Source organism: Erithacus rubecula, assembly GCF_903797595.1.
Source record: "Erithacus rubecula genome assembly, chromosome: 6".
NCBI lineage: Eukaryota > Metazoa > Chordata > Aves > Passeriformes > Muscicapidae > Erithacus > Erithacus rubecula.
In genome coordinates, this window is record NC_136688.1 from 21,896,195 (window position 1) to 22,039,638 (window position 143,444).

General features: G+C 42.9%; 4 protein-coding genes across 11 annotated transcripts; 3 read left to right on the forward strand and 1 right to left on the reverse strand.

Annotated features, from left to right (window-relative positions):
- Window positions 1-2,683: 2,683 nt before the first annotated feature.
- On the forward strand, window positions 2,684-49,880 carry PRDM11 (PR/SET domain 11). Of its 7 annotated transcripts, none has more exons than XM_079308494.1 (8): window positions 2,684-2,708; window positions 20,328-20,446; window positions 20,829-20,932; window positions 21,768-22,030; window positions 22,819-22,886; window positions 37,005-37,189; window positions 40,225-40,875; window positions 41,720-49,880. In XM_079308494.1, exons 2-8 carry the CDS (start codon window positions 20,331-20,333, stop codon window positions 43,882-43,884), a joined length of 3,552 nt encoding a protein of 1,183 aa, XP_079164620.1. In that variant the 5' UTR covers window positions 2,684-2,708; window positions 20,328-20,330; the 3' UTR covers window positions 43,885-49,880. The 7 variants fall into 7 exon arrangements, with proteins under 7 accessions (XP_079164620.1, XP_079164618.1, XP_079164623.1 ...); XM_079308492.1 differs by lacking the exon at window positions 2,684-2,708 and adding an exon at window positions 2,806-3,217; XM_079308493.1 differs by lacking the exon at window positions 2,684-2,708 and adding an exon at window positions 3,224-3,359.
- LOC306803274 (t-SNARE domain-containing protein 1-like) lies at window positions 26,185-29,975 on the forward strand. Its single transcript, XM_079308499.1, has 2 exons — window positions 26,185-28,677; window positions 29,472-29,975. The coding sequence occupies exons 1-2, from the start codon at window positions 28,266-28,268 to the stop codon at window positions 29,714-29,716; spliced, it is 657 nt and encodes a 218-aa protein (XP_079164625.1). The 5' UTR covers window positions 26,185-28,265; the 3' UTR covers window positions 29,717-29,975.
- Window positions 49,881-54,629: 4,749 nt separating the features above from the next.
- On the reverse strand, window positions 54,630-74,403 carry SYT13 (synaptotagmin 13). 2 transcript variants are annotated; one of them, XM_079308490.1, is made up of 6 exons: window positions 73,852-74,403; window positions 68,572-68,794; window positions 66,604-66,738; window positions 65,005-65,318; window positions 61,062-61,191; window positions 54,630-60,375 (listed from the first exon to the last, which is right to left on the reverse strand). In XM_079308490.1, the coding sequence occupies exons 1-6, from the start codon at window positions 74,032-74,034 to the stop codon at window positions 60,071-60,073; spliced, it is 1,290 nt and encodes a 429-aa protein (XP_079164616.1). In that variant the 5' UTR covers window positions 74,035-74,403; the 3' UTR covers window positions 54,630-60,070. The 2 variants fall into 2 exon arrangements, with proteins under 2 accessions (XP_079164616.1, XP_079164617.1); XM_079308491.1 differs by lacking the exon at window positions 66,604-66,738 and having other exon boundaries at window positions 73,852-74,378.
- A 17,471-nt stretch (window positions 74,404-91,874) lies between these two features.
- On the forward strand, window positions 91,875-101,924 carry LOC306803544 (astacin-like metalloendopeptidase; the record flags this gene model as incomplete). Its single annotated transcript, XM_079309092.1, has 11 exons — window positions 91,875-91,961; window positions 92,178-92,202; window positions 95,785-95,847; window positions 96,669-96,803; window positions 97,435-97,552; window positions 98,258-98,436; window positions 98,561-98,645; window positions 99,036-99,163; window positions 100,123-100,238; window positions 100,636-100,861; window positions 101,873-101,924. The coding sequence occupies 11 exons, from the start codon at window positions 91,875-91,877 to the stop codon at window positions 101,905-101,907; spliced, it is 1,197 nt and encodes a 398-aa protein (XP_079165218.1). The 3' UTR covers window positions 101,908-101,924.
- Between the last annotated feature and the right edge of the window lie 41,520 nt (window positions 101,925-143,444).

Below are 143,444 nucleotides of genomic sequence, written 5' to 3' on the forward strand. Positions count from 1 at the left end.
ATCCAGACTCTTGTGGTGCAGAGGTCAGATTCTGCAGCTGACAGATGTACCTGCCACCTCCCAGCACTTGGAGCTCTGAAGGCCATTTAAGTGCGTTTTTTGACAAGCTTATTTCAGTTTTACCCACTTTTGCAAGCATTAGTTTTTAAGCCATTGACTAAAAGTTCAGTGTCAGTAGAAGAAACTTTTTGCCTATGCAGGAGAATATCCAGCATTTCATGGAGGAGCAGATTTGACAGTATAATACTGGAAAGTCAACACCTAATTAGACATTCATTCTGTCAAAACCTAATCAGACAGTCATTCTGAACTGATGTTACCATTTGTAAAGTTTTCTTCTAAGAGCCTGTCAGACAGAGGAGAATTGCTGTGGGTGGTGGAGTAGAGGCTGAATGCACTCATCAAAAAAAAAAAAAAAATTGATCCTATGTCTTCTTAATAAGTGAGGAGGCAGCTTGTTGAAGAAGGAAGCCTTTTCAAGCCCCAAAGGTAACATTTTTGCAGACACAGTACAAATTTGCCCTGCCTTCCTTCCATAATTTGTTTCTAGATAGAAAAGATACAGTATCTTCTTCATGGGGATTTTATCTCCGGATGGGATGGGTTGATCTTGGCTGGGCACCAAGAGTGGTTCCATGACTCTCCTCCTTAACCAGACAGTGGAGAGAAAATACAACTATTAAAAGCTCATGGGTTGAAATAGGACAAGGAAAGATGAGTCACCAATTACCACCAAGGGCAAAACTGACCCAACTTGGGAAAATTAGCTTATTACCAATCAAATAAGAAGATGATAATGGGAAATAAAAACTAAATATTAAAACACCTTACCTCCACCCTCCCTTTTTCTGAGCTGGATTTTACTCCCAAGTTTTTTAAGTCCTCCCCTCCAGCAGTGCAGGGGGACAGGGAATGGAGTTGCAGTCAGTTCATTAGACATTTTCTTTTCTGCTGCCTTGTAGCCTCCCCAATGCCCGAACCTTAGCACACAAACCCAACACACCTGACTATTAAACATATAAAGGCAACTGGCACACATTAAAACCAGGCCACTACCTCTCAATAAATTAGCATGAAGACATAATAGCTGTTATTTATTGCACTTGCATATTTAATTTTCTTTACAAATAAAAGCTTTATGCCTCCCTTTGAGCCTCCTCTTGCAGCCTTTGACTACAATAGCTACAACTAAACTATTACTCCAAATTGGCCGGGCACTCAGCATGCATTTGTATTACTCACAAGATTTTTATTGGTTTTTTTAATTACTGTTTTTCCTCTTGGTTCATTCATCAATCATATTTACAAACCCACTGTTGCACTTACTGCCAGTTGAGTGTTCTCAAACATTTCAGCACACAGACAGAAACTGCAAACTAGGGCAGCTCTATTAGGATCTCTAATATTTCTGAGGAGTCTGAAGGTGCTGACAGCTTATGGTCCTTCCAAGGCAAGTGCAAGTGCCTCAAAGTCCATCTATCTGCAATTACTGGAAGGGGTAAAATGACACCGCACGCTTTTCCTCTGAGAAGGAATCATCTTCCCAGAGGTTAGAAATGGGGAGCAAAAAACAAACTACAGCTGGAGATCTGATGACTGATACTCATTTGAACTTCTGAATAATCATCTGTGCCACACTGGCTGCTTTTGCAAAGAGAGCTTATTTTGAAGCCGGGTTGATTACCTTCCTTGTTGTTTCGCCAGACAATTTAAATTAAGTGATACATCAAGACCTAACCCTGAAGTTCTGCCACCCCACAACGCTCAGTGAGAGCAGTGGAATCAGCTCGATCCCAGAAGCAGGCCTCTGTTTTGCTTGGGCTGTAACACCTTTTTACTTACTGTCCTCACTCCTTTTTTTTCTCTTATTTACACCAGCTTTGTACAGTAGGCACTTCGGGGTGGAGATTTATCAACAGAGAATTTACTTCTCAGGACCGCAGAAAATGGTGTTTCTCAGGGCTACAGAAAAAGGGAAGTAGTTCCAAGAATCCAAGCTGGCACATTGTCACCAGAGCCCTGTTTGCATACAAGCCCATTGTCAACCGAAGGAACTGGAAAACGATGGCTATTTATCCATTCCTCTCTTTACCTCCCGTTGTGCCTCTTTTGGCTAAGCAGCTGGAGTTTGCATTGTCTCAAGTTTAACGCTTGCAGACGGTTTTATTTAGAATTTGTTTTATTGGTGAGACACGCTTCCTCTGTTTATTAAATTGTGCCTACTTTTTGTCATCCCTCACGTTGCCCTCAATTTCTGCTCAGAGCTCGAGGGCAGGGTTTGTTGTTACTGTTGCTGTACTTGGGTTACTTTTCGGGTGTGTAATTTGAAATGCGACCGAGCTCCGCGGAAACACGGCGTCTCCTCATTCCCTTTTTCCCGCGAGCAGCCGGCGGTTCCGGGCGGAGGCGCGGGGGCACCGGCAGAACGGCGCCCCTGGCCGCGGCCGGCGGGGGAGCCCCGGGCACGGCCGGGCGGGGGTCACGCCTGGCCGCCGTCCCGGCGGGGCGGCCCCGAGGGCGCGGGGGCCGGCCGTGTCCCCGGCGGCTCGGCGGGCAGGTGCGCCCCGGACGGGCCCCGGCCGGCGGCTCCCCCGCGCGGTGCCCGCGGCCGCCGGCGGTTTGTCCCGCGGACCCCCCGGGCCCCCGGCCGGCCGCGGGCGCTGATCGCCGGCGGCTCCGCGCGCGGCTCGCAGGCTCCGGAGCAGGAGGCGGCAACCGCGGGCGGTTTGGGCTTGCTCGGCTTCTTCTGCGCTTGGCTTTTGGTGGTTTTGCCCCCCCCCTCGCTGTACGCGGCTTTTGGGGTTTGTTTTTTATTATTTTCTTCCCCCTCCTCTTTTCCCACCGCGGGTATTCGGAAGGAAAGCGGGAATGCCGCGGCCCCGGGAGAGCCTCGGCTGGCCGGGCCGGGCCGGGCCGGGCGGGCCGGCGGCGCCTCCCCCCGGTTCGGGGGGTCCCCGGGCTCGGCCCCCGAACGCCCCTCTCTTCCGTTCTCCATGTCATTTCCTGTGCTAATAAGATGGTGGTCACGGCCGGGAGGGAGGGAGCCGCCGCCGCCGCCTCCGCCGAGCCCGGCCCGGCCCCGGGAGCCGTCCTCGCCTGGGACTAGCCAGCGGGGCCGGCGGGGTGGGAGGGCGCAGCCAGCCGGGCTCCCCCCGCCCCTCCCGGGCGGAGCGGGCCCCCGACGCCGAGGCGGGCTCCCCGCGCCCGCAGCGCCGAGGTGAGTCAGCCTCGCTGGTAGCCAAGGTGGCCACGAAAATGGCTGCGGAGCGCGGGGGGGAAACCCGTCCCAGCCCGGGGGGGAGGTCCGGCCGAGGGGTGCCCGCAGCGGGCGGGGCGGCGGCGAAGACCCGCGGGCACAGGTATCGCCCTCCCCCCCCAGCCCCGTTCCCCGCCCGCGCCGCTTTTCCCCGCTCGGGGCGGGCTGCGCGGGGCCCGGCCCGGCCCCGCCGCTCCCGCCGCGCCGCTCCCGCCCGCGCCGCGGCTGCGCCCGCCCGGCCCCCCCGCCCCGCCAGCCGCGCCGCGACTGACGCGGCCGCCGGCCAATGGGCGCCCAACGGGGGCGGGCGGGCGCCACATTGGAACGCGGGGCGGGGCCGCCGGCCAACGGGGCGGCGGCGGCACCGGCACCGGCACGGCCAGCACCCCGGGACACGGGGACCCTGCGGGACACGGGGACCCCCGGGACACGGGAACCCCTGGGTTATGGGGACCCTGCGGGACACGGGAACCCCCGGGAACACGGGGACCCTTCGGGACACGGGAACCCCCGGGACACGGGCACCCGCCTGCAGCACCGTCCGCACCCCGTGCCCAGTGCCAGGCAGAGCTCCCTTGCGGCTCACCCGGGATGCGCGCTTAACTCGCGCAGAAAAGCTCCAGGGGCACATTCTTGGGACTTCTTCCCTCTCTGCGTTAGGGTTTTTTTGTGTTTTGGTTTTTTCCAACTTACAAAATTTCTCAAGTTTTTTTGCAAGTGGTCCTATATCGCATATATTTCAGAGGTAAATGGAAGATGCCTCCAGAGTCCCTTTTCAAATCCCTGAAAGAAAAAAAACAAAACAAAAAAAACTGGCCTGTGGGCAAAACTGTTGGCTCAGTGTTGCTTCCTCTTTTTCCTGTGATTAATGCCTCTCATTAGTGGGAGGAGAACTGGCAGAACCAGCTTAAAAAAATACCAACCTAACCGTAAGATAGGATTGTTTTCCAGCACTGCAGGTGCGTGCAGCGGTTTGTTGAGCAGCAAAGGAGCCTCAGCCCAAAATATCCATCAGCCCCTTGGATCTGGTCTTGCCAGCAAGGTTTAACTCCCTGTGAGACTGGCAGAGCACAAGCTTGCTGCTGGGCTGGGCTTCACGTCCCCTAGATTTCCGTTTGCCTAATGACCAAGATTATTAACAGTGAAAGTGGAAAGGGAAATGAGTGTCCTGACTTTCTAATGAATTGTGTATAAACCCCACAACAGACAAGCATAACTCATAAGGATTATGTGCTTTTGCTTTTCAAGTGCAAGCTTCAGTCAGAAACAAAAACATTGAGATGATGGGTGTTTGCTTATTGCAAGGGATGCTTTTGGACCAAAGGTGCTCCTTGCTCTAGAAGGAGTAGTTTAGCACAGGGCTGGGTGATGTGGAGCTCTTGAAGTGCATGCAGCCTGCAAAGAGCTCCAATGGTGTGGCCACGGACTGTGTTAGCAAAGGAGGGGTTGGCTGCTGGAGCCACTCACCAGGGGTATTTGAGGTAGCCATGGGAGATGCCAGAGTTTGACTCTTGGCTAAATGCTGAATTTACTGGTCTCACTGCAGCATGGATTATCAGGACCAGGGCAAGTTGTTGTTCCCTCCTGCACAGGAGTCATGTCAAAGGCTGCTGCTCCTTCCAGCTGTTTGTGAGCATGAAGGAGGTCCTGGGCCTCCTGACTCAGTGCTGGCTTTGGTGCAGAGCTCTCTGGTTTTGGGATACTGCCCTGTGTTCCTCTAGCATCTTTGTGGACCATGCATGAAGCATGGTGCTCTCTGGTGTAGTTTAGGGGGGTTCTCATTGTGAGCCTTGTTGATCACTGATGGCAATTACTTGTACTTTTGTAACAAGTAAACGGGAAGAGAATTGTGAGGGTAATAGCTGGTTTTAAATAATAATGGCAAAAGCAAGGACTTCTTTAAAACCTGTTTTTTGTGAACTGAAGCAAGGTCCATCTTACTGGGATGGGGGCAGCTTGTTGCTTGTATTCCTTGCTGGAAAGTGATGGAACTGCTTCACATTGCTAGGAGCAGTGTAAAGGTTGTGAACACTGCAGGAGGGCTCCTGCATTGCAGCAGGCTGGCTTTGTGATCAGGGGATACAGGGATTGTGGTGAGTGGAAGTTGCCACTCTGAGTCAGGAATCAAAGTGTGTATATTAATGAGAAATACAAGCCCAGGCAAGACAAGTCTTTGGTCTTTTTATAGAGAGTACTTTATCCTTCTGTGTTATTTTTTAATACTCTTTTCTTTTCATATCTTTTTTTCTCATGCTGGTTAATTCCCAAGTGGAGTTGTGGGGTTTTAAGTTGTTTTTTTTTTTTTTTCCTGTATCCATTTATGCAAGAGAAGTATATGCTTTTGCCTAGTTCTTTATTCTTAAAGTTGCTGTTAGCAGGGTCTGTCTCTTGCTGGTTCATCTGTAAGTGCTGCTAAGCCACTTTCAGAGCTCTTAAAATGCTGCCTAATATTTGTGACATTTGGTGCAGTGTATTTAAAATCATTATTGCCAATTCAGTGGTGTTACATGGATATGAAAATTTGCGTGGAGAAACTAAATGTAGTTCCAAAGACAAAATGGTTTGTGTTTGTTTTTTGTTTGATAAAATCAAATAGTAATGCTATAGGTTAACTTGGGGACTTCCAGAACAAAGAAATAAGCTGTTAAAACTTGATCTGAAGATACAAGACTGGGTACCAGTGAGAAGTAATGTCTTTTGTTTCCAGTGGAATGAGTGCAGGTAGGAACTTCTCATGCCTCCTCTGCACTGTCAGTATGTGTATCTGACACATGTGATTTTCCTGAGTAAAGCCAAAGCAGGCAAACACCACTTTAATTTTTAGTTTGCATGGCAGCTTTCTGGTGTTTTAAGAAATCTGGAGTCAGCTGGATGGGCATCAGGGCTTGCTTGATGTATATTCTTGCATCAGTGCTGAGTTGTCTGATGAGTTCTCTCACCTGAGCACAGACCCTTCAGACCGGGGGGCTGAGAGCTGCTTGAGGCACAGGCGTAGCTGGTGGAGGGGATTCAGGATGTGCAGGATCCACTGGCATTGAGCAGGTGGCAGGATTCCTGCTGGCCTGCAGCTGGGCAGCCCTGCTGTGGGGTGCTGCTCTGCTGCTCCCTGCTTCACCCCTTGCCATGCTCCTGGTGTTTCTCATGGTGAGCCTGTCTGTAAGCACTCCTGCCTCAGGCTCTCTTGCAGAGGATGAAGTCTCTTGGACCAGAGTTAGCGACAGTTTTAGTGCTTCCTCTTGTACTGACTCCTCTGCAGTAGTGGGATAAAGAAGAGTTTAATTTCACAGGGTTTTCTCTTCTCCCTTCTCTGCAACCAAAGGTGTTTTAAAATAAAACCTCTAGAGAAATGTTCTTTCTAAACCTACATAGTGAAATGTGGCTTTTCAGGAATTCCTGCTAGTTAAACGTGTCTGAGCAAGTGGGTTCCAGTAGCAAGTCCAACCACCTCAAGAAAAGCAGAGGACACGGTGAGAGACTTGTGTCACTCTGTATGTCATCCTCAGAAAGAAGATGAGGGAAAAGTGCTTCAGAAAGGGAAAAATTTTTCAGGTACAAGAGGCCAAAGAACAATGGAAAATAGAGCTGTCCTGTGGCATCTTTGAAAGGTAGAGGCAGCCATGGTGGATGGAGGAGAAACCTGATGAGGTGGGCAACACAAGTTCTGTGTTGGAGAAGTTTTTCTTTATAATATCCACCACATGAAGGACAATACTGATAGAAAAGAGTGGGAGAATTGAGATGAAAAAATCAGTGTTGAAGGAGAAAAATTTGACTTGGGCAGCTAGAATCACATTTTCCTTGTGATATTTTAGCAGTCTGGTCACTGTCCTCAGCACATAGGCTTTGAAGTTCAGCTAGAAGTGAAGGTGGCACAGGCATTTTTCCAACTTCCATCCCGAGCTTTTCACATAAGTGCAAGAACATATGTTTCTGCAGAGACAGACAATTAAAAGTACTGTCACTTGAAGCTTTGCTGTTGTGTTTCTTGGTCATCACTCCATGTGTGGGGGCAGGATGGCCTGAATCCTTCGGAGCTGTTGCTGAAAGGGCACTTGTCTCTGCAAGGCTGGGGGCAGTACTCTGGCAGTAGAGTGGCTCAGAGCAGTTCCTCTGCAGTCAGAAGGTAAAAGCGTTATAGCTACAGTTTAAGGTTTAAGCTGCAGCAGCTGGCAGCCTCCGGCAGTCAGTCAGTAATGCGTACTGCAGAACTGTTTCAGTGCCGTCCCTTGCTCGGGGACTGCCCTCAGTAAGGGGCCCGTCAGAAGGGTCTGTCATAAGCCAAGCTGTCCAATTTGAGCATGCTCTGATAAATGGCTTCCTTTCACTGCCCCCTTTCTTCTCCTTTCCTTAGGCTTTGGCTTTTCAGCAAGCCTAGTTTTGCTTCGCCTGTAGTGACTTGTCCCAGAGGAGGGACCGCTGTTCTAAAGTCTTGGCATCAAGCCCTGCTGGGGCTGCCACTCCCAGCCTCACCTTGCTGCCTGTGCTGCTCTCAGCTGGGGCTGCCTTCTGCCCACGGAGACCTGGCTGTGGGTAGTGGGGGATGTCTAAGGACAGAGTGGCAACAGTTCATGGGAGGTGATGAGGGGGATTATCTCACGTGGCAGCTCTGGGGTTGCTGTAATTAGCTGCCCTGAGGCACTGAGCATCCTGTGCTGGTCCCTGGGCCAGGTCATCTCTGTGGGCTGCAGGGCACTGGCTCCCAGCTCCTGACTAGGGATCAGGGCATCTGGGGCACACAGCTCCACTGGTCCTCCACTAACACCCTTCCAGAGTGTTGAAGGTCACTAATTGGAGCTGATACTAGTCAGGCCCATCAGTCATTTGCAGGCTGATTATCAATATGAAATAATTTCCAGTGCATTCCTTTTTTTAGTACAATGAAGCTTTATTTCAAAAATGTCTCATGTAAACTGCATCATAATAAGCTGGATGGTCCTTCAAACTGGAAGTCCTGCAGACTCAACACTAAGTGTTCACAGCATCTTCCTTGAAAGATGTCCTAAGTTTGACCCAGTATGTTCCTCTGTACACCTTTCATTTTTACAAACCTTGACTTCCTCATGTCTGTCTATATTAAGGGGATTTGCTGTTGTTTGGGTTTTTAAATTTCTTTTCCTCCAATGCTGCTGGAGTACTTCATGTGGTCTGCTGCCTTCTTTGACTTGGAAATGCTAATGAGAATGCTAAATACGCCAGAGTTTGCAGAATCCAGTCCTTTTATCAATGCAGGGAAAATTAATGAAAACACTTGGAATCTGACTGATGGAAAAATCAATACTGATGACACAGAAGCAATAAAATATGTTCTATAGTTGTCATGTTTCACACCTAGACTTGCCAATTATCTTTTCTAATATCAAATTAGTTTAATCTGCTTTTGAAGACTAGAAGCTTTTAAATTACTAATTTTCTGTTCCCTTTGTGATTATAAAGACAATATTATTATGGGTGGTATGTTTGTAAGTTGCTTTTTTCCTTGAAAATGCTCACTCAGGTAGTCAAGGGCTGCTGTGTGGGTGTAGAGGTGCCTGATCTTCAGTGCAAAGTCCCACCATCTTATGCTGCATTGCTGTTGCAAAGATGGTACCTCCAGAACAGCAGATCTGCTGATTGCATCTCCTGGATGTGCTGAGACAGATGCTAATGTGTCCTTTCCAGCTGTAATGGAGTTAACTGGTGATTGGCTGGGTGTTTTTTTAGCCAAGTCTCATTCCTAGTCAGGTGTTGAGATGTTGATTTTTAATTCTTCTAGGATAGTTGGTGAATGTTTGTAGTCCCTTAGTGACTTGCACATATGAAGTTATTCTGACGTGGTCCCTCTGCTTTTTGAACTGGAATTGAACAAATTCTTGGGCTCTTTCCATGCTAATTCTGCTAATCAGTGTTCTATAAGTATCCATAGTGTAAAGGACCAGGTATTTCTGTGCAACCCAGTATCTTTATGTAGAAGATGCACTTAAGGTTGCATGTATACACCAGAAGCTCTTGGCTCTTGCTAGAATTTTTCTTCTAGTTAGCTGTGTTGGAATATACAGTGTCTGAATACCCTTCTCTCTGTATGGAAGGGAATGTGCAGATCAAATTGTGGTGGTGGTGAATTCAGCACACGGATATCTGGTTTCTTGGCAGATCTGACTCTGGGAGTATCTGGACTGCTGCCTGCCCCAAGGAAAAGGGGGTCGGTGTGACCCATGCTCAACCACTGCTCATCCAAGCCATGTAACATGAGTCCCTAACCTGTAGACAGATTTACCAGCTCTGAATAATGTCTGTTGTGCTGTGAGATCTTATCTTCCTAATGGCCTGCAAGAGGGTACAAATGAGGAGAAATAAATACTGCTCTTGCTTTTGCTTCCACTGCATTTTGTGGAGCAGATGATGTGTTCTCACTTTCCTGCTGTGTTTAGTAGTGCTTTTAAAGGACTGAGATAGTTTGTCAGAATTTTGGGAACAAATGAAAGTAAGATCTGCTCCTACCTTCTCATTTTCTCCTGCATACTCTTTCCCTTTTTGCTGAACAAGTAAAAAGAAAGGAGCTGCGTGCTGTGTCCTGAAGTCCAAGTAGAGTGAAACCATTGTAACAAACAGAGGAACAGTCCTGTAACATTCAGGACAGAAACAGGCACCAACTATATAAATGGTGCCTAAGCAGGATTTTAGCTTTATTTTACATCTGTACTCATAAATCTCAGTGGAATGGGGATTCCTGTGTGCCTGAAACTGCCTGCCTAGAGTTGTTGGTGCTCCAGAGGCATTACAATGTTAGGTTTGATTCTTGAAGCTTTTGAGTTGGGTAGTGGGAGGGGGCATTGTTCAGTAACCGAGTGCCTCCTTGAAGTCCAGAGGTCTCTTGGAGGAGTGGAAGTTTCTCCTCAGCCTTTGGGATAAAGAGCTTTGGGTTGTGATTTATAAGTGATACAGTCTGCTCAAGAAACTTTCTGTCATGTGACTTTATCAAAAGTGAAATCGTGTTTTGTGATTCCTGACAGAATTTAGCAGCAGTCTTACAGTGTGTGTAAGGGCAGACCAGAGCTCGGTCGTTGCTGTTGAGTGTGGTGTTGGTTTGGTGCAGGAAAAGGGAGCTCTGGCAAAATGCACTGAGTTTTCTGAGTTGTTGGGGCAGTTTTAGTGCATAGCTTTGCTGTGGCTTGCAGACATGTCCATCCATTTGGTCTTCTGACACCACTAAGCATTCACCAGTTGAAGAAAAAGCACACTGCAGGTAATCTGTCTTTTTGAAAGAAAGGAAAAGCTGCAACTTCTGGAAACATGTTGAGTGAAAGGCTGTCTTGTTAGAAGATGGATGTGCTTTCAGAGGGGCTAATTTTGACACTAAGGAAATACATGTAGAGCTGGTTGCTGGCCAGGTGCCAGTGACTGAAGGGCACTGGAGGCTGAAATGCCAGGTAGTGCTGGCACTTCAGCCCATGACGGTTAGGTTGCATGAATTATCTCTGCCTTCCAGCTAATTTTATCCTGTTGATTTTTCATGAATCATTTCCCATCTCTGTGGGTTAGAAATTAAAGTGGAAGTTTACTAGCCAGAATAGCCACATCTGCTATTTAGAAACTAATGTCTGGGGTTTGCTTCCTGCCCACCCCCATGCCTTCCCTTCCCTTTCCCTTTTCACCTCCATCATTGTTGAAATACATGAATCACTAGTGTTGCTCACCCACAAAAATTTTGAGGCTGACCAGGCTGCACAGGTGCAGGGGTGTTCTGGGTGCACGTGCCCCACTGTGGGCAGTGGGGATGGCAGGCAGATGCTCAGTGCTATGTGGCAGGGTCCCAGGTGCACAGTGATGCAGGCAGAACCTGACCAGGGCATCTTGAATTTTCTGCACTTGCTTTATAAAACATTAGAGGCACTCCAGTGTCTTTTCCCTCTCTCAGCACAGCAGAAGAGCAGGAGTGTGACAGTGGCCCAGCCTGTCATGTGCCTACCTTCTTCTCTCCAGTTTTTTTGTCTGTCCATGAATGAGAGTAAAAGGTCATTTGGGCAGTAAATTCACATCTCTGCTTCCCTTTGTTGAGCTGTGTGCCCTTGAGTGTCGTTGTGGCTGCCAGCTAGGCCAGCAGCAAGGGAAGGATAAGTTCATTATCCAGAAGTTGAGCACTATGCAAGTCGGGATCCAGGGACCCACATGGGAGTTGAGTAGCGTGTGGTCCTGTCAGTGAGCAGTTTTGCTGGCAGCTGTGCTAAGGAAAAAACCACATTCCCTTGAAATATAGTGAGTGCTAGGTGAATGAGAGGAGGTCTCTTGCTTGCTCATGTTCTCTTGTAATCACTCTTGGTGGATCGCAGCAAATGCAAGGGACTGAATGAGTGATCGTGTTGGGACAGTTTTGAGAATTGCTAAGTGCATGGCCCAGGAAAATATAAGCTGGGTAGCATGACTCCAATCCTGGGTTAATGTGAAGTTATTCATGCCTGAAAATTGGTGTCATGGAAAGTGTTTTGTACTTCTTAAAAAGGTCTGTTTTTATTCTTTGAGAAGCTTACTGTTGGCTTAAAGAGACGTCTCTAGATGTGATATATATTTACATATAAAAGGCAGCTAACTCTGTGTGTGAGAACCCCATTAATATCCAATGTCAGAGAATATCAATAAAATATATGTGGCTTAGGAAGTGAAGGTAGTGATTGATAGAACCAGCACCCAATAAATAAACTGAAGTGGCATTATAAACAGTAAGGAGGATGAAGGATACTCTAAGCTAAAGGACAGTACTGGCACACTAATAAATCAGCTGTTTGAGGATTAACTTTAAGATGAATGTAGAAAATATCTTTTCAGCATCAAAAGATCACGGTTCTGGCATTGCCATCTTAGACGAGGGGAGCAAATAATCCAGCTATTTTAAGCTAGAGCTTGATCATTTTACAGAAGAGTCTCTGCAACATGATATGTGGAGGCTGTGTTTTCAAAGTAGACTTGATGACCCTTCTGTTCAGATAAGGGGAAGGGAGAAGCCAGTTCTGCCTGACACTTACTCAGTGATGCAGAAGAAGACATGACTCATCACTGGCAAAATGTGTAGATGAAACATGTTTGGTGAATTGTAGCTGTTGATAGGGGCAGGACGGTGTAATGCAGTTTGTTTGGTAAATGAGGTTATTGAAACTGAGTCATTTTCATGCAGACAAGTGGAGATTTATGAAGCTGGAAAGGCATGTCCTGAACGTGATCTGTGAAGGGAGGCTGTGTCCTGAGCCATGTGAGAACATGGGGATCAGAATGGGCAGGCGGCTCTGGGGAGCTTTCTGTGCCAGGTCCTAGCTGGAAAAGGCAACCATGATTTTGGACACAAACAGGGTGCTGATGAATCAGGGTGAGGAGGTCATTTTGTGTCTGTAAACCTTATATTTACTTCAGACTCAGTCTTACATCTGTGGCTTTCTAGTGCCAGCATCTTGAAGTAATACAGAGAAAATTGGAAGAGTTACACAGAAGATACAAATTGTTGGAAAGCTGAGAAGATACTGCATGGGTAGATATCCAGGGCTCTGCTATGTATGTGGTTTTATTCAGTGCTTATCACTATTGCTATCCAAACACCTTTCACTAGTGTCTTAAGCAAGAAGGCTTACAGCTGCCACTTAGTTGTACTCTTATTCTGTCCTTAGGGAGAGAAATGGTGAAATAACATCTAGTTTTAGTACTGGGGTTTTGTGTCTGTTTGTTTTAACTTTATAAATGTAGGTATATATTTATGTTGAAACCAAAGGCAAAGAAGGGCAACTGGCAGTTCTGACCAAAGATGGTGAGGTTTATTGCAGCCATTAACCTGGGAAGCAATTCTTTCCAGTTGCTCAATGTCTCAGCATGCTGGGTATTTCAGCCTTTCCCATCAGATTCCAGGACCCTTTGAAAGAATTGTTGCCTGGTGCCCAGAATTAAAAAGAATCACATATGACTTGCCTGTGGTGGGGATTAAAAATTGACATGAACTCATGAAATGTTGGCTTCTCTTCCTCTTGCTAGTCTCAGATGGAGGTTTTGTCCTTTTTGTAGGCTAAAAGAAAAGGAGTGGGACGTACAGGGAGTCAGTCAGATTGTCCTAATTCTCATTTCTACCCTTAAACTGTGAATCTGTGAGATCAATGCAGGGAGCTGATTACAGGAAAAATGTGAAGTTTCCATGTATTTTAAAAATGCAAGTCACTTATGTATTCTTTCAGCTGCAGTAAGTACCTCCTCGGTTGTGTGGCATGTTGCACTGTTCTAGAGGCTTTTAGGCTGCATGGGAATGCTACATTGTCAACATCCTGCTTGTTTGAGTCCTTATTCAACATTTAACATGGAGAAGTTGGATTGAGTAATGCCTGCTTTGCAAAGGCTGTGCTGATCCATGACAGTGCATAGACCAGCACATGGATCCTTTCCTGCTCTGAGATCAACAGAGGGCAAATGCTCTGAGACCACAACACAGAATTTTATGACAAGTCTTGTAAAGTTATCAGTAGAATCAGTTATCATCTTCACTAGAAGCCATCATAAGACAAACTTAAGACTGGTTCAGGGGTTGTTATTTCAGAGATTTTCTGTCTTCTTTCTCCTCTGAAACGTGTCTGTCATGAAGCAGATCATGAAGGGTTTAACATGTTGTACCAATGAACTGTATAAGAGTAACATTGTGTACTCATCTCGAATTCATTTGAGACTACAGGAGGAGTTCCAGGTTGGCAAACTGGAATTTCCCTGTTCCCAACTTGTCTGCAGTAAGAATGGCAGTGGGAATTTGATGTAGTGGTGCCCTATCCTGTTTGTCATATCATTTGTTGGTCTTGGGCAAGTTGAAACCACTAGTAGCTCTCAGCCTTCCCTGCTGTAAAACAAGTTTAAATCTTGTGGTTTTGAAGCTTGCTCTCCAAGCTTCTTCAGAAAGCTGCAGAAAAACTCGTGGTGTTTCCAGGTATCGTTCTTGTAGTCCTGACCTCCTTCAGTGTTTTCAGAATTTGAAACTCAAGCAAAATATTTCATACTTCTGGTGAATTTATGACTGGTGAGTGTAGTGGGGTGATTGACAATGAGTTAAACAAGTCCTGGTCACAGCTGCTCAAATCCTACATCGTGCATGTCATATAATTTTCACTAATTAAGCTGGAATTTGTGACTGCTTCAGCTTGTTGCCAGGTGTGCTGGCTGCACTCAGCCTTGCTCTTTGGCCATCAGAGAAGAGCCCTGGCCTTGCAGCAGGCTGGGAGGCAGGTCATGGGGGCTTGTCCTGCTGCCACCAGCCTTTGCTGTGCTGGGACACTGCTCCACTGCTTCGTGCACAGAAATGTACTTTGTGGAGAAAGTGCTGTGGCAACTGGCTAGGTGAAAGCAATTCTCCCAGTGGAGCATTGGCTTCTCTCTGACTGTGGACAGTGCTCCTCCTCTGAGCAAAGTGGCTCTCCCTCTTATTTGTGGGATCTTTGATCTTTCAGAGTTTGTGCTGGCTGTATGCATGTGCTGCATAGCCAGCTGATACTTAATGAAGTGACTTGAAGTGGTTGGCATGGCTGAGGACCTTGGTAAAGGCCTTCATCTTAGGAAGAATGGTCAGCCTGGGTCTTCCATGGCTGTATGGGGGGCAGCTCAGAGCCTTGAATGCTGTGCTTTATTCCCTGTTCTCAGCTTGTCAGTAGCTGACTGTTCTGGATTACTATTTCTGATAATAATATGCAACTGTAGAAAAAGTGTACGAGCTCATGTCCATGGGTCTGCACTTTAAAATGTGGTACAAGCTATGCAACATCTGCCTTAAAAGAAGAGGGGATGACCTCCAGAAGGCCAGCAGTGAGAAGCTGAGTGAAGGAGCTGTGTGTTGAGGAGGGGATGGATTCCTATATGGCTGTTTCACATGAAGGAATGTCCCAGTCTGGGAAACCTGCCAGTAAAATGTAAAATTAAAGCTCTGTTTTGGAGGCTGATCCATGCAGATAAGAGCCTGTGACTGTTAACTAATAACTACAAGAGGGGCAGTGATAAAGGCAGCATACTTAAGGACAGGAATTCACAGGTTCGTTCATGCTTAACCTCATTTTGAGTTTTCTTCCTGCATTAGAGATTAACAGCTCAGATGTTCTTGTGTTTTCTCCTTCCCTGGTTTTGGGCAATATGGCAAAGCCACTGGAGATGTTGACATGTGTCATGCACAAACGTGACAGGTCCTTGCCTACTTTGTAAAGAAAGCTGAAGAGGTTATGTGGCACTACATGTGAATCCAGGGATGATCCAGGAATGCCTTTTGGGCTTTGTAGCAGTCATGCTGATGTCCTGGATTTGCTGAGGACCACTGTGCACAGCTGCCTTTGCTGTCCAAAGCCCTTGGTGTTGTGTGCAAACAGTGCCTGGGCCATCACAGCATCCCTCTTACTGAGGGATTGGCCTTGCTGACATGCTGCTGGGACATTGCAGTAGGCTGTGTGCCCACTGAACATAACACTGGGGGGCTAAATGTCCTGGTGGGCACAGGGACACACAGGTGAGGCCAGGTATCCCCTGGGAATTCCCTCAGCAGTAACCGGGGAGCCTGCTGTGCTAATGCTTACATGGTGCTTCTCCACATTGTCTGAAATCTTCAGAGGCTCTTCATGTTTAGGTGCTAGAACAAACACTGTTAGAAAAACTGCCAAGAAAACCTCAAAACAATGAATTGGAGGGAGTAAAAACTGCAGAATGTGAACTAGACTCTTGTAGCTGTGGAAAGCTAAAGGAGGAGAAGAAATGGCAAGAAAGAGAAACTAATGAGCAGTGAAATTACAAAAAATTAAACACCACTTTGAATACATCAGAAGCTGAAAGAGTGCTAAAAGCACAGTCATCTGCTGGGGTCTGGACCTGGAGAAATGTCATGTTTCTTTCCTGGAAGAAAAGCTAGAAGGTGGTACCAGTTACAGCAGCAGTGTAATGCTGGCTGCTGTAGCAGTAGCTTGGGAAATTAGCTACTACAGCAGTACATTTTAAAGTTTGCTATTCTGGCTTATTTAAGTCCAGGAATTTTAAAAGCCCTGGCTGAGCAGTGCTCTCTGAGCCATAAATGCTAATTTAAAAATAATTTTTTAAAAAACCATGCATAATGAGTTAGACTTAAAAAAATGTTGTGTGTTACTCATAAGCAAGCAGGCCAATTTCAAGTTTAAGTGGGCAAATTAAACTAGGCTTTTCACAGTTTGATGTTCACTTCCAGTAAAATAATGTAAAAGCTGATATGGATCAGATTGGTCATGATTTAAGGGGGTATTGTAATAATCAGTCTGTACAGGTTTTTTTAAATCGTTCTTTTCTAGCAAAGTATGATTTTCTGTTGTTGCTATAATTTTACTTGATAAAGGTAAAACTGTTAGTAAGCCTAGCATGTTAATGCACTGAAGTTGTGCAACAAGTCATGGCAATAAATAGGTGGGATGATTCAGTGTGTCACACATGCACTGCTGGAGTGAGTCCAGACGAGGCAGGGCTGTGAAGATGATCTGGGGGCTGGAGCACCCCTCCTGTGAAGACAGGCTGAGACACTTGGGATTGTTCAGCCTGGACATGAGAAGGCTCCAGGGAGACCTGATTGCTGCCTTTCAGTACTTGAAGGGAGCTTTTAAGAAAGTGGGGACCAACTTTTTAGCTGGGCCTGTGGCAATAGGACAAGGGGAAATGGCTTTAAACTGAAAGAGGGTAGATTTGGATTAGATACTAGAAAAAATTTCTTTACTGTGGGGGTGATATGGCACTGGAACACAGAGAAGGTGTGGCTGCCCCATCTCTGGAAATGTTCAAGGCCAAATTGGATGTTATCTGGAGCAACTTGGTCCAGGGATGTTGTCTCTGCAGTGGGGTTGGAACTAGATGATCTTTGAGGTCCCTGCCAACCCAAGCCATTCTGTGATTCAGTGCACAAAAGAAGACCTGACTAAATAAAGGGTCGCAGTGTGACAACAAAAGAACCCCCACTTCTGGAAGTGTAGTAGTCTCAGCTGGGAGTGTTTGTTTTTTTTGGCTCAATGCTAATCAAGAGGCAGAAATCGGTCTCTTCTCCCTATTAACAAGTGATAGGATGAGAAGAAATGCCTTCAGGTTGCACCAGGGTAAATTTAGACTGGAAATTGCAAAAGAGTTATCAAGCTTTAAAACAAATTGCTTAGGGAAATAGCTGAGTCCCCAACCCTGGGAGGTATTTAAAAGACGTGTAGCTATGGCACTTAGGCATATGGTTTAGTGGTGGACTTGGCAATGCTAAGTTCATGGTTGGACTTGATGATTTTAAAGGTCATTTCCAGCCTAAATTATTGTATGATTTAGTGGTAGACTTGGCAGAGCTAGATTTATGTTGGACACGATGATCTTAAAGGTCATTTGCTGCCTAGATTATTCTCTTGATTGTAAGATTGTTGGTGTTCTGGGTGGCAAAGCAGAAAGTTAATTTGGATTATGTTTGTAGGCAACATAAAATCTGGGCAAGTCATAAGTAGTGAAAAGAGGTGTTAGTGGTGAGCTTGGGGTTGTTTGTGTGCTGGGTGAGACAACAAGGAGTTGTGTGACACTCAGAGCAGTCACCTACTCTCAGAGCAGGTGGCAGGGCTGGCAGGATGTGTGGTGGTGGCCTGGGAGCTGCTGCAGGAGCAAGGGCTCTTAGAGCAGCATGGTGGTTCACTGAAAACAGAGCCCCAGCTGAAAACAGAGCCAGCTGGGCACAGTGACCAGAAAGTAAATGCAGCACTTGGATGCAAATGCAGCAATCCTGAGCAGGGGCACTGAGGGCGTTATCTCAGTGCAAGGTGCTGCTCCTGCCAGTGTGCTGCACAGGAATGTTGCTGATAAGTTGGAGGGAGTTCAGGGAGGACCAGGAGAGGGGAGGGCTGCATAATGTGCTATACAGTGAAAGCTGTATAGATCTTTGTGTGTAAAGTAAATGCAGTGTTTCTTTCTTTTTTTTCCCCCACTTTGTTTGGAGCTATGCAGTAGCTTAAGCAGAACTGAAGGAAGCAGAGTGACCTTCCTTGGCAGGAGGTCAGACTGTGTCATCACAGGGTTTTTCTCACTCTGTAAGAGACACTATGGGGCAACAGTAGGAAAGAAGTCATTTTATCTTCAGAAGCAAATGTGTGCATCTCTTGCTACTGTATGATTGGGGGATATGGGTGTTTTAACTCCAGGTGTCCTGTCTGCCAGGCTTCCAGAACACGTGGTTGTCCTGACTGCCCCCCCAGCCAGCATCCACCTTTCCTGTGACAATGCAGCCCCCACAGCTAACCAGCTCTGGGACAGCACTTCCTGTCTCTTAACATTTTCCCACACCTCAAGCTTTCTCCATCTTCAGCTGCTTTACTTTGCAGAAAAGACTTTTTCTTCTCTGAGAAGGGCAGGTAGGCCCTGATTGCAGCACTGGCTGGTGCATGGGGAGAGGACTGCAGAACTTTCCTCTTGCTCCAGAGAGCGCAGACAAGGGACTCAGCCTGCCAAAATAATGAGCCCTTCTTTGGCATTACTATCACTTTCCTTCTGAATGGCTGTGGTAATTCTGAAAGAAAATGTGCCTTGTTTTGGACATCCTGTAAAGGCTTTAAAGTGCATGTGTTTGCATGTGTCTAGTTGTATTTACACTGAGGCTTTGCTTTCAGACCACTGTATGAGTATTAAGTAACAGTTCTTGATAAAGGCTTGATAAACATCCTTCAGGCTGCACATTGGCATGTGAGATGTTCAATTGGAAAAAGGAATTGTTTGTCCCCTGGCACAAAGAAGAGCCAGAGAGGTTGGGAATGGCATTCCTTCTTGTGGTAAATAGGGCAGAAATGCACACCAGACTTCCATGGTGTTCAGGCCTGTACAAGCATGTGTGGAATAAGAAAATTCCTGTCTTCAGGGGTTTGGGACATTAGAACATGAATTTAGAAATGCCCTGAGCCAAGTCACGATGGGGATGGGCTCTTCTACCAGTTTCCCTGACAGAAGTGGTCTGATGAGCTGCAGAGGCCCCTGTGTCAGCCCTGCAAGTATGCAGCACAGCAGCATGTCATTGGGCAGTGGACATGGAATCAGGGGATTTGGGCTGAGCAGCTATGAAATCAGTCTGATCTGGTGTGGTACCTGTGTGGTGTGGTACCTGTGTGCAGACAATTTGTGTGCCTTAGAAGAAGTTTTAAGATGAATGCAAATGAAGAGATGAGCAGCACTCTTAATTTATTCCTTTTCTCAAGCTGAGATGCTCTTATGCTTAGTGGCCCTTCCAAAAATCTAAATTAAATCCATTCCAAATAATTATCACTTGACATATCTATATTTTCTCTTCAGCACCACCCCGTGCCGGGAGGGGGAGGGAAACATTGCTGTTTTGGAGCTTGCTGTCCTTAAACATCAGTAAGTGATTGATGATTCTGTGAAGTGCCTCCTGGCTCTTGTATTGAGCAGAGGGAGAGGTATGTTCACTGGGGCAGCCTTGCATGCCAGAAGGGCCGTGGGGCTCAGCTCTGGCTGCTGCAAAGGAAGATCAGGAGTGTGATTTGTGCAATCTTGGTGGAGTCCCAAAGGGCACTGTAGGCACTTACCTGTTCATCAAGGTGTCCAGAGCACAGGGAAGGCTCTTTCTGCAGTAGTACACTGGACTCTGGTCCCAGATGGACACTGGCATATGTAATGTTTGTAGGTAGGTCCTGGTTCAGTACCCCAATCTGCATTCCTCTTTCTTGTCCTTCTGCCCCCAAAGACCTGTTCTGAGGTAGTGGTGCTCCATGTTCCCATAATATCCACACCCATCACTCTTAAATTCCATGTGCAGTTGGAAATCCCATGTGTGTTTTAATGGGCTCTGTGAGGCATAGTTCAGATTCTCCATGCCTCAGGTTGCTCTGTGGTGTCTCATGCTCTTCACCTGACCTGCAGCTGAACTGCTCTCCCCTCCTCAGTGCAGGAAGAGGTTTCCACATGCACGTGTGGGTGCCCTGGTGTGTGATGGCAGCTCTGGTGCTGGAGGGAGCCTGATCTGCTGGCTGCATCCTGGCCTAGGGGAGAAGGCTGTGCTTCCTTGGGGAGCAAGGTTGTCCTTTCTCAGCTACTCATATTTCTGTTCCCTTCCTTCATTCTTTTTCAGAACATGAGTGAGAACTTGAAGGACTGTTTGATCCAGACCCAGGCTTCCCTAGGGGAGATGGTGACAATAAAAACAGAAGCCTGCTCTCCACACCAGGACCAGGAGTATGGACAGCCTTGGTATGTGGCTGAGCTTTGGTCTGATGTGCTCTAACCCCTTCTCTCCACCTACCTCCCAGCTTAAAAGTGGTTTTGAGCAATATAATTGAGCTGCCTGAAGTTATTAAAGCTCTTCCTTGTGAGGTCTGCCTTGGGGTGTTTGACAGGGGTGTTCACCTACTCATGTGCACCTACTCTAGCTGAAGCCACTTTTTGCTGTGGGCTTTAGCCTTGAGGATCTGATATATCAGCTTTTGGCAGGTTGGGTGGCAAGTTTAGTTATTTCTGTGTTACAGTTGTGAGACTGAAGGAGTTGATCCTGCCCCATTGCTTCAGCTTCTCTCTGTGTGCAGTACCAGCATCTTGCTAGGTTAACATCATCCTTCTGTTGTTCCCTCCTCAGCTCTGGAAGGCCTGACCCACAGTCCATGGAGATGGAACCCAAGAAACTGAAAGGGAAGCGGGATGTAATCATGACCAAGAGTTTTCAGCAAGTGGATTTCTGGTGTAAGTGTCTTGTGAGTGAGGGGAAAGCACTACTGCTACTTGTGTAGATTTTGGTCTTCCCTGTCAGTTTGGAGCAGGAAGCAGGGGAAAAAAAAAGCCAGGGACAAGAAATACAACACATTGTCACCTGAAAAGACTGGCATGGTTGGTAGGGAAATTGTTGCACAAAAGCAGCTTGTCCATGAAGGGCCTAGGCAGAAGTAGGGAGGTAGGAGGAAAGCAAGCTGTAAACATGAAAATGGGCATTGGAAAATCCCAAGTGTCTGGAAAACTCAACGACTTGAATTCAGAAATTGCAAAGGGAGCATTGGGCAGATGACAACTCTTTCCTTCATATTCTGGAAAGAAAACTGGTGTCATTTATGTTGGCATATCTACAGATTATCAACTGGTAGACCTGCATCTCTGTGTGGACACAGGACAGGTGCCTGGAATGCTGTCTCTCCCAAGCATAGAATGAAGGCTATATGATGAGAGTATTTGTTTTCAGGGATGCTTGTTTTAGCTCCCCTCTGGGGAATCAGACCTTTTGGCTGGAGGACTTGCTGCTAACCAGGGATGTGCAGGGAGCCCTCAGCCTGTGTCTCTGCAGGTGGTGATGGGGTCTTTCCGTGTGTATTCAGCAAATGCATGCAGGGCACCAGGGCTCACACCGGTGCAGGGGAAAGGGTGGGTTGGGGCTGAGCCCTTGTTGAGAGGCGTGGCAGAACAAGGGAGCAGCCAGAGAAGCATCTGTGTAGGCAGTAGGGAAGGGGCTCAGCTGGGACAGGGAGCTGTCCTGAGTGCTGTGCATCATGTGTGCCCTGCCTGACCCCTGTTTCCTTCCCATCTGCAGTCTGTGAGTCCTGCCAGGAGTACTTTGTGGATGAGTGCCCAAACCATGGCCCCCCAGTGTTCGTGTCTGACACCCCCGTGCCCGTTGGCATTCCGGAGCGGGCAGCGCTGACCATCCCGCCCGGAATGGAGGTGGTTAAAGAGCCCAGTGGGGAGAACGACGTGCGCTGCATGAACGAGGTGATCCCCAAAGGTCACATCTTTGGGCCCTATGAGGGGCAGATCTCTAGCCAGGACAGGTCTGCAGGATTCTTCTCGTGGCTGGTGAGTGACAAGTTTCCCCAACCAAGTGACACCTCAGCCATGCAGCTCAGAGCTGGGGGAGTCACGGGCCTGTGGAACCAAACCTTAGCTGTGCCTCCCCTTCTCTTGAAGGTCTTCTGCTAGCCACATGGGCACTACATCAGTATTGATCTGCTGTAAATATTAGCAGCTGAAGGGTATGCATAGATGATATAGAGATTACAGAGCTCTCTCATGGACCTCTAGCACTCCCTCACAACCTGCCTGAGCAGAGGAGGTGGCTAAGAGGCCAGAAAAGAGATCCATTCCATCAGGAACTGATCTACATTCAGATTCCAGCACCAAAACTTTTTTCCCCTCATACTACACGACTTGCTTAGCATATGAGATAGAGAGGCCACTGAATCAACATGTTAATAATTATGAGAATTTCAATGTAGGTCTTGAGTTATTATTAAGGAAAAAATTGACAGCTGCTGATATGAAGTGCTCTTCACACTTTTCTGTCTGTCTCAGTCCTGTCCCAGAAGGGGAGTTAATCTTTTAAATCCCCAGATTGTTAATGATTTTGTCAGCTGCATCCATAGTTACAGATATTTGTACATAGAAAAATGCCTGTCAGTCAGTTCAGAGTGGTCTCTATGCGCTCCAGGTCAGCAGCCTGTAGTACTGGGAGAGCTGAGATTCACAGCATAGGGTTTCACACCATGACTTACAGCCAGAACTGAAGCAGTGATTTGAGATTCATAGACCTTCTCCTACCTGGAGCAGCTGGTTGACTGTGCTGCATCCTTTCTCTTGTTCCACAGATCGTTGATAAGAACAACCGCTACAAATCCATTGATGGGACAGATGAAACCAAAGCAAACTGGATGAGGTGAGTCCAGTTCTCTTCTGCCTTCCCTCTAGGGATTCTGTCTTCCAGAGAGAGGCCATCAAATACTCCTTATTGTTTGGTGTGTTGGAAATCCAAACCAATATGTCACCTCCCATTTTGCAAATGCTGTACTTTAACTCTTTCAGTATTTATTGTAATATGAGTATCTTTGATGTCAGATTCAAAGAAAGGGTTTAAAAAAAGACAAGGATATGTATATGGAGGATTGTTTTTTCTGGAATGGGGAAGTATGTTAAAGATGATCCTATTTATCCACTCTTCCAAGCACTGACAGGTCTCACTCCATTCTTTTACTCATTTTTATATGTTATGTTCAAATATTTGCAAAATGCTTTGCGTTATCCCCAAGGTAACACTTGATTCTGTTTGGTTTTGTTTTTTTTTTGTCCCTACTCATTAGACAGCTACTGGAATAGGTGTTTTTTTTCCTTTCTGTGTGCAGTTTCATGCAGTGCCAGCTGTGCTGTGAGAGCAGGGTGAGCTGGGTGGCTGAAGCAGAGCTGCGTGCTTGCGCTCCCTCTGCCGGCAGCGCCGCTGGCTCTGCTCTGCTCTGCTCTGCTCTGCTCTGCAGCAGAAGGGGGGACAGGGAACAGTGCTCAACTATGGGCATATCTGTGTCTGCAAACATAGCTCACCGAGCCCTTGTATGTGTGGTGAGGCACCAAAACGGGGCTTTGCTGCATGGTGAGGCCAGTCCTGCTTCTGCGGGGAGCTTTGGAAGCAGTTGTTATCAAGAAGGCATTTCCTAAGAGAGTAAAGCAGCATGGGATTACCTGGTTTGCTGGCCTGGATGTCCAGGATTTTCAGTTGTCCTTCATTAAGGGAATAAAAAGCATGAAGTAGAGGTAAATGCAAGATTAACCTAACTGGTCATATCTGGTTTTGCATCACTTTTGGCCATTCCAGTCTTCACATGGATAGCATCTGTTCTGGCATTTATGTTCCTAAAGTTCAGCAAAGGATTTCATTTTTCTGTAAGGATTCCAGCTGTTGTTCACTGCTGGATGAGATAAAATACTAGACCAGGGCTGAGGCTGGAGTCATCACTTCAAAAAGAAGCAGTGGTACAATGAAGAGGTAGGTAGGTAGACATATATCTAGAAGTAAAGAATGCAATGTTCAAAAATCTACATAGATCTGGATCTTTGTAGCAAAGCCGGGGCAACACAGTCTTGGAAAGCAAAAATTCTATGATGAGCTCTTCTTCCTACCACCATGAACTTGAGCTTGATGTTTGGATTTAAGTAGGTACTACTTGTGGTCCTAACACCAAAGAGCAGATTATTTTTGACTAAACTTGTATTTGCCATGGTTCAGTCTCAGTGTGAGTGTGGTTTGGGCCATGTGTACAGCCTTGTAAGGCATGGGGGTTATGGCTTTGGGGAAAGGGGATGTTTGTGACCCCTCAAGGGAAGAGTGTATCAAGGGGTCTCTGCAGGCTATACTGGTCTTACTGACCTTTCTGATTTTACTCTTGAAAAGTGCTTATGACCAGTAATATTATGTAGAGTCTGACTGACAGTTCAAGTGGCAATAGAAGTCCTCAAAAAGCCTTTATTGTGTTTATTGGCATTTTTTAGACTAAGGTGTGTTCAATAGAACATCACCTGACACCGAGATCACACACAGAAACCACGCTTGACTTCCAGGACGCTGTAGACAGCGCTCTTTTTGTTTTTCAGATGGTGCTCTTTGCTATCACTCACAGATGGAGTGCTTTGCAAAGCAGATCTACTCACCTTCTGGGTAGGTGGGTATGGCATGGGAGGGCAGCTTGGGCTGACTCCTCTCTCTTCTTGTAGATCTGGCTATTGTTCTATTGTTTGAATACCACATCTGAGTCCATTTTCATGTTGCCTGAGGACACTATGTACACAGCAGCACTTGCTGGTTTAATTTCAAGTGCCTGTTTACCCAAGGCAGTGGATGACAGGGAGGAAGGAGTAACAAGTGCAGCAGATGGCATGGCAATGATAACATCCTCTTGCCTTTCCTCTCATCAATTAGTCAGTCGACAAACTCCTGATGCTGGGAGCATGTTCTCCTAAGCTGGCTGCTGGCACATGGCTAATGCACCCTTTTTCTCTGTCCAGAGTAAAGCCCTACAGTTTGCAATACTTTATGAAACTCCATGACTTCAACATATGCAAACATCTTCCTCTGTTTTTGTTTTTCTGGGGGCTGATTACCGTGGATAGCAGAAAGCAAAATTAATGCTTTCTTAGATACAAGGCGTAAATTTCTCCTGATGGCACTTCTTGGGGCTTCTGAAGGGTTGCAGGGGACCATTCATTTTCCTGGTAGCTTCTGAGGAAATTCTCTTGTTCAGCTGCTGGTGTCCTCTAAAAATAATGGATCTGACAAAAAACTGAAAGTAATTCAGAAAGTCCAGGAAAGTCCATCCTTCTGTGTAGGATAGAAACTGATGGTGCCTAACTGAATTGTTGAAGTGTAGGGCCTCATATTTGGGGTTTCCAGGATATTTTGAGCATTTGTAGTCTGTAGCCCTTCTTACATGTGAGTACCTGAATTCTCAGGCTTGTGGCACAACATAAATTCATCCTTTGCCTTAGCCAATGTGAAAAGCCTGAAGCAAGACTTTCTCACTGGTTTCTACTTTGCCTTTCTTACTGCCCCCTTTCCTCTCCAAACATAGTAACAGAAATCATATGGAGCCACACTGTCCTGTAAATCTTCTTGTATCTCCTTATAATGGAGGCATCTCTGTTTTGATTGTCATACAATAATAGAGCTTGGAAGGGAGCTCTGGTCAAGTGTTCCAATAGCCTGCTTAAAGCTGGACTAACTTTGACTAGCACATCTTTAAGAATGAAGCTGCTGTTCCAACTTTACAGGACCTTCTAAAGATAAGCATTTAAAAAACAGTCAGGGTTACTGTGACTGCCTTTGTGTCTAGGGTGAGTAAAAGCCACCAGCCTATGAATGTCATTTTGTTGAACATCCTAAACTGATTTCTGCTACCTTGCAGCAAGCAGAGCAAATGTTCTTATCAATTACAGTCAAAGTTATGCAGAGTGAAGGAATCCCAAATTACTGTGGGACTTGGAAAAAAAAATGCCAAACCAAAAACTACTGCAAAGCCCTGGGAAAAATTACATGTTTGTTTCTTATAGGCCAAGAAAAGTGGACATGATTGATATTTTTGTGGGGTAATCATTAAGTGCCCACTGTTCAATGTGTCTTGCACTTTCAGATTGACCTGGGCTGAGGTGTGAATACACAACCTCACAGCTGGGGCTGCTCTGGAGCCTGCTAAAACCTCATGGCATCACCAGAGAGGTACTTGTAAATATCAGTGACTGCCTCTAGGGACATATGGCATGCTGGAGGAGAAAAAGATCTCTGATAGTAATACTGTCTGCATTTTTATAAGGAGGAGGTTGATGTGCCTGCTAGGAACCTAATGTTAATTGAATTTGTGATTAAAACTAGCCAGAGCTCATTACTCAATGTGTGGCAAGTTTGCTATTGAAATATGTAAATTAGATTGCTTTGACCCAAATCATGCTGGAGCATACGTGTGGAATCACTGGAATTTGAATATCCAGGCCCGTCCTAGGCTGTCCTAAGTGCACTTGATGGGGTGTCCTGTCTGGGAAGAGCAAGCAGGGCTCTAACTCCCCATTGGTGCAGCCTTTCTGGTGACAGCAGCTGTGAGTTCAGCAGAGAAGAGGGCATATGGGGTTTTGTGACCCCATGGCTCCAGAGAGTGCTGTTCTCTTCTGCAAGTTCACCCTCACCCACAGCACTTGGCAGAATGCTGTTACTCTTCACCAGAGCAGCTTGTCAGTGGAGGTTTGTTGCCACCTCCTGGAGGCACTGATAACACTGTGAAGTCATGCATACCTGATGAGGAGATGCACCAAGCCCAGTTTTACTGAATACAATAGAAGGCAAACTGTAAATATCCCCTTGCTCAATGTTTTGTGTAGCCTTATCCCTAATTCTTGTGTTCAGCTGGGAGAACTCCTTTCTCCTTTTAAGTTTGCTGAGGTTTTTTTTGTTGGGGTTTTTTGAGCTTCAGGGTAACAGATGCTTTGCTGGCTCTCCATCATTTCATTACCATCCTCTCTAAATGCTCCTTCTTTCTCTCTATAAATGAAGCTCCACCAAGACACTATCTCAGTAATTTGTTTGTTACCATGAAATGCATCTGTGCACTTAGGTCCCAGCTCTCCCTGATGTGGCCTGGATTTGAACAGCTACTGGTTTTCCAGCTTTAACCAAACTGACATTTGCCCCGATGGCAGGGGTAGTGTCAGTGAGATTGATTAAACAACAGTGTTCATGGCATTAGGAAGGAACTAAAATGACATGGGTCGGTGCCTTTCTGTAGGTTCAGACAATCTGTTTTCTCCTTCCTTATTGAATAGATCTACTGCCTTTTTTTTTTTTTTCCCAATAACAAAGCATAGCTAAGACTAATGTTTTGTTTATATTTATAGTTTGCTTTGACTGTGGCTGGAGAAATTAACACACACCCCCTTTGGAGAAAACTGCTTGTTCTCAGGGTGGCTGCCTCTTTTTCTCACTTGGCTGAGGCTACAAGTTGTTCACTTGAAGCACCAGGAACTGGGTGCAGGTTCATGCTGGTGGCAGTGATGGAAAGCCTAGCCACGATAAACAAGTGGGTGGCCTCATTCCTTTTGAGAACAATGGGAAATGGCAACCATTTCTGGGTGAAACAAGAGCTTGCTGTGAAGCAGACAAATGCTGGATATAGAGTATTCCAATGCTGAAAAAAGAGATCTTTCCGTAGGGAAAGCCAGTTGCAGAAATTGCCCACCAGTCTAGTCAAAACCTACCTACCCTGAAAAAAAATCCAATTTGATGTAGTGTTTTCATGACATCCTGCAAGTTGTAACAGAAAGGGTGGTGTAAAAGTTTCTATTGCATGTTGTGCCAGGTAGAACAATAAGATAGATTTCAGGCCTCTAAATTTCCTCTAAGTTTCGAGCAGTATCACATTGGAAGCTAATTCACCACTGTGATTGCAAGTTCTCACTTTTTTTTGTGCACAAACTGTGGCAAGTGATGTGAGGCTGAACTGAAAATCTCCTATGTAAGTCATGGCATCAGACGATGTGTAAAATTTAATTTTAACTTTAAAGTTGAGAAGGCTCCTTCACACTAGTGTTGCTTGGTATTTTATTTTTTTTTATTTAAGCTTGAAAATTGCCTTCTAAAAACAAAACAGCTGTTTTTTCCTGGTGAGAGGTTGTGGTGGGTCGGGGGAGGTAGATCCCACCAAACTCCTCTGCCCCAGTACTGCACAGGTGGTTGGATGCAGGGGGTTGCTTTGAGCTGATTTCCTTTTACCCAATTGTGCTTTGCGGGATGCTCAACCCAAGGAACATGGCTGAACGAAAGAGGAAGCCCAAGTTTTCCAAGGAAGAGCTGGACATTCTGGTCACTGAGGTGACCCGAAACGAAGCTGCGCTCTTTGGGAGGGAGACAATGCGCCTGTGCCACGCTGACAGGGACAAGATCTGGGAAGGCATAGCCAGGCAGATCACATCAGTCAGCCAGGTGCCCAGGTCTGTGAAGGACATTAAGCACAGATGGGACGACATGAAGAGGAGGACCAAGGACAAGCTGGCGTTGATGCAGAGGTCCCTCTCCAGCCCCGGCAGTGCGGGGCGGCCCTCGGCCATCGTCCTGACCCCCCACGAGAGAGCCATCGAGTCAGCACTGCACTCCTCCCACCAGAGAGCCCATCTGGACCCAGCTGACAGCCCATCAACGAGCTGTGAGTATCACTGCCTTAACACCCCTCTGTCCTGCGCTTACATATCTCAGCTTGACACCAGAAGAGCATGGTGTGCTGTGTGAGGTGCTGGGTTGCCTGACAAGACAGGTCTTTCTGCTGTGATTGGTTTCTGCTCTGGTGGTTGTGGAGTGTTGAGATGAGTTGTTTCCAAGCTGAGATCATCTTTGTCTGTGTATCTAGTTCTTTTCCAGACTGTTGTCTGAGGGTAGATAGTGGATTGTAAGTATGAATTAATCCTACAAGTGAGGGAGCATTTGCAGTTGAAGTATGACTGTCTCTAGTCTGTGGAAAAACTGCTTGCAAAGGATTAGGAGATCCTCACACTGACAAAACAGCAGTGCTGCCTAACTGAGAGGTGTCTGCCTGTCATCAGTGGATCACTTCCAAGAGAGCTTTGGGGGTCTCAGTGATCATTGTTCATTGCTGAGGTGGGGGCCACTAATGATTTCTCAGTAGTGGTCTGAAGGATTGGCATGAATACTGTGAAAAAGGTAGACAATAATGACTCTTTCTTCACTGGTTTCAAAGAAACTGCTGGCCCTGCTTTTGAAGTTAATCTTCTTACACCACAAGTCTCAGACACCTTCCAGTGCTAAAACACAAGCTGCTTTGTGCAGGTTCTTTCTGTAGTTTTGTACTCATGGTTTTCTTCTGTGGATGGGCAGCTTCTTGTTTGTGAGCTTTTAGGGGATACCAAGGAGAGAAAGAGGTGATAACTTCTTGGGAAGTGAGTCAGCTAACACTTGATGGGTGGCGCTGTCCTCCCACACTAGGTCTGATCTCATATCGGAAGTTATTAGTGGAAAAGCAAGGACAAAATCTTCCAGAACTGATGAGGTGGGACTTGGTCACTCTTTGCATCTGTCTTGGAAGCCAGTTGCACTATTTCAGAGGTAAAAAGAATACAGGCTATGCAAGGAAACAGTGGGCAGCTGCACCAGGTGAAAGCTTGTCTCGTCTTACTCTTCACATGCCCATACCTGTGAACTGGCACATCACTAGATATTTATCAGACTAATGAGGATTTTCCCATGGCGTTGTGCTTTAGTTTTGATTTTGCGTCAGGTGTATTTGCCTGAATATCATAGAGTCCTGTTGCTGCTGTGTCTGCCTGCCTGGTTGTCTTAGTGATGCCAAGCCATGAGTGGCTTTGCAGAGCACACTTTTGAGAGCAGCAAATACATCTATGCTCTTCTCATTGCAGAGGATGCAAGAAATTAAATTGATTGATATTCTAGTAATGAACAGTGCTCTGTACAGAATACCACAATAGCTTGGGTTCACCCCCTCTCAGTGGGTGAACTTTCTCGTGGCTAAGCTCGTCACCCAGATGCTAACATTGCTGCACTCGTGCGTTGAGTTACATGTCAGAAGCTACAGGCTTGGCAGACGGGGGGAGGGAAAACCCTTTTTCCATGTTCTTTGAGTCTGGTGTTGAAAGGGATTTCACACGAATAATTCATGCTTCCTCTTGTGTTTAAGCTGACGAAGACGAAGCGGTGGCAGGCCCTTCCCAGGAGCAGCGCTTCTCTTCGCTGCGGCGGGCGGGTGCCGGTGTCCGTGCGCTGCCCAGGCGCTCCCGCCTCGGCGCCCGCTGCCCGCCGGAGCCCGCGGAAGCTGGCGGCCGCCCGCGCCCCCGCGCCAGGAGCCCGCCCCTCTGCGCCTTCGACCGCCGCCTTCTGCATTCCCACACGCAGCAGGCACAGCTGTTCCGGCGCTTCTGCCAGGAGCTGGTGGCCATCCACAGGGACGTGGCGGACAGCATGCGTGCCGTCAGCCAGAGCGTGGCTGGCCTCGCCGGCCAGGTCAGCCAGATGTGTCAGACCCTGGCAGAAATACGGGATGGGGTCCGGGCTTTCCAGAGGATACAAGATCCCAGTGTCATGCCGGGGTCCTGTCTGCAAGCAGCTTGCTCTAAACAGCCCCCTGAGCCCAGTGCAGAGTCTGACCAAAACTCTCTGAACTGGACGACTCCTGCACGGGCCACCAGGTCACGAAAGAGAAAACATCATTTTTAGTCTGTAAACAAGGATGCCCCTTCCTGAGCTGCTGCATGTTCACGTGGCTTCTCCATGTGTATCACTATTCTGTGGGGAAGGTCAGCAGCTGACCCAACCCATCCATCCATCCCCTGCTGGCGAACAGAGCAGTATGAATGTGGCAGCTAATCCTAGGACTGGCCCTCTGCAATGGCAAAGAGGAATCTCAAATACTGTAGAGCTTGGAATGTAGAACATCTTTGGGTTCATAGAGATTAAGAGTTTTCACTGGCTTCCCCATGCTTTAAATCCTGTATAAACTAAGAGGTGCAATAGAAATCATTACCTGGATCTCTTCCTATGCCTGTGAAACATTATTTACTGAAACAGCATGCTCCAGAGATCCTTTTGCAATCAACTCACAAATTTATCCTGCTACTGCATTCCCATCATCTTCCTGAATATTAGTATATGCAGTATGTGCAGAAATACAGCCTTACTACTCTAAAAAACTCTTACTGATCATTGCTTTTATCTTTCATTCAGCAATAGTGGGCTATCTGGAGCTTACTGTGACTTACACACAGCTTTGGGGAGAGGAGTGTAAAAGCAGAGAAGGCACGATTCTGAGGACAGGTTGGAGCACCATGGGGTTTTAGACTGATGAAAAGGGTTGCAAAGACACAGGCCTGGATCTTGCAGTGGCACATGCACTTGTGTTAAGGAGTTCAACTTCTGTTTGCTTCAGTCTGAAACTCCTACCTTTCACAATTGCATTTAAAATGCAATTATTTTTTCATATGACAACATTTAAAGATAATTGTATTATTTTCTTGTATGTTATCAAATCTTCAGTTTTGAACCATCTCACCCCTTCAAAATTCCAGAGACTGAACAGAAATCAGGAAAGGTATATGGACTGCTTTGACCTCAGTCCAACCTGGTTTTGTTTTACTGTAATTCTGTCAGCCTCAGTACAGTTACTTTGCACTTAGTTTTATTTAGGGTGGGATTTGTACAGTGTTCTCCTGTCATGAAGAGTTTGCAGTCTAAATTCACAGCTACATAGGTTAAAATCCTAGACATGTTGGTTTTATACTGCTTTCTTTCTCCATCTAGATGCAAGAGTGAACTGTGTTACAACATTTTAATTGCTTCAGAACTATGTGAGGTTCCCATGTACAACACTGATTTTGGAGCTAGGCTTTAATAGTGTCACTGCAGGTGGTGATAATGTATGTGGTAGCTTTTATACTATGTCTGTTTTCTCCTTAATTTGCACCTTTGCAACTAGCATGCTTCCCCCATCTCTGGAAAAACCCAAATCATTATCCTGATAAACTTCAGCAGGGAAAAGGGTCAAGGTGTTAACCACACTGCATACTGTGCTCTCCAGACTGTCCTATTGTATTTGGAGGTTTGGTTGCAGGAAACTATTCCAGTTAATATGAGTGTCCATCATCAGGCCTTAGCTGGGCTTCAGACTTGGCAAAAAAGTTAGAGAAACTTCAGTGAAATTGAATACAGGCAGTGTGGTGTAGCAGAAGGATGGCATGTTTTGTGTAGTCTTCAAGGGTCATCTTTAACCTGTGTGGCCTCACCTTTGAAAATATAGTGCACTAGCTTCTTTCCTGAAAAGTTCATTATATATCTGCTGTGTCAGGCACTCATGACATGCTTTTCCTTTTTGTTTTGTTTTTTTGGTTTGGTTTTTTTTTTGTTGTTTTTTTGTTGTTTTTTTTTTTTTTAATATGTTCTGTAATTCTAAATCAAGTAATTTATTTTTAGTGGTGCAATAAAAGGTTGCTCAAGGAAGTAGTGGTCTGGCAAGGAAAAAAGCCTCATTTCTGAGGAATGACCTGACTGGTTTCATGCAGAGGACATTCCTTTTAGTGCTGGTGCCTGACCAGGGCAGAACTTGCTCACCTTCCACTGAGGATGTCCTTTTACTTCTGTTGAAACATTTGTATTCTGCAAAAGTTGCAGTCTCTCTTCAGATGAAGGGGAGATTGGGAAATCTGGCAGAAGTGGATCTAATTTATGAATCTTAGAGAGCTGAAAAAAGGGTGGCATGTGTTAAAAGCTTTCTGAGTCAGTATAGTGCTGCTGCTGTATATTAATATTAGTATTTTATATTTTTATATTTGGTATTTACTGATGTCCTCCCATGGATATAGTGATAAGATTAGCTCCTTTGTTGTCATCCAGGGGATCCCTTCTGAGAGCCCTCAGGTCTGCAAAGAAGGAGACTCCTGTGCTGGGCACTGGAGGGAATTAGCATCATTGCTGCCATCAGTTTGTCCACACATATGTATTTAGAGAGAGAATCCTGGTGCAGGATGTACAGCCCTCAATGCAAATCCCCAGAGGCTGGGCACTGTAAGGAGAAAGGACCTTTTACTATAACCTGCTTGATGTCTCCCCTAGTTTCCTCTGTGGGCTATTACAGACTGGCCCAGCTCTGGGGATGTATCTCCTGCCCCATAGACCCCTCAGTGGAGTGGCTTTTCTGTACTGGCTCACAAAGGATACTGCACCTGTCATGTTAACTGCCTGTTGAAGTGTCTGTGTCTAAGCAAACTGCTGTGCTCAACTTCAGTATTTCCATGTCTTGTACATGCTGAAAAAATTCTCTTTAAAAGTATTTTTGTTAAGAATGCAATAAATATATAACAATTTTAACAGAGCTGCTGTTGAGTCGTTTGTGTCTCTCTACAATTTTTGCCTGAACTGGTAAGAAGACTGTCAGAGATGTGGGTCTCCTGGAGACACTTGGCATCAGAGCACTGAGGCAGGGTTTATGGAATGGCATCCTGTGGCATCAGCCTGGGCTGGTGGCTGCTCTCTTGCATGGGATCTCCTGCCCTGGCTCCGTGCCCAGAGTTGGTTTGGGAAAGGCCAGTGGCTTTTCCTGCAGTGCACTGCCCTGGCAGCACCCCTGATGCCAGCCAGAGGGTGAGCTGTGGAGTGGGCAACAGGGAGCCATGAGGCAAATCCAGGGCAGTAGTGGAGAGAAGGGGAGAAGCCTGAGTCTCCCTCCAGCTGCAGAGGTCTTCTTCCTCTTCACCATCTTCTGGATCCTCACCAGAGACTGTTCCCCTCCTGGGGAGGAATGATCCATTTTTCTGGGCATGCTCACTTGGCCATCCTAAACTGAAATTCGATGTCCTAAGTGGGCTGGGGGCTAGGAAGAATGAAACAATGATTTTAATCTGGTGCTGTCTAGAGGGTCTGTGGGAAAGGTGGTCCTGCAGGGCAAGGAGCTGTGCCTCTGACAGCTGTGGGGTTGATCCCAGCCCCAATACCTGCAGCTGGGTGAGAAGTGGTCTCCAGTATCTGGTCCTGAGCAGCCTGGTCAGGATCTGTGGTGTTCCAGAGGCTGGCTTGTCCCAAGGACTAGACAGGACTTTAAATTATGGATTTGTGGCTGGTGGCAATACCTCTGCAGGAGCAGGTGCAGCTGACAGTGGCTGCAGTGCTTGGGTCAGCCTAACTATGCCTGTCCTGGGTGTCCAAACCAAGGCAGCCTCCTTGCTTCAGTGCAGATGGAGCATTTGGCATTGGGAAGGGGACTGGACAGCATGCAGCCTTTGCAGGAAGGGTTGGGTTGATCAGGGTGTGAGCACTTTGGCCTTGGGATGTGTGTCAGTGAAGGCGGATCTTGGGGAGTGCAGTCTCTTCTCAGATAGTTTGTGCCCCTGGTTCACCAAGCTGGCTGCCCTTTTGTGGAATGACTTTCTCCATCCTTGGAAAGCATCTGCCTCAGCTGTGGTGTGCAGTGGCACTAAGTGTCTCAGACCAGCAGTTGGAATGTGGGGTTTATGCAGTCCTTTGTAAGCTGTGTCTTTTGTGCCTCTGGGAAACTTGAGCCTGGGGCTTGGCAGCGCTAGTTCAAATTTGTGTCTTTTATGTGGATGATCTCATCCCATTTACCTGACTTCAGGGAAGTATTAGAGGTGGAAAGCTTCCTCACAAGGGAGCCTAAACCACTTGCTAGCTGGGCATTGCTGTGAGGAAACATGTTTTTGACTGGGTTATCCCAGGACTCTCTGCTGGGGGCTCCTGATGAGTCTGGCTGTGCCAGTGGCTGCTGGAGGCTGCAGGAACAGTCAGGCAGCATTTGCTGCATTGTTGCAGCAGTGCTGCAGCTCATTCCCTCCAGCCTGTGCTCTCCTCCCAGCTCCCTGCTGGGGGGCCAGAGCCACAGGATGTGGGCAGCAGAGCTGAAGGATACTTGGGCAGAAATGTGGAGGGCTGTAGAGGCAGAAGGAGAGCAATGAACAGAAAAAGCTCATGCTCATGCTTAACAAAATACTTCAGAATAAAAGTGAACCCTAGTGGGAAGTTAACTTCCCATTCAAAGTTGTATTTTCTACATCTCACTGTCAAATGCAGTTTGCTGAAAATGTACTAGACCATCCTGCCACTGCTGCATGAATTCCTTGGTACCACTGGCTGTGGACATACAGGTCATGCATGTTTTATTAAGGATCACTGAGTGACTTCAGGTTATTAAATCTTCACAGGGGCAGCCTCATCTGTTGTGGACAGTGGGATGCACAGCAGGGTCTCTCCTTAGCTGGTTCTGGAAAGCATCCTGACAATTTACTTGGACTGGAGAGAGCATCCTCTAGGATCTCCTGTGTTGCAAGGCATCAGATTAACCACTGCACATTGGTCTGTCTCAAGGGTTGTGTATCTCATGGCTAGCTGGAGGGCTGATGGACCTTTGGAGGAGTGGTCACTAACACCCAAAAGTAACAGCCTGGCAGCTGTGTGCTATTGCAGGACTTCCCTCCCACCACACTGGTCTGGGCCTCTCTTCCTTCTCAAATATACAAACTGGTACTTTAAAAGTTCCTTTTATGATCAGAAGTAAGAGAATAAGAGCCAATTTTGGCAGTACCAGTCTGCTGTTTAAATAATTAAGATGGCAGAGAATCCCAGGTAGCACACATTAGGAAAAATACAACCGCTTGCAGGCACATGCACAGTTGCTTAACATTAAAACCAGAATTTCTTGAGCCTCAGGCAGTCTGAAACACTGCCACTGCAGACTTGTCTTCTGTGCTTTGTGGGAAGCTTCACCAAGTTTGTGACCTTATTTGCATAGATTAGTGGGATCACGTGCAGGTGGACTTGTGTCTTTATCTGTGCATTCACACAGCTAGAGAAGGTCGAATATTCCAAAAAATTGACAGATTTTTTTAAGCCAAAGAAATGCTTGTATATACATTAGGGAACTTGGGCAAGGACTAATAGCAGTAGGTGTCAGAGGAGCAGCATGCTCCCCTGCAGCCTCCCTGCCTTTGCTGAGGTTGCTGCAGCAAGGAGTGCTGAACAACAGAGGCAAATGGCATAAGAGAAAAACAAGTTTTAGCTATGAGCTGTTCAGGTGTGCTTTGGGGTCTGCACATGCTGTGATGGGACCTCCTTCCTGGGTAGGTGTTTTAAGCTCATGCTGGTGGCAGCTGGAACCAGTATTGCCAAGCCTTTTTCATGTCCTCTAGCAGGAACATGAGGAGTATGAGAGCAAATTATGTGGCCCTAGCAATAGATCTCTGTCTTAGCAAGTTAGACAGAGGGCCAGTTGCTTGGGATGGGGATAAATACGTTTCTGCTGAGCTGAAATGTATCTGTTTTAAATCAGGAGAATAAATCCCATGCCCTGAAAGTGATCTTTTTGTCAGCACTGCCTGGAGATCCCCACAATGTGGTGCTGGGATTTCCACTTTCAGAGCTGAATTGGTTTTTTTTTCTCACATCCTGAACTCTAAGGTGCAAAACCTTCCCATACTGGCATGTCCTTGAAAAACCAGCACATACTCACGTGCTTATTAGGTATCCATGTTTCTGTCCTTAGAATCTCAATTCTGTTTGTCTGAGAGAGAAGCAAGCAAATCTATTACCAACTGAAAAAGGAAGGCAGGCAGAGGAACCCTGCCACATTCCAGATATTCCTGAGAGCAAGGAAGGGAGCCCTGGGATGTGAAGTGACAATGGGGAGTCCAGAAGTCCTTTCCATCACTAGGCAAAAGTATTTCTGACTGGGAGAGTCTGTCATCCTTGCTGGCAGACATCCCTTCAGACTGGATGTGCACTTGTGTCATCCCTTCCCCAGCAAGAAAGAGCCCCACTGGCTTAGTGTTCCCTGGGTGTCCATGCTCATTTCCACACCATTGCTTGTAACTCCATGCTTTACAGCCTGGCTGTGTTGATGGCTCTCTCTGAAGGTCATTTTGGCTTCTTCATGGTTGTCATTCTGATGCAAGGGGGGCACAGGAGAGAAGGTTGTGCTTCACAGCTGCCTTGTCCCCTTGCCCTCAGGTACGTCATCATCTCCCGGGAGGAGAGGGAGCAGAACCTGATGGCCTTTCAGCACAGTGAGAGGATTTACTTCCGTGCCTGCCGTGACATCCACCCTGGGGAGAAGCTGCGGGTCTGGTACAGTGAGGATTACATGAAGAGGTTGCATAGTATGTCCCAGGAAACCATCAACAATTTCACAAGTGGTGAGTCCCTTTCCTTTCTATCCTCTCTCCTGATCCCTTTGAGCTGCCCTACAGTTGGGCTAAAAGTGGTGGGTGAAGCAGTTTTTGCACAGGCTGTGTGAGGAGAACTGCATTTCTAGAAGCAGAGCACCCCAGCTCTGCCTGGCATAGATGGATGGGTGTACAAGGAGAGTAAGATACCCACAGTCATGGAGATCATGGAAGAAAGATTTGTGCTGTGATGTGTCATGTCATGTTGTGTTGTGCCATGCTGTGTGTGTGTGCTGCAAGAGGCTGATGCAATGCCAGGGACCACAGAGCACCCCTGCCACAAGACTTTTGGGCCTGAAGACTGCCAAGCTGACGATCCTACAAGACAGCATTAGGTTTTTCTTCTGTCCATGCTGCTCTCTCTGTGCAGCCTGTGTGAGGGAGCTCTGGCTGTTTTGTGTCCATATGAATGAGATTTCCTTGGTGTGTTTGAATGTCCATTTTCCTCGTTTAATTTATCTCCTCTTTCTTCAGAAAGATAATTTGGGATCAACGCGACATCAGCTCCTTAGTCTCACAACCTTAGAATGTGTGTACAACGTACAGGAGGCTTTGTACTTGCCAGACTGATTATTCCTTGGATAAAAATTATCTTGTCCAAAGAGTAGCAATGTTGAAACAAACCCAGCAGTCCTTTGGGCCCACGTATTGTCAGCAGTATAGGAAGCTTTAGAGGAAAGCAAAACTTCTTAATGCATCTGTTCATCTGTACAATGCTGATACCTGAAGTTAATTAGGAGCATTGCTTTCCAGGCTAGATGCAGAATGGCAGGGCCTCAGAGGGGCAGCCACACTAAATATAACTTTGTAATTACGATTCTTGAGTGTATTATTACACAGCTGCTGTTGCTGCCTTGACTTGGTAAAAGGTGTCTCCTCTTCAGTCATGGGGTGGACGAGATGTCCTGAAAAAGCTGGTTATCTCTATCACCTTAGGATTGTTATGCACTTGCAGTGTTACATCTTGGTGGCTGTACTTGGGCAATTCCCACTTCTGAATTAACATTGGTATAAGTTTACTTTTTTATGTTAATGAGCACCAGTAAGTGATTAGGTGTAGGCTGCAGTGAGTTTGCAGTAACATGTACACATTAGTCATCTAGATGGCTTAGTGCTTTCTGAAAGTACAGCAAAAGACAGTCTGCGCCCCTGGAGCAGCTGCTGTACAAGGCTACAAGCTATTGCCCTGCCATGCAGACATGCCTTTAGTCCTGTTTTGTCATGGTGTCATGGTTTGTGGGAGCTGAAATGGTAACTCACAGCCTGCTCTGTGCTACAAGTGTGCTGAAGATCTGCCTCAGGATTCTCCAGAACCTGCCACAGCCTAATGTACCCTGAGGTAGAAACTCCTGTGGCTATGGAGACCATTCCAGAAGCCCCCTGACACCATGGTGAGCTCATCCTGCTGCAAGCTGGGCTCAGCCTGCCTTCACCAAAGGGGCACTGAGATGTTGCTAAAACTGAGCATCACCTGGGCCATTGCTAGACTTGTGAGAGACATTGAAGCCTCAAGCTGGGAAGCCACTGGGAGGTGGTCAGGAAACAGCTCAAAAATCTGTTGAATCACTTTCTATTTAAAAGATTTCAAATCCTTGCAGAGTGTTAAATGAAGTGGCACACTTTATGAACTCACAGAACGGTTCCTGGTTTTTGTTTCTGTTGGTAGTTTTGACCAGCCTCATCATTGGAGTTGAGACCAATAATATGAGGGTCATCTTGTGATTTCTAGCTTTTCCATAGGGCTGAAGCACTCGGCTGGTTGGGGGAAAAATCACCGAGCAAGAAGAACTGGTTCTCTAGATCCCTACTTCTCACAGTAGTTGCTGTGGTACATTACAGGGAAAATACTAAGAGAGAGACTGAAAGCTTTGTCCATAAAAATTCTCATCAATGTGTTGAAAATGAGATCTGTTGTTATGGATTCACTAAAGAAGTGGCTGGGTTTTCCAGCCAGCATCCAAACCCGGTGCAAAATCCCATTCATTCAGGCCAGTCCTTTTTACAGTGCCTTACTCTAACTTTCGAGTCTTGCATCTTTTCTGCATTCTTAGCATTGCTCTCCTTAGAGAGGGAATGGTAGCTTTTGCTCCATAACTCTTATGAAAGCATGAATACACTTTAAGCAAACAAAACCAAAAATCAGCATAAAGCAGCGTCTTGTTTGGGAAGCCATCAATGCTTGAAGTTATTTACAAGATAGAAGAGTGATGGAAATTGAGCCAAACCTATCGTCTTTTGAATTTCCAGGTAAGGAAATCTGGCTATTCCCTTTATTTTAAGCAATTAATAATTTGTGTGAGGTTGCTTTTAATATTTTTTTTTTAATTACTGAATGGTCATGCTCTCAGACTCCACCAGCTAGATGTCCCATTCTGGAGGGCATTCATCCCTTGTAGCTCAGTTGACAATGTATACCTTAGGTTTTAAGTGTGCAAGTTGTTTTCACTCCTTTACCTTTGCCTTTCTGGAGCAGCCTCCAAAATGAATGAGAGTAAAGGGGCTTGCAAATTTTGTGCCATGGCATGCACAGACACTGGGGTTGTTGTGAAATGGTGTAAATGTCTCACTGCACTGCTGTACACTTGATACCTTTTACCAAGTCAAAACAGGCACAGGACTTCCAGCCAGCCAAAATGCCACTTAGGCTCTGGGTATAGTTTCCACCATGATCAGTCATTCACCTCATAGTCCTCTTCCAATCAGGTTGGTTATACCTTTAGGTTAAACAAGCTGCCTGTAGCTTCTCTTCTCTTTGAAGTGCGTGGGTTCTACTCTGCTGTGGTTACCCAGGACTGTCTCTGTTTTTACAGACATGCCCATTAGCGGGGCTTCTCCTCTTGCAAGCCTCGGTTTCCACTGATTTGTGTCAGTTCCCTGGCTTGTAACATAACATGCAGGCCTGCAGGGATTCAGTCTGCCTTTTTGTTCTTTTAAGTTTGAGTTTTAAATTGAGGGATGTTGCTCGGTTCCCAGTGATAATCCCCACCCCTCATTTTCCATTCTAGGAGATAAAATGTTACAGAACGACAAGTCAGAAAAGAATGTAGAAAATCAAGAGGATGCAAGGGGAGCACTGCAGTTCACTACCTTAAAGCAGGGGAAGAGCCCCTACAAGCGCAGCTGTGACGAGGGGGAATCCCACCCCCAAACCAAGAAAAAAAAAATTGACCTCATCTTCAAAGATGTCCTGGAGGCTTCTTTGGAATCTGCCAAGTTTGAGGAGAACCAGTTAGCAACAAGTACACCACTTTCCCTCAGAAGAGCATCTAAATACCAGGCTGAAGACATCTTTGAGCAGTGTGGCAGTGCCATGCAGCATGGCTCCATGAGCCTCAGCAGAAACCAGAGTGAGAGGGAATGGAGGGTCCCTCACAGCTCCTCTTTCATTTCAGCCAAGGAGATGAGCATCCTTGAAGATGAGGAAGAAGAGCCCCTGTCACTTAAAGCAGACAGCCCAACCGAGCTGTCACTGGCCTCTGCACAAGGCAACTCCCATGAAATGCCCACCACATCCTTCTGCCCCAACTGCATCCGGCTGAAGAAGAAAATCCGGGAGCTGCAGGCTGAGTTAGACATGCTGAGATCTGGCAAGTTACCAGAGGCACCCGTGTTACCGCCCCAGGTACCTGAGCTCCAAGAGTTCTCAGACCCCACAGGTAAGCCTTGCCGAGTTAGAGCATTCTCCAAACCCTGCATAAGGAGAGTAGTGAGAGGCCTGTGTGCTCTGTACCCATCTAAAGCATTTTGCTCTGAGTATTCAGGTGAACCTGTGGTTCCAAGGAAGGTTCTTTGTCAGGTTTTGTGACTGGGTGTTTTGTGACAGGAGCTGATGCTGTGGGTACAGTGGAAAACACTGTCTGGGAAAGACTCTGTATGACAATTTGCTCTATTTGTTGCCATTGTAATTGATAATGCACTGCCAATAAAAAAGACATTCCATTGCAGACAGTTTGTTTGCTGTATTTTTGATGCATTCTCTTTCAGCGGAAGCCCCTCCACAGTGCCTCCCATGCTACCACGAAAGTATGAATGACTCTGTGGTAACGCTGAAATGTGCTCTCTTTGTGTATGAAATTATGTCCTGCTGTGTCCCTTGTTGGAAATATCTCTCTGTTTCCTCCACTGCTTTAACACAACCACGTGTCTCTTTCTGAAGATATATTTCATTTCCTCCAGGAACATGCTGTCAAGCAGCCAGGATCCTTCAGTAAAAGGAATATTTGGGTCACACAGTGTATTGTTCAAGTGGCCAGGATGTAGCGTCCTTTTTTGCTGTTCATTGTGGCATGTTGGAGACAAAGTTCTTATGAAGAGATATTGATTTCTTTTCCTTTCAAAGTCATGATTCAAATTCTATCCATAATGTCTTGTGGGCAGGAGAAGAGTGGTTGTGGCCAGCTCTTTGGGCAATGTTCTACTGTCACCAGTAGGATACTTCTCTTGCTCAGCAACTTTGTAAATACCTTTTTTTTTTTCCTTTTTTTTATTTTTTTGTTACAGCTTCAGAAAGCATCATCTCAGTTCCCACCATCATGGAGGATGATGACCAAGAGGTGGATTCTGCTGATGAATCAGTTTCCAATGACATGATTGCTGCTACAGATGAGCCTTCCAAGATGTCTTCTGCGACGGGCCGGAGGATACGACGCTTCAAGCAAGAGTGGCTTAAAAAGTTTTGGTTTCTGCGGTACTCCCCGACACTGAATGAGATGTGGTGCCATGTCTGTAGGCAGTACACAGTGCAATCTTCTCGGACTTCAGCCTTCATCATTGGCTCTAAGCAGTTCAAGATACATACGATAAAGCTGCACAGCCAGAGCAACCTCCACAAGAAGTGCCTGCAGCTTTACAAGCTCAGGATGCACCCAGAGAAGACAGAAGAGATGTGCCGAAATATGACCCTGCTCTTCAATACAGCCTACCACCTGGCCCTGGAGGGCAGGCCCTACTATGACTTTCGGCCTCTGGCAGAACTACTGAGAAAGTGTGAACTCAAGGTGGTGGATCAGTACATGAATGAAGGAGACTGCCAGATCTTGATTCACCATATCGCCCGGGCTCTCCGAGAGGACCTGGTTGAGCGCATCCGGCAGTCTCCCTTCCTCAGCATCATTCTGGATGGGCAGAGCGACGACCTGCTTGCAGACACAGTTGCGGTCTATGTGCAGTACACGAGCAGTGATGGGCCTCCAGCAACTGAGTTCCTGTCTCTTCAGGAGCTTGGCTTCTCTACAACAGACAGTTACCTCCAAGCATTGGACCGGGCTTTTTCCAGTCTGGGAATACGATTGCAGGATGAGAAGCCAACTATCGGCTTGGGAGTTGATGGTGCTAACATTACCGCCAGCCTGAGGGCCAACTTGTTCATGACAATCAGAAAGACCTTGCCCTGGCTTCTCTGCCTTCCCTTTATGGTGCATAGGCCCCACTTGGAGATTTTGGATGCCATTAGTGGGAAGGAGCTACCCTGTCTGGAGGAGCTAGAAAACAACTTGAAGCAACTGCTGAGTTTCTATCGTTATTCTCCCCGACTCATGTGCGAGTTGAGGCTCACTGCTGCCACTCTGTGTGAGGAGACCGAGTTCCTGGGGGACATCCGAGCAGTGAAATGGATCATTGGGGAGCAGAACGTGCTCAACGCTCTCATCAAGGATTACCTTGAGGTTGTGGCCCATCTCAAAGATATCAGTGGCCAGACTCAAAGGGCAGATGCTTCTGCCATTGCCTTGGCCCTCCTGCAGTTCTTGATGGACTACCAGTCGATTAAACTCATCTACTTCCTGCTGGACGTGATTGCTGTGCTCTCACGCCTTGCCTACGTCTTCCAAGGGGAGTACCTTCTTGTGTCGCAGGTGGACGATAAAATAGAGGAGGCCATCCAGGAGATCAGCCGGCTCGCAGACTCCCCAGGGGAGTACTTGCAGGAGTTTGAGGAAAACTTCCGTGAAAGCTTTAATGGCATTGCTGTGAAAAATCTACGGGTGGCTGAAGCCAAATTCCAGTCCATCAGAGAAAAGATCTGCCAGAAGACCCAGGTGATCCTAGCCCAAAGGTTCGATTCCCGCAGCCGGACATTTGTGAAAGCCTGTCAGGTATTTGACCTTGCAGCTTGGCCCAGAAGCACTGATGAGCTCATGAGCTATGGGAAGGAGGATATGGTACAAATATTTGAACACCTGGAGACAGTCCCATCATTTTCCAGGGAGGTTTGCAGAGAGGGGATGGACACCCGAGGGAGTCTGCTGATGGAGTGGCGAGAACTCAAGGTGGATTATTATACCAAAAATGGTTTTAAAGACTTGCTCAGTCACATTTGTAAATACAAACAGAGATTTCCCCTCCTAAATAAAATAGTTCAGATCCTCAAAGTCCTTCCCACCTCTTCGGCCTGCTGTGAGAAGGGGCGCACCGCCCTGCAGAGAGTGCGCAAGAACAACCGCTCTCGGCTGACGCTGGAGCAGCTCAGCGACCTGTTGACGATTGCTGTTAACGGGCCGCCCATTGCCAACTTCGACTGCAAAAGGGCTCTCGACAGCTGGTTCGAGGAGAAGTCGGGCAATAGTTACGCGCTCTCGGCCGAAATGCTGAGCAGGATGTCATCTCTTGAGCAGAAGCCGATGTTGCAGAGCATGGACCATGGCTCTGAGTTTTACCCTGATATTTAGGAAGGAATGCCTCAGATCAGATAATTTTTTTAATCTATACTCTAAACTTTGATATATTATATAAAAAATATATATTATCTATATTAAGGAAAAACCCACACTGAAAATTTAAAAGTTAAGACGATGTGCGTCTGATAGAAGCTAAGCAGAATTTTAAAGATTGAGACAATGTTTAGACATTTACTGGTGTCTCCAACCATGGCAGCTGCAATGTAGGTGGCAACATTTCATTCTTTAGAAGCATGTGCTGGGGCCATACTCTACATGTTCAAACCTAACAACCTATAAGCTAGACAACGGGTCTTTGTCAGCCTCATCCTCCCAGCAGTTTCCTTTGTACGTGTGTTGTCGGTTGTTTCTTGTTTTGTTTCATTTCGGGTTTGTCTGTTTGTTTGTTTGTTTGTTTGTTTTCTCCTCGGTTTTAATCTCTGCCTCTCTTTCCATTGTTCAGCCCAGTTATTGAGCCATTTCAGCCTTTTGTTGGCAACAGTCAGATTTCTGATTTCTGACAGAGCATCCCGTGTGTTTATGTTGCCCCCAGCTCCACCCAGTTCTCTTCAGTTGAGTGAAGCTTTCTTCAGTCAAAAGATTACTGACAGGAGAGAAGGGCTGGGGGTATGATTTTGGGTTTTTATTCTGATTCAGAAACAGATGCCTCCACTAAACTGTGATGCCCCTTTCTCAGTTCTCCCTACCTTTGGGCTGTAGAGTAATACTTGGCTTTCAGCTCCTTTATGATAACCGTAGTACCAGTCTATCATACGTATGTTATAACATGATGTCATGTGCAGACTATAAAATAGCAAAATAGAGAAGGCAGGGGGAAATTTTTGCATTTATATTTTTATATTGTATGAGATAAATATATATATATATACAACTATTCATTCAAAACCAGGGCTGCTGTGGAAGCTAGACAGCCAATGAGTCAAGAGCCACCTCTGGGCGGAGATTCAAAGGCTTAAAAAATTATATTCTAATTTACATTATTTATACTATGTCTTTATAATCCTAGATTGTTGTGGGGTTTTTGTTTTGTTTTGTTTTGTTTGGAATGACTGAAAGAAAAACCTGCTGCAATTTGGTGGCAGGAGCTATCAATGCAAGATTATCTTGGATTATATTCATGTGTGATGTCCTACAAAGGTTCACTTACTCTCTTGTGACCAAGGTAACATGTTCCACAGCACAGCAGACTGATGACAGCAGGAAGAAGGGATGCTCTGCTTCTTCCTGCAAAATATTTCTTCCTTTCTTGAAGGAATGCAGAATCAAGCTGAATTGTGAATGGGGGACTTGCACCTTCCATCACAAAGAGATTGTTTTGTGGGCTTGGGGCTCTTCTTAGTTTAATTCTTTTAAAGTAAACAAGCTCCAGGCACCCATACAATATCACTTCAGGTTAAAAAAAGAGAAAAAAAAAAAACAAAACCACAAAAAAAACCCAACCAACCAACCAAAAAATCATCACACAAACAAAAAAGGTGCAAAAACTCCACAGATGCTAGTGCCTTGCCCTGCTGATGTGGCATGGACAGCACCAACCTGACCAGATCATTGTGGGAGTGAGACGTGTTGTCCAAAAGGTGTACAAGCCAACATGTTCTCACTTCCCAGAGGGATGAGCTTTGTGCCAAGCTGTGTTGTTTGGAAACATGATGGTGGTATCAGCAACACTGAACCTTTCCTTTCTCCTGTTACCCCCCCTGCCCTTGGTCTTGGTGCTAAGATATCTCTAGAACCGTTGCTGCTAGTTGATAGCTTTTCATTTATATAAATATATATATATATATATATAATATTATTTTATTTTTTAAACTTTTTTGTTTGTTTTCAATGGAGATGTAGCATGTTTGGAACCGATCTCTCTCTGAGTCACTTTCACTGCCAGGGTTCACACACTGTCTTCCCCAGGAAAACACACACTTCTACCTAGGACTCACTCACCTCCTGCTAACCCCCTTTGCCTTCAGCAGAACTTCACAGCCAGTACTGGCAGAGGTGTGCAGCCAAGCCACTACAGACTGGTTCAGCTTTCAGACCCCACAGGAGCAGCTAGGCTGGTGTTGGTCAGGGTTTTGGAAGTGTTTGCCTCTGTCCCTGTGGGACTGAGGAGGGGCCGAGCCCACCCAAAGCACGAGTGGTGGCCTGTCCTTGTGTCCTGACACTGCCCCTTTGCTGTCAGACAGGCCTTTCAGTCAGATGGTGCAGGTGGAGCAGAGCAGACCCTGTGAATGTAGCAGCCAGGGCTGGTCAGCACCCTCTGCAGCACTTGCCCCCTGCCTTACCTCTGACAGCACGTGCAGCCTGGGGCTGGCTCGGGCAGGAGAGGGCACCTGTGCCAGGGCCACCCACCTGTGCCACACTGCCGCCAGGGGTGCTGGTGCTGGGTGCTCTGCCTTGTGTCCTCATGGCAATGTCACCAGCTGGGCCAGGGCTTCACACAGTTACAACACAGGGGCATTGATACAACACACCTAACAAGCATGAAAGATGGCTTTGTTGATCCTTTCATCCAGAGGAGTAAGAATTAAACTAGAAAGCCTCTGCCAGCTGTGCAGCCTTGGGTGGTTGTTTGTTTGACCATAAAGTAGGAATGTCTCTATACAAGCTGCTCATAGCTAAGTGTTGTGAATTGGGTCTGCTCAGAGTGCTGCCACAAAGCTCTGGAACTGCTGCCTGCCAGAGAGGTGGCAGGGTCCCTTCCTTTTTAAAACTTGAGATGTAAAAAGATAAAAAAGGTGGAAAAACTGCTGCTCCATTAGCTTCTGACTGAAGATGGGCAAGGTGAACATAGATTATAGAACCCGTAGAACTCCATAGCTCTTCATGGGTGGAGAGGAAATATCACCTGCCTTTCTGTTTGCAGCAGCAAAAAAAGGGCTTGGCACAGAGGCCCATCAAAGTGCCTGGTCCATGTGAAGGGAAGGAACATTTGGGGACAGTTTCCAGACACCTTTGGAGAGTGGAATGCTCCCCCAGGGCTTGTGCTGAGCAGCCAGAGAGGCCTGTTTACAACTCCTGATCCAAGCCTCCTAACTTTGGTCACTGGGGAGGAAATGGTAAGGTAAGAGTTGCCAGAGGCCTGTTCAGAAATTATTCTTCCAATTTGTCACTTCTTCCCTTTGGTTCACTGCAAATCCTGCTTTCATCAGTGACACCTTTTGCTGGCAGCTCTTACTTCTAATGGTGCATTGAAATGTGCAGCTTGTGGTGATTTTCTCTGGCAGCCAGCTGACACAGGCAGAGCACTTGTTCCTTTAGCAAATAACTTTGCTTGCAAGCAGTGATTCTGTGCTACTGGCTGTTGTGGATACCCATGACAGGAAAGGTCAGAGACACCTTACATTGGTGATGGGAATAGAGAAGAGCTTGGCAGAGCAGCTGGCCCCGCCCAGCCCAACCCAGCTCTTCCAACACAATTCCCTGTTACCTGCACATCAGAAAATAAGCCTGGCCTTTGTCCTAGGGTAATGCAGGTGCTTTGCAGGCTTTCCCTCCAGGTTAACCTGCCTATCTGTAGCTCTGTAGATCTGTAGCCCTTACTTTCATGGGTGGTCTGTGGATGGAAACATGACTACCAGCATAGACAAGATAGGGAGGAGTGAGGAATATCAGTGCAAAGCACCCCTGGCTTCCCAGGGCTCCCAAGCCTTTCCCTTGTCTGGGCCCAGCCTGGTGGTAGTGAGGCCAGGAGGCAGCAGCAGGCATGGGGAGGGCTTAGCAGTGTGCTGAGGGAGGCTTCATGGCTCCAAGATTGCCATTCATCAGGTTTAATCAATGCCTTTCCTGCCGTGCTGGGAGAGCGAGAGGAGTTGTTTTGAATGTGTTGCTCACAGCATCTTGAACTGGTTAGGCTGCAAAGACAGAGGGTTCAGTTTTTCTTGAATGAGCTCTTTATTTAGTCTCCTTCCCCTGCATCTTAGCTATGGCATCTGACTGTGAATAATGCACACTTCTCTAGACCCTCGGGTTTATATTTCTAGCCTGTGGGATTTTTGGTTGCCAATTTCCCTTCCCCACTTTTTGCTCAGGCTCCTTGCCTCTTTTACCCTGCTGTGAAGCAGAAATCTGTGAAGCACATTTAGATATGTCCTTCTGCAGGGCTCACCTGTGTCCACAGGGGTCCAGGCCCTCCAACCATGAGAGCAACCTCAGCAGGGATAATCCTCACAAGAGACCAAAGCTCTTCCCATACCAGCAAAAGCACACGGAAGTTCAGGGGCTGCGAGGGGACATGGTGGGCAGGGTACTTGTGTGGTATCTGCCTCGGGTCTCAAGCCAGCTGCAGCAATGTCCCTCGTGCTGGTCACGCTTTTGCTGGTATGACTGTGCAGATGTGATTCAGGCTCATCTCTTTCTCACAGCACAAACTCAGCCAGATGGCCCACAGGGTCGTTGGAGTCCCCCTCCCTTCTTATCTCATGAGGATTGCTGTTTGTTTGACCAGTGCCTGGACAGCTGGCTTGCAAGTAAGCAGCAACAGCCTCTGCTTTTGCAGATTCCCCTCTCAGCCCTGTTAAAAGAGGTCTTAAAAGCAGAGAAATGGTACGTTAATCCCCCAGCCATTGTATCCAATGCAGTAATGCCTATGCAATTCCTGTCTCCCTTGGAGACACATATGTGTGTGCATGTAAGCTAGTGTATGTATACAGTACATATGCATATGGTCTATATATTGTATATACGCACATCCCAGTACATATACACACAGTACAAAAGATTAAAATCACATGCTTATATATCTATAAATGAAATCCTATATATTTATATATTTCTATGTTTTCAATAGATATAAAGATATAATATAGAGATAGACTCAATCACCCTTGTGTAAGGCTGGCCCTGTGTTCTAGCACAAGGCACAGAACACTGAAGACTTTGGACTTTGGGATGGTTTTAGCCATACACTGAGGCCTACATTTACATGTATAGCACTCTATGGAGAGGGGCTTGGCTGTGTTTAGGGCAAGGGGTTTCCTTGCTGGCATGATAACCAAGTGATAAATAAGGTTTGTTTAATAGTGGAATGTCTTGGTAGGGAGAATGCTTGAGTGTCCTTCCGAGAAAGCCTCTTGCTGAGGTCCTGTGTGTTCACGCTTGGACAGACACATATCCCACCCCCATATGCACTTTTGTCTCTCTGCATGGATGTGGTTAGCAGCTGCGGGCACGGTGCTGTGGAAAGATGGCTTTTTGCTGTTGGACCTGGCATTCCTCAGCAATCACCAGCACACTGCCAGGGATACCCGTGCTGGCCAGCGCTCACACGGCACCAGCGAGAGCGTGGGTGCAGTGTGGGCACGGGTCAGTGACACAGCTGTGGCGCTGGGATAAAGGCAGCAGCAGAGCCAAGGCGGGTGTGAGCGGAGGAAGGGCTATGGCCACGCAGCTGGAGGTGGCAGGGATAGTGTATGGAGCTGGAACAGTGCAAACAGGAAGGAACCGTGAAGTCGGAGTGATAAGGATGGGAGTGTGCGATCCCAGTTGGGAGCCACATTCAGCTCTGTTGGGTCAGGCTGCCGCTGTCCTGCTGCAGGAGCTCCGCTCCCTCAGGTCTCCCAGCTGCTCCTCAGCCCGTGAGCAGCCTGCCAGGGGCCCAGGGAGGCTCTCTGGAGGAAAGGGAATTATGTGATTGTATGGAAGACATGGTCGTGTCGCATGTGTGCCTTTGGGTCCCAGCGCTCTGACCTTGCCAGGCTGAAGCACCAAAGGGTGCAGCCCTCTCACCCTGCCCATGCAGAGACACCTGCATTTCCATGCTGGGATGGGGGTGGATCTGGTCAGCAATCAGCCCTCCCCGAGCTTCTGCTGATGCCTGTGGGATGGACAGCTGTGTCATCCCTCCATCCCTCCCTTCACACACTCGTAGGACACTGGCCCTGCTGCATCCTGAAGCTTTGGCTGGCACCTGAGAGGCGCCTCTGGCCGGTCTGGCAGCAGGTGGTCAGTCAGCAAGCTGCTTCCCCACAAGGGTTGGAGGGAAGCATGGAAGTTTGTTTGCCTTTGCAGCTCGGCACTCCTGGCCGTTGGTTTTATTTGCTGGCTTGGGTCAGGAGGAGGGCGAGTGGTGATTCCGACAGGCTCCTTACACTGGTATTGCACGAGCGGACGCTGTGCAAGCTGCCCCCTGCCCGCCACACGCCCCATGCCCTCTCGCAGGCCTCTCTCCTCCACACAACTGGTAATCCACCTCAGCCGCCCTGCCCGGCGGCGCTCCCCGCCCTGTGCCGCCCTGTGCCCGGCGGGAGCTCCGGCACCGTGCTCGCAGCCTCCGACAGTGCTGTCGCTCCGGCGCTCGCTCGATGCCACTGCCGCTCGCGTGGGCTCGGCCCGGCCCGGCGCCGCTGCCGGTGCTGGCCCGCCAGGGGCTCCCTGCACTGCACCTCACTGAATAAGCTCGCTGGGCTGCGCGGCGGAACCACGTCTCGTTTGCTGTAATGCCCCCGACGCTACAGGAGGGCTACGGAGTTAGTTCCCTGCCAGTCATGGCATCCTCATAGACTCACCTGACAGTTAGCAAAATGCATTTCTACTTCCAGAGGTTTTGTCTCAAACCTCTCCATACCCACCTCCAAGCACAGCCCTGCTGAACTGTTTCAAGTGATCTCTCACCCACCCACTCACCCACCACACACACATATGAAATGAGAGAAAAATATCTAGACGTCTATTACTATATATGTATTAATATGTTAATATCACTCTTTTGGAGACATTAAAATGTTATTACTTTACAGACTATGCTTTATAGTACCTGTGTGAAAGGACCTAGGACACTGGATACGAATAGAGCTATGTTGATATATCATAGTATGTACACGAGAACTTTCCTTTTGTCATATTATCCTTGTAATGTAAAATGATTGTTAATAAAAAAAACAAAAAACATTTAAATTTATCAGCTTGCCTTGTTAATTCTTTAAGTTGTCTTTGGAGGTTAATGTCATTTCGAAGGCCAGGTGAAGGGCACCTAAGCTGATGCACTCCCTGATTCCCTTTGTGTGCCGTTTTGTGATGTGTGCCTGGTTTGGTTCGAAGGATGGAGAGACTTTTCCTGAGCTCAAAACTCTCTAGATCCAGGGGAATCTGGGCTTTTTCTTTCCATAAAAGACAGGGCTGACTTAACTTTGGACTCTTTTGATACTGGGCTTGCAGTTGATTAACTAAAGACGCAACTTTTAAAACAGTTCAATTCCTTCCTTCCTTCCTTCCTTCCTTCCTTCCTTCCTTCCTTCCTTCCTTCCTTCCTTCCTTCCTTCCTTCCTTCCTTCCTTCCTTCGTTCTTCCTTCCTTCCTCCTTTCCTTCCTTCCTTCCTTCCTTCCTCCTTCCTTCTTCCTCCCTTTCCTTCCTTCCTCCTTCCTTCCCTCTCCTTCCTTCCTTCCTCCTTTCCTTCCTTCCTTCCTTCCTTCCTTTCCCTTCCTTCCCTTCCTGGGTTCCTTCCTTTTCCTTCCTTCCTTCCTCTTTCCTCCCTTTCCCTTCCTTCTCCTTCCTCCTTCCTTCCTGTCTTCCTTCCTTCTCTTCCTCACTTCATTCCTTCCTTCCTTCCTTCCTGTCTCCTCTCCTCCCTTCCCTCCTTCCCCTCCTTCCCTCCTTCCCCGTCCTTCCCTCCTTGTCCCTCCTTCCCTCCTTCCCTCCTTCCCTCCTTTCCCCCTCCTTCCCTCCCTCCTTCCCTCCTCCCTCCTTCTCCTACTCTTCCCTCCTTCCCTCCTTCCCTCCTTCCTCCCTCCCTCCCCTCCTTCTCTCCTTCCCTCCTTCCTCCTTCACTCCCTCCCTGAGGCCAGTGCAAGCAGGGACAACCTTGCAAAGGTTGACTCCATCCCTGGGTGGTGACACCTGTAGCTAGAGAGAAACCCAGGCAGAAAGCAAAACCCTTCCAGCACAAACAGTAGCTCGCTCAGCTGTGTGTGTCCCTGTGGCAGTGGAGGGAAGCAGAAAACAAGGAGCAAGCTGTGCAGCTGAAGGTGTGGATCCTGGGTGTGGATCCTGGGTGTGGCATGCTGGGAGTGTTGATACTGATAGTATTGCTGAGCTTCAGTGTGAAGCATCAGTAGGACAGGCTCTTTAATCGGGTCTGAAGGAATCCCAGTTTTCCAATTGGCCCAGGGGAAGCATGCATGTATACCCATCAATCCCCATAGCTAAAGGGCTGTGCAGAAATTTTGGGTTCAGAGTGAATGCCTCCAAATTTTAATGGAGAGTAGCCACAGGGGCTTGAAGTGAGTGGCTCAGTTTCTAGGCTGAAAAGTGAAAATAGCCCCAAATTAGTCATCCAACAGGTACAATAGGAAAGGTTGTTTTAGTGATTTCCTCAAAGTCTGTTTCATTGAGCAGACTGCATATTACACACAGTTTGTCATTTTCTGGCAGCTTTCACTTCAGTGATTTAGAATTGCTTATTTTTGAGCAGTAAGCAAGCCCAGCGAAATCCTGGTGGTTGTCAGGGCTTAGCTTCAGTTGGGTTTCCTGGGCACCTGTCAGTCAGCAGTGAAAGCCTCATCTCTGAGGTTTTTCCCTTTGCTAGTCAATTGACAGCATGAAGGCAGGACAATGCTCCACTTTCAGCAGCTCAACCATGTGTAAAGAGTCAGAACTGCTTGTGAAATGCATTGCTGCATTGTAATTCGTCTCCTACAGCCAATTTTGTGCTGTGGACTCGTCAGTGACTGGCCTCCTATCCCTTCAAGCAAAGTGCACTATCTGAGCTTTTATCAGAAATGGAAGCTTGCACGAAACTCATCTGATCTTTGGCTAAAGGTGCCCTTTGCTTTTAGGACCAGTGATTCTCATGTCAATATGAGAGAAAAGGAAATTGAAAAATTCCTCGGCGATGGTTGTCATAGCATTAAAGCCTGACATGCACTTCCCCAGCTCTGCTGGTGTCCTGGATATGCTCCATGGGGATGAGTGTTGTTAGCAGCTGGTGCTAGAAACTTCATTTAGCAAAAAACCGAACATGTTTCTTCCTGGAAGCAGAAGGTGTGGAGCTTGTGATGCCAAGAGCTTGCAGGCATAACCTGCAAGGGGGATTTGCAGCAATTCCTGGGGCCTGTCTTCCCTATCTTCCTCTCCTGAGGCAGAAGGAAAAGCACAGGCAGTGAGCACATGAGTGGGTTTAAAGTGCCCCCCAGGGTGTTTAATCAGAGAGCAGAGCAGGTGTCTGGGCAGTGCCAGGTCCAGCTCTGTGGTGGCACAGGGGCTGTTTCTGGCAGAGCTGTTGCTATACACCAGACAAATGGAGCACAGCACATTTACAAAGGGCTCTAAAAATATCTGCTGGATAATCAAAGGCTCCCACAGCACAGCATATGTGCTAGCTAAACTTTCTGACTCTCTGAAGTCCCCTGTTTGAAGTTGTTTTGATCAAGGAGAAAAACAAGAGTGCTGTCTGCATGGCTGCCAGACACCCTGTTTCTGGGGACACTGGTGGTACCTCTGGAGGCACACAGGGGTGGCAGAGCCCTGCAGAGGTGCCAGGGCTGGGATGGGGAGCCATGGGCAGCAGAGGGTCAGGAGTGACAGAGCTGCACTCCAGGCCACCACTGCACTTTGTGGTGTTCAGGAGAGCTGTCTGGAGAATGGGGTGGTGTGCGGGTTTTAGGTGTGACCTGTTTTCTCAGGGACATCTTGAAGCCCTGTCCTGGCTGGGCTTATTCCACATTCAGTGATCACTAAGGGTTCAGGGAAGTGGAGGAATCAGCTGCAGACCTTCAGGACTAGCACTGGCAGTGACTGTTATAGCTGCTGGATTAGGTGCTACTCTCTTGGCAGACAGAGGAATACAGGACAGTCCCAGTTTAATTTTTAAATAGCATAAAGGAAAAAAGCTTCTAATAAATTTGAAGTAACAATGAACAGCAGGGTCAAGTGAAGAATGGTTCTGTGACAGCTATTGCTGCTTTTCAGCAGCTGAGCTGGAAATTACTGAGAAACTCTGTGTGAATCCCCCAGGTGGGAAGGATTGTCCCTGGCAGATGCACCACTTGTATTCAGCTCACTGTGCAGCAAAAATAAAGCTTTTTCCTTCATCTCTACAGCAAATTCTTCAGTGCCATCAGCCTCTCTGTGCAGCTGACAGGCACCCCTCTTTGGAAGCCAGCAACAGCCTGGGGCTCTGCAGACTGGCTTTGTTTTCTATTCTTGTGCTTTAACACTGACTGTGATGGGTGAGAGTGCCCCCAAACTGTCAGCGAGGTAAATACTTCCCACTCCTGCTCCAAAAATCTCTTTTCTTTTACTTTTATGTGCAGGTTTTGATCTGTGTGTCTTGTTAGGAACCAGCTAATTCTGGTGATGGTATTAGGTCAGCCAAGCATATTTTCCTCCTCACAAATGCATGGGTTTACAGAGTATCATCAACACCAACTTGAAAGTACTGAGATTGGCAAAAAACAAAATAATAATTAAAAAACCCTAAATTCACTTCTTAGTTTTGTTTCAGAGATGGAGCCAGTATCTGGGACAAACCTGTTTCTCAGATCCCATTCTCTAATCTTGTAGCTACTGGAAAGCCTTTGGAGCTTTTTTTAGCTGCCACCTTGCTGAAAAATCCAATAGATTTCTCATGCTTGTCCAGGACAGGACTCTACTGCTGACTGCTCCCCTTCTCATCATACACCATCCTTTGATGACACCCTTCAGAGCATCTTCTGTTGACTCATGCCAGCACTCTGTGCCCCTGACATGAGCTGCAAGCAGAGGGGACTTGCTGTAGAGTAAACAATGCAGACACAGCGTTGGTACAGCTTGGAATTATTTACTTGCAGTGTTTCACATGTTGTGCTGTAATATTAGACACAATGGCTGAGCATCATGCTCTGTTTTTGTGCGTTGGATTGTGAGAACAATATAGAGTCTTGACAAACAATATCTGGCTCTGTACAATAAACACACTGGGACACTGAAGGACCAAGTAAGCAGAAAAGCCCCCTCATGCTGGAAGGCCACAAATCACTATTTCACTTTGCTACTTTTCTTGTGCATATTGAAAACAGAAGAAATAATATTAAGTGTTGAGTGTTACTATTTACTCATCATGCTTATCTTGGAACGAATTAACCAAATACATCATAACACCTTGTTAAATTCTGAAACACATAAAAATGCTGTCAAAGCTCTGTCCTTTAATTCAAACTGACCTTCAAAAGAGTGCAAGAAGCATGGTACACGCCACTTTAGCTTCCAATTCTTATTAAATGTCATTGTAGTCAACTCATCTTAGACATCAAGAAAATTTGGGCAAACCTTGGACTGTAATTCTAGAGCCCAAATGACCTACTTCATTCTGGGGAAAGAGTGGTTTTGAACACTATTGCCAGATAATACCAATGACACATGCTAGCAAAATACAAGGTACAACTGTTAGAGATGTTGAAAGCCCATCAGTACCTGGGAGAATAGGTGAGCCTGAAAATTTTCCCAGTCCTGTTGAAGGGAATTTTCCATTACTTTTTGATGTATTACCTCTCTGCAAAGCAAACATGTTTCTTATAACCATGCAAGGATATTTGGGACAATAACTGAGGGGAAAACCCTGCACTGAAAAAATGTTACCCTTAGGAGGCAGCAGCTATAACCACTCCCCTTACAACTGGGGAAAGGTGCTGAGGGTAGTAGTGAGTCTAAAACATCCCAGATATTTTAGTGACTATTGATGATTTGTGCTTATTAATCCTTCTACTGTAGGACAAATTGCTTAAAATCAAACTAGATCATTTTTGGGGAGGAGGGCAGGTTGAGGCAAAACAGCAGATGGCTGCAGTCTATATTTTAACAAAGGAGCTCAATGCCATTTCCTCTGGCCTCTCAGCCCCCTCCTCTGAGCAGAGGACCCTTCAGGAGACCACCTTTCCCAGGAAAAGCTGGGTAATATAGGGGAGCTGCATTTCTCAGGCTGTTTTATGGTAATCTGGTTGTTTGGGCTTTGTCATTGGGTGAGGGACTGTGAATCCCTGTCCTTAAACTCACAATTCTGGCCTTTAGTGGAAAGGATCATTCATTCTGGCCAGGTAGATGCCTGACACCATCCTTTTCTTTTTTTTTTTTTTTTTTTTTTTTCTTTTTTTTTTTTTTTTTTTCCTTACTTATTCCCTACAGTCTCTTGGCTTCCAGCTTCTTCATGTTAATGCTTGGAGCAGGAAAAATAATCAGTCCAGCCACTAACTACCCACAGGGGACTCTTGTGGCTGCTTTTGGTCACACATATATCTTAGGAACATTAATTGCCATAACTAGGGTGGTTTTTTTCCTTCTTCTCTCATGATGCATTTTATTAGCAGCATCCTTTAATTTAATACACAGTGATGCTTGCTGATGCTCCTGCATTTTCAGCTCCAGGAGCTGAAAACCGAGGGTGTGTCTGGCTCTGTCCTTATTGCAATTCAGCGATACTTTTGACGGCTCAGGCTGGCATTTCCAAACACTTCGGGTTTATCTTCAGGACGTTGTCACCTATCCCAGCCATTCCCATCCATGTGTGTGCTGGCACAGTCTGTCACCGGGGGGGCTGGGGCTCAGGGACACACAGGTATTGCTGCAGCCGCTGGAATGCGATGACACAGCTCCTGTTCGCAGAGTTAGGGGCTGGGCTGGGTGTCCCTGCCCCTCGGGTACCACACGTACACAGCATTCCTAGTGCACAGCATTCCTAGTGCACAGCATTCCTAGTGCACAGCATTCCTTGTCCCCTTACGTGCCCGCTGTCAGCCTCTTCCTCCCTGGGACACCTGGCAGCCTTTGCTGATGGCCAGGAGCATTCTTTGCAGGCTGAAATGCCAGGCAACAAGAATGATCCATCCGGAGAAGATGTATGCGTTCTCACTCTTTCTTTCTTTCTTTCTTTCCCATTAAATCCCACTGCAGCAAAGGAGGAAACAATGCCGTTCGTTAGCACTGATGGCACCTCTTTGCTCCTAAGACAGATTTGTGGTTAAGTGGTGTGTATACACTTATTTGTCTGCTGTAAAAGAGGACATTGTTTTGCCAGAGCTAAGTCACATTCTGAGGATTTGTGCTTTTAAGTGCAATAGGACTGAAATCTATTACAGGGTGTGCCAGAATCACCAGGGCACAGGCAGATAATGCTGTTTACAATCAGTCATCAAGATGCTATAAAAGGCTCAGTGAGACAAGCAGGATGCAGAGCTAGAGGAGTTGGCAGCATGGCAAATATTTGGCCCTCCAGGCTTTCCACTGCCAGCCAAATAGCATCATACCGTGAAGTTATCCTTCTTATCATTATCCCCCAAAAAATCACAGTGCTGCCTGGAACCTATATGTGGATTAGACCAACATTCCAATAAATTCTGCACTTATATGGAAATGATTATTCCAAATCTATAGGTATATCTACAGGCAAATTAGGATCACAGTAAGCATTAAGAATTCACTATGAACTAGACCCTTGTGTCCAGTTTACTCACTCCTACAGTTTTTTGTTAATAAACAAAACCCCACAGAGCAAAACAAGAAGCCAATTTTCTTTCTGTTTACATGCCCTCTAGCCAATAGATCAATATCAGAGATTAAAATATTGGGTGTAAGATTCATGGGCATGCTTAGCTTTTCTGTCTGTCTGGTTGCCCAAAGTTGATTTTATTGCTCTCTTCAAAATGATCCTGTAACTCCTGGCTACACTACCCACAAAAGAGATAGTAAAGACAACAGTTTTCAGTGAGCATCAGCTTTGTCAGTTTCTTCACAGAATCACAGCATTGCTGAGGATATAAAGGGCCTCTGGAGATCATATTGTCCAAACTCACTCCTGCTCAAAGTGGGATAAACTAGAGCAGGTTGTTCACACTGTATCACATCAGATTTTTACTGTCTCCAAGCATGGGGACTCCCAGCAACCTTTTCTGCTGACTTATTCCAGTATTTGATTATACTCACAGTAAAAAAAGGTATTTTTCATGTATTCAAGTGGAATTTCCTACATTGCAACTTGTGACCTTGACACTTGTCCTGTCACTGGACACCAGTGAAAAGGGTCTCCATCTTCCTTTGTCCTCTCCCAGGTCAGGTATCTATCCACATTGACCTAAACAGTTCCAGCTCTCTCAGCCTCTCCTCTTACAGAAGGTGCTCCAGTCCCTTAAATGTCTTCATGGCCATTTGCTGTACTCTTTCCAGAAACTCCATATCCTCTTACACTGAGGAATCCAGCAACAGACACAGCACGCCAGAAGTGCCCTCACTGGTGCTGAGTTGAAAGGAAGGATCACCCTCCTTTGACCTGCTGGCATTGCTTAACACAGCACAAGGCACTGTTGTCCTCTGCTACAAGACCACACTGCTGGCTTGTGTTCAACTTGGTGCCCACCAGGACACCCAGGTACTTTTCTGGGTGGTCCTTTACAGATGCTCAGCCTTCACCACTGCACTGCAAGGGGCTGTTCTTCCTCGGGTGCAGAACTTGCCACTTCTTCTTGTTGAATTTCAGGAGGTTCCTGTTAGCCCATTCCTCCAGCATTTCTCTCAGCATCCCCCTGAGTGTCAGCACAACTGCCTTGGGCATTAGTCATTACTCCTGGTTTTGCATCATCTACAAACCTGCCCAGGCCACACTCTGGGCTATTGTCTAGAACATTTGTGAAGGTGCTAAACTCTGTCAGTCTCACCACCAGCCCCAGTCACCACTAGTTACTGACCTCCAGCTGAATTTCATTTCCCTGCTCATAACCTGTTGTGTCTGGTGCTTCAGCCAGTTTTCAGACACTGTTTCTGGTGTTTTCCCTTTGCCAACAGGATGGCAGCCTTCCCTTGACCAGCTGCTAGACTTATTTGACTGCACCATCAGAACGGGATGGACAGTAGTTAAAACTTAGCTTAATATTTTGATTTAAACAAGGGTCAATCTGTCCCTGCAAATATGAAGCTCTCTGAGATTTTCAGGGCTATAAATTATATGGTTCTGTTTCCAAATTCTTGGATGCCTTGTCCCCACAGTTGTGTCTACTTGTCAAGTTGTGTATACTACTTGAAAAAAAGTAGCAGGACAAGCACTGTGCTTATAGGGTCATGACATCATCACTTGCAATGCCAGACTTTCAGTCCATCTAGAAACACCAAAAAAAGGATAGTCAAAAGTCACATTTAAACCACATCAGATCTTGAAAGTGCACATGAAAAAAACAGCCTGGAGAGTCTGTCTGGTTGGTGAATTCCTTCTGTCTAGAAGTGATGAAATACATGGCAGTTAATAAGGGTTGTCTTTGAGTAAGTAGTGCTGGTATGAGGATTTGAGGGCAGTAGTTAACTGTCAAATCAAAACCATCTATCAGTTGTTAAGTTCTTTTGCCTAATTTTAGATGTTGCCTGGAATATAATTAGCACATATGAAACTTGGGAAAAACCCAAACAGAAAAGATGGCAGTAAGCAGAAAGATTTGGTCCAAGTTTTTAGAGGTAACATCAACAATAACTTTTTGTCCATTTTTAGGATCTTCCTGGATGACACCACAGAAAGATAAACGATACAGGTATTCTGCTAAAGGGTCCTGGAACATTCATGTTTTCAGCAGTTTTCATAAATCCTAAATACAAGTATTAAACTCTCCAGGAAACAAAAGTAAAGGAAGGTGTTTGACTTCTTGCTTGGCAGTGTGTGCTTCAAAGGCTGTACAGGATGAGGGTGTTGACAGTCACTCCCTTTCTTCTTCCTCTGTTCTCTCCCTTCATTCTGTATCTTTTTTGTTTTTCTTTTTTCTATATTTTTATCATCTAGGTATCCATTTACTGCACTTTGGCTTCAATCTCTTTTTCATGCTGACTCTTTGTGCCTGCCATGACAGTCAGTTCTCTGATCTTCATTTCTCAGTCTTGTAGAGTCTTATGAAAAGCAGTGATTGATAGAACAGTTGCATGTCTGTGTTTTTGGAGCCAACACTCATCAAGGGACTTGGGTGACAGCACTAGATGCCAATGAAGCAGGCAGATAAAATTAATTCAAACCACCCAGGCAGCCAATCCCTTGTTTGAGATAACTACTTGATTAGGTGAGAGATTGTCCTTTAAATACATTTTTTGGACAGTTAAATGCCTGGTCAGAATGGGCAGGAAGATCAGAGAAAGGTGGTGCAGTGAGAGTGCTGTGCAGAGTAATTTCATGGAGGTGGAAGGTGAAATCCAGCTTATTCCCCCATGCTCTGAGGCCCAGGGGGAATCTTGTCAGTAATCATGATGATCCTACATGTGGAGCTGGTGCCACATGGCTATCTGTTTCCTGGGGTTCCTCAGCATTTCTTCCCAGTGGTTCCTCTCTGTGCCTGTGGCATGTAAGCCCAGACTGCACTTGCCCAGCACATGGCTCTGGCCAGCTCCATCCTGGCTCAGCATTTCCAGCTCCACGCTGGAGGCACGCAGGAGCTCGTGAGGCACCTCAAACATGATCATCTCATTCCACACAGGGTTGATCTTGTGCTTTGCACGTTTGGTCTGCTTCTTCTTCAGCTTCAGTGACTGATGCCTCAGTGTCACCTTGACAGAAACATCTGTATAGGGAGGGGAGAGAAACACCATGTTAATGAGCATGCACAAATAGAATAGACTAGACTAGGATAGGCTGAGTTGGAAGGGACCCATCAGGATCATGGAATCCAACTCCTAGCCCTGCACACCCCAAAAATCATACCATGTGCCCAGGAGCATTGTCCAAATGCTTTTTTAACGCAATCAGGCAGGTGCTGTGTCCAACCTAAATCTCCCTTGACTCAGCTTCATGCTGTGTGCTCAGGTTCTGTCCCTGCCCACAAGAGAGATCAGTGCCTGTCCTTTCACTTCCCCTTGTGAGGATGCTGAAGACCACAATGAGGTCTCCCCTCAATCTCCTCTCTGGGCTGAACAGAGCAAGTGACCTCAGCCACTCTTCATAAGGCTTCCCCTCCAGACCCTCCACCATCCTCATGGCCCTCCCTTGGACAATCTGTATTATCTTAATGTTTAATATATTGTGATGCCCGAATCTGCACCCAAAAATGCAATATCAAACTGTGAGAGCGCAGAAGAAATATTGATTGATCAGGGGGCATTTGCTTTTCACTTTTTATAAATTATTCAAATCTTTTTGTCTTTCTAAGCCAGACATCTATTTTTTTTCCTGCCAAACTTCTCCCTTCCCACTTTCTTTCTAGATTTACATAATAGCAGAAACAACAGTATTCCTTGCTATAACACTCACCACTGCCAAGTAGATCTTTCAGCTGCTTGGAATGGAGGTTTTTAGCCTTAATAATCACCACCAGCAGGCGATTAGCTGCTGGCAGGTAGCTAATAGAGAGCAGAACCTCCCCATGGCCCGTGGATGGCTCCTGGAAATGGAGACACAGAAAGGGTAATTTTGTATATAATCTTGGCCAAAACATTAAGAAAACAACAGGAGAAAACTGATGGGGGGAAGGTCATGGACCAACCGAGTTGTGTCTCTGCCTTTGTACAGGGGACCTTTCCAGTTAGACTGGATGAGAATAAACCTGGCAAAGATGCATGAGAGGCTCATCCACCATAAGGCTCTGATAATGGGAGTTGCTGAATCCTCATGTCACTGGAAACTGACTGCTTCCTAACATCAACTTTTAATATAATATTTAGTCAGAAGAAGATTTGGGGCTGACATGCAATGCAAATAGCCAGAAATTCCTATTTTGAGAGACAGCATAACTGCCTGTATTTATATTCCATGCCCCCTTTACTGCTTTTCATAATTCACTTTTGGTTTCAGGTGTTCCATTTCCCAGAAGGCTCTGACTAGACTCAGCCTCCAGCCTGCACTGCCCAGCAGGAGTGTAGGGAAAGCAGAGGAGCTGGGTCTGACTGGAGCTGGAGCTACACCTTCCCTGACACTCTATTTGGTATGAGAAAAAACCCAGCCAAGCTGAAATCCTCCATGAGCTGGGCACACTACATTACTCTTCCTTCCCATCTGCCTTCCATCAGGACTGTGAGCAGCTCTCCCTGCTTCCTCTGTGGGAGTGTCCCTTTCCCTTTCCCTTTCCCTTCTTCCATCTGCCCTGGACAGTCAGCCCTTGGGGAGAGAGCCTAGGGACACAGTCACACCACCAGTGCTCTCCTGTAAGAGAGTAATGCCATTTCCTTCTCGGGAGCCAGCAGGGAAGGAGAGAAATCCCACACCATTGTGTGCAGAGCTGACAGCCCATGGCAAGGAACAAAAGTAGTTATTCTCTCTGTAAGTGGGAGCTTGTGACAGAAATCTGGTTTAGTGTGAGGCTAATGATCCAGAAGAGTCCCAGAAAGCCAATGCCAATTCAACAGACTCATTCTGGCCTCCTTAGCATGTTCTACATCCTCAAGGATAGACAGCCCTTCTGCAGGCTATTTCTGTGCTCTGCAGTGTCACTGCTACAAGAGCCATAAATATTTCAAATTAAGTTTTCAACCAGTTACTTGAAACAGGGAAGGACAGGCCCCTGTATGCTCTCCATGAGCTGATTGACTCTCCAGAAAATATGGCTGTCATCACTGTCCGGTTGGAATGACTGATTTGTCCTGCACAAATCAGGTGGAAGGCCATTAGCAAGGAAGCCTGAAATTCAATCCCAAGTCAGCCCAAGTAAATCTTTTCTTCATGCACTCAGGTAGCAATGAAGGGCTCGTATGCATTTCACTTATATGAATCCTGACTTAAATTGAAGTGGACCTTAGAAAAGCCACACATAAGAAGAGGCAGTTTCAAATGCCTGTATATCCACTACAAAAGAATTGGACACTGAGGGACAAACCAAACACCACCTCAATGCAAACCCAGAGTTTAGGCATGCTATAAGCTGCTTTTGTTTGTTTACCCCCATTACATCTCAGCAGGTCCCATTTTATAGCTCTTGGCTAGAATTTGGTTCCTGTAGCTACAGGCACAGACAGATGCAGTGGAGATTGGGAGGGGGTGGGGCTCTGCAGACGTGCACACATGCACAAACACATTGTGCTCAAATCACATCTTGCACTTAGGACTTTCTAGCTCCTAGTGTGTTGATCGAGTTTTGGCCAGCCTGTATCCACATGAAAACAAAACCTACAATGGTTGGTCTCTGCTGGAGTTTAGCGTGAGCAGACCAAACCAGAGGTACTTTTCCTTCCCCTCTGGGCTTTGTTTTCTTTGTTTCTTTTTCCCTATTAAATCCATAACCTACATTTTGTGCTGAAATCCTGAAAATTCATACAACCATCAGACTTTATTTTAGCTTTCAGTCTTTCTTTCTGTGCAATGTGAAAAAGCAACAAGGGGTCATCAGTGAATTACGTGCAGGGCACCACGAAATGACAAAAGGGAAGTTGCTATGCAAAGACACACTATCATCAGCCCACTATCATCACTGTCATTAGCAAAGCAGTGGGAGGGAAGGAAGACAAGATAAGGATATCAGTCTACAGTATCTACGCTCTGCATTGCTCACAGGACTCAATGAATTCCTGAATGCTAATTGCACTACCTGGTTAGCTGTAAGTTCCACTCTGGGCTCCTTCCCTTGTGTGGGGGAGAATTACTGGGAAGGTAAGAACGAAATTTCTGCCCTTCCTGGCATTTCAAGGAAATGTCACACTTTTGACAAAGCTCCGTAACTTTGTTCCGGGATGAATGCTGTCAAAAATAGCTCCTCTTTTTTGATCAGCTCTTCCTCACTCCCTCCCTCTCTGGTTCTCAATGAATGATTCAGGATCTGTATACATAAGCTATCTGTGCAATGGTTGGCTCTCTCAGGTCCCAGATGACGCAAATTCAGCTTTCACTGCACATCCTCAGCTCAAACTGTTCAAACTGGGGCACTGTTCAGCAGTACTGCTGGTGTTAACCTTGTGCTGTCAGCCTGGAGAAGAAATGAATGCTGCCCTGTTTCTCTGTGTGGTTGTGAAGCTGGACCAAGGCAGAATTCCCTGTATATCAGGACTCTATCAGGTGCACTAGAGTAACAGCTTATTGCTGTCAACAGGCTGTTCCTTGGGTATTGTTAAAAAGGCAGATGCTTCAGTATGGAGAAAGAGGGGGAGGGTGACAGCTATTACACAAATATAATGTCTCCTGCTTGAAGTTTATTAAACTCATTAACACCACCCATTTGTTTCTGCTGCCTCTGTCTCTGACAGATGATTTTAGTGTGGACAGTCCTGTTAGTATTCAAGTGGTTATCAGATAAATCAGCACTACTGGAAATCAGAAGTGCTAACTCTGTACTCTGTGTCTGTGGCCAGCTCAGTGGAGAGCCCTCAGCCCTGATGGTGATGGGCAGTAATTTGTTTCATCATTTTTGGTGATGGTGCTGGTGTTGTTTTGCATTGCTCAGCCCTACCATACAAGAGGTACCACTTGTTGTGATGAAAAAGCAGCAGCAGTAGAAGCATCCTGCTGCCATGTTAAGTGAATTGCTGCTGCTAGAAGAACAACCTAGTTCATGGCAGAGAAAAGGCTCCTGAGGAAATGTGCAAGAAATTAGTGCACATGAAGCATCCCCTGTACCCACTTCAGGAGCTGTTGGAATTCTTCCCTTCATTTTTCCTGTCTGTGCAGCTGGCAAGATGTGGATAAGGAAGGAAGGTTTTGATGCTTAAGGAAACCAACACAATGCCATGAATGATATTTTGACATCTCCCAGAACAAGCACTACTGGACTGATTCCAGTAAGTGTAAGTGTCCTTCAGTCCAGCATTCCAGTCCCAACAATGTATTTCACTCCTACCTTAAGGCTCCCTGAGGTGCCACCATATGCCCTTACCACACCCAGCTTTGCAGAGTGCCTCCATCAGGCTCTGTAGGCACTCTGATGTTTCAGCTCTTGCCACTCTGGTCCTGTGGCACTAATTCTCAGCTCACACATCTTTTTCTAGACACAGCATTTGAATTATAGATGCCAGTGTCAAATTGTCATGTAATTGGTGAGGAGTTGAGGGAGTTATGACACATTAACAATGGGGAGAAATAGACAGAAGGGCTTCTGATATGGTGAGACCAGCACAGAGCTGTGCTGAGTGGTCTCTGCAGTCACACATCACCCCTCTAAACCTGCTCCAAACAAATCAAGCCACTCACCCCCAAGCCCTAGGAAAAGGGCTTCTCTTGTCCAAACTCTTATTCATTAGGGTTTCTGAACTACTGACACAGACTGAGTCCATACCTTCTCTGGGCTCTTTAGCCTTTCCCACTGGGCCTTCCCAAAGGATTCCTCCATTTCAGCAAGGTTCAGTTTGAGTTCCCCCACAATGCTGTGCCTGGAGAACTTGTCGCAGTTTCTCAGGGTGAGAGTCAGAGTCCCTTCTGGCATCTCCTCCTCTGTCAATGGGAATTGCAGCACCTCCTCCCAAAGAGTGTGAAGTACCTTCTTCTTCAGCTCTGTCTGGGCCTCAGCAATACCAGACTTGCTCTCCAGTGTGCCCAGTATGTAGCAATGGCAGCCAGCATCTTGGTCCCCACTCATTCTGCCATGCATAGCTGGAAAAGATGGATGGTAAGGACCTCTCACAAAAGACAGCCCTGAAATATCTGTGGCTAAATTGCTTGTTTCATGAGAGCCATGACATAAAACAGCTGCATAAACATTGACCCCTGTTCCTGCCTTCATGGGGGCAGATTTAGCTGTGAGCCTATGCTGTGGTGTTTTCCTCAGGCTGCACTATGTCCCTGTCCTTGTGCCACTGCAGAGGATGCTGGCACTGTTTGGGAGAGAAAGAGCTGAGTTCAAGGAAACACATTCTGTTGAAAGATGCAGAATAGCAACAAAATGAGGCAGCATGAAACAGGGATTGGCAGATCTCATTTACTTTTACCTTGGCACACAAAAAATACTTCTTACAATGACTTTAAAAGCAGGAAGGTCAGTCAGAGACATCAGAGATGGGATAGAGCTTCCTTTGGCACACATACATCCCACCAGGCCAATGTGGGACATGTCTAAGGGTTTTTGCATTCTGCTGGTCCAGCTTCTGGTAAATGAATCCATCAGAAGCCATCCCACAGCCCAAAAGACCTGTGTCAAGAGACATCCATCCCTAATTTTATATATCCCTTTTATGCTGAAAAGCCTAAAGTGAGAATGGCATTTCACACTCCTCTTCAGCTGCACCAACAGAATCGAACTGCCTTCTCTGGCAGCAAGAGGAACACACTCTCCTCCAAGGAGTCATTGAATATCATGGCTTTGAGGGAAAAACTGTTGTCCAATCCAAGGACAGCTGCTCCTGAGCTGCCAGGACCTGTGTGTCACAGGGCTCTCCTGGCTCCTCAGGGCTGGGGAGCAGAGCCAGGTCCTGTGCACAGAGTGCCAGGGTGGCACCAGCCAGCGTGGGTGTCCATCCTGAAGGGAAACTGTGGGATTGCTGCTGGCAGCAGGCACACAGCAGTGGCTGCCATTCAGCACCTTTCAATTCTCGCCTCAGAGGGTGTGATTTGATTAGGTTTCCACAGAGATCTACACTGTGCATGAATTATTCAGTCAGCTTATTTTACTCTCCCAGAGGAGCTGATGATGCTCCAGCCTCGAGTGGAGGAGCTGTTACAGTCAGAGGGTGACACAGAGCCTGTCTGCCTGGCCAGGTACTGCCAGAGGGACTTTTCCCAAAATAAGTCTGGTGTCTCCAGCTCAGGCTTTGAGGAGAAGGCAGCAGGGAGTGGATCAGGTGGAAGAATGAAAGGCATAGAGAGGAAAGAGATAGCACCCCATTCCTTTTGCCCCAGAGGGACGCAATGAACAGCAGCAAAGGCAGTGTGAGTGCCTTACCTTGCAGGAGTTCCACGCGGAGCTGTGCGCGCTGGGGCTCGTAGCGCAGGCTGAAGTGCAGCTCGGGGGGCTGCCGGCCGCCGCCCGCCCGCTCGGGCTGCAGGGGCTCCGTCACACACACGTCCTGCACCAGCCCTGCCACCAGCACAGCCTTCAGCGAGAAAACACTCCCAGCAAACCCGCCTGCTCTTCGCTCCCATCCTCATGCATCCCTTTTTCTGCCCGCTTGCACTTTCGGCTCTTTCTGCAGCGTTTGGACAAGCCGTCTCCTCCCCACCACCCTGTGCTCTATGGTGGCTCACACACTTGCTCTCTTACCTTATGAACAGTGTCTAAACGACCCTCATTGCTTGTTATATTGTTTTATATTCTTTTAACTGGCATTATTAAATTAAATCTTATGTTCTCTGCAATGAGAATGTGAATCTGCTCTTGAACTGCTGTGCAACTCTGCACGAAGTCAGACCTCTCTAAACATTATGGTCTTTTTTTTTTTTCTTTTTATTTTAACAATTAAGTCTTTGTCATTCAAAAGACATCCACTTCCATAGCACCTGGCCAGGTTGAAGGCAATGAACTTTGGAATCCATGAGTCAGTTTCTCCATGCATGATTTTGGAGTTGAGTATGTATTTCATGCTAACATAAAGCAAGTTGTAAGACTAAAAGAGAAGACTAAAAGAGATTTTAGTCATTCAAAGCTGTTATCTGCAAGGTCAGTTCTGATTCACACAGAAAACAATAGTGGAACCAGCATACTTCCTCCTAAAAATCTCAGTCACAGTTCAGACCAGTTCATTGTGGCATCAAAAGGAGAATGTAACAATTCTTGCTTAATTTTAGCAACACTTGAGCTATAAAATCAAGCAGAGCAGGAAGGAAACTTGCTTGTGCCATTAGCAGTCAGAGAGGCTCTTATACCAACACTTATATAAAGCTTTAGCCTAAATGCAGCCATCATTTTTCATCCTTTGCACCCTGTAATCTTTTCCCTGATACCTAAGGATGTGGCTCAGACAGTTTCTTCCTCCAGTGCATCTGCTTCCCGTGGTACTTTCTTTTCCATACTCACAAGCCTCAAGCTGGAGGGGTGAAGGTAGCAACTGTCCTTCCACAAGGACAAAAATATAATCTCAAAAAATTAAAAAGAGCTAAAAGGAACACTCAATAAAAATAACTGCAGATGGCGTTGTGTCTCTGGCAAATCTTCATGAGGGTTTTATTAAAGTGGTAACCATAAGAGTAAATTATCCTGTTAAAAATGCCTGTGAAGTTAAAAATCAGTATGGAAGAAACCTGGACATGCATATAATTAGGATTGCATTTTCTCTCAGGCTCCAGAAATCTTATTTTTCAGGATTTGGAGTGTTACCCTTTGGGCTGGCTGGGAAACAGGGATTCAGTTTGGCAAAAACATTTGAGGTTGCAGCCTTCAGTTTCACTGCACATTACAATAAGCCAAGGACATCTAACCAAACCATGGCAATAGAGGAGCAGAGGAAATTAGAAGCTTTGACCCCCACTGTCCCTGACAAGGACAGTTGCTGGACAGCTAGAATTTGACCTGGAGGAGATACTCTGCCTAATTTTGGCCAGTTATTTCACACATACTCTGACTACTGCTCTCAGCACTGCACTAAATGTGTTTTTCTGGAAAATGTCTGCTACCAGGGAGACAGATTCTTCAAAACAAAATATGTCTAGGTAAAAAAAAAAAAAAAAAAAAAAAATTACAACAAGATACAAATACAGCTTTGTTATCAGGATATCATTATGTGCTACATGACTACCTTCTACTAAACAAATGTATTGAAAACAAATCTCAGAGTGCTCATGATAAGAATGCAAAAAGCATCCCCTGTCTTCGCTTCCATATGTATTTATCTAGCAACAATCACATTATGCTTAGAAATATTACAGATCTACACCCACTAAAGCAATTGTTAGTTTGAAGACCAAAAGCTCCTACCATTTTGAGGGAGAACAAACAGCTCTTCATTGACTTGTATCTTCATCCTGTTCTCATCCAAAGAAGTCTGCTTGCCAGTAGCTGGTTCTTCTGTTGTCTTCAGAGAGTACTGTGTGTAGTTAACAATTTCAGGTGAAGTTACTTCTGGTTTGGGGCCATAAATGTTGGGAAACTTCAGAAGGGCTCGAGGCTGGACCGGCTCTGCAGTTTTCTTAACATTGAACTGAAAATTAAAACCTTGGTTATTACTTTGCACTAATTACACTAATTCCTCCAATTCTCTTAACATTAGATGAGCTGAGACAGGAAAAAAGCACAGTCTCTGGTAAATCCTACCATCATTTTTTCTTGGCTTCTAGAAACTGCTGCCTTTATGTCTGGAGACTTTCCTGACAACACTGATACTTGGTGTGTTTCCTTTCAGATTTAGTTCTCTACAGATGTTTTATTACCATAAGAATAATATATGTTCTTATAATTTGATTTGTCCTCTGTTCCAGTTAATATTTTCATATGTTAATCCTTTCATTTTAGTAAAGAAATTAACCATGAAGTTAATTTACTTTTATTAAGATATGGCAATTTTTACCTGGATGTTTGAAATCAAATCCAAGAGCAAGAGGCTACAGCCATCTCACAGTATTCAGAATATTTTGTGTGAGTATATAGTAAGCATTAAGAGTGCAAAGACTAATAAAGACCTGGAGCAAGTATGATCATAGTGCAATAAGACTAAGGAGAACTGGTTGAACAAATGAACCCTGGACTGGCAAAACAAGAGTAGTTGATTCAGTGGACAACTCAGCCTCTTGCTTCTGTGGACCAGAGCTCCCTCCATCTGACCATCAGACACACATTTCCGCTGGATTCATGTCTGACATTGTTCTTAACACTTCAATTCCTTGCTGTATCATGAACATTGGATGAGCAAAAAACCTGCAAGATACTCAGGTAGTCCAAGCAAAGTCTGGCAGAAAAGGCACTACTGCTTTCCCAAAACAAAGCAAAACACAAAAAACCAAAAGCAAACAAACAAACAAACAAACCAAAACAAAACAAAATGCAAAAAATATATTTTACTGGAATAGAACAGTTATATTCTGCTTATGTCCCAAGAAAGAATCCTGCCTTCTTACAACTGAAATAATTCCTGATTAATTTATATTTGGATTCATCAATGGGTAAGAACAAAAGCTGACTAGCAAATGACCCCAACCCTTGCAACAGATTTTATTAATGCTTCCAAAACATGAAACACAAAAACCACAAGTAAAATAGCTGGTTGACTTTGGTTAATTATTGTGCAGTGGGATTATCTCTAACCTACTGCCTGCAAACTATTTTTTTGTCAAGATTGAGGGTGAGACAGGAAAGTTTCATGACTGTAATTAAAGTTTTTCTTTAGTCTTATTGTTTCCTATTAATAATGAATGTAGATGGTGCCCCGAAGCTCTTGTCTGTGATGGGATTCCCTGGTCCCAGCTCATATGTGCAGAGGAAGCATGCCTACCTCTCAAGGAAAAGAGATAAAGAAAGAGGGTGTTGGATGTTAGCCTAGTCATACTCTGCTTGTGGAGATCCTGGTTGCCTCCACTTGGCAGTGGTAGGGAACTAATTAGGTCAGTGACTCCATCTTCTCAAGGCAGCCAGTGTGCCAGTGTTTAGGAAGTCTACTGCTCAACACAGCATTTTGTCTTGTCTAATTTTAAGGGCTTTGAAAGACAAGTGGGCTGAGAAAGAAAGACGTCACTGTGTGCCATCCTCACCTAGCATTCAGCTGAGTTTAGATGTTATGGAAATTACACAGTGTGGGGCTGTAAGTGAGATCCCTCTTACAGAGATGTGAGCCTCATCAGTCCTCAAATACCTAGGAAATGTGAAGCTGCTCATCCAAACTTTAAATGCAGTTTTCCATTCTTGTAAAATTAAAGCAAACCAAGCAAGCAGTGGGGAATCACTGGGCAGCAGCTGGACAAGGCAGGTTGCTTTTGTTGTGCAGGGTATTACATGCAGCACACACAGTGCCTGACGTGGGGGTCAGCCTCTGCTGTCCTCTCTCCTGGAGCTGCTGTCCTACCACTCACTGGCCACACTCCAGAGCCTCCTGCCTGAATTGCTCTGTGCTGCCAGCACCAAAGCACTTCCAGATCCTCTGGGATGAGAAACACCACTCAGATCTCAGGTATTGTTAGTACAACCTTTTCTTCCTCTTGCTAAAAGCCAGGTATTTAGCAAAAAAAATCCATCAGCACACAGCATCTGAGAACTCCATTGGGTCTAAATATTCCTCTTGTCTGTCTGCTCTGCAGAATTGGAGACGAGAGACATATGCAAGCACAGTGGGACTAGCCCACCCCCTCTTCCAACTGCATCTGCCTCTGTTTATTATTTTGCTGCCAGCTCTTTTCCCTAGTGCTGTGTGCTAATCCAGTTACATAGCAGAGCCCTATGGAAGTTCCCTTTCCAACTCAGCAGTTGTGTCTTAAATAGACACATGAGCAGAAGAGTTCTGATAGTTCTGCAAAAATGCATGAAAGCAAGTAAACCAAAAGGAGCAAGGGGTCTGCAAATGATCTTTCTGTGTCCCTGTCCTGTGTCACTCAAAGCACCAGACTGTTGCCATTGTTGGATGTGTTTAGGAATCTTCATTCTGCAGGCTGTGCTGAGACTTTGAAAATTTACAGCAGTTTCTCATTGTTTTGTAGGTGTATGTTTGTGTTTGAACTCTTCCTCCTCATGTATGCAGGGCATGTCCATGGGCAGCCTCTGCCTCCAGCAAACACGAGCATCACTGTCATGGGAGACATGCCAAGTGAATAAAATGCAGACTTGCTACATCTTTCTTTTGTCATCTGTGTTTATCAGAATCAGAGGCCCTGACAGGTTTCCATAATTAAATGTGTCCAACACTGACTAGGACATACTGTGTACTAATGTAGTTGGAAAAAAAAAAGTCCCAACAGAACAATTTATAAACACAGAGATAATAAAATTTCACAAGCTCAGAGCTCAAATTGAGATTCATTTCTTGAAGGTATAGAGACTGATACTGAATCAGTGACAGCATAGGAGAATTCATGTTGCTGGCAAGAAAATTATTTTAATTGGAAAGAATTGCTAAACATATGTAATATGCAAACTAAGAACATTTTGCACTTTCTGTGACAGAATGTTCACTCGGCTGCTGTAATATGTCTAGATTTTTTTTTAAAAAGCCATAAAGCCAGTAACATTGGAAATAATACTTTAAGTTTAAAAGTCTACAATGCTGAAATAATGCAATCACTCAGGTAATAATGTTATATTTAGGGCAGATTGAATAACTTTATTCCCTGTTGGTCAAATACTGAATTAAGGCATGGCAAAACTAGATGGATGTGAGGACCATAACTGAATAGCTTCTGGGTACTGGAGGCTTAACTGGACAATATGGAGACTAATGGTTTATTTCAGTCTTGCAAACACGATAGCACCCCCATGGACAAGATCCAGGATGGATTAACACTTTCCCAAGATGTTTCCCAAAAGGCTGTATAAAAGAAAAAAAGCCCAGTCCAAGGGTAGAGTTAAAAATGAAGATTTGAGATGTTTTTGGGCTTGGAGATTATAACATCAAGCTTTCATAGAAAGAGCCTGATGGTAAAGTTGTCTGTGGGTTGTGTTGCTGCAGACAACAGCTAGAAAAATTTCTATGCAAAGTGATATGGCTGTCAAAGTTGTACATTTTTCATTCATGTGAACAGTAAACTTGGAAAAATCTCCACATTGTTGTACATTCTTATACACACATGTCAGCAAATCCCCTGGATGGGGTAGAAAAGACAAGAAGGGAGCCTGAAAGGGACATAACTAAGCTATCAAGGTGAAATTTATCCTAGGAAAATGCAAATAGGTACTAGGAGATATTCATCATGCTCCTGGAGGGAGGCTCAGAATTAGCAGCAATCTCTTGAGAAGTCTCCTAAACTCCATGCAGAAGTTAATCCATGGTCAGTGGAGCCATCCTCCTACACCTCTCCCCCACCTCCAGCAAACACAAGACCTGCTAATGCCATTTTCTGTATCTGCACCAGTTCTTACAATACTGTTTGTAGATTTGGTCATCTTTCCTCAGCATAAACTGCAATAGGAATGTGAAGATGCCAAGGTTTTTTTCTACTAAGAGCCTAAGAGTGGAAGCCAGAGAAAGACTGAATATTTAATTACAACATCACAGAGGAGTTCAATTAGGACTGCTGCTGCACTCTTTAGGAATACAAAAATAACAGTCAGCTCAAATAATTAAAGGGCAAACAAAGACTGTTACACAGTGGAGCACAGGCCTTTGGAATGGGCTACCATGGCATAACACTTGGGTGAATGGCCAGGTAAAAGTGAAAAGGATACAGACACACACAAATATTAGGAACAACACCCAACAGGTAATACTCTCAGAGACTGACCAGTGCTGTAGCTCATGATAAAGACCACATTCAACCAAGGAAATCATCAAAGACTTCTCTTTGAAAGAAAGATTCCCATTAAGTATATTAAAAGCATTCTATAATTCCCCTAGTTCACTCTTGCACTGAGCTCAGGAGTAAATCAGGCTGTTTGGATTCTAACAAAAATGAAAGAGCACAAGGAATGCCTGACACTATCCATACTCCACATTGCTTTTACACTAAATGAAAAAAAAATTCACTGTGTGATGAGATTGTCCAGTCATCACAATCTAGATTCTCACTTGCTTTTTATTATGATTTCAATGCCTTGTTTTAACTTCACACATAATTAATCCTCTCAGTTAGCGGGGCAGAGGGAGGAGGAGGGAAGGTTTTCACAAGAAACCAGCTGTTGACAGGGAACTATCCTGCAGGAACTATGAGATATTGTGAACAGAATTAAATAGCTGCTATACAAGATCTCAGCAGGAGCCATCCCCCCTTCACAATGCTGTGTGCCACCTGGTACAGTCCATTCTTCTCAGGAAATTATTTCTCTTTTGATCTATCCTAACAGCTAAGCAGCATTTCCAGCCCTCACCCCCTGTTTCTGCCATTAGCAGCTTTCTCTTTGGCTCGGTGGCAGCTGTCTCCTGCTCCTGTAATTCTGTGGTACCCAGCTCATCTCTGTTTTTCCCTCACTCCTCCTCCCACTGGCATGTTGTTAAATCCTGAACACAGTGAGCAGATAAACAGGCAGCATAAATCACATGCTGAGTAGCCTAACAGGGAAGTTGCATTCCCACCCTCAGCATTTAAAGAAAAATCACAGAGTAAATTAGAGACTGTGTCTTACTTGCTGGACTGGCTGAAGCACACTGGGCTTAGCATTTTCCGTCTCCTCCTCTTGGTCCTTTTCTGAGAGTCCTTTCCCAGGTTGCTTGCATTTGCAGAAGCAGGTGAGACCGCAGAGGGCAAGGATGCTAGTTGCAGTCCCTAAGGTAGCCCCCAGGGCTATAACTGGAGCAGACAAAACCATTCTCCTGAGCTGCACAGCAACAGAAAGCACAGAGACCCTGTGGCTCTTTCTACTCCCTGGGAGAGCAGCTCTCCCACATCCACTCCGATTCCTAGCCTGGCTTCATTCTCCTTGGAAGTCTGAAAGCATTTCTCTTGTGTAGCAAAGGAAAGGGACCAATCTAGACACACAGATAAATCATCCCACCTTTGCTAGGCAACAAAGCTACCTTTCTATCCTGCTGATGGAGTTGATGCTCCAGGTCAGGGAGAGGAAACAGTAGTTGTGGTGCCTGCAATCTCCATGTAGCTGCAAACAGGCAGTTTTCATTGAAGCCTGTTCTCCAGCTCCACTGGGAAAAGTCTGATGTGTGATAGGGAGGAAAGACGTCAGCAGAAGGGGCTGGCCTTGCTAGCTAACTCACAGAAAGTGCCTCCAAATGTTTGATCATCTCTCTAGCAACATTTCTCAGGGTTGGCTTGCTGATATACTCAAGAGGTTGCATTTTTTTGTCTTAAGGAAAAGACAGTGACTGCCAAAAGCTGCTGGCCTGTTATGCACTGCACAATAACACTGTACTCACAGTAAAACCTCTGTGTAAGTCAGGCAAAACTTTCTCATCCTTCAGAGACTGCAGAGCAAACACAGGCACAAATTAAGCACTGTGCTCACCACCTGCCCCTCAAAGCACAGGGTCTGAACATTTTGGAGCTGCTTTCTGCAGGATAAACACAGAGCAGCACCTCTATTTAAAAAGAGAGCAGAAGATCCTACCAAACAAGACACACTAGTGCATATGCTGCTTCCTCTGGAGAAAATGAGAAAGCAAACAACATATGCTAGATATTAGTCATAGTGCTTACCACCCTGGTGTCAGGCAGTGGGCTGCTGAGCACAGGAGAGGAGCCTGCATGAATAGACTTGAAGAGCTGGGTGTCCGTCCCAGTTTCCTCTTGAGGTGATGGAATGATTATCTTTCTCTGACTCATTTATTTTTGCCTTATTTCTCAGAATGCCCAGCTTGGGGAAGTGGATAATGAATGCCATCATTTGATATGTTTCTCATTACATGTACTACCCTTTCTGGGTACTTCACAGAGAGAATCTAGTGGCCAGAAGGTGATTGTAATTCTGGTCACTATATCTCTCAGCCAGAGTGAAAATAGTAAGCAAAATGCAAAATATAAAAAAAAATACCCAGTTCTACTGACTCTACTGGGAGTTTGCCATTCTATTTTGGAATATAGTTGATACTCGTGGATCAGGAAAACAAATTAACTATGTACAGAGAATTGGTTAGAAATTCAGGGATTTTGATCCTTCTGTAGCTCAGGTTTTGCATAGATTTTTCTTGACTTTTTTTTTTTTTCTTTGATGTTTCACATCTTACTCATCCCACCTCACTCAGCCTTTGTTCCTTGATGACATGTTCACCTCCCTGGTATAAAACTTCCCTCACACATCTGAGTCTCACTTTAATTGCTAGATTCCTCTGTAGCACTGCAGCATCCTAATGGCTGCAGTGCACATTCCCCTTCTCCTCACCCTCCCTGGCTTGTCAGACATGTCTCAACCCTCACTCCCAAGCCTCCTGACCCCCCATCAAGAATCAAATCCCAGTGGACTCCTTAAGCAGAGGCAGTTCCCTAATAAACTGCTGAGCTCACGGAAACTGGTCTTTCAGCTCAACCCAGAGAAGGATAACCTTGAGCTTTGTCTTCTATCTATAGGAACATAAACTGGGCACAGCAGGCTGGACCACTGGCACACCTCTGCCTGTGCTCAGCAGTGGGAAGAACATCACACAGAGAAGGTTGAGAAATCTGACTAAACAATTCCTTTGCTTCCCTTACTTTGTGTCTCAGGAGATTCCAAAGTCTTGAGCAGCATCCTTGTGCTTACCTCTTCTGATGGGAATTGTCTCTGCCACAAGTAGACTGTTCCAGCAATTTTTCTCACTTATCTAACAGCTATTTCATTCAGCCCACAGTTATCAGGTGACACTGCAATCATGGTGCCATGAGGTGTCGTATTGAGTCTGAAGAATGAACCACATTGTTACAGACTTCTACCACCACTCAAGAGAGGCAGAAGTGAGAAGAGTCTGAAAGATGACAAAAAGATGGACACACTCTTCAGATGCCTTTGATTTCCTCCACAGGATGGGTTCTTCCTAAAATGCTAATGAAATCTAACACAGCTAGGTCAGAGACCCAGGGATTTGGAAACCACATGAAAAGGAAGATGTTAAGGGTAGAATACAGTGAGAGAGAATTGGAGTGCAGAAGGCATTCAGTCCATTCATGAGATGCAGTCTTGATGTGCTTCCCACAAGCTGTTCTGAGAATTATACAAAGACTGCTTACAACGTGCTGTAGAAGTAAGGTCACACCAAAGTTTCTCTGCAAGACAATAATTTGATAGCATAATCTGTGAGATATTTTCTGCCTGCTTATGTAGGGAGATTAAGTTTTCCTTGACAGAAATTGTATTTGATTTGAAATGTAATAGGTGCAGAATCATTGTCAGATACCATTTTTTAACAGTAACAGCCAGGCAACAGCCTTTTGCTGCTATTGCTAGGAAAACAAAGAAGCTCTTCCCAGTCATTGAATAATACCAGTGTATGAGCTTCTACTAGTGACAGGTCAAAGATCTCAGATTTTTGTGTGTCTACTGATGCATGTACAGATACATAATTTAACTGTAGCTTTGGTATGTACTGCCACTGCATGGTTGTTTATTTTTAGCACATTCTGTTCTAAAAGAAATTGGGCCATAAATGTGTTTCAAAGTCATCTTTACACTTGTTTGTTTCAACACCCAATAATTAAAACACTTATTTTTCTTCAAAGCAGCAGCAGGATAAAATGGGGTCAGGTAGTGACCTTTCTCACTAGCCATTCACACTGATAGTGTCCAGAATCACACAGCTTTTTTATCTGTCACATCTGTCATTAGAAGGGGCTTGCCAAGGTAGAAGATGAAAGCCTGTTTTTACAATCCAGACTTTAGGGGCAGGTTCAGGCCTGACAACATGTTCCACAGCCATCCTATCCACATATTTTCTCTAGACTCTGGTGGAAGGCATGCATAAGAATGGCAAAAGCATATACTTGTTTTTCAGATTCTGCTATTTCAGACAGGAACACTCTGTGATGACAAAGTATAAGGTACCAGTAAGCCTTTGGTGCCTATAGATTCTTTGTTTCTGCAGTGAGCTCTTCTGCTGACATTTTGGGCCTTTCTGTTTGCTGGCTGTATAAAAGAGGCTTACTCTGAATGTAGTGCAGATCATATGGAGAATTACAAGAGCTTTTGCATTGCCTAGCTGTAGTTCATGCTTTTACAGAAAAGAAAAAAAAAAAACCCCACACACATAAAAAAAAACCCAACTCCCCCCCTTAATATAATTACCTATCACTTGAATAAGCAGGTGGGATTTTAAACCTTTATTTTGACAATTGAAGACACATATTAAAGTTCCAGAATCCAGAAGGAAAAGCTGACATACATGTGAATGAAAGATGTTTGCACACTTCTTTCCCTGACTCAGCCTTCTCCACTCCATCAGGGGCTGGTATCAGAGACACTCTGTTTCTCACTGAGGCATTTCACCAGGAGAAGTGTGACTTAACAGATGGAAATGGGAAAACAAAGTTGTTTGGGCTGGTTTTTTTTGGTTTTTTTTTTTTTTTTTTTTTTTTTTTTTTTTTTCTTCCAGGGAAATCCTTGTGACAGTCAGATTTAGCCTGAAGGTGTAAGCTCATGTTTTCACTTGTATTGACTTGTTATGTGATTCTGTGCTACAGAAATGGAACAGTTTGAACAGAATGGCAATCCAGATCATAGCAAGGTGTTTATATCACCCACTTCAGGCACTGAAATAGTCAGGTAGTAACAGAAGACCACATAAGGCTGTCGTGCATTTTGTTTAATAAATAAATGAAAGATTGTGAAAACAAAAGTGAAGGTAAAAGCCTTGTACTTGCAATGACTGCATCTACCTCTTTCTGCTTTTGTGGGCTGTTGGCTCAGATTGTAAAAGCTTTAAGAAAGAAATTCTGTCTTCCTCCAAGTAGTGAAGTATTCCTCCACCAGATGGTGAAGTATTAACAAACCACTGAAATAATCCTTTGCAGCACTATTAAGACAAAGAAATTCTCTCTACATATTCTTATGCAAAAAAGAAAAAAAATTAAAGAAAGGAGATCTGTGAGAAATGTGGCTTGCTCCCTCCAGCACTGTCACTGAAACAGACCTATAGATATAAATCAAGTAAATTAAGTAATTAAGGGAAGAACAAATAATCAGTTTCTAAAAGGAAGCTATACAATGATCAGCCTCAACAAAATGAGCTTCAGGGTGTGGTGCTTCATCTGATGTTAATGGCAGCTGCAGACTTACAGGGGCACCTGCCAGCTGGGTGTGCAGTCTTTTGCCACATTTCTTCTCTCAGGATTATGATAAGGATTTAGCACCATGGAGGGTCCAGCTAGCTGAGTGTGTGCAGTGTAGGGTTTGTGGTTAATGATTCTGTACTGGGACACTGCACTGTCCTGAGATGAAAATCTGTGGAATTCAGGAGATCTGTGGAAAAAATATGGCTTGCTGCCTGTTTCAGGAGGCTGCCATGTACCCCCTGTCACCAGCAGCTACTGATTGTTGTACTTGACTGTTGTGCATCTCTTGCATCCCTGCAGCAGCACTGGATGAATACTGCCAGAGGGTGCTGAAAAGTAGAGAGAAGGGGCCAAAAATCAAAAACTGGGGAGGAATAGGAATAGGAAGGGTCTGTAACATGAGAATTGGGCATTGGTGTGACTGCTCTAGCAGGATTCTACACTACCAGAAAATAAGGAAAATTAGAGTTCAGAAAAGCACCACATGAATGAATTAGGGGTGTGAGGCAATGGATCAGTGTGCCTCAAGAAGGACAGTCTCTTTATTGATTAAAAGGCTAAGGGGTGTATTGTTCAAATCCTTAAGGAACCCAGCTATGGAATAAACCTTGGATGACAGAGTTCTCTCCTGTTGAGCAAACCGTGTGTTACCAGGAGCTAATGGCCAGAAGCTGATGCCAGATAAGCCCAGAGTGCAGATTTCCAACAGCAGGCATAATTTCAGTGGGAACAATCTCTGAGGGATTGCAGAGGGTCATCCATCAGGAGCAGCTTTGAAATCAGGACTAGTGTTGTGCAGATTGTTTTTATGAGGCTATTTTTGTTCAGCTGTGGTTACACTGATGTTGAACCACCAATGACACCAGTGATGTGTCTCTGTTGTTCCATATGTGTATGAGGACCACGTGGAGTGTGAAGAGAGTATTACTGTAAGAGGCAAGTGTTTAAAAAATCACAAATCCTCTGAGAGTATCAAAGGGCCAGCTGCAAAGAGAAAAGCAGCTTTAGGTGGTCACATCATACCACATAGTGCAGCAGAAAAACAATATCTGTGCATTACTGGGTGAATAGCTTTAGTGTCAGCTGAGTGTCTCAGCCCCTCAGATTCAGGGGAAAGAAAGAAAAATGTATCACTGGAAATGCTACTGAAAAGAGAGTGTTGTTCAGGAAAGTGGCAGACAAAACATTAAGTGTGAGCCCAATTAGCAGGAGGCATTAAGCAAAGGAGTAAATGATTTCCTATATGGGGGAGGGTATCCTGCTGAGAGCAGATAACAGCTCAGATAGATATCCTGCTTCTCCATTGAACTCTGCTAATTTGCTATTGAAAATCCAGGGAAATAGAGCTTGTTTTGTGCCTAACTCATGTTTAATGTGAGAACTGGCTCTTGATCGACTGGAGAGGCAGAGCTTATTTCTGGGCAGGTAGTTCCACTGCAAGTGTACGTTTATTTCCACTGGATTTTTTTTTTTTTTTTTAATAACCACAGGATATTTGAGAAATTTGAAAGCCTTCCGAAGTGCCAGAGTGCACATTGTGTATTTGCAATAAACGGCTGCCTCCTAGAGGTGACAATAGTTTTCTTACAGTTTCTCTTTTGAGTTTATAACATGCCAGAGTTCCAACCTTTTGCAACACCAATGCTGCAAACGGTCCTTTGCAGAGAAAATCTTTGGATCTTGTACTTTTAGTTAAAATTATATCTGCAGCTATGTTAAGGCTGCAAAGCCAGGAAATTCAAGAATTATGGTTGCCTGTAAAGCCTTAGCTCTATCCACTTTCATGCCAGCCTTGTCTTTAAACGCTTAAGTACAGGATAACACCATTTAATTTGCAAATGAGCTGTGAATAGTTTGCTGATAAGATGCACTCTGATAATGAGTCAGGGTTATATACTGAACACATCTGGATTTTGTATGTGTCTTCCTCCAAAAAATTAGTAGATAATGAAAAATATTATTCCAAATTACTGGCTGATATTACAGTTTAAGGAACTAGAAATGCACACCATAATTACATGGGGGTTTTCTCATTTACACCCAACCTTGGCACTTGTGGCTTGACTTCTGCAAGATCTGTGTGCTCATTTCCATGGCAAAATTCCATGGAAATTGTGTTGGAACATGAGCAGCACTGTGTGGTATTAAGCTGAAAAAAAGTAGCCTACAACTGTTCTTTAGGAGACAGCACTCCTAAAGAGTGTGAGAAAGCCCAAGCAGGCAAGCGGTCCTTGTGGACTTGCAGCAGAGCCTGGAGGCTCTGTCTCACCCCTGCCTCCCCATCCCACTGCCCCTCAGACTGCAGATACCACTGTCACTGCAGGAAAACTTCCAGAGAGATAGGGAAGACCCACCAAAAAAGGCTGTTTTATTTTTCACTGCACTTCAAGAATCAAACTAGCAGCAAAATGACCAGAGCAACATCTGCTTTTGTGTCGGTTAATTCCAGTTTTGGAGCAGATTGCTTTTTCCTTCACTGTTACATGCAGCTCTTGCCTTTCCAGTCTAAAATAGGATGTCATCAAACATGGATCAGAATACATGGCTCAAGGTGTGAAACTGGTTCTGGGTACAGGAATGAAAGAGCAAATTTCAGCTCCTCAGCCCAAAAAATAGATGCTGCAAGGGAAGAAGAAAGAGTTGCCTAAAATCCTGAGTGTATGGGAGAAATATCTAGGGATCAGATTCCCAATTCCAGTGTAAGAACTGCTGGGAAGATTCAAGTAGGACTCATGTTCAAAACAAGGGGAGAGTATCCTATATGTTTGTCCTGTTCTTATGTGCTTTTCTAGGCAGCCACTTTTGGCCCACACCAGAGGGAGACCACAGGGTCAGAGGCCTGTGGTTATTCTAGCAAACACCACATGCCATACAAATTGTATTTCCTACATCTTTTAGATAAAACCCTGAGAATCAGCTTGTTTTTTGGAAATGTTGTTTTGAGTCACTGACTCATGTAAAGCTGCAGTTTGGCAGCAGCTGTTGGTCTCTTATTGTTTCCTTCCATTTTTCCTTTGAGTCTCAGTGAAGGTTTTCATGTATCCCCTCCATCTGTCAGAAAGGCACAGGCAGGAAGGCACAGTGAGCAGACTGGGAGCTGATCTGCTCCATGTAGTCATTCACTAGGTTTTTTGGGGTCTTTTGCTGGCTACCTCAATCAGTAGAAGCTGCAAGTACCTCAGCAGTGGTAATTTCTAACTTCTAATGGTGAATCACTTTTAGTCCTTATAATATCAAAAACAGTACAGGAACATTTTTCCCTAAGATGACGTTGTTTGATCCTGTTCCTTGACACAGAGACAGAGAAAAAAGAGGAGGAAATAACTGAAGATAAGAAAGATTCACATCTTCTAGTTCCACATTGAGAAATTGTATTCTATTCACATTCACCTCTAGCAATGCCTTGTGACCCATAAGATTTTGTCAGGCTTTGGAATATTTTCCATGACACTGCTATTATACAAATTTCATCCAGCCACTCTGATAGAATGAGTTGGCACATAAGATCATGAAGTGAGACCTTCCAGTTGAGAGAAAAACACCCTCTACAAAAACAGCCTTTTCAGAAAACAGCCTCCAGCCATCAGGAGAGATGCCTTTAACCAAGTAAACTTCTGCTGACTGAGTTAAGGGCAAGAGTGGCATGGATCTGTGCTTACAGTATCCTCACTTCCCTACTGCTGTGATCTCTCTGGCCTCCATGCCTTCCTTTGAAATAGTTCAGACAGGGAGTTGGTTTTGTTTTTTGCAGAAATATATGCTACATTTAGCTTTTCAGATTAAGATCATGGTGGGATCTGATCTCATCCTGGTTGAGTTTGATGGGTGTTTGCTGCTCAGAATTGGTGTTGTACAGTGAGAAATAGAGCAGTGGGTGTCTCACATTTTACACTCCTGCCAGCACTGTTATTGTCAGCTTTGCAGTCAGGCCTAATCTAAATGATCTTGAGATAGCCACCACCTTCAGGATTTAGGCACTTCTCTGGTGGAAATCACAGGGGCATTGCCTGGATTGCCCCAGTGCACTGCACTTGCTTAGTATACAGATTTCAATCTTCAAAGTCTTTGGGGCAAAACCTTCCCCTAACATAAGACTGAAAAAGTGACATCCAAATTTGAAAGGAGCCCTCCCGTGTGTGCTTCTTTCAGCAGCTCTAGGAAATTGTTTCCTAAATTTTCACAGCTGCCCAAATTATGCTTCAGAAGACTGTCCTCTCCCCAGTGGGCTCACTGACTTGAAGCCCTGTATTCTCAGCTGTTCCCTAGCTGCTGTCAGAACTCTGCAGTAAATAATCTTCGAGCTGCAAATCTGCAAAGTGGGTCAGAGGCTCTTCCCTAGATACAGTTGGAGGAAACCTGACACAGTAATGATGAAGAGTAAAACCCTTAGTGCAAATTCCTTTACTTGACTCAGTTGTTTCCACACTGGTTTCCACAGTCTCAACTTCACTGCTGTGCTTACTCTGGCCAGCTCACTCCATCCTTTTTTCCTGGACACAACAGTGACTTTGAAAACTCAGTTGTATCCTCCCTCTGCTTTTGTAAACCTTCCCCTCCTCCTTCTCTTTTTCCTTTTATCTGTTCATTTTCTAAGTCTTCCTTTCCCTCACCATGTGAGAATCCACTGTCTGTTCAGAGAATAGATGATTCTTCTTTCTCTGTACCTTATCTCCCCTTAGTCTTTTCCCAATCCATTCCCACTGTCATATTTCATAAATAGATTACAGATCCCATACCAACATTTGATCTGTTGTCTTACAATGTGAAATCTCAGGCTGGCACTGATGTCTTTTCCCAAGAGACTTCAAATGAGCTTAAGCTTAATATAGTCATATTAAAACTCACCATTTTCCCATGCAAGTTGTCTTTGCTATCCAACATCCTCTCTAACACCACTACAGATCCAAAGCCCTCATCACTCAAGCTCATACATCTTGGATGTCCCCAGCATGGCATACACATATCACATCATCAGCAGCTTGCACTTTCTTCATCCCTGTCAGGCCCTTCTTCTCTGTCTAACTCCTCTGAAGTACCAGTTCCACTGAAGGTGTTTCATGGCATTATCAGACAAAAATGTGTGATAAAGTTTAAATCATGCTGAAGCTGTGCTTCAGAAGCTTTAGAAGAGAAAGGGGTTTTGTTCCAATTAAGTTTAAATTTTGCAGCTCACCTAAATTGTGGCAAAATGCATTAATCTTGTGTCAAAATTTCTGTTCAAAGTTGTGACATAGTTGGTACCAGACAGCAGGAGGGAAAGGTCAGCCCCTGTCTGTGGAACAGGGTCAGTTGTGTAATCCTCAGTGGTTGCATGGCAGGTGTGTAGGAGAGATGGCTGCCTACAGCATCTAACCCAGTCTGGCTTTCTCTGCATCAGGAAATGATGGGGGCATGGAAACCACACTATGACTCATACTTTACTTTTTTTTTTTTATATAACAGCCATGTAGAAGGTCTAAACATCCTGAAAATCTAGGTAACTTTGTTCCAGACACAGTGGAATGCACGGTGCCTACTGGGTCATACTAATGGCCCTGTGAGAAAGGTTCCAAATCTGCTTTGTGTCATGTCACAGCCTGAGACAAGACAAGACCCTGCCAAATGTGGTGCCACATACACACATTGCAATTTAGGAAATAGGCTTCATGAAAGGTTTCTTTAAATCACCCTAGCATAACCATGTGCTGCAGTAACCATACTCTAGAATATGAAAAAATATCATTGTCTCCTAGCAGCTCATAATTTGGGACAAGTGTCTTCAGTGACAGCAAAGAGCAGCCCATTCATTTTGGTCTGTGAGTGCTTTAGTGAAGTGCACCCATGAGCAGAGATGCATGTGGTCCTGCTCCTGTGAACCAGTAGGTCAGCAGGCCTGCTGCCCACTTACTTTAATGATTGGGCAAAAAAAGAGAATTTTTCTGGTTTATTGGGTAAAAAGGCTGACTTGACCATTTGATACATGTATTTCTTTTTCTATTTGCATTTTACTGTTCTTTTCAGTTATGTCATCATACAAACCAGCACCTTAGTCCTTGTTCTTCCAACAGATCTTAAGATATCAGATTGCAATGGTCTGAGGCTACAGCCATAATTCATTTAATGGCAGGCCACAGAGAGTGCCTCTATGGCCCTCATAAATTCTTGGAGAGACAAGTTCTACATTCTCTTCTCCTTTTTATGATAGTTCAAAACGAGTATTACATGGGCCTCTCTCTCTTCAAGATCAGAAGAGATTATCAGAATAAAGAAAGTAATAAATACTCCACCCTTCTCTCATTTGCAGAGACTAACCACTTTGAATATTTCACATCATTCACTACTTGAATTCCCTCCAAGAAAAATTGAATTATTCAAAGGAGGAATACAAATGCCCACAGAGAACCTGTTTATGATATTATCAGAGATAGAAGGTGAATACATGTGCAAAGGATGGAAGCAGACCTCCAAGTAGAAGATTTCCTAGAGTGCCTTGACCTTGATTTGTTGCTGAACTCATACTGCATCATGTGCAGATTTACAACAGAACCATCTCTGTAAAAAAACAGAGCTGCAGTTCAAGTCTTCCAGTACAATTAAATGGTTTTCCTGCATACAAATCTGTGAACTGAGAGCCAAACATGAGTTCACTGAGTAGAATTGAAATTATTGAAGCAAAGATGAATCTAAAGCCAAAAGGCTAGACTCAAAGGCCCTAACATTAAAGCTTGGCCATGCACATTTCTATCAGCTAGTTAGATAAATCTAGAATAAATTATATATGAAAACATAGGCTTTTCTCTTTAGCAGAAGATCTCAAGGCAGCCTCTCTAATTTATTTCTACTGCACTTACTCTGAGGAGAGAGATCTGTTCACTGAGCAACAGAGGGAACCCTGGTAAGGACTTCAGAAATTGTAATTGTGGGTAATGTGTCAATGTGCCTTTAATGTGTTCAGTAACTAATGGGACAGTCACTGGAGATGAGTGGGAAAGAAAGGCCCCTGTGGAAGTTTTTTCTTTAATGTAATCACAGCTGAAGGCCAAGGTTAATGTAACCACAGCTCTCTGGGGAAGCACCATGGATAGATAATTCATGGATTGGGTAGCAGCCATCCTCTGTTTCCTGTTAGGTCCACTCTTCTCCAAAGGAATGGTGAAAGCAACAGACTGGCACTCTCGTGCTCCAGGATCCTTCCAGACCCAATGGTAAAAGATCTTGGAATTCCTGATGACCAGGAAATAAAACCAGTAGTGGAAAGGGGAGAGAGGTGCAGACATAAATACACACATTCTGCTCCTTCTGCTGCAAAACAGGGGAAAAAAATTATTTCATTTTCCAGATGGCATTGTTGGAAAGGTAAATCCATGATGGAGCATTTTCTTAATGTACTTTTAACATGGCATGAACAGGTATCCCTTAGAGAGTGAGAGGGGATTAAGGGTGGTTTTCCTGTAAAATGGTTGTCATGAGTTGCAGTGGTAGATGTTAAAATCTGAATTATTTCCTTGTAAAAACTGAAGCACAGCGGTGAGAGGTGACAGGGTGGCCAGCCCAGGCTGAGGCTGTGCTGTGCAAACCACCCCAGTGGGTGTTTGACAAGACAAAGCAGGAAAGCCTTCAGCCTCCCACCCTTCCTCCCCTTCCAGGATGCTCCAGAATCCCTTGCATCAAACCTGCTTGTCCAGTCAGTCTCCCTGCTATCCCCAGCTCTGTGCTGTCCCACCTGGGGGCTGGCAGACCCTGCTGGTCCAGTCTGGACCCTCAGCCCCCAGGCCAGACCATGCCCCTCAGTGTGAGGCACACCAGGCTTTGGTTATGTGCTCACAGCACACCCAGACTGAAACTCATTGCTGGCTGTCCTGCGTGCCCAGGAACCCACAGTGCATCAATTATTGTGGTCACAGCTGCAGAGAACATTGGCTGCTTCTGTGGAGGCAAAAGACTCCTGCAACTTGCAAGTGGATTCTTTGTTTTAATAACTTTGTAGTTTATTGTCAGATAATCTTTCCAATGTTAATATTTAGCCACTAGTATCTGCCTGGATAGCAGCTTGCGTAAAACAAGACAGGGGCTGTAAGAGCTGAGCTTAAGCTTTTCCTAAAGTACTTTTCAGTGGATCTAGATGAAGTCAGAAGTAGCAGAGTGTCCAAACTCACTTACTCAGAAGACATGAGAGGAGTTACAAATTGTCCTCCCAGAAGAGGAAGCAAACTCATAATCTAACCTGGTGAATGGGTGCCATTCCCATTGTGCAGGGAACAGGCATTGGAAAAGAACAGTAAGAGCCAAACAGCTTTCTTGAGACTGCCACTGAAATATTGAAAGGTCCTGCTTAGAGGATGGTTGGGAAGCAAATATATGAATGAAAAGCAAAGGTACTGAGACAAACAGCACAGAGAGCACAGACAGCCTTTCTGATGAGGGACAAAGGAAAAGAAGTCAGTGCAGAGATATTTTAGTGAGGGACAGTGCCCAGTCACGAATGGACTCTTTATCAGGCAGGTCTGTGTACCACAGAGGCAGAGAGGTGCTTTCCACTTCCAGCACACACAGGCAGCTCCCATGCACTCATCTGAGAGCAGACATGAGACATTTCCCCTGCCTTAGTTAAACTGCCAGCCAAGCACTCACAAGGGCAACTTGTGGCATGGTTACTGTAAGAAAAGCTTCCCTGCCATTGCATAACCTGTCACAAGGAGATCTCCCCAGCTGGGGCAGCACTGGGTGTCTCCCTCCAGAGACCAAAAATGACCCCAGGCACTGCTCAAACAGCTTGCACCTTACCCCATCACATGGATTCCTTTGCAATCAGCATAACATTGCTCTGCAGGCTGGAAACATCGTGTAAACCCTTTGATCCAGCCTTGCTTCACCTAAGGGCAGCAGACAAATCAGATGGCTTCTCCTGATAAAAGAAAGGAATTTGTTGTTTTTTTTCGAGGCAATCAGAAGTTCATTACTAGAATTATCTAAATTAAAGTTCCAGTTTCATCACTTCCATTCTCCTTCCCTCAGCCCAAATAGCCACTGGATCACACATCATTACAAATGCTAGTTTAATTACTAAATGATCCTTTGTTAAATTTGGCCTTGAAATCTGATTTTGAGATTAAAATCAACATTTTTTCAACTTTTATTTTAGAAGCTACAACATTTTTACTATTCCAACTTGGTTTTTTACTATCTTTTTTCTAACTCTGTATTTTTCTTTTGTAAAGAAGAACACATCACAAAAAATATCTTTTTCTTCATTGCCCTTCTTCTGATGACAGGCAAGAGCTCACAGTTTCTAGGTTTGGGTCTTTGAATAGAAAAGTGACTAACCAATAGCAAGCCAATGTTCATAATTTTAGGTTTGAGTTCTTTCAACAATTAGTCAGGGCTAGGACTGCAGCTGGAGCTGGTCATTAATATCACGGAGGATGTGTCAGTGTTCTGCTAAAGAATCTGCAAATCATGTGGGTTCATTGCTCCAGATGGTGTCAGCAGTGACATGGAAGCCCCCAAAAATGGAAAGCAAAACAGAAAGTGGAACAGAAACCTGAACAACTCCAGGTGTTCTCTGGAGGGTAGGATCCAAAGAAGAAATGTGGAGAGGGACAAGGAGAATGAGTAAATCTATTAATGAAACAAGCATGGTTGTGGGCACTGAGAAACAGCTTTTAACTCCACTTTGACTTTGTCTAGAGCTGTCTTTTATAACACACATCAGTCTTCAATATAGAGACTTGAAGTCTGTGCTGGTTACTTGTGAAGCCCTCAGGAGCTGCCAGCACTTCAATAATACACTCAACCTGCAAAGTGCAGTACTGGCTGGCAGGAATTCCACTCAAATTGTCCACTCCTAATCACTGAACTACCAAAAAGGTACAGGCAACTTGGAAGGAATGAAAATATACTTGTAGAATCAAGAAGAGTGAAATTATTGGACTAAAGGGCTGAAAATCCTTTAAGCCAGCACAGAGAAAGCTTGTGTGAGGACTGATTTATATCTGAAAAGTGTCTGATCATAAAGACAGCACAGAAAAGGAAGTGATTTCTGTGTGATTAGGGCACTTGGAATTAGTGAGAGGGAGACAAAAAGCACTGAGCTGAAAGCACTGCACAGGAGCAGGCTGTGCAGAGGGTGGGGGTTCAGAATTCATTAATCCAGAGCTCAGCAGAAACCAGAACTCCTTTTCCAAATGAAAGTGAGCCAAAACACTGGAATGCTTCACAAAGCAGACATTCCTGGGAAATGATACTGAGCAATTCTACCTAAAACCACATATCCCTATATATATGTCATTAACCTCAGACTGCATTTGTAATTGTGTGGTGTTTATCCATGTGATGCCAATCCACAGCAATTTCAGTTGTGTTGTGGTCCATACCATTGCTTCAATTCTGGTTTTGGTAAAGCCAGATGATTTTAAACTTTCAAGATTAGTTAATATCTTACCACAAATCAGTTACGGTAACTATCACGTAACTTCCACAAACTGTTCAGCATAAATGTTTCTATTGGTTCTGGAATTATTTCTTTCCTGCATTTCATGGCACACCAATTAGTAGCAATTAGTGCAATTTCTTTCCATAAGTAAATCTTGATGGTTTACATTATATTTAGGGAGCTGTTTACAGTGAAAGACTCCAAAGAGAATCACACATGAGACTAAATGACATATGACTGAGCAAAATCTGAAAGATTTCTGCAGAATTGTTATACCTTCCATGCATCTGCTGTTTTGATTTTGACCATATATACTTGCAGTGAATTCCCATATCAACAGGAGGGAAAATAATTTTTAAAAATTGGTATGTCTATATATTATTTTCTTGGTTATGCCTACAGATTTCTGCAAACAAGTCAGTGTCCTCAGGCACAACTCCAAGTTTTTTAATGGTCATTTAGGAGCAGTGCTATTTTTTGCTGAGAGACTTCTTGTGGACTATGACACTATTCAAGTAGTTTTGGACATTTTTTGTTGATTTTGGATATCTGCTAATCATTGTTCACATGTTCAGAATCTGCAGAATCCCTACTGTCCTCCAGAAACTGGGATATACTGACAGGAGAACTCAGGTCTGACAAAACTTCCCACATGAGTTTCTTGTATACAGAGCTTCTCTTTGTGGAGTCCTTATTTGGTTCCTAAGGGTTCAAAACAATTTCTGTGGCATTTTCTCTACTAGAGGGACCAGCTTTATTGTATCTAGTAAAAATATGTCCTGTTTTTGCAATATCTCAATAAATTCGAGTGTTTTTTGATAGTGAAAACAGGTCTGCTGACAATTCCTCCTCCATAAGTACCACCTTTTGGAAAATACCCAAATATTGAATCAAATGCAAGGCACAAGGTGATAAGATCTTCAGAAGTGGCAGGAACCATGAGTACCAGCACTCCCCCTCACTCTGTTGTGTGTACTTTGCCAGCTGCAACGTTTCAGCAACATCCCTGATCCCAAAAAGCTACCTCCCCTATCAGCACAATTTGTCAGTTTATGGAAAAGGTGACATGCAGCAATCTATTTCATGAACCGTTTAGTATGTCAGCATAGTAACATGTCCAGGATAAAATGTGCTGCATCATTTTTGCCTCACTCTTTCCTGACCACAGTCAGCTAATCAGTCATTCAGGAGTAGTATTTTCCCAATAAAATTCTACAAAGATGCTGAGATTACCAACCTTCCTATCTTGCTTTTCAAGTTTGTTTTATGCCCTCACTACCTCTGACTTTTCTTTTTCCTCCTGGACTGGTTTTCCCTGAGAGAGAACTGATTTTTCCTTTTTTCCCCCTAAACTGTGATGAAAGCAGATTATGTGTCAGTCTCACTTTGCAGGGTGGTTTTGGTATGGTTTTGGCATGCTGAGGTATCTGGCATCATGGACTTTGGTTTTGTCCTTGTGTTGAGTGAGAAACACAGAGAACCATTCTCCCACTGCAGACCAGAGGTGCACGGCTTTGCTTGAGCACAAGGAAGATTTCAATCCCTCTGCAAGACAAATATTAAAAGAAGACAGTTAGCATTGCTTATTGAGAACATTTATGTGCACAAAGGACAGACAACAGGATTAACATGCTGACAAAGGCTGCTTGATGCTCTTTCATGGTCACAAGGGCCATGTGCCACCCTGCTGTTTGCTAACCAGTGCCTAGGGCACACCTTCCTTCAGCCAGGGTGCAGAGATGGGAAAGGAAAAGTGATATCCCCTATAGTGCTTCCTGTGGGGGTGATAAAAGTTTATCCCTGGACTTTGTCAATCCAGACTTTCTTAAGACAGTCAGCAGTGTGCACTGTGAGCTTTCCATCTGAAATAAAGAGAAATCCCCTCCAACACAATTCAGATTTAATTTCCATCTAATTCCTAGTCTTGCCTGGGTATGGTTTGGGGACAAATAGATGGAAAGCCTTCTGCTGCTTCTTGATTCATTTACCAACATGGGGAGTCTCTAGAACATCTTATGCAATACAGAAATAAGGAACAAGTGGGTTTAAAAGTTACTTCGAGGGTGTCTGAGCACTAGCATGGTCTAGAGACAGAATCAATGCATTTTACAATTCAATTTCCTTTTCCATTCATTGAAAATGTACTTTACACAAACTAAAAGTGTATCAGAGACCAGATGCTTTCCCAGCTACAGCAGCTTCAGCAAATGGTTCACTAAGCAGAGCTTTGCTATGAGAAGAGGTTGCTGTGATAAGAGGCTCAGTGGCTGCTGGTTTGCCTCCTACAAGTATTTCTTGCTAGATCTGTTCACTGCTTCCCCTGGACAAGTGTACTCCAGCAAAGCAAAGCTGTTAATCATTCTCAAAATGAGTAAGTGCTGCTTGTGCTGCTGCTCTCTTTCCCCCCTCTCTGATTGCTGGTCACAAAACTCATAGGGGCAACTATAGCTGTCAGACTGCCAGAAACAATGGAACACAGGGGACACTCCTGATGGGCTGAAACATCAAGAAATACACAGGAAAAACCAAAAATCTGTGCTTATAGAACCATGGGGGGTCTCAGGGAAAACACAGCCATAAGGTCACTGGGTAAGCTCACTGGGTAAGCCATGTGTTCTGTGTTTGAAAGCACAATACCATGACGACCTTCTGTAGTTTCAGTACCATAAAGGAGCCACCTACCCTCTGAAATCCCAACAATCCAGTTCTCTGGAGAGTTATCCAGGAAAAGCACACCACCTGTGTGGTGACAGTCACAGTGAGCATTCCAGGAGAGATCCCCAAGAAGCTGAGGAGGTGCATGCAGCAGGAGGGTGAGGCTGGTCTCGCTGCGGGCAGCAGCACGGATGGCCCGGGATGCTGCGGATCAGGGTCAGCAGCCCGGGAGGTGCCCGGGGCTAAGCCGGCTGTGGGGCAGCAGCAGCGCAGCCCTTCCTGCGGAGGTTCCCATTGGCCGGGCAGGGTGTCCCGGCCCGGGCAGCGCCGGCTCCGGGCTATATCTAGCGGAGCTCTATCTGCCGGCAGGAAGGGCTGGCTGTGCCTGCACCATGGGGCTGCGCGGGCTCCTGCTGCTCCCCGCATCCCTGCTCCTCTCTGCGCTCCTGCTCCGCGACACCCTGCCCTTCCCTGTTCAGGTGAGAGCCCTCCCTGCAAACCAGCTCCATCCCAGCTCTTCTGCCTGCAGACAAGCTGCCAAGGCCCACTGCGATAAATGCTCTGCAAGAAAATATTAGCGATATAATAAAAACAAAATAATGATTTAGTTCCTCTATTCATTCTGATTTTGGTACTATTGTTGCTGCATTTGTCAGCTATGGAAGAATAATGCCTTTTACCTGTTGGTTTTGCAGGAGAACTATGAAAACAGCACAACAAGTAAGTAGGATTTATATTGTATTTTAAAAACAACAGTTATTTATTGAGTGTTTACTGCATACTTGGTTTTGACGGTTTTTTTAGAGCATGTGAAAGTCCCGACAGGCCTTTTGAATAAGGCTGTGTTTCATAACTTGCTATTGAGCTGAGTGCAGATGTGCTTTTATAAAGATGTGCTTTACACAGACTTTTGGGGCATAGTTTACTAGGTTAATTTAGATGTGCTTTCACAGCCTTGAAAATAAATTTTTAATTAGACATCTTGATACCTTTTCATTGAGTTGAATGTTATAATAAGACTGCTAATCACTTGCCTCCTTGACTACCTGGGTGCAGCTGTATGAGAAATAGATGTCAGACATCAAAGAAAGCTTTGCTTTGTTCTGGTTTGGAACAGAGGCTTAGCTGAACAGCTTTTGTTAACTTGCAAGATACAAGGAGATAATTGTAGACCTTCAGGGGTCAATGAAAAGAAAACTGTAGGCAGACTTTACAGCAAGAAACTAACAAGGTTGGGTGTAATGTGTGTAAAAAGAAGACACCTTGGGAAAATTTGCTTGACATAGAGCAAGTCAGTGACAAAAAAAAAAAATTACAAATTCTGGTTTTGAACTGTCATTTATGGCATGGGAAAAAAGAGACATTGTAAAATTACTGCTCAATATATTTAGAAGGGGCCAAGGGACATGCTTGCTTAAGTTTAGGTAGCCACTTGCTCAGACTCAAAGTTGCAGGTTTATTGGGACAAATGAATAAAATGAGCTTTAATTTATCATTGCCACTGCTTTTTTGAGCCTTTTGAGACATCTTTCAGTATTTAGAGTTTAGGGAAAATGTGAGCTGTATAATTTTGAAAGCCCTATAACACCAGATGTTCATTTCATCAAGGAGATAGCCAATGCCTTCTGTGGTGTCTCATTTGGGTTTTAAAAAGAAGTTGCAGCCTTTATGTGCCTAGGAATCTGGAGCCTAATTTCCACTGACTTTGACTACTCAATTAATCTGGTGCCTCTTGGGTGCATAAATTCTGGATCCAGTCAACCCATCTCAAAAATGTTCTTCCCTGCAGAATGTTTTTAGATGCCATGGATTTCTCTGATGCAGCTGGTAGGAACTGACCCAATTTTTCTATAATAAAGCACCATCATTACAGTGGACTTCCATTACTCATGTAATAGTCTGAAAACACAGACTGAAGTTCTTTTGGCTCAATAAAAGCAATTCTGTTGTGGGTGCTAGATAGTCTGAAAAGGAAGACATTTCCTCATTACATTTGAACAATAGTTATGGAAAGGAAATGGTGCTGCAAGGTGTGATAGAACTTGGCATATCTTTTATTGAAAAAAATTATAGCAAAATTTGAGGCACAGATGAGCTTGGAAATAATAACTGTTAACATGAGTGTTTACTGTTTCAGTGTTGAATAGGAAAAGCAAAATAGTTTCATAGTTTGACAAGGAAGACTGCAATTATTAGGAAACTAGAAGAGATTGCCAGATAGGCTTGCAACATATCCATCATACTTAAGAACAGGTCAGACAAACTGTGGTCAGGAATAATGCAGATAAAACTGTTTCTGCCTTAGGGAAAACAACAAACTGATGACCTCTGAAGATCCTTCCAATTTTTAAACTTTTTTATATTATAATAATGAAGATAGAAATGTATACATCAGGTCAGATTTTCATTTCTGGTTTGCATCAAGAATCTCATATTTGGTAAAAATCAGAAGGTATCATAGTAGAAAGGCACCTTAGAACTCAGAGTGGTACCAAGCTGCTGTCAGGTACATGCTGAAGCTGGGATTATTTTCCCCATGCTAAATTATAGGCTCCATCACTTGTTATAACCTTATTCTTTGACATTGTGAAAACAGGGGATACTGTAGAGCTGGTTAGCCTGCACCTGCTGCAGAGAAATCTGGGGATAAAGCACTTTTTTGTCACTGGTTTGTTTTGCAATTTTCCACACAGAAACAGATAAAATGCTTTGCTGATTCTTAGATGTTAAATGATTAGGATTCTGTTCCTCAGCACAATCTGCTGGGAGTCTTCACAGTTGTTTGGTTAAGTATCTTCTTAGTTTCTGTGGCTGTGCATCAGCTGGTGCACTCCATTCCCCTCCACTCAAAGAGATCTGCCAAAGGCATTCCCATGGCTGAGGAGCTCCATGCTCTTGAACACTGTGGATTTGCATTCAGAATCTAATGCTTGTCCCTTTTTGTTTGTTTGTTCCTTTGTTTGTTTGTTTTTGCTTTTTGCAGCAACTGAACCTACTGAGGTAAGGAAAGCTAATTCAGCTCTTCTGATCACTTTGGGGTTTGACATTGTGGAAAGTAGTCAGGACTCTTGTACTCCACCTGCATCTGCACCTGTGCAGCAAAATCTTCTCTGCTCAACCACGCATCAGAATGTATCTGAAACTTATTCCACACTTCTCATTACATATGCCTTTTTGATATTCCCATTTGCCACGGTACCATAGGGGAATATCTACAACCCCATTGCACTTCTTTATACACATGGCACAGTATATAAAAGCTGCATAGGTAAAAGATACTTCCAATGGTAACCTGGACACTGTTGATAATTTGCATGTTTTATTATTTAATGTTAATTTAATACTATAACCTTTGAGATAATAGTAATGTATCATTCTTGCAGGTTACTACACAAGAGGATATATCTGGTATGTATATATGCATATATATGTATATATGGTATATATCTCTTATCTACAAGTAAGGATGAGGGGATGTACTGATTGTTGTCTACTCAGTTACTCCAGAAAATAACACATGCTTAACACAAATTAACATTTATGAGGACTTTTAAATTAATGTACTCACCACAATGTTTCATGCAGAGCAAAGGTTTTGGCTCATTCCTTGGCCTTGCTAAAAACTTCAACTGTTACTTTTGCTACTTTTGTTATTTTGCTAAAAATAACTTTACTTAAGTTGTGTCCTGAATTAAGTCACTTCTAAAGGTTAGAAGAGGCACAGAGGTCATGTGTTTCTGCTTTTAACTGATGTTAAGACTTGCTGCATAATGTGCAGGGTTGGCTGATGTTGCTAGCAAGACCTGTGAGTCCCTGATGATGGGCTTAGGTGGGGACATCAGTCCAACATGTGGAACAGGATTGCAGTTCCAATTTTATTGATCTTGAGGGTCTTTTGAGAGGTCATCATGGCCAGCAAGAAGTAGCAGGACTACTCTCTGTCCATTTTTACTTCTGATTTCTTATGCTGGGGATTTCAGTGTGAGATGTTCATAAAGATGTAAAACGTGCCATCTCCAGCCTAAAAATATGACTGCTAGGGGAAAAAAAGGGGAGAGAATGAAATAATTGAAGGAGAATGGCTCTTGGGACTAGATTAATGCCAAAATAACCACAGCTGGGAGGTTCTCAAGAGTTTGTCAGTGAACAAACTTCTACATGAGTGAACATGGCTCTAGTCCCTAAATAGGCTCTCTAAGTTTTACATGTGTCACTGGAAAAAGCATGCATCATCAGAGTAAAAGATCAGGATGTATATTTTCTCTGGGAATGAGAAAGTGATACTCTTGTGTTTCTGCACAGAATCTCCTTCACCTGACGAGGAGGACGAAGATATTTTTAACAAAATTCTGAAAGTTAACAAAGGTAGTGCCACCAAATTCCTGTCTATAAGGGGCTTGTCTTTGTTGCTTTTTTGGGGTGATGTGGGAGGTATGATGTCTTACCACATTCTGTCCAAATGTCCCTCCCATTTTACACACCACCAGGTAAGATTACACACCACTGGGATTATGGTGTGGTCTGCTGAAGCCCTATAATCTCAAAATTATTGTGTCAGTACTGAAGATGCTCCCAGGTGTGGAGGCAACTGAAAACTGTTCAGACAGTTTCTTCAGCTTTAGCTTTCAACATCTTTGTCATTCTTTGGACATAAAGAGAAAATGTGGGTGTTTGTATGCTTTATTATTTAACTGCCTATTTCTGGAATGAAGCTTTGCTGGCATTCAGCCATCATATGGTTTGCAGTACAGACTCCTAGATAAGCTGCAGTCAGTTCCATGCTCCCTGCTCCAGACTTCCTCTTCCCTCATCTTTCCAAACATTCCGTGGTCTATTAGCTTTTCTTTCTCATATTTTCTCCTCCAAGAGTCATTCAAGTGACTTTACTTGAAGTAAAGTAGTCTGTCGAAAGAGATGCCAAGTATTCCCACAGTTTTCTCCTGAAAACATTCCTCTTTCTGATTTTCCCACCTACTTAGGTTTCCTTATTGGCATCTCCTGCTTTTGCCCAGCACCTTCCTGGGGAGATGTTTGATGCCATCCATTCAGTGTCACATAATGGGTGATTAAATAGTGCCAGAGTAAAGCATCATTCTTAATACTGTGACTGCTTGTTAATCCAAGTGTGCTTAGCAAGTGTGCAGCAATTTAAGGCTCAAATGTTTCCATGCCTCCTGTGTCCCCAGACAGCTCTCAGCTCCTGCAGGAGGGTGACATAGTCCCACGGAGGAGTCGCAGTGCCATCAACTGTCGCCATTGCAACTGGCCCCAGTCCAGCGACGGCATTGTGCACATTCCCTATGAGCTGGATCCTGCTTATGGTGGGTTTCACTGCTCGTAAATGGATTCTGTCCAATACCCTTCAGAGAGAAACTTACATTGAGTGAGCACACAAACAGTTGAATGAATCAATTCTAAGGATTTACTTGTGCTGTGCAAGCACAGATAAATCTTAAGTTACAAGGAAGATCTAAACCAGAAATAGATCAAATTTCATTGAGACATTTTGCTTGCATCATGTTTTGGGACTGGTTTCTTGGAGACAACAATAACCATTCCTTATAATGGTGTCTTCCAGAATATCTGCCTTTATAAAGTTAATGACTATTACAGTGGTTCTTCAATGGTTTGCTTTTCATCGGCAAAACAGCTTCCCATAATTGTCTCCAAGTGTCCAATAAGACACATCAAAAATCACCACTATAATTAAGAATGAGTCATTGAAAAAAGAGGCACTGAATACATTTGGACAAATACCTGGATAAAGAGGATCTTGTGCCAGGCTGTTGAAATCTTAAACAAAATTCAGTACTGAGCAAAAATTCAAGAAAGAATATAGGCTAATGTTTCTGTCCCTCATTTACTCTGTTTTTGAGAATATGAGATTTGAGATTTGAATGGCATCTGTTAATGTCTGCTTGTGACCCCTAAAATTAACCCTTTCTTCCCCAGAGGAGGGCCATGTGAAAGGGATTCACGATGCCATGGCAGAATTTGAAGCACTGACTTGTATTAACTTTGTGAAGCGCAAGACAGAACGTGACTACCTTAGTATTAGATCTGCTGATGGGTGAGTTGAATTGATAAATTCACAAGTTATTTCTAATTATTTTTCAGTCCTTTCCTACACTGATTCTGTGTGACCTAAGAGAGGCTTTTGTTTTATCCCAGTGTCAGGGTATCTTCCTGAGATGCCTTACTAGTGCAAGGGCTCATCAGCCACACCAGGAGCTCACTGCAGACACTGAAACAATACAAATAATGGAAAAGCACCATTAAGGGGGAAAGAATGCTTGAGCTCATGTTTTCTGTGTGGTATAGTGCACACTTCAACACAACTTATATTGAATACTGTACGTCCTATCTACAAAAGTAAATTTAAACTTAGGAAATAAACAGTTCTCTGAATCACACTGTTATTCATCAAGCTCAGAGTTAGAGCTTATGAGAAAATTGTTCAACACTTAGCTTGAAATGTTATTTCCATCTTAAATCCAGTAAAAAAAATGTTATTTCATGGTAGTTAAAGTTGCAGTAAAATCAGAATTCAGGAGCTTCTGTGCTAACAAAAGTCTTCCAGAAAGATTTAGTAATGATCATATGCTTTATTCTTTTATATGCCATGGTCACTTTTGCCTCTGTGTACTATCACAGTGGAGAGAGAGAAATCCTTCCCACAGGAGGTGTGTGAAGCAAGGTTCTCTGTTCTGCCTCTTTTCCTGCCTGCCGATAAAAATCCCATAAGTCTTCTGTTGTTGTTCAATGCCTCTCTCAGCTGCTGGTCCAACTATGGGAAAGTAGGTGGTGGGCAGACTGTCTCTGTGATGAAAGCAGGCTGCATGTGGAAAGGAGTAATTCAGCATGAACTGGAGCATGCTCTGGGCTTTTTGCATGAACACTCTCGAAGTGACAGAGATAAACACGTAAAGATCATGTGGGAGTACATCAGTCCTGGTAAGTACTTTAACTCCTCAATGTAGGAAGTGGTGTAGACACATCCTGCTGCTCCCACTTCTCCCTTCTCCCCTGAAGGGACTAGGTAGGAAGCATTCTCTAAATACAATATCATGTATTACAGCTGACAGACCAGACTTCAGGAAGTTTGAAAACTCCAATAACCTGGATCTTCCATATGACTATTCCTCAGTAATGCACTATGGCCCGTAAGTAGCAGCATGGCATTCTATCTTAGGGACTCAAATCTTACATTAGAATTAGCTTCTATCTTAACTCTCTCCTCACTACCAGTTTCCCCAATTCCCCTTCTGAGAAAAACTGTGAGTCAGTTCAGACAAGCTGCTTCCTAGGATTGGGATACACTATCCCTTAGCTTTCCATTAGGGAGCCCTCCACTGCTGGGCTTGGGAGCAAAGGAGGGATTGTGGACATTGACTCTGCTTACTGGGGGACATCTCAATGAGACCTGCTTAAACAGCACTATTAGTCACAGCAACAGCTTATGTACAATTCTTGTTGTCCCTCCAAAACATCCTACTGAATCCTGAAAGTAGCTGTGGTGCTTAGAAAACATTGTTTCTCATGGGTCTTTTCAGATACACATTCACCAATACCACTGGGAAAGCAACTATTGTACCAATTCCTGATGGATCAGTACATATTGGACAGAGACAAGGGATGAGCAACTTGGATGTGGCCAAAATCAACAAACTTTACAACTGCAGTAAGTATCCCAAAGCCACCCTGTTATCTTCAACTCAGATTTGGGCACGGTGCAGAGACAGCAGTTTTTCATCAGACTGTGAGATTGTTCTCATTAATTCCTGGTACCACTGGGGTTACTCAGTGGTAGGGAGGAAATGCAAAGGTGAAGCTGGAGGCACATTGTGATTAGTGAGAAAATGGAAACTGGCTCTAAATTAAATCAAACACATTTGCTATTAGCTTAAGTGGCTGCTGTGCAACTGGACTAACTGCATACCCATTGTAAACTTCAATGGAGTAATTCAGTTTCTTACAGTGCAGCAGACAACTATAAATCCCAAAAGAGCCAGACATCACTACTCCTCATGGCAGCTGGTATTGAAGAGCCAAATACAAAACAGTTGTGTGCTCCTTTGAACTTTGACAGTTTCATATTGTCTTGTCCAGTTTTCACAAGTTTGTCATCTAAGTTTGTATATTTAAACTTTTTATGTGTAAACTCTGCTAGAATAAAATTTTATATACAATCACAGAAATGTATTCAATCAGGGGAAAAAAGCTGATGGAAGTATTACCTCTTGCATCCCAAGTGCTCCTCCTAAGCTTAGAATTTAAGCATTGCAGAGGCATCATATTTGTGCTCAACTCTTCTGATCACTTAACTTCCCCTTCTCAATGGAAAACAGTGGCACCAACTGCAAGTGAATTGAAACTTCTCACACTCTTTACAGAGTTGCAGGAAGAGACTTCTTGCTAAATGACAGGCTAATCAATAAAAATTGAATGCTTTTCAGAGCACTACTTTACTTTCCTCTTTGATGCATTATGTGAAAATTAGGATAACATGATTCCTCCTTTTAATCAAGATGTACCAATTCTCTGAAATGAATGCTGACAGATCAGAAAACAGAGATCAATCCATTCTGAAGACATCATAGTGTGAATGACTGAACCCTGAAGCAAGCATTTTTTCCTCAGGTCGCTGCAGCACTATCCTTGATGGACCTTCTGGGTCACTGAGATCTGCCAACTACCCAAGGAATTACTCAGACAACACCAACTGTGTCTGGCTCATCCGAACCCGAGGCAAAAAGGTAACCACAGGTTAAGAGTGGTCTTGAAATATAGCTGGACTTATTTCCATTATTAAGCATCTTGTGTTTTGTACAACAGCTGCCAGATGAGATCTTAATGAGAAAAGTTTCAGACTAGTCTCTACTTATGTATGCCAGGAATAGGCAAAGACAAGGCAGAGCTGAGATTTTGAAAAACCTCCACAGGTTGGGCTTCAGGTTTGCAAAATGAAGACAAAACTTCCTGAGCATGGGAGCATTCTGTGGTTAGATCTGAACCCCACAACTTCAGGGGAGGGAGGCAAAGCTGGGAAGGCAGAGAATCCATGCTTGGCTAAAGTTTAGATTCTGTTTTAACGGACATCCCATGAAAGAAGTATACCTATACATTAAAAGGTGATTTTCTCTTCCCTTACAGGTTTCCCTGCACTTTCAAGCCTTTCAGCTGCAGAAAACCACAAGCTGTCAGGGTGATTATGTTAAAGTTTATGATGGATCCAGCAAGTCTTCTCCAGTTCTATTGGACAAGACCTGTGGAACAAAGATACCCAATGGCATAGTTGCTTCTAGTAATCTTATGCTTGTAGAGTTCATCACAGATGGTGCCCATACAGCTTCTGGTTTCCAAGCCATCTTTACTGCTGGTAAGTCTGAGAACAAGGAAAATGGCAAGGAAAGCAGTCCATATCAAATCAACTTTTCTATTCACTCAGGAAAAACATTGAAAAACTGCTCTCCATGAGTGTCAGCACTTCCTTCCTTGCTTTTGACATAAGTGATCAGTTCTACACTGAACCCATTTATTCATTCATGCAGATGGGGCCACACTAAGGGGATTCACTGTTCACCTCCCCTCTCAGATATTTGTCATTCCAAAGCATGTGCCAGTAAGGGCAATCAGTTTAATGACACTGCTAGTGTTACTAGTGTAGTAGAAAGAGAATAAATATACATTATATATATGTATTTATTCCCAGAGAATATATAAGCAATATATTCCAAGAGCATTTGAATGTATCATTCCCCTGGAAAAGGTGCAGTTTTTAACCACAGTTCAGAGAGTGAGACAGATCTACAGTGAATGAGGTCACCCAGCCCCAGGACAAGAAGAGAGGCAGCATTTCCATGGTCAGGATTCCTAGAACCCTTCCAGCTAGAGTACATTTTCTTCAGACCCATTTAATTAAGAACTAAGGCCACAGCTAAGCAATTAAGTGACCACAGGCTTTCCAGTTAGCATATAGCAGCTGGGATGAAGGAATTCCTGTGTGTGACTGCAGCCTCCAGCAACTGCACAACAGTGCACTGGTGTTGTGGGAAAGGAAGCTTGGCTGTGTCATGCAGCCTTGGAACTGCCATGGGATAAGAACAAGCACAGAGAGTTTGCATGAACCCACTGAAATGCATTAACTTGGCCGTATACTCAAACCAAAACAGCAATTTTGCTTTGTCTCTTTGTAGTAACTCTTTCTGTCCACTGTTGCTATGGAAGGAAAGAAAAATAAAAGAATTCCCTGTGCCACATTGATGTGTCCACAAATATAAAGCAATCTTAGCTGCCAGATGAAATGTGATTTAGCATGTGCGTATTTTAGAGATGATACAGTTTGTTCAGAGACCTCTGAAAGCTAAGCATTCTCTCATTTCATTTACAGTGAGGACCCAAAGAAGATTTAGAATCCACAACTGACTTAATGAAGAAGAACCTATTCTGTGAATATTGAAATTATGTGTTTCCTACTTTGTTCCTATCTTGGCTTGGATCAGTATGAAATTTAATTCTATTAAGAATCAAAGTTTTCATCTTCCTGTAAAAGTTTATTCCCCAAGCCATATAAATGTACAAATTTCATACATCTCTTGTGCTTGTCCTTTTGTCTGCACAGTTAAGTTATTGCCTCTTTCTATTTAACAATTGAATAAAAAGCTTCATTAAAAAAAAAAAAAAAGTTTCCATTTCTCTTTTCCAGTAGTCACTTCCAGGCAAACACATTATCAATGTGGTCTGACTTCTTAGCCCTCTTCACTCAGTCATGTCTCTCATGTCATGAGAGTCAGGAATGTCTCTCAAGTACACCACAGACATCATCATGAGTTTTGTTAGCTGTCTGAAGAGACAGCTCTAAACTTTAAAAAATAATTTTATGGTCGTCTCAGTCCTGAGCATGAAAAGGTCTTGGACAGAGTCCTACTCCAGCCTAACATTTCAGCTTCCAAAAATGACTTCTCTCTTCCTAATTCTCTCATATCCTTAAATAACAAGAAAGATGGACAAGACAAATGTACTTCCAGGAAAGGAATGGTACTTCCTATTGCAGATTTCCTTGTTCAGTTCTGCCAGGCAGGGGACAGCTAAGGGTGCTTGTTTGCTACAAGCCATTTTCAGCCTCACAGAGGTGATTAAGCCTGTCACAGGACAAGAGATGGACCAGATAATGCTACCAGAGTTTATGCACATGTTCAGAGAAGAAATTTTTTTGCCAAGAAAGTAGCTAAGCTCTTCTGATCTCATAAGAGAGCTGCAAGAGTGTCACAACTCCTGGAGTGTTGATTTTATAGCCTTGCCTGCAATCAAATTTTTAAAATTATGCTCTCTTGACCAAAACCAGCCTGTAAGAGATCTGAGAACAAAATAGGCTGCTATATTAATTTGTAGCATAGACAGATAGTTAAGTATATTACTAACCTGTGCATTTAATACTTGAATTTTTAAGTCTGAAAAAAAGGAAATACTTTTCCTGTTCTTACCTTGTAACACTAGAAAACTGGATATTTTCTTCACAGAAATGCATTTTTAGAAAAGAACAATGGGAAATTAATTTGAATCTCAGAGTAAAATTTATATGGAAGATGAAAAAATATTTTTATATTCTTTTAGTTTGTTAAAGGAGGCAACAAAAATCTTAATCTGAAAGAATTTGCTCAAAGGCCTGTCTGTGTTTATACCATATGATGAAGAATCAGTCAGCTCTTGAGAGAAGTTTTAATTCCATTGAAGATTGCTTCCTTACCCCCAGTGGCTGTGCAAATGCCTCTGAACACAGCAATCCTGAGGCTGCCTTAGAAGAGGCATTTCTTCAGCTCTTCAGACACTGCAAGATGGGTCTGCTTCTGACGTGTGTTTGAGTTACTCTGATCAATCAAGTGCTGCTATCAACACATCATGAAAGGAGTAGTCCTTCTAAAATGCTGTTAAAAATGCAGGTCTAGGAAAAAAAATTTGCCAGTTTTGATTCCTAAGCCCCTGGAAAACAAAATGGAGGAAATGATACTGCAAATAGGCTGACATCCTAGCACTATTTTTGAGAAGAATTTCAGGTGTGATTAAGGTGTTCTACACAATGATGAAAATGCAGTCTCAGGTGATTCAGATACTTACCCTTGAAGGAGGAATAGTGATTTCAGTAAGAGTACTTAAATACTGTTGGCAATGGCTGAGAAATTATCAAAGTTGTGATCATCATCTGTGTATTACTGAAATTGTTATGATAGACAAGAAGTTTTCTTTGTAGGAAAACTGAGCAATCTGTGCCAAGAAAAAATTAGATCCAGCTGATGTTAAGAGTCTGCAGTTTTTACTTTTAATTCCACTGGAAGAGGAGCCTGCAAGATGCAGTCAAAGTTCAGGTCTGTGTGGAGTTGATCTGGTTGTTATTGCACAGGGCAGGGCTAAAGCTGGGCACAGACAGAGCCAAGGTTCATCCCAAGGATGTGACCACTCAGTTTCCTCAGCACAACTCTGATGAGACACCAGCAGCCCAGGCAGTCACTGATTCCACCTGACCTGGTGTCCAGGACTGCCTGAGTGTCAGCCCAGGCATGGTTTCATGGGGCTACCATTGAATGGGCCCAGCTCACTTCAAACACTCATTGTCTCACACACACAAACACACAGTTATGCCTGCATCCTATTCCTCATCCTTGACTATCTCGAGAACATATATCAGGTAATGCAGCACCATCATCTTCAGAGACACCATCTTCAGCAAGATGGTGTCTCTGAAGATGATGAGCAAGAGAGCAAGAGAATATTTGAGTAGGGAGAGCAGCATCACGAGTCAAGATGGGAATTGCCCTGGACCCATATGCAGATATGTGCTGAGTCTCCTCTGGGACAGTAGTGAGTGTCTTCCTCAGGCAGTCCTAGGTTGGAAGCTACAATGGCAGCCCAAGCACATTGTGAGGCTCCCCTGCAAGTTTATATTTCTAGGCTGCTACCCAAGAGGTGTGAAGCTGAGATTTCTGAACCAAAACCACTTTGGGAATGTGGAAAACTTCATGTATGCAAGGCCTCCCAGAGATGCAGCAGAACATCTCCTTTAGGACATTGTCTCTTCCCCCAGACTACATCCATAGCAATCCAGCTGGGCCAGTCTTTGTGGAATGAAACACAAAGATTTCCTGGAATGATGTGGGGATGGAAGCGTGCATGTGCGGGAAATGACTGGAAGGAGCAGCCAAACAAGGGTTACAAGAACAGCCTGTATTGATAACAAGGGACAGTTCCATGACACAGCACCCAGGAGGATCCTGGAGGAATGCAGGGTTTATGGCATGACCACAGGGTCTGTATCCCATTCAGCAACAGCATACAAGACTTGTCAGTGGAAAATCCTGCACTCACGTGCCAGCAACTGCAGCTACTGAGTGTGCCTTCCCTTCTTCCCATTTCCACAGCAGGAAAAGAGATGTATCCTTTCAGCAATGACTAACAGGCTGTTTGAGCACAAGAGGCTTTCAATGAGGAGGCAGAAGGCTCCAATTCCCATGCTTATTTCAGTATGTTTCCTCCTCATGGTCTGAATTCTTCTTCACAGGCACTGTACAGACTCAGGCAATTATATGAGGTATAACTTTTTATTTTCCTTTAGAGAAAGGTTGTAACTTTTAGTCTGCCTTTTTGACTACTTTGAATTGTTAAAAATAAAAAACAAAAGTACCAAAACCCACAGCCTTCCCTTTTCCTCTTCAATTGTAGCACATGCAGCTGAACCAGAGACTGGAGGTGCTGCTCTGAGCTGCAGTGAGGCTCCTGGGCACATGGCTGGCAGGCTTGGAAGGTGCTCCTTGGCAAAGCTGATCAGAGCAATCACTGCACTCAGGGAGCTGCAAGCAGGAAATAAAACAGTGTTGGGAATGTTGCTGCTCTTTTGGTTTAGGACAGGCCTAGGATGGCTCTGCAGTTGGTACCAAGGTAACCAGACAGCAAGTACCACAGAGACTCATGAACATGGAACTGTCAAACCACCTGCACAATGAAAGCTCTTAAATCTCAGGAGGATGTGTAGGTAAATGTTTGGTTCATTATAAGGCTTTCTGTTCTTCTTACAACTCAGTCTGGATTACAGACCAGAGCTGTGGGGCCTGGGTTTAGTCAGTTACTATATGACAGGAGATTTTTATTTTGATAGATAATTTTTTAACTCTCCACCTGTATTGAGAGTTAATATGTGAACATCATTAGGCCATGTCTGCTTCTTCCATCATCTTGCTGCTGCCTCATCCTGCTGGCAGTTCGTGTTCAATTTTATTTGTTTTGACTCTTATCTCAAGCCACTTGATGGCAGAATCTTTTGCTTTTTTTTCCCAGTCCTCTGTCTTGGTGCTGTACTTCCATTACATAGTTGTCTTCTAGAACATCTTTTTGGATGCTTTTAATCTATAGTTATTACCTTTTACATCATTGTGTTACGGGATTGTAATGATTGAATTCAGTTGTGTTGTTTGTACATAATCGATTAAAATTGTAAGAAACTCAGAGAGAACATTCACACAAGCAGATAAGTGTTTATAATTATTTTCAATTTACTTTTAAGCTTCTGCTTACTATATATTTTATTATTCTTATTGTGCATGGCAAACTTGGAGAAAATTTTCTATTGGACTTAGCCAAAAGGAGTTCAGAATCTTATGTGTTTTAGGAAGATGTATGATAGTCTTAATAAAAAGATTCAACAGTAATTTTTTTAGCAGTAAGCAGTCCAATAGTGGCACAAAGGTCTCAGCTTCTAATATCAATGGTTCTTTAATGTGTTATACTTTGCCTTCACTAGCTTGTATAGATCTCTCTCTCAAATGCACATAGCAGTGTTAGCAATTAGATTTCCTACTATATTTAGATGTAATTTATTGCATTTGTAAATTAATCACTTGAATGGCATGAGGACAAAGGAGTGTGGAGCAGAAGTGTTAAGTTAGGGGTAACTGATGTAGGGGTAACTTGTGGAAACCCACCATCAATATTACATTTTGACTGCAAACTCAGGGTTATATTATGTGATAGGAGCAAAAAGACAAGCTGCTTACAGGAACATGAAAAACTGTATGAAACCCCAAAACCTGATTCAAATAAGGTATTACAAGTTAGGTTTGAGATATATTATCAGAACCCGAAACATTACTCATTCACAGGAGTGCAACACTGAATGCCCTAAAGGGAGAAAAAAATGGAGGCTGTGGTTACACTTAAACTCCCAAATGTCATCCTTTTAATCTATTGGAATTAAAACAGCTGTTCTTAGTAATGAAGCTGTTCAAGAAAGCTTAGAATTTTCCTTTCTGAATGAAACCTAGTAGTAATTTTTATAGGCAGTAAAATCACTGGTCTTTCTATAAACAGATTAAATAGCCTGTTAAATCTGCTCTGGTTCTGATCCTGCCTCTTTCCATGGTATTTAGAAAGATATTTTTGCAGCTATAACTCAAAGTGTGTTTGATACAATGGGTTTAGACTCCTCTCTGCATTGGTTCCAGAAGACATTATTTTTAGCCAAATGTGAGCCATTTCTAACAGCAATCTAGACTTGTTTTTTGTACCTAAGGAATACTAAGATCTCTGTTGATGTACAACACTCCAGTTTAAAATGTTCCATAGTTTATCAGCTAGTAATGTTTATTTTTAGCATCTCTGTGTGTTGGATTTGTGCATGATAAACCCTATATATGAGAAATGGATACCTAGCATTGCTTGGTTTGAGAATAAATATTTATAAAATAATGTAAATGAAAGAAAAGTAATAGTCCACTTAAAATCAGCCCCCAAGTCATTTGGTATTATCCCAAAATCTTTAGAGTTATGCTTTGCATAATAAAATGGAGATGCCAGTAAATATCTTTGCAAAACTAAATGCATTAGTTTGCTTTGGTCTGAAGTCTGTTAACTGGTTCTGTTTTTACTAGTATCTGATAGGGGGATTGAAATTTAAATTTCACACAATATCTTACCTCAAGTGACATGAGAAAATCTATTCCAGTAGAGATAATAGCATAAAAGTGGTTTTCAAAACAGAAAAAACATCCCCTTCCTTACAGGATACACAATTCTTGTCTCCCTAGAACGTTATTTAGGACTAGGCTACCCCAGTGCAGTGTAAAATGAGAGAGACTTGCAAGTTACAGCAATTTAAAAATCCTTCAATTTAAATAAATTGTACAATGAAATGTTAATACTCAGTTCCATTAAAGTTTTTGTTACTCTTGCCAATCTACTCAGTAATCACAAAATAAGAGGCTATTTCTGGAGGATAATATATTCAGTACATTATTTTCTTTCTTATGTTGACAAAATGCTCAGGAAAAACCTCACAATAACTTTATTGCCTGAGTTTGTAAATTTATTTGGTAAACGTTTTCCTCTGAATATTTTATGAACAATTTGTTGTGGATATTCATGCTTCAAATTACAGCATTAATTCAGTGCCTAAGTAGTATGGTTTCAGCATTGTAATTGTCACTTGTGCAACTTACCCACACATTTCCCATTTAGAATTTAAAGTGTGAATAATCACATTCAAACATACATTTTGTGACTATTTAGGCTTTCAAATTTAAATTTATTTTTGAAATTTAAAGTAAGCCCTTTTTTCCTCTAACGAATATTAGTGTTTTTTTCAGTTGCTTATACAGCCCTTGTAATTGAATTTTGCTGACCTAGATTTCCCCTGTAGTTTCAGCAGTTTCAGTTGAGTGCGGCCTTTTCCCTTCATATAATTTTCTAGACTTCTGTAGTGTCCAGTAACTGAAAATAACTTTTTTTCATGTATAATATGATTTGGAGAGATTGATTACTTGATTTAGTTATTGATTACTTCACTTCTGAAATTTTGGCAGCAAAAACATCAGAGAGTACTATCAGCACTGTTTTGGAGTAGATGAATTGGTTTTTTTATTCCTTGATCAAAATCTCTTCTTCTGACATCTCAATTGACATATTAACTGTCTCTCCTTGTCATTTGTGGAGATAATGTCAGTTTGATGAATCTCACATCTATACAGCAGAGCTGGGCATGTTGCCAAGCTCCACACAGATACATAATTTCACTACTTTTAATTGCATTATTATTTATTCCATGACTGTGGGAGCGATTTCTCTCTGTAACATTTTCTGTAGTACAGAAGTTGTGTTTTCTTCTCCTGAACATGTAGAAATACTGGTTTTTCTGATGAGATCCATCTTCTTTTTCCAGAGTCAGAGCCAACTTTACTGCAGAGGTTCTGTAATGTCTGAAAAGGATCAATTCTTGGAGGAAGAGCAGCTATTTCAAACTCCTCTTGGGCAAAACCAAAGTGACACTATCCAATACTCATTTTCTCCAGGGAGCACTTTCTTTTTCTCTTAGTCTGAAAGCCTGATCTCTGAGAATTGTCTCACACAACAGCCAGCTTTAAAGGGCAGAATGCTGGGATGTTGAATACTGAATTGCAAAATTCTTCATAGGTCTGCCATCTGTACCCAGAGGAGTAAATATGTAAGCCACCACAGAAAATTATACATTCATAGAGAGCAGGGGTTTTTTGGGGATGGTCTCTATAGCCCTTTTTAGGAAACTATTTAGCTGTATTTATAGAATGATATGACACAATTTTTTACTGCCATGTTTAAGGGTTAGGATTTTCATTATGAGCCATTCTGTAACAATCATTTACACACAACTTCTCCTTAGATATTTGTCAGAATCCCTAAGTCTCATGCTCTTTAAAGGAGTATTATTAGGAAGGTAAACAATAGTGTATGAAGAACTGACATACAGGAACTGATTCTCCTGGTTCCAGAGATAAATCCAGTATATTCACTATGACTGTTACTCATTTATTCAGCACTGGATACACCTCTTTATACCATAGCTAGTCCAATACTGGCCCCAGGTTAGAGTTCTCCAGCTCTGGCTCAAATCTGGTTTTGCACTCCACAATTCAATACACTTCACTATCTTTAAGAATTAATTCCCCCAGCTAGTACCTTGAAGTATTTGAAGGTTTGGGTTTTTTTGGTTGTTCTTTTTGCACTCTTGTGATTTCCTTTTTGCAATTTCATTTCTTTTTTATGCATGTCATACTTCTCCTGCTTTTTTGTTTCTATATGTGCAAAAACCACAAAGACAAAAATGACAGTTCCAGCAGTTTCCTGGGTCTTGTTTTCCAAAGCAATCTCATCCAAATAGTGATGTCACTGGGCAGTTTCGTTTGCTGTTTGGGAGAGCATTCTTACATTTCTTCAGGGGATGAGAAGATATTCCAGACTTTTTCATCACCTTTTATATTAACAATATCAAAGAATAACTGATGTCAGAGAGAGAGAAGCTGACAGCAGTACTAGAATGTGCCATATTAACAGTTATGCTGTTGGAATTGGTACCATCTGATGCATAAAGATAAGTAAAATTTACAAATGAACACAACTAAAAGATAAGGATGTATTTAATTAGTTATATTTAACCTCTGAAATCTGCTATTTCATTTTTTCAGTTCAGTGTACTCCAAAAAAAGTTCTCCAGCTGATTCAATTGATTGGGGTTTTTGTTGTTGTTGTTTTGATTTTTCCATTGACTGAACAGGTTATTAAGTCAAGAAATGAAGAATTGCAAGTAGCAGAAGCAATACAAACAGTGAAAAGTGAAAGTACCCTAAAAGAAAAGGGAAAATTAAAATAGGATATACATACTACTTACTGTTTTGTGCTTGTATAACTTTCACTGTTCTTGCATTTTTGTGTGGTCTATCTGACAGAGCTGTATCTTCTCTTTTAGTGACTGATGTAATTTTAAAAAGGTATGAAGCATTTCTAAGAGCTTGAGAGAGCTCTTATTTTCCCAACTTACAACTTAAAATCTACACATTTTTACTAAAATCCATGTAGGTTATTTTACAGAGTTTTACTGCCAGTAACTTTTTCAAATAGCAGCTTATACAGTTATCTGTGCTTGGCATGTCACTGTCTTTAAAGAATTCATGGGAATTTTGCTTGTTTATGGAGAAAAGTATAGAACATCAGCTGCTGGAAGTGAAACAAAACCAAAAATTTCTTCATAGTTTATTGACTTGACAGCTTGCACACATTTGTTTCCATGTTTCATCCTCTGGAAGTTGCACAGTTCAGTGCTCCATGGAAGGAGAAGTAAATGCTGTATTTCTATATGCACTGGTGCTGCACAGCCAAATCAAGCTGCTGTACCAAGAGCAGGTGAGTCAGCAAAGCATCTGCAGAGGGAAAAGCAGGCATGGCTGCTGCTGGGATACCACAACACAAAAAGAGGTGCAAATTGAGTTTCTTTATAAACCTACCGCAGCACATTTACAGCAATCTTGGCATGCAGAAAAAATAATGGACATCCTACATGCACAGCAAGTTAAGCTACAAAGTGATGTGAGGCCTGATGGAAAAAAGCTAGTGGCAGGGAGAGATTACTAAAGTGTGTGAATTTTGGTTTTGCTCTGAATGTGGATGGTGGCATTGGTTTGACACTTGCTGAAAAACTGTGGCTTGTATGAGTATCTGAATGTGAGTGTCTGGGTATGGGAAACTGTCCTGAAATCATTAATCCAGACCTAGATTTGAATGAACAACTGAGTTTCCTGAAAAGCATGCTTGTTTCAGTTGACTGGAAAATGGTAAGTGATTTCAGATTTGGAACCAATTTTCAGCAAGAGGCATTGCCATTTGCATTTGGAAGTAATGTAAATATCACTGCACTTTATGAGCCAATAGGTGATGCTATTTCAGTAATTGAAAATTTGGGAAATCTGCCTAACATCCTCAAGCTACTTCTGCTTAAAATAAAAAGGGCTTGTTCCAATTGCAGAAATTGGAGAGTGATCTATTTTTCCTTGGATTGCTAGTGTAGATTATATGGATAGTAAAAGTATGACTTATTCTTTAGAAAAAATTATTACTCAGTAGTCTGAAGTCCTGAAAAGCAGAACTAAGACTCTCTGATTGTTTAAATTCTCTGGCCTGACTTGCATTTTGCTCAGATTGATTTTGGTATAAAGCAATAAACCCAAGCATAGAACAAGTGCTTTAAATTAAACAAATCATTTAACATTTTGAAGATGTCCTGGCTGCTGACTTGCAAAATGGAAAATGCTTTAATTGCATTACAGCTTTTAAAGAACATAATGGCAGCCTTAAGCAAGTTCTCCAGAGCAAGAGTGAGCTACCTAATCCTGAATTTTAAATTCTCAGTCTTGTCCAAGAGAAGATGTGCACAAGGTTGGACAAGTACCTTTCAGCTGCCAATTTATACATGGTAGTAGAAATGCAGTCTCAAGCTGGGGTATGGAGGGGAGTGTGTGTGTGTGTGTGTATATTTTATGCAGCAGAGAGTAGAAAAATGAAGGTTCTGGAAAAGAGGACCTGGATATGGGAACAAATTGAGCATCCTTGGATGTGCAGTTGTTAATGATGATGATTATCTGGGTCACAAATTAATGATGCTGAGGATTGAGAGGTTATGAAGAGTCAGCTCAGGTCTATGGAGTCTTCCAGCTTTGATGCAGTGTGGTGCAGAGCAGTGGAGGGGCACACAGCAGTGTGTGCATTTCTTGTCCATGGTTAAGCAATTGTCTGATCTCACCCTCTGCAAACCCTCTCAGGATTATCCTCCCCATTATCTCCTGTCATACCTAGAACACCTGGTTTGCTCTAGGTATCTACCTCTGTGGCTAAGGAACTGATTGTGTCTTCATTCATTCATTCAATTTATCTGGGTCACAGTGTTGGAGGAAAAATATCTCCCTGCCTTACAGAACTTGGTCATTGTTTTAAAGAACTGCTAAGTACTGTTTAGCAATTTTATGGAAGAGATTGGGATGAAATCTTTTTCTCAGAGTGCAGTTTGGTGGTGCAACACACCCCACCCTTGTCCTCAGGCCACACCATGATCTCAGAAATGCTTGTTAGGTCTTGGCCTTGATGAGCAGCATCTGTGCTCAGCTCTGAGCTTATCAGAAACAGCATTTGCTCCCAAGATTGGGAGCTGGCTACAGACCTTCTGTCTCTTAACAAACAACCCTGGAAACTTTCTTTTCTTGCCTGAATAACAACCTAAGTGGAATAACATTTTTGTTGTCAAAGCTTCCTAGAGCATTACCAGTGTGAATTGTGGTCAGGGGGGAAAATCACTGTGACTAAAGCATTTGTCATGGGACTCTGAGCAGTGGTCCTGACTGAGACCCTTTGTGCCCCTCTGGGCTGCAGTGGGCTGTAACCAGCAATCCTCTCCTCACTGGGACAGCTCTTAGAACCAGCAAACTCTCAAATTTGATGTACTTGGAATGCTGCCACGGAGTGCCCATCAAGGAACCTGTGCTGAAACCCTGACTCATGGAAAAGGTGCAAAGGACTCTGATGTGAGTATTTCACTGAATTCAAGGGGAATGCTCACAGGTACATGCCTTGTACAGACTCCTTTAGGGCTGTGTATGTGTGCAGGTATGAATATGCTGTAGCAAAAATGCTGTAAATGCTGCTTTCTGACCTTCTTTAGAGTTTTAAATCTAAGTAACTATGAGTTACTGTTGTGCAATAATAAATTTTATATGAATATTTTGCTAAATCGTTTAAATTGAGCTATTGGTTGAGTGCTGTTAAAACCTTTAGGCCTAAACTGCTGGTCAAGCTCAGGACTAAGTTTAGCAAGGAGGTCTGTCCTGAACCTTGTGACTCAATGGGAAGGTCTCCTTGTTCCTTTTCACACTTCAGCATTTCTATTCTTATCCTTTTCCATACCCAGCCTCTGTATAGATGATCTTTGGTTGACTTTAGTTTTAGATTGCATATTTTTTTAGATTTCACTCCTATTTTTCTCTGGGTCCTTTAACTATCTAGTAAGTAGTAGAGTGGGCATTGCCAACAAACTTTGTTGTGCTCTCATTAATATTAAATCTGCTTTTGCTGACACCTTTGCTGGTGATTCTTTGACCAACCTAAGCCACTAATTTAGCTCACAAATCATAAGACTATCTTTTATTTCCAGCACTATCTGCTTGCCCTTTACTCTAACAAGTGTCACATAACACCCCTCTTGCAATGATTTCTGCACTGCATCACCTTAACCTGTCTGTAGAGAGAAGAGACCAGGAGCAAAAGGCATATGAGTTGCAGTTAATTTTATGTCATTTATAATGTCAGTTGTTCTCATGTGGGTGGCAAGGTTTTGGTAGCAGGGCAGGGAGGGGCTGCAGGGGTGGCCACTGTGGGAAGAGGTCAGGGCTGGGCATAAGCTGGTGGCACCTCTCTGGAAATTTTACAAAGAGTATAAAATGTTAAATGGAGAGAGGAGAAGGAAGCAAAAAGAGTGAGGAACAAGACAGGGGACACCAAGATCAGAGGAGATGCTCTGTGAAGAAGAATAGTCACTGCTATTCTTCCATGGAAAACCCACAGCAGAGCAGATGAATGCTCCTGAAGGAACTGCAGGTTGTGGAGACCAATAGAGCACAAGATCACTTTTAACTGCACCACCAGGTTATAGTTTATGGAGAAACTTGTGCATTCTTAGGACTGAGGGCTTCAGAGCCAAGTAATGACACTTTTAGTCTTATATCAGTCACTTAGGAGCTCTATAGCCCTTGTTACCAATGCATTATTAGGTTTACTGTGATTCCAGTCTTTTGACAACAGGTTCAAGGCTGCACTGTCTTATGATTGCATCACATAAAACAAAGCTGGAAATAAAATGTCAGTGCTAGTTTCCAACTCTTTTTAATCTTAAATGCCTTCAAGACTGACATTTGTCAGCTACAAGCTGCTGTCACAAAATCAGTAATTTTTAGAAGTAAAGCAGTTTTCAAAAAAAGCAAATTTGAAGGTGAGAATTACTTAACATTAACTTTAGTTCACATTAAAAAAAATCTTGTCTGTCTATCCTAAATATTTAATTATTTCTGTTATCAAAGTGATCTCATGGTGATTGTAGTACAGAAAACCTTGCCAACAAAAAAAAAAACCCAAGATGAATCAGAAAATGACCTGAAACTGAACTCTCCAAATTAGAAACAAATCAATCTGTTAGGTGCCAAAGGTAAGTCAGAAATGTGATGGAATCAGCAATAAATCTATTTGTTGCTCAGGCTTGGTAAAAGGGTACCTCAGGAGCACTTTCAGGTGAAAAGAAAGGTAGAAATTTGCTTAGTCTCTGCAAATGCAAGAGTGTGCTCACTTTATCTTATTTATTCTGCTCTTAAAACTGACATGTAGAGGGATCAAATCTAGAAATCATCCTCATCTTTATATTTGAACTCTTTTTTTTTCTTTCCAGCAATAAATCTGTAGAATATGTGATTTGTATACTCAAGGAGATGACATAAAAAGCTCAGTTAGAGTTGAAACTGGACAGTGTTTAGTCAGATGTGAAGTGCTTTTTAAAGTAGGCTAATAGCAAGAGGGAGGTCTAAAGAAAACATTGAAGTGGTACTTGTTAAAGGTGATCACCTGGCTGAGAGCAGGATTGTTCCATGTTAAGAAGCAATCACACCTCTTTATAGAGCAGAAGTTCAAATAAATTAATTTTTGGATCAGTTTGCAGACTTTTCATAATTGACAATGACATATTTTGCCGTACTAGAAATAAGATTAGAGAAATGACATAATCTGGAAAAAGACAACTGTAATGAATTGCTAAGTACAGACCAAATTCATCTTTGATTCTTTACAGTTTAACCTTGGCATTATTTGGCCTCTTTGGGTCCGAGTGAGGGTGGTATATAGAAAAGAGCAGTGGTGATGGAGCCTGTCATAGTGGTGGCAGTGTGATTCTGAAGGGGAAGTTTCCAGAGCAGGCTCGGGGTTTGCAGTGGCAGAAGGACAGACCCCTGCAGATGGCAGCAGAGCTTTAAACTTCAGCGCTGAGACCAGCACAGCGCCAGTGCCGCCCCACACAGCCCCGAGTGGAGAGGCGATTTCCATGGACTATTGCAGTGATATGGCCCGCTTCTAGTCAGCGTGTTATTGATGTCTTTTTTTTTTTTTTTTTTTTTTTTTTTTTTTTTTTAATTTTCATAATATCAAATAGCGGAAAGATGTTTTTTGAGCCTTTTGGAATCACTCCAGTGTCCCAATGCAGACATCTCCTACCACTCTGTTTCATTTATTGCAGATGGGGGAGCTTTTTCCTAAATATTTTTCATCCTTTAGGCTTAGAGCAAGAACTTCACCTAGCTGAATTGGAATGGCACACTAGTACTTCTATAATAGCCAGTTTAGTCATAGCAAAATTTAAGTGAGTATTAAAAAAAACAAACCCTTTCAGGTGACAAATACCAGTTCTAAACTGCTTCAGAAACAGAATAAACAGATGAGTTCAAACACATGGAAAGATGTCCCTGCTAACCTACATGGATATGAAAATATTACTTTTACTAGCTCTGTGGTCCTAAGGTGATTTCTTGGGCCTGTCATGCTGCATAGGCTATTTCCTCTTTGCTTAAATGTCTTTATCTCCTTTTTTCCCCTTGTTTTCTCACCAATGCTAATCCATCTAGTAGTTTGTGTCCATAGTGTTTGCATCTTCATCATCTCCTTTCAATTTCTAACATTCAGTTTAAATAAGATAGAAACAATCCACAAGAGTAATGATCAAATAGAGCCTAGTGTAGGTAAACACTTATTTTTTTATGCCTCTGTTTTGTGGTAGCCCCTCTAAATTTAAGGAATAGTTTGGTACCTATTATATTTTTACTGCATTTAAATATTTTGGCTGTTCCTCCTCTCTTTCCACTGGCATTGCTTTATCTCTGTGCTTATGTTGTAAATTATTCAGGGCAATGAAGGTGTCTTCTTACTTTATGTACAAAGTATCTGCATATCATCCTTGACTGAGTGATGGATTGTTAGCAAATGGCTGTCTATTTTGATATAGTTTCATGGCTGGTTCATCAAAAAGACAAAGTATGAAATACTTTTCTGGCAGGCTAGGTAAGGATAGGCTATGAAGCTTCAATATGCTTTTGTTTCCAAAATGTAGATGTTTCAAGAACAATTTTGAACCACATGTTTGGGACAGCTCTGTTGGGTTGTTTAGAAGGTTTATTTCTCCAAAAAGAGTAAACTTTTGCCTAGTCTGGGTATGGGACTTTTGTTAGTGCTCCATTTCCTGTTCTGGAATTTTGTATAACGTTACTGGATGCTAAAGATTCTTGTGTTTTAACAGTAGGGAAAACTGATCTCTGAAAAGGCTTTGGGATGCTTCTAGATGGAAGGTGCTATGCAAATTGCTGGCAGTTTTATTATTTCATCTAGTGTGAACTGATGAAAGGCAGGAAAGGAGTGGCAGTCACCTCTCAATGTAATACATAACTTGCCTTAGATAGCACCCTTCTGTTTACTGAACACTTCATTCAGTCCCAGTGGAAAACCAGTGGTGGCATCTGCTGTGCTCATAGCAGCCCAAAGAAGATGCCGTGTCCCCAAATGTCTGGCTACCCCCGATGGAAAACAGCAAAGAAGTAATGTGAGAAACAGCTCTGCTGAAAATAACTTCAGTTATCATCACTGGAGAGAGTGGATTCATTCCTAACACAGCTCTGTTTCCCCTACAGCAAATCTCCTCTTCTGTAGTGGTGGGTTGGTGCCATGACTCTCTTGGGCATTCCCAGTTCTTTTTATTTTTTTACTGCAGGATCAGCATAAGAGAACAGGATAAAGGGGAAGGGAGGAGCTGCTTAAAGAAATATACTATTATATGACAAAAGTACTGAGTAAATAGGATACTACTACTATTAATACTACTACTAATAATAATTTTAAAAGTACAGCTCTTTACATTCTTTTTCTGGAATCTGTAATTCAGAAAAATTGTTTCCAGTTTGTTTCTGTGAGAGACAGTGAAGGAGAGAGAACATAACTCTGCACTGTATCATAGCCACTTTGATCAAAATTTAGCAGGGAGATACAAACTAAAGCCAGAGCCATACTCACTGTGGTTGGAAATCTGCATAGGACCAGCATTGTGACCCAAAAGAAGGCACCAGTACCACCTCTGAGAAACAGCTAGCCTTTGGGCAAACCTGAACACTCACCCATTAATCAGTCAATTAATACAAAATTTGATAAACTGTGGAATTTGAGCCAATAAAAACATGCTGTGATGAAAAAATCCTACAACTGCCTGAGATTAAAACTGGTCACAGTCTATAGCAGAAGTAAAAACCTGTTTCAGCTGAAAAGGTGGAAGGAGCAGACAAAGAGTCTAGATAGATTGGTTATTTTTACACTGGGGAGTTGAGTAAACCAGTAGAGAGCAACACAAAATTCATGCAGCATCAAGGCAACAACAGAAGTCTTTCAACAGGAAGCAGAATTTGCTTCCACTGTCTCTGAACAAAGTGTTTAATCTAATCCTGAGGAAATAAAACACCTTGCAAATGTACCCAGTAGTAATGCAAGGTCTAAAGATGTTAATTTGAAACTACCTCTCAGTGTGGGAAAGAGTATTTAAACACAGATCTGAGACAGCCTCTGAAAAGTTGTCAAATTTTCACAGTCTAAATTTGCAGATAGATATTTGTGTACAGAGGTATGCTTTTATATATATAAATATGATTTTATATATCCATATAGTGCATATATATGTGTGTGTATATGTGTCTTTGTGTGTATTTACACATAGAGAGATTTTTTTTTTGTCAATGAGTATTTTGTAAAATAACCGGGAGCAGCCTCAAAGGGCATCACACTCAACGCTGAGATCAAGAAATGAAGGACAATAGTATAATATCAAGGTGTATATTTTGATCTATGATTTTCAAAATTATGGGAAGAGCCTCCCAGATTACAATGGTGATTGGCTTCATTAGGGGCACCAGCTCAGAAGCACTGAGTGTGCTGAAGTTTGGCTTTCACTAAATTGCTTTCTGAGCTCTGAAACTCAGAAGCAATTTAGTGTGCACAGCAATGGATATTGTGAAAATTATTGCTGGGCAAGGAAACAGCACTATTGGTATCTTAGTAATTTGGTGATTCTTTTAAATGACTGAGAACATTTAGAATTTATTTTTGGGGAAGTATGTGAAAAACTACTCTTATTGTGAGGTAGTCAATGAACTGATTCCACAGATGGGAGATAGCCTGTTTAAATAATAAGAAAGAAAATCCTTAGAGGAAGCAGTTTCCAGTGTACATTTCCAACCCAAGGTGACCCTGATGGTGGCCATATGGGATGCTACAAAAGCTGTAATGCAAATATTGTTAACAGGAATGCTGTGCCCAGTGGATGGTTCCACTTTCTGAAAGGGAATATGGTTACTCACTAAGGCCATATCACCACTCACTAAATACAGAATTATAAACAAATTACTGGACTGTTGGCCTCATGTGCACGTCTCAAAGCTCATGAGTTTGTGTTTCCAGAGTTTTGATGAATTCAATACTGAAATAGAAACTGCTGAATCCAAAAAACTTGTATCCAAATGCTGGCCAAGTTTGGTAATGTTCACACTCACAAAACTGATGCAGACCAAGACTTCAATTCTGAAAGCTGCTATGTGTTGAGAGGAAAGGTGTGAGATCTGTCTGAAACTCATATTTGAAATGCTGCTCTGGTACAGCACTGAGCAATTGCATTGCCTACATCTTCCTGGACTTGCATTAGCATCATTAGGATGTTTAAATATTTAATGGAACCTTGTGGTGAAAAAATGTGTTGGCATAAAAGGAAAAGTGGACAGGCTGAAAAACATTTAAAATATAATGAATGACTGTGAGCATTAAAAAATGTATTCATCATGACAAAATGACACCAGTTTAAATTGAAAATTATTTAAAATATATTTGGTGGGAAGAAAAGTGCTGCAGGTTTTGGAATGCAAAACCTGGCACAGAAATGAGCTGGGAGTCCCTCAGATAGAAGCCACTTTATAACTGGGGAACAGATGCATTTCTGCCTTGCATATTCTGCCAGACACATTCAGGTTTGCTGCTGCAGGCATGTACAGGAGGTTTCCAAGTATCAAAAGACTGAGTCTTATGTCACCACTTTGCAAAAGAAGAAAAATGGATAATAGAAAAGGAATGGGCAGGAAGTTACAGAGGCATTGAGGAAGAAGCATGGATCAGAGTCCTGTGAGCAGCCAGTTGTAAAACATGGTATTTCCTGATTCCTAAAGTGCCATCCTCAGTGCAGTCTAGTACACTGAGCTGACCATTCACAGCAGCAGAGACAAAGGCTGCCTGCCTCCCTCCTTCTCTCTTGGCAGGATGCATTGCAGCTTTCCTGATGGAGCTAATATCAGTCCACTGGTGAGTGGTACTTTAGTGAAGAGTTTCACATAAAGTTTTTCTTCAACACAGAAAAGCTTGATATTTAGGTTTGGTGAAAGCATGAGTACTTCCATGTGGAACTGGGAAAAGTTAGCATCTTGTCACCTCTCTGAAGTGATTTTAACTATCCTGAAGGCAGACAATTTTAATTAAAATGTAATATTGCATTATAATAAATATTACATTGCATCCCTAAACAAACCTGTTTCCCTGCTGACCTATCACCTTCTCACTGATGTATTCTTACAGTTTTCCCTAGGAGGTGCTGGTTTTCATTGTGATCCCAGCAGGAAAAGGGCTCAGACTCTGCAAAGTATCTCTTAAAACACTTTTCATTGACACTATAACAGGAAAGAGAGGATGGTACAGATAGTTTTACATCCCCTTAGATGCTGGGAGCCCTGAGCTGCACAGCATCAACAGAGCTGCAATCAGAGCACAGCACACTGTGCAGATCCCATCCGTGGAAAGATCATACAGCATTTTGGCCTTTGAGCTCTTGCAGGATTTTCTCAAAAGAAAACATTTGTATTCATCATTTCTACTGTCAAACAGAAAGTTCTCATGAGAACTTGTGGCTGCACTTTTCAGACAAAGGCAAGGACAGGCAGGTGGTGCTGCTGCTGAGCTGGTTCTGTCCACAGGCTGGATGGGTTTGTCTGTGGCACAGGGACATGCACAGCATGACACTGTACTGAAGGCCAAGCTGTAAGTGGAACTCAGCACAACACAGCCCTGTGCCTACTGTGAAGGGCTGCACTATGGTCCTCCAGCTCCAATCATTCTGCTTAGGATAATTCAGGGAACAGCTAATTGCATACTTCCCTCCCTCTTTCATGCAACTCATCCTTTTACATAATTTTCAGAGATTTAACTGTCCTTAGGAACATGTACATTTCTCCCCCACCCTTTGTTAAACAAGAGTTTAGAACAATTGCAGTAGGCAGCCTCTTGAAGAATTAATTCTAGGTTTTACAATGTATGTGGTGCAAGCCTGGACAAATTGTTCAGAATTTTAGTCAGTCTAGGAAAGTTCCCAGAATGGCTGAGCTTATCAGATTTAACTTAATTCTGAATCTTAGTGATTAATCTTATTCAAGGGTGTGCCAGACAAACTGGCACCAAATACTCATTCTTGCAGGTGCTGTAGAATTCTTTTCCTTATTATAGAAATTTTGCATCTTTGATACTGGAAGGGTTTTGTTTGTTTTTGTTTAGTCAGTTTTTGAGATGATCTGTCTCAATTAAACTAAACTGCTCCTCTTGTTTTCCTCTATCCTTTATTGTCTTCTTCCTTACCAGATGGCAAAGATTTTGCTGCCTTTTTACTGCCCAGATGCACTAGATCAGTCCTTCATATTGCTCTAGTTCTGTCTTTCTGTCCTTTTTTCAAGTAAATTTGTCTTTCTTTGGTCCTTGAAATATTTCCAAGAAACACTAGATAGACTTTGTGGAATTGTCCAGGTTTACACTGTTCTCCATTTCCTATCCATATCTGCTTTTTTCATTGCAGCTTTCAGATTGGGACTTGTTAGTGCCAAGGAATTGAATCTGACAAGAAAACTGACAAGATAAAAAAAGCAGTTATGCAATTGAAAAGGAACATTGCTAAAACTGAGCTTTTGGTTTCGTGATTTTTTTACCTTGGCAGCTTCTAACCAAAAAAGTGAAAATCTAACAAAACCACAAAATTGATCATTAAAAATTCAGTTTCTTACAGTTCTAAATATTTCTTACAGCCTCTAAATATTAAGTTCCAAGCCATGCTTCTACTTGAGACTTTTCTTCCCTCTAATTGCTAGTTTCTTAATTATTAAACTTCTGAGGTGCTAAGCATTTTTTTTTTTTAATTTCAGTTAACTCCTCTTTTACAGTAGTGCAAGAATGAGTAATTTGCTGAAAACCAGGCATATCTCTGTATCCTATTTCAGTTCTGTTCTACAGCAGTATATATAAAATACATATACATATGCAATGGTCCTTGGATTTATATTATTTTAGTTCTTCACAGGTAAATTAGCAGTGTTCATTTTTCTTGTTTAACAAAATCTTCCTCAGTGAGAAGATTCCAGGAAATGAAAACACTGGAGAGAGTGTGTCTCTTTTAAGAGTTGTTTGCTAAAATTTTCTAACCATGCTAGAATCTTGTCTACAAGCTTCAGCTTACCACACAGGTGTTCTGGAATAACTCCTGGTGGGAACCTGAGCTTGTGATAGCTCTTAGCTTATACTAACAATTATTATTAGCAATTGTTTTTAATTCCCATTATAATAATTTTAAGTGTAGGCAAATCAATATAGAAACTCAGGTGGAAACATCAGAGAAAAAATGTTGGAATAAACAGAGTTCTGACAGTTGCTGATGTTTTACATGGGGGTCACTTAGCCCCACTTTCAACTACTTTGTTTTAAATGTGATTTACTGCCTGCAGCAGTGCTTACAATCAGGCTCTCCTCTTTGAGATTAGCTGCTGTTAGCATCAATTTAATTTAAATTAATTTAAATTAAATTTAAATTTTGCTTTAAAATTATCATTAGAGATGGAAGAAAAACAGTTTAAAGGAATTACATTAATACCTCCTACTTCCATGAAAATACAGTAATTTGGCAGTCAGGTTTTTACAGAGTAACAAGGATAAAAATTCAGTTACCATGTAACTGAACTTCTCTTTAAAAGGAAAGAGAACAATTCTCTGAGTCCAGCCTGTCTATGAGATATTTTCAATATAAGTACTTGGTTCAACTGATATACCCATAAATATTTTCTGGTCACTCTGACCTGTGATAAAATTTCCTTCTAACCATCAGTATGAGAAAGAGTTAAATCTCAAGTTTGTGAGTTAAACATCAGAGAAATTACTACAAGTAGGAACACGAGTTTATAATTGTCAGTGCTTCAGGAAAGGTAAAGAAGACACTGGTTTGATGAGCTGAATTATCCAACCAGCCAGAAAATGGCCAGCCTGGGGCTATCCATTCAGAGCCACAAGAATGGCCAAGGGCATCCTTGAAGGGAGCTGGGAGTGTTTAGCCTGGAGAAGGCAAGACTCAAGGAACTTCTTATCAAAATATGTAAATATCTGAAGGGAGGGTGTTAAAAGGATGACTCTTCTTGGTGCCTAGTGACCAGAAGCAATGAGCAAAAACCATGAGACAGTAAAATATGACACTTCTCTGCAGTAGCTGAACATTGGACATGTTTCCCAGGGAGGCTGTGAAGTCTCCATCCTTGGAAATATTCAAAACTCAATGGAGTTAAATAATCACACTGAATGCAGTGTTGGGCAACTTGCTGTAGCTTACCCAGCTTGGTTAGGCAAGCACAGAGGGTCTCTTCCATTCTCACTTCTGAGAAAAATAAACTGAGTCTCATCTTCCATCTGAATATTTCTTGGCCCTTAGATCCCTTCCTAACAGCTTTCATTCTGAGTCTAGAACCTGATGTGCTCTTCCTTTTCTTATATACATTCCCAAGTTTCTAAAGTGCTGATTCTACCCCCAGACTACCATGCAGAATTTGGCAGGGGCAGTGCCACACATTTGTTTCTGGCATCACAAAAGTGCTGTCTGTTTTCCTTGAGTGCTGTGTCTCCAAGGGACACAGACTCCAGCAGACCATTGCCAGAGATCTCTTTGGAATGATCTTTGGAAGGCTGTGGTTAATGCAAGAGGACAGCTTCACTGGGCATCCCTGTCAGGTTTGCCCTCTTTCTAGCCTGATTGCTTTCTGCCAAGAGAAACTCCTTTTCTTAAAGTGTGCATCGTAGCCTGAAGATGAAATTCTGTGATTTCCCTGAAACCTTGTAACTTTGCCCTCTCATATCCCTGAACTTTTCCATTCATCAAACCTAGACTCAAGGGACAATAGTTTGTCACTGAGTCCCTTAAGCTGTTTATGTCACTTGCCAATGGAGTGAGTTATGATATATGGAGTCTTAAAGGGTTCTGACAATCAAGAGGTGACCACTGAGAATCCCATCATTTTCTCCATTCACAGATGAAGTTGCAGTCCAGATGAACTGCTCTTTGTCCTTTCATGCCTAGCTTTTCTCTGGTCCTCATACTGGACATTACTCAACATTTCCCACAGGATTGTCATGGCTAATACTGTGCTGTGGTGATACACTGCAGAGAATGGTACTTGGTCACAGTCCAACAATTCTATCTAGATCAAAATTAGAATGAGCAAGTAGCTAGTTTCTAAACCTCTGAATTTCTGTCAGACTTTGAATAGATTGCTTGAATTACCCTTGAGAGAATAGGAATAAAAAAGAAGTGGTTTTTGGTATTCATAAGGGTGGGAACATAGTAAAAATTTAGGAATAGGGTGGAAAGTTGTCATTCTTGAGAGGGGGTCCACTAAGCAAACTAAAGGATTTGCTAGAAGAATTTGTCCCATGGAAGCATTTCTGAATTGCATTCTGATACAGGAGGAAAGCCATTAAAAGCCCTAGGGAGCAAGAGAAACTGACTGTGCTACTTGGTGTACACAAGGAACTTTGTGTGAAGCTTACTCCACTAAATCCTTCACTGCTAGGTAGCAATAGGACAAATTTGTCAAGAGAAATTAGTCCTTGCCTAGCAAATAGCCTGTTACTTGAAATAATGTTAGCTGCAAATTCCATACTCATGATAAGTTTACTAAATGTTTTAATGGGTCTTGTGCCAATAATGAGCTTATAAAATATATGACTTGTACCTTGTAATGTAATGCTTTGCCCAAGTGCATTGATTTCCTTTCCGTTTCAAGGCGTCAAGAATTTCTAATGTAATGGGTTTGCTTGCAAGCTGTGCAAGCTTTCTGAGAGATGAAAGGTTGTGACTGCACAAATGTGAATTATTCAGTGTGAACAAACTTCTGTGATAAGCAAACTAAAGTAGTCACTCTGCCACTCTGTTTTATTCCTCCTGTATTCTAGGCCTCTTCAAAGGATAGCACTTCTCTGCTTTGTTATTGCCCTTTAATGATGTTAAGGTTATTGAGGAAGACAGAAGCAATAAGGATGCTAATTGCTTGCTCAGACATCCATCTCACATTTCCATCCTACTCAAGGTGGTCAGGAGAGAAACCTTCTTAGCAACTAGTACAAATATTCTATTGGAAACATCCAGCACATAGCCCAATAGCTGGACAATCTGCTTTAATGAGAGACTTGCATGGCTGGAAGAGTAATTCTTCCCCATGCAGGTTTTTCCCTGACATTTTTTATTTACTTCTTCCCACAAGATTGTCCATTTAATTACTGAAGTTGTTTTGGGGTTTTTTTTTTGGTATTGTTGTGCATTTTGAATGATTTCAAAATTCCTCCCTATTTCTGAATTCCATTTTTGCTAAGTAAAACCAAAAGACATTTCTCCAAAGAGAAAGCCTATTTTTTCATGATGCAAATTCTATTTCAATACCTCTTAGTATACAGAAATATTAGACAAAAATGTTTAGAACATAAGATTGGAAAACTGCAGAATTCATTGCTAATTTCTACAGACTAGTGTTTTTCTGGTTACAACAGTAGTAAATTCAAGGACATAATTATTCACTTAAATCAAGTTAATTTTTGTAAAAGATAAATTCAGTATTGCCCAGATTTAGAGGGGTGGTAAATGCCATACATCTTCACTTAGGAATATCTCATGTTCCTACCTAATGTCACAAAATTTTCAGTCAGGAATACAAATTATCTCTATAGAAACAGAATGTAAAGCTGGAATATTCACAGTTGAGCAGAGAACTCTCCTAGTGCCACAGAAATTCCAGGCTGAAGCAGAGGCAGCCCTCAAGCTGCAGAGTGAATGGTGAATGAGTGCTGCAGTGACCCAAGGTGGGAGCCCCCAGCTGAGCTCTGTGCTGCTGCAGGTCCTGTTCCCTGTGCTGCAGGAACTGCTCTCCCTTCTCATCTCTGACAAAAACACCTGTGCTTGCCCCCTCACTGAGCTCAGTCTGAGACACCATCCAAATTTAAGCATGTTTGTGCCAGCCTGGACCAACATAATGGAAGTGGGTCAGGGAAGCAGGAATATGGCACCTGTCAGAGGGTGGCAACCTAAACAAGAATATACACAGAACAATGTAGTACAGAGCAGTGTAGTATTTATGTTTTTTTCACTGAGACCTAGTTGGATGTCATATAGGAAAGGTAGTGGTGAAGAAGAGTGAGAAGGAATAGAACCTGAAGAAATCATCCCTGTGTTAAATCACAGTGCCTCAGTAAAACGTGTTGCACTGTGGCAGAGGAGGATTTATTTAATAAGACTAATTTCTATCTGCTTTTACTTTTAAAATTTATTGATTCTTTGCATCTTAGCTCTGAATGTCCTGAAATAAAAGTAAAAATACAAGTCAGAAAGCTTCAGAAAGTTACCCATGACAGAAATATGTTGTGACATAGTAAATTACAGACACAAGGCTGTTCTACAGTTTCCTGAATGTCCTGATAAACAGAGTCCCCTTGAACTCAGAATTTAATATACCAGAATAGCAGACAGTAAATCTTGGAGTCAAGAATGCAGGACAGACTACTAAAATGAGAAGTTCTGTTTTGGAAAGCAGTGAAGAACATGATTCAGAACTACACAGTTGCCTCTTTTTGCCAAAGGAGGCAAAAATCCAATCTGTAACATATCTACAGTGGAATAACCAACATAAATAGAGTGTTGTTAGTATGAAAAAAAGCAATAAAAGAAAATTAACACTTTTAGAGCAGCTTGTCTGCCTTATATGTATATGATCTCTTTTTAAGAGAACTTTTCCATCTAACAGAGAAAGCTATACTGTGGACAGCAATTAGATAAAACTTTTACTAAAGAAGTTCATTAACTGCTGGAAAAACTTTATGGATGTGCTAAATTCAACTCCCTGAGGCCTTTAAATATAGACAAGATCTTCATATAAAGAATACATCCAGCTCTGCTGGTGGACATATCTTTTTTAAAGGATTTAGTTGATAAAATTCAGTGGTTTATGAGAGGCAAAGTATGGTGAGATTATTGCAAGAGACTTGTGGCCTAAAAAGCTACAGCACTTCTTAGGGAATTTTATCTACAGAGCCACAGTAAATCCATGCTTGTGTGAGGAATTCTGAATGACACAGTCACATGGATTTTATTTGCTGTGATGCACTGTGTAAGGCAGACAAGTTGTTCACAATTGTCTCAGAAACAAAACCAAATATGCTGATTGAATTTGTGTTCACACAATGCTTGCTTTCACTGTCAATCAAGAAAATATTTGTTTTTATTGTAGACTGGTTTCTAACACAAATTGTTCAGGGGAGGTATATGCATGATACATACAAGATACATTAGCACAGGAGAAAGTTACCTGAATAGGAAAACTTCATTTTTCTTACATTAAAATGCTATACATGTTTATCACATTACACTAGTAAAGAAAACTTGCTAAGGAAAATAATTCTTAATATGGCTTCATTCATTCAGTTTTGGCAGAGATTTCAGATTTTTTATTTTGTAAAGTGCATGTGCCATTTATTACAATAGAATAGCTTGTGTCTCAAAAGTGGAAAAAACGTAGTCTGATAAAGTAAAATTGAAGCAAACAGAAGTATCCCTTCCTGTTGCTATTTAACTTCATGCAGTGGAGATGCATAAATAGAGAAAGCTTGTTGAACTGGAATTCAATAACATCAGGCAAAACTCTGTTGAGTGCTGGATTGTGTTCTGTGTTTTAAAAATAAATCATTAGGACTGAATATATTTTGTCAGTTTTCTTGCTATGTATTAATCAAGCAACAAAACTATTTCTGAAATTTAGTTTTATGTGTATATTTAAATGAATATGCAATGCTTTCTACTTTTGAATTAACCAACCATTGTTTGAAAAATGAAAAATGCTTGCAGTATCAGTGGAGAAATCAGAAATACAATGCAGAAACAAAGGTTGAAATGGTAGATTCTACTGAATAGGTTCAAGAAAAATCGTAACATGAAAACAACTGAATAGATAAGAAAAAAAAAAATTAGAGTCTTTTAGGTTAGTGACCAACCTTTATAAGAGGAATGGTAAGATATATCTTTGCAAGTCACTTTTCTGGTGTCATGATGGTTTAAAAAAAAAAAAAAAAGCTTTTTGTAACCTAAGAGTGTTAGGTTACACCTAACATTGTTAGGTGTGTAATTGTAAAACTATTGCAATGCATTTTGTTTCCTGTGTAGTGACAGATAAAGCAGAACCTATGTGGCTCTCAGACAGCATTAAATGTTCCTTGGTCCCAGACACTCTTAATAACCCTCACCTTCTATTCCTCCAGTCCATTTTGGATTGAAAATGCTACTAAATGTGTCATTGAGTCTTTTGTAGCTTCCCTTCTTTCCCTGCTCTTAAGAATGACTGAGACTTGAATGCCCATTTTTTACTCTTTGTGCAATATTACATTCATCCATTTACAGTCAGGCATTAGCATGAAACAGGCATCTTTTCAGCAAAGAGACTGAGCACCAAAAGGGGGAAATGCTCACATTTCTTTCTGTCACAGACCAGAGCTCAAACTCATCCCCCAAGCCAGCAAGGTGTGTTTGCTCAGGGCCATTGCAGCCTTTGGTGCAATCAGGGCCCTGGGAGAGCCATCCAGCAGTCCTGTCCCAAAGGCATGAAAGTGGCATGTTCCAGCACAATTCCCAATCCAGAAAATCTAGGAATCAGGAGCCTGAGGTGTTATTTTCAACTGCTTAGCCATGACCACTATTTTTGAGCTACCTTCATAAAATCCATATTTTCTGCTGGGTGCTTTTGCTGCACCAAACTTCAAGGACGAGGAGGTTATGAAATTCATGCAAAACTTGAAGGGTGGAAATGTATGAAAAATTTCTTCTACCAGTGACTGATTTTCACATACAGTTCTCTCTGGTCTGGGTGACAGTCTGCAACAGAAATACGAAATAGGTCAAAAAAAGAAGCTGGTCTCCATATGCAAGCACTTTAGTTCTGAGATGTGAGAAAAAGATTGGTTGCTTGTTGCCTGTATTTTATCAGATTCTCTGGATTTTTCAAAAGCCATCTGTGTACACAAGAAAAGGCATGTTGGTACATGTACAGCAACTATTTGTTGATGGTTTGGTGTGGAGTGAACAGAATTACTTATGACCTGCTTCATCTGTTTAATCTTATTTGTGATTCAAAGAAAATCGACTGTTGGAAAAGAAGTGAGACTATTATACGATGTGCTGTGTTGATTTTTCTTGTTAAGACTTTAATAACCAAGGGCTCTTCTTAGCTAAAATGTTGCAGCTCTTTGAAATCTTCACTTGAAGCGTGCTGTGTGTCCCTTGGTAATCAGGGTGGAATTAACTGCAGCGTGCAGCCCGACCTGTCTTTGCTTGCTGCCTGCAATCACGGTGGGAGCAGCAGCTTGCCTTTGAGGTAGCTGTTCTTTAGCAGTGTTAAATAGGATATGCTGTGGCATAATGATTAGTTTAGAAAATTTGAATTCCTTTTAAGATTGATTCATTCCCTGCTGCCTAAACTTTATGGAAAGAACTAGGATTTATCCACTTTTGTCTTCTACTGGTATTGTTTACACTGCTGAGCTCACATCCTATCTTATTCTGCCAGTCTTGCTAATTCTTCCCTCTGAGTTGTGTGATGAGTAAAAAACATGAGAATCTATTGAGTGCTAGATTTTATAGATTTTATTATCTGGTACAACTTTAGTCCTTGGAATTATGATTACTGTATTACTAAATACCTGAAAAGGAATGTTGTATCACACTATTTCAGCAATTCTCCCTAGGGAAATTGCACTCCCATCCTACATGATTTGAAACCATTCAGAAAATCTTCTAAGAACTCATAGAAATATAACACTTTCAGAGGCTTATTTTATCTAGTAAGATGTTTTGATCTAGTTTCCCTCTTGCTGTGCCTTTGTAAGGTGTTGTATCTATTCCTGTAGTTGGGGACCTAACACTAAGTTTGAGGTAATAATGAAATATTATAATGGAACTTAAAAGACTTAGCATGGCATCATTATCACTGGGTTGTGAGAGGCCTTTTGCAATGAAGATGTGTAGAGACTCAGGACTGTGACTGCATCATTGGGGAAAACTCTGCAGTGTAACTGCCCTAATGGCTGAAACTGCCTCCTCTGGCATTTTGCTTGCAAAGGAGGCAGGACACTGTTGGATTAATCATTAAAACACTCAAGAGTTTTAATGATGCCACTGACTGGCAGGGAAGGCATGCTTCAGGCTCTTGGATGTAACAAGGAATACCTCATGTTTCTAAGTCACTGACCTTATTTCAGCTATTGTCTGTTAGAAGGGGAACTGGCTTTTGACAGCTTTCTTTCATCTGAGCACAGGATGACATGGATTGTAGCAAAGCAAAAGCTTCTTTCTAAGTGACCATTCAGAGTGCTGGCTGAGAAACCTGAAATGTCTTTGTGTAGGCAATGAAAGGATTGTCCAGAGAAGCTCTCTGGACAAAGGCTCTGCCTTTGAAGGAAGTTATATACAGGGAACAGAATCCAAAATGCTGTTTTTCAGATTCAGGAGGCAGGGGAGCAGTCCTTGCAAGAATTTTCCTAAAGAACTAAGCACAGTACAACAAAGGATGTAGGGCAAACTGCACAGACAGGAAACTCCCCTTTGTTTCTAAATGTTTAGAGAGCAGTAGCTCAAAGAACCCTCAGTTACAAGCAGAACAACACCATTTAAGATACTCATGCATGGTCTATCCAAATCAGACATGCCAGATGCTTGGGTTCATGATCTGGATATTATGTCCTTGGAGTGTTAAAGTAGCTCACAGGGCATATTGAGTTGTGCCTGCTCACTAAAGGAGAGATTTTGAGCTCTGGTCATTAAAGGGGTAACATTTTGGGTGTAAATTTTTTGTGAAGTGACACGTGTTTTCTTTTGAGCCTGCAACCATGGGTCCACCAGTGGTTGAAAACTGTGACTCTTGTTCCTTATTTTGATGAATTAGTTGTGTCACTCACTATTTTTATATACATCTATCTTTGTGACCCTTAGGTATAAATTTTTTAAAAATAATGTTAAGTTAAACTACAGTTTCAAAGTCAAGCCCTCAAATGTTAGGAAGCTTGTTAGGCCAAGTTCTATAGGAAAGCTTTATTTATCATGAGTGCACATATTATAGCATAGATGGCATACTATACACTGCCAAGCAAAGATTTTAGTGATATTATCATGAGGTATTTGAGTTTGTTTTCTTTTTTCCCACAGACCCCTTATATAATTTTAGTGATGGAAAAGAAAGGAAAAATAACATGAAGAAAGAAAAAAGAGAGATAATGGAACTGAGGTGTGATGGTAGGAGGAGTCACACAGAAAGGAGTATGCAGATTGAAAAGAAATGGAAAACTACAGCCAATGATAAAGGTAACTTGTTTTTCTACTGGATAATACTGAATAACAATATGTTAAAAACTACTGGAAAGTTTTATTAATAAAGTTAGTTTAATTTTGACTTCTTGATTCTGAATGAAATAGACAAATAATAGAAAGCCATTGCTGAAAATCACAGCTTTCCTAATTAACATCATTTGGAACAATCATTACCGTCTGGAATAAATCCCTATGCTGAGAAAGAGAGAAATTCAGGAGAGATCATTAGCAAAAAGTAGTTAACCATGTACCTCTGAAATGAGCTGTAGTAACTGACCCCCAGAGCTATGAAGTTTTATTATCACATCTCATAAGAGAGAGAATAGAATCCCTCTGCCCCCCATTATTCTTATTTTAAATGGGTTTACAAATGCACTGATTAGCTGCCCCAGTTTTACTTGTGCATTTTACAGTGTATGATCTGCTTTGATTGCAAAACTGTGAGTCCTACTGATGTCAAAAAAGTGGTATTAAAGCACAAACATCTGCATTGCTATGGCATGAGAGTGCAATATGCTCATTATTAAAATAATAATGGATCTTCCAACAGATTAAGCCAGGAACTGCCCTTTTACAAAAGGAAAAGTACAAAAGCACTGGGTCCTAAATGCTCAGGAGAAACAGAGGTTCTGTAATGTGTTCTAGTGAAATAGGGGCCACAGCAAAATCAAAGCCTAATATTTAGTTTTGTAAAATTGGACTGGAGAGTCTCAAGAGACAAGTATCAGCAGTAATAAAACACACCTCATTGCTTATTTCATTCAAGTTTGGCACTGGACAAAGCATATTGTGCATTAATTGAATTGATGGCTGGCTTGAAAACCTGGTGTGATTTTATCCAATATATTTTATTGCCACTCAGTGATGCTGAATTTTTTTTTTTTAAATAATTTTAGTGGGTCATATAACCTAAAAATATCTGAATGGACCAAGTGTGACCCTCTTAGCAGCACTTAAAGTGTCTAATTTTGCATCTGCACTTTCCTAAAGCTGCATCTACTGCAGTAAACATGTGTGTGCAGTTTTAGTGGCTGCAGCTCTGATGCCAAAGTGCTCATGTCAACATAGGTTCCAAAGTAGTTCTAAATGCTAGAATATATTTCCAAGCATCTTTTTTTGTTTTTTATAGGCCCCTCTAAGATGTGTAATATCAGAATTAGACTGCCACCAGTGCTCCAGACAACTTGCTTAAGATCAAAGGGAGACCATCTTCACTTCACTGCAGCACTGACTGCAGGTAAGAAATCCCTAATATTTACTGTTTTATTTATCTTTATTTGTCTAAGTTTGTTTTTGCATCATATATTCACACCACCCAAGGAATTTCCTGTTATATTGAAAAAAGTTACTGACTAGATAATGAAACCTGAACAAAGGAAAGTTATTTAAGATTGTAAAACAAACAAACATGACAAGCTGTTAGTAAACTATTTTTCCCAAGTTAAGGACATTTTAAAAAAGGAATCAGTTTTTTAAGTAGGTTTGTCTTTCTTCATATATTTTCTTTGAGTATTATTGAAGTGCACAGATACCATTAAAAAGTTCACTTGCTATTGAAGCTGGTAAGAGTCTTGAACTGAGATTTGCAGGAATTTGTCTTGGTTTCTCCTTGAGGAAATTGTCATGTACTGATAAGTGATGGCTTCTCATTATAGACTTTGGTGACAATCTGCTCTTTCAAACTACTTTGATGTTTGAATATCTTGGAGAGAATTTAAGAAGAGCTGTAGCACACCTAGTGTTTTCATCTTAGACAGAGCTCTTCTTTAAAAAAGACCCCATGACAGTAATTTTACTTCAGAAGCCTTTTCTCCATTGCAATTTCACTTGGGAATATGTTAGTGCTGCTGTCCCTGGAGGTTTGTTGCACTTGATCTTGGCAGTGATGACTGCCCAGTAACCCAGAGATGATCAGTAAACATCAGTGGCACACTGCTCACAGAGGCCCCTGAGCACCATGGAAATAACAATTTCTCCTGATCATTGCTGGATTTCATAACCACGGAAAAGTGGGAAAATTATTCTTAATGAAAATCCCAGGCAAATTGTTGAGGACTATTGTAGGAGAAATAACCAGCTATATGTTTTGTCACAGAGTCAGAAAACTTGCAGTGGTGGAAATTATCAAGTTATTTTCCATGATGGGTCCAGGGAATCAGACAGAATGGTGAATACATTGCTGTGTCTTCATAAAGTCTCACTTCTTGGTGATCTAAGCATTATTATCTTTATAATACTAACAATAAATAGCAATAATAATGATACAGTTTAGAAGTCTTGAATGTGAATGTCTAAACTTTCCAGATGGAATGGACTATGCTGAATAGACATCCTGATGATTTTTGAAACTGAAGTTTGTACAAAAAGCAGCAATTTTAATAGCATTTTTTTAAAACACAGACCTAATTTTTTTAAGTACTCTTCAGAGTTCTTAAAGTTTCCATCTTGTTTTGCAGTATGTTTCAATGAAATATTGCTTTACTTTGTGTAAAAGATATGGTTCATAGTATTTTGGTAATCTGCACCTGTGATATCAGTCATTAGTCCCCAGTAACTTTAGTCACAGAGGTAAATTTGGAAATTACTGTAATTCTGCAATAATTTCATGTAGGGAAAATAATTTTTATCGAGAATGAGTGAAACTTCTTAGACTAAATAGAACTGACCTGAATACTTCTTCCTACTCAAGCCAGAACTAAAACCTTGAAATTTGCACACACACAGAGAAATTCTGATAAAAATATTCCAATTTTTTTCATGTTGTTAGTTCTGTAATTCAAAAACGTGGAAGAACTGAATTTCCCAAAATGGTAAAGCAGGGCAAGATCTGATGGTGTTTCTGTCTGGACTGTGAGCAGGAAAGACTGAGGATATTGTGAATTTGCCTTCTGCAGGCTGGTGCTGCTTTGTTCCCTAGAGTGCTTTAAGAAGGTTTAAAGTGAAGGCTCTGACACTTTCATGGGGCAATATTTCACAAGTCAGTAAATATTGCTGCCAAAATTCTTTTGTGATATTAAACCTAAATATCAAACCTATCAATTCAAACCTAGTGTTATTTTGGCTTCACCTGCATAAATAGTTGAATAAGAGAAAAGGATGAAAATGAAAATTCAAAAGAAAAACCAAAGGAGGAAAATAAATGAAAAGTGAAATATGCAGAGATGTGTTTGTTTTGACTAGTTTTGATAGAACTTGTTATTTTGGGATTTATAAAAAAAAAAATAGAATTTACAATAAGTAAAACAATCACTGAATATAAGGTGGGACACACATGGAGCAATTTGCTGAGCTTTAGGTTGTCATTTTCTTCTGCACTGCATTGAGAAAAAGGTAAAATAAAGAGATCAGGGAGATTTGCAGCTATGTCACAATTGCTAAGTACCTCAGTGGGTTTCTTTCCCCAATGTCTTTATTATGCAATAAAATCTTACTCATTTTTCTTCATAACAAAATTTTCCTTTGAGCCTCTCTCCTACCTTCACTAAACCTCAACTGATCTTATATTCTTTTCAAGAGGGTTTTGCCAGTGGCTTTCACTTTTTGAGATATTATATTGAAATCAAGTTTCTGCCAGGCTTCTGGGTTCTAGAAAGACTGAAGGGAAATATTTATCCTTTCCTCTCCCTTTCCATATCTTATCTTTCTTTTAGAAAAGCCAGATCCATCTGATCTGGAAAGTGCTGAGAGACATGGGGGTTATTTCACCCAACAACCAAAAATCTGAAAATGCTAGTGTGTGTTGGTGTGTAACCTTTGCAATCACATCAAGAAACAGTGGAAATAAAAAGAATCCTGATATTCAATATTAGAATATTGAATGTTCTAGTTAATATGAGATTCTGATTTCTCTTGGAGTTGTATGACTCTTGTTTTTGAGGACTTTTACCATAAAGAACTATGAATAATCCATAGTTATGGTACAGGAAATTGGACTGACATCCAGTTTGTAGTGCTTGTTTGCAGTGTTGTCCATATCAGCTGAAATGTCCAGGACAAGTGCTTCTCCCTGGAGTTTTGCAGGATGAAGGAGCAGTTTGCAAGATTTTCCACTTTCTGTTGGCACTGTCCTTTCCAGCTCAGTGACTGTAGAGGAGCCTTCATATTACAGCCAAAAAGGGAGAATACAAAGCTGTCTGTCTCCTTTCCCTTTCCACAAAGGGAAGCTGTGCAGCAAAGAATCACACCATGTTGGTTACTGGTGTGCACTCTGAATCTGTGGTGTCATTTAGTGTCTCCTTTCAGTGAATATTTCTCGATGGTTGAGATTAAAGTGTTCCAAATGAGCATTTTATTTGGTTCTAATGAGGCTGCTTCAGAATGTTAATTTCCCATTCACTGGACTCTTCAAAGAGCTCAGCATGGCTGCAGAGTACTGAAGACATACCTCAAGCTGCTGCAAAATTAACTTAGGAATTATAAAAGCAGTAAGTGCATGATTACTATTTTTCTTAATACATAAAAGAAGGAGGATGTATAATTGGCAGTTTAACAAGCTGGCAGCAGCAAATTAAAACTTAATGTGATTATGAAATGACAATTACTGTTAGTAATTAATTGGTATCACCTTTCTGTAGCCCCTTTGTGCAAAGCTTATATCAGTGAGAGAATAATTAGGTAATTAGATGAAAAATTGGGAGAGTGAGAGCTTACAAAATGCTGTAAAATTTCTCTTTCTTTTCCGTGGGATGTATGCAATTTGAGATTGTTAGAAGCAGTACTTGCACCCCATAAATATTCATCCAAAAGGACTAAAGAGCTTTGGAACTGCATGACATTGCAGATATTTTTGTATCTGTAATTAAAATGAACTTCATTCATACTAAACTGGGAAAGGTTGGTAAGAGAGTATACCTAAATTGCAGTTCTTAGTAAAGAGTAGTGTAGATAGCAGTGTAAACACTGAAAATCACAGAAATGTGATTTTTGCAATGGATAGGAAACTACTGAAGCTGACATGATGTCTTTCCTGATTTTTAATTACTATGAGTAGTCAGAAACAGTTTTTACATGTCATGTGCAGAACTTCTAGCAGAGAATTTCTCTGCTGGAAGTAGAGGACTGTGGTGGGACAATGCTTTGGAAAGGACAACTGCAGTGTCTTGAATAATCTTTGTTCTTTGGAATCCCAAACCTCTCCAGTCTGGAATGATTTAGATTTTTCTGTCATGGCTTAACCCCTGGTGGCAACTAAACCTCCCTCCCAGTGGGGTGGGGGAGAGAACCAGAAAAGTAAAAGTGAGGAAACTGGTGGGTTTAAATAAAGGTAGTTTAAGACGAAAAGCAAGAGCAGAAAAACCCTTTGCTCTGTGCCAGCAATGCTCAGCAGTAACAAACACATCCCTGTGTTGTTCTCAATGTTTCTAGCACATACAGACCCATACCAGGTACTGTGAAGAAAATTAACTCCACCCCAGCCAAAACCAGCACAGAAGGCAACTGGTCAATTGTGACCTACACCCACCTTGTGCCTTTCTCCCTTTACAGGTCTGAAACAGTGTGATTTGAACTAATTTGCCAGAGGCCAAACAGCACTGTACTTCCCTGAAATGGGTTTGAGATTTCTTTGTTTCCTCACCTGTCTGACAGAAGCTAAGCACAGTTCCAGCAGATCAGCTTTCCTGTGTTCACTGTGTGTCACAGGTAGGCAGGATGTACAGACTACCTCAGGAACACCTGTGTGCTGCAGTCAAAAGGTCAGAGGCCTATTTCCCATTTCTGATCTCCTGACCCTCCCACAAAACTCCAGTGGAGTCCTCATCCATCCCGAAGGATCCCCTGAAGGAGGCACAGCTCCTTGCAGTAGCAGCCAGAAACCATTAGAAACAGCAGCAGTACAAGGAAAAGCATTAAAACTGCTTCCAGCCACCTCCAGTGCTGCTTTTGTAAAGATGCCAGGGATCTCCAAAAGCAGAGTCATACACTGCAGGCAGAGCAACTTCTCCCTCTAATTGCCATACAAACATATGCCAGAATGTGTGGGACTTAAGAGCTGTGTTTCAGGTATGGAGACTGCAAATGGGCACAGATGTTCACATGAACTGGGTAATGCTCCTAACTCCAAACACTAAAATAACTTAAGGAGACCTTCATTCAATAGTTCTTAAAAACAGAACTAATTTTCAAGACTTTTTTTTCCCCCCTGCAACTTCATGGGCAAGCAGGTTATCTTTTCTTTTATTGTTTCTTCTTTTAATATCAAAAGTTGGATTCTAAAATATTGATTTACCTTCAGAATCTAGGGCTCTGAGTAAGGTATAAAAAATTCAGTGTATGGAATTGTTATGATGAGTTGACCCCAGCCAGCAACTTAGCACCACACAGCAGATTTCTCATTCCTAACACTTTACACAACTAAGACAGAAAAGTACAGTTATCTATCTGGACAAAAATCTTTCTGAAGTTGATAAATAAAGTAATAAGTAGGGCTGTTACTGCAGAAAAACAGTGTTGAAATGTCATAAGCATAAAATAAAGAAACAAGAATAAAGACTTTTAGTTAAGATCCCACAGAGAGTTTCCCTATAACCATGGCTATTCACCAGCAGTCTTATAATTTTTAGCAATAGGGGAGGCTGAAAGGTGATAGAAAGTTTTCAAAATGAGCAATTTCTATGACCACATGATCCAGGTCTTCCATGCTGCACAGAACAATACAAACAGTGGGAATGGAGAAAGAAGAATGCAGGGCTGATAAATCCCACTTTCTCCTTCATACATAAAGGGGACGCTGACAATTTTGCTTTCTGGTGTTCAGGTGATTCAACAAAAATAATTAACCCATGTGCTCCATTAGTTTCCAAAAATTACACTAAGAACTTCCTTTTTTATTTCTGGTCAAGAGAAAACTCAGTATCTGCAGTTTTGCCAAAACAAATGAAGTTTAGAATTCCTTTGAAAAAGAACTTTTCATTCTGTTGAAAGATAGGTAATTCTTTAATGAGAACTGATTGGAAATTTACAATCTAAGTTTGTGTCATATGGGTACTTGTCTACAGTTTGGGCCATTTTTGAGAGAAACTGATTAAACCTACTTTAAAATATGGTTATGGAATTTTCTGACATTTTCTTGGAGATATTCTGTGCAGGATGTCTCATTGAAACAGCATTCACCCCCTGAATTCCCTTTCAGCCTGAATTATCCTATAATTATAGACTATTCATCTTATGACTTCATTTTATATATACATCTTTTGCTCTAAATAAAGACAAGTGAAAGCCTGCTTAAAACTGACATGGTTGAAATTTTTAGATTGGTGCTGATGGAAAAGGAGGAATATTTGTGAAATATTTGTGAAAAAAAGAAAAAGCACAGAGACAAACACGGACATAAGCTAAACAGGAGTTTTATATTCCAAAGAAGAGACTAAGGAGAGGGCTTTTAAGTACAGTTTGCAATGGAACTCAGCAAGAACTTTAGTATGTATTTGTTGATTTTTAGTGTTTGCTGCATACTTGGTTTGCTTGCATAGAGGGTACAGGGAAGGTGTGCAATGACATGACTGTGTAATCAAACAGCAGCTCTGAGCTAATTGTCAGCTGAGATGATAGTTTGGTAAAAGAGGCAGTGATAAGGGCTAGTTAATTATGATTTGTACAGCAGAAAAGCTCTCTCAGGGAGGCACTGATCAGGACATGAAGTTCATAGCCTTGAAAAAAAGATTCAGAAAGGCATGTTTGTCTTATTCCCAGTAAGTTCTTGTCAAGCACTACCATTCCACTTTGCTTTGGAAACTTCCTCCTATGTGTGATTCCTTCCCCATCCACCATGCTTTTGTGCCACCTACCCCTGACAGACAGCCTAGACACAGCTGCCACCAAAACCCAGCTGATGAATTACCTGAGGTTTGCACACAGTTGTCTAAAGCACCCCTAAAGCTGGTATAAAATGTTCAGTAAATCACTTCTGAGATTTGTAGCACATCTTGCTTCTTTCTGAGTTTCATTTGGAAAGTATAAAGAAACTGTCTTCAACAGAAGTTGACATGAAATCTTCTGATTTTTGCAGAACGAGTGGTGACAACCAGAACATAACACATCTCTTGGAGTTCAAAGTGTCTGCACTACAATTAATTACTTGCTGTGCTGCTCATTTTGCATGAACCTCGTCTCAGTAATTGAACACATCACTGGGGGAGACAAAGATGTAGCTTGCTGCTGCTGACTATTTGGCTGTGTCTAGTCTGCAAAACTGAGTCTGTCACTCTTTTAATCTGGTTTGGTTTATTTTTCACAGAGCTTTTTCTTCAATATCTGCTTTTCTCAGCAAGGGAGAATCATGTTTTTCACTGTGTTCTTCAAAGAATTCGATTCAATGATCTTGCTCTTCTTCAGCAGTTCCATTGCCTTTCTGGATAATTCTCTTACCAGGGTTCAGTGAGAAATTTCTAATGGTTACCAATCTGAGACCTAAATGGCTCTTTAGTTTTAGAATGTTAGTGGAGGTAGGACAATGGCTTGACCCAAGGAAAGACATAATCAAAGGTATGTTTCTTGCAAAAAAAACCCCAAAAAACAAACAAACAAAAAACAAAAAACCACCCGGATCATAAAGAAAAATCATAATGTTTAACCTTGCAGTTTTCTCTTTTGACTCTGTGAACCCTGAATTGCTATTTGTATTATCACAGCTCTGAGAGGAATAGCAGAGAGGGCTCTTGCCCATTATGGTAACTGGTACTTTAACTACATTGATGCTATATAGAAGTCAGGCACGACCTCTTTTTTTTTTTGTACTTTTAAAAAGATGTTACTACTGTGTTTTGTGAAAGAAAGAGTTCCCACATGCTGATGTGCTCTGGATCTGCTACCACAGTAAGATACTGAAGGATGGAGAAATAAAAAATGCTTGACCAGCTGCTTTTGCTGAGGCACCCCAGGACACGTATAGACACACAGATTTCTAAGTACTTGGGAAACTTTAAGGTTAAACAAGGATATAGCTGGTTAGTTTAATGCCTCTAAGCTTGAAATGCAGCTATCTGTGTATTCTGGATTGTGGTTTCAGATACAGGAGCCTTGCTTCTGTGTCAAGTCTTGCCTCAGGCACCAAAATCCTCAGCTGGAGCTATCCCCAGAGTCCCAGCTGGAGCACATCAGCAGGGATCAGCTGTACTCAGAAGCACCACAGCACATGATCCTGCCTGCTGCAGGCAGAAATCATTTCACTTGCTGTTGAAATGAGCTGCTCTAGAAGAAGAAGATGCTTAGGACAAAGTAATTTTTATGGTGAGTTTACATTTAGGCAGGGATCCTTTCCTAAGTGCACTCAAATGTACTCTTGCACCCCAGAAAGGCAACTCATACCAAAAGCAGCGTGGCCAGCAGGTCGAGGGAGGTGATGTGCCCCCCTGCTCTTGTGAGACCCCACCTGGAGTGCTGTGCCCAGCCCTGCAGTTCCCAGCACAGGAGAGACATGGACATCTTGGAGCAGGTGCAGAAGAGGGCAACAGAGATGGTCAGAGGGGTGGAACACCACTCCTATGAATTCAGGCTGAGAGAGCTGGGATTGCTCAGCCCAGAAAAGAGGCTTTTTTGGGGGAGACCTTTATTGCATCCTTCCAATACTTAAAGATGGATTTTAAGAAAGACTTTTTAGCAGGGCCTGTCAAGATAGGACAAGAGATTATTTTTTAACGAAAAAAGAGGTAACTTTAGACTAGACATAAGGAAGAAATTCTCTACTGTGGTGTTGTTGGACACTGCTGGGAACCAGGGAAAAAGTAGCCTTGAAGCCTTTGGTTTCTCAGGCTGCTCAAATTACAAGACAAGAAATTACAGCAATGATTATGCACCTGCAGGGTCTGTGAGAGAGGTGTTGTTTTGCAGAAAGCACGTTTTCAAAGAGGTGTTGCCTTCTTGGACCAGTGAGTCTTTTCTATTCTGTATGGCACAAACTATCCTATATAACTGTAGTGTTTCTCTAAATAAAGCTCTTTTTCTGTTTCTCCATTACATGAAGAACTATGTTGCATTATCCTTTTCACCACTCCTATAGCCAAAATGTAACACTGTGGGGTTGGTGAGGCACTGGAACAAAGTACCCAGAGAAGTTCTGGATACCACATTCCTGGCAGTGTTCAAGGCCAAGCTGGACAAAGCTCTGAGAAACCTGGTCTAGTGGAAGGTGCCCCTGCCTGCAGCAGAGGGGTTAGAGCTGGGTCACCTTTCAAACACAAATATTCTATGAGTCTATGACTCTAAACCAGCTAAAATCTGAAATAAAATAGTAGGGGTTTTATGTCTGATTTTTGCAATTTATCTCTTAAAGGTTTCTAAGAAGTGTTATAGGTTCCAATGCTAACAAAGTTTTACCCCATGGTAACTTTCTTGTCCATCCTTCTTATCTTGGCTTTTTATATTTACCTTTATATTCCTATGTCTGTAGAGATTTTAGCACAGAAATCATAAGCTTATGGTTGCAGCAGCTATAACAAAGTGTCAGAATGGATCAAAAGGAAAGGAGCAGTATACTGAGGAAAGGCTTCTTGTACCTCTTATGCTTCCTATTCCTCCTGAAAGAACCCAGTCTAAGGCAGGGAAGAAATTCTCTGGTGCATGTGATGCGCTTGTTAAGAGTTTGATTCTCCTGGCCTGGCCACCAAGCACTTCCATCCACAGAAATGTTTATTGAGAAATAAAAGTGATATGAATTCTGTTCTATTTCTCTTTCTGGAATAACATCAAGTGTCTTAATATCTTACATAGTCAATCCAAACTTGTTAGTCCTTTAAGAAGCCCTTCTTGGATGACAGCCCAGGATAGCACTATTTTCCAGGGCCAAGAAATAAAGCTTAAATAATTTTAAGTGTGAAAGATAGAAAAAAAACAAAAAAGTTCACATTCTGCCCTATAAAGACAAAAAATATTATCAGGCTTTCAGCCAAATGTCATGGTACGCTAGAAATGCTTATGCCACATATGCATAATAATTCTTGTTAATGCTAAATGGAATTGTTGTTACTGATCATATTTAGTTTGGAAGAGATCAGTAGTGAGTAACTGTGCTCTGTAAAATGCTCAGTCTTATTCTGGAATTCAAATGATAGTTAAAGGTTATCAGGTGGTGGTTTTTTGTGTGTGATTCTTTTTTTTTCCACTGGAAAAAGCAGTTAGCCAAAAAAGTCAATTTCCTTTTATCAAGCATTTCTCTTAGAACTCTTTCAGTTTATGTACACAGTTAAATATTCTCTAGCTCACGGTAATCTAATAGCCTACTGCTAGGATATAGAGTCTGGGTTAATTGCATGGGAGATGAAGACCACAGCTTCAAACTTTTTGTAGTAATTGATGTGACTTATGTTCCATGCAGGTGCCATACCCACCACATTTTCTGAAACCTTATTCTGCTGGCAGCTTTCATCAAAATGTTTTTCTAGATCATTCTGCTGGTAGTGATTCCTCCCATCATGAAGAAATTCTTCTGAACCTTTATCCTCTTGTTTTGCAGTGCCAGTTTCTGACTCTGGATTGGAATAAATAGATGTTGTGTGCCCAGTGAAGTAGAATAGGGAAAGAATTCTATATGAGATATGTGGGTGAACCTGGAATAACAGAAGTGTAATGATTGTGCTTAAATGAAGTACAATGGTGTGAGTTTAAGGACTAGGACAGAATTTACTGCTGGTAACTACAGCAGGTTAAATGACCAAGGAGAAGAAAGACACCAGTTCAGCCTTTTCACTCTTTCTACATGCTCTGTGACAATTTGTGTAGCCTGTATCCTAAATCCCCTGTGCCCTAAGCTGGAGTAAACACAAGAATGATCTCACCAGACTAAAACCTATCCCCAAATCCTGCATCCTTGCTCCCAGCTGAGGGCTTCCTATGCATCTGATTTGTGCCATCTCTGCACCATGGCATTCCTTGCACTCACAAGGCTCTTTTCTCACTATTGGCAAATTCTGCACCCGAGTGTCTCAGCAGCATAACTTCAGTGGAGCTGCCCCAATGCCTGCAGCTTTCCCATCACCAGCAAGTGTTCCTTCTCTCTAAGATGACCTAGTCTTGATATAGTTGTGATATAACTATATAATCCATTTCCCCCTTGTCTTGTCATTGCTGAAAATGAGCCTCGGTGAACAGGAATAAACAGGAATGAGATAAACCCCCTCACCTATCCTGTCAGAGGATTGCTGCCACCGTGTCCATGGCTGTAATGCCTTTTTAAATGCCACTAGCCTTTTCTTCTTTTGTCCCCAGTGGCTCCACCTCAAGGCTGTGCAATTCCTGTGACCACTAGAAAGGAGATACTTCTATAAGTAGCGAGAAGGGAAGGCAAGAGAAGAGGAGGAGATAACAATGGATGACTTTTTTTCCTCTTCTTTCTTCCATA

Coding starts and splice junctions, on each gene's coding strand:
- PRDM11 (XM_079308494.1), top strand. CDS start 20,331: ATGAGTGAGAACTTGAAGGACTGTTTGATCCAGACCCAGGCTTCCCTA. Junction 20,933..21,767: donor TCAGCAAGTGGATTTCTGGT/GTAAGTGTCTTG, acceptor TCCCATCTGCAG/TCTGTGAGTCCTGCCAGGAG. Junction 22,031..22,818: donor CAGGATTCTTCTCGTGGCTG/GTGAGTGACAAG, acceptor CTTGTTCCACAG/ATCGTTGATAAGAACAACCG.
- SYT13 (XM_079308490.1), bottom strand. CDS start 74,034: ATGGTTTTGTCTGCTCCAGTTATAGCCCTGGGGGCTACCTTAGGGACT. Junction 66,739..68,571: donor GTTTGTTCTCCCTCAAAATG/GTAGGAGCTTTT, acceptor TGCTGGTGGCAG/GGCTGGTGCAGGACGTGTGT. Junction 65,319..66,603: donor CCGCGTGGAACTCCTGCAAG/GTAAGGCACTCA, acceptor CATCTTTTCCAG/CTATGCATGGCAGAATGAGT.
- LOC306803274 (XM_079308499.1), top strand. CDS start 28,266: ATGCTCAACCCAAGGAACATGGCTGAACGAAAGAGGAAGCCCAAGTTT. Junction 28,678..29,471: donor TGACAGCCCATCAACGAGCT/GTGAGTATCACT, acceptor CTCCCACACTAG/GTCTGATCTCATATCGGAAG.